The 144,179-nt window shown below is 43.4% G+C and overlaps 2 protein-coding genes across 5 annotated transcripts; one reads left to right on the top strand and one right to left on the bottom strand.

Annotated features, from left to right (window-relative positions):
* The first annotated feature begins 50,983 nt into the window (after window positions 1-50,983).
* LOC140186964 (protein FAM181A-like) lies at window positions 50,984-51,847 on the top strand. Its single transcript, XM_072241848.1, has one exon. The coding sequence runs from the start codon at window positions 50,984-50,986 to the stop codon at window positions 51,845-51,847; it is 864 nt and encodes a 287-aa protein (XP_072097949.1).
* Window positions 51,848-67,139: 15,292 nt separating this feature from the next.
* On the bottom strand, window positions 67,140-143,759 carry asb2a.1 (ankyrin repeat and SOCS box containing 2a, tandem duplicate 1). 4 transcript variants are annotated; one of them, XM_072274639.1, is made up of 11 exons: window positions 143,523-143,754; window positions 128,382-128,657; window positions 121,847-121,945; window positions 119,922-120,088; window positions 105,073-105,228; window positions 102,585-102,830; window positions 98,666-98,837; window positions 94,711-95,266; window positions 77,477-77,630; window positions 74,635-74,823; window positions 67,140-70,342 (listed from the first exon to the last, which is right to left on the bottom strand). In XM_072274639.1, the coding sequence occupies exons 2-10, from the start codon at window positions 128,636-128,638 to the stop codon at window positions 74,678-74,680; spliced, it is 1,953 nt and encodes a 650-aa protein (XP_072130740.1). In that variant the 5' UTR covers window positions 128,639-128,657; window positions 143,523-143,754; the 3' UTR covers window positions 67,140-70,342; window positions 74,635-74,677. The 4 variants fall into 4 exon arrangements, with proteins under 4 accessions (XP_072130740.1, XP_072130732.1, XP_072130754.1 ...); XM_072274631.1 differs by having other exon boundaries at window positions 67,140-74,823; window positions 143,523-143,753; XM_072274653.1 differs by lacking the exon at window positions 105,073-105,228 and having other exon boundaries at window positions 67,140-74,823; window positions 143,523-143,755.
* Window positions 143,760-144,179: the final 420 nt, after the last annotated feature.

Here is a 144,179-nt window from a genome sequence, read left to right as displayed (position 1 = left end):
GATGTGTTGTGTGTGAGCTATATGTTTTGTGTTGCACCCCATGGCCCAGAGGACATTGTTTTGTTCGGTGGTATACATGTGTATGGCTGAATGACAATAAACCTGAACTTGAACTTTCTGGCCGTCTTCTGGCACATCTCTGTTTTTATGTCCATATACTGTATATTTTGACAGGTATTCTGACTGACTGCATCACCCTGTTATGGGGCGGGGGTGGGGGGGTGGGTTGGTGTCGCTACTTCACAGGATTCAGGTAAGTTGCAGAAAGTTGTAAAATTAGTCAGCTCCATCATGTTACTAGCCCCTGTAGTATCCAAGACATCTTCAAGGAGCGGTAACTCAGGAAGGCAACATCCATCATTAGGAACCTCCAGCACCCAGGGCATGCCTCTTTCCCATTTTTACCATCAGGAAGGAGGTACAGAAGCCTGAAGGCACACACTCAGTGATTCAGGAACAGCTTCTTCCCCTCTGCCACCTCATTTCTAAACGGACATTGACCCATGAACACTACCTCAATACTTTGTTTAATTTCTGTTTTTGCACTACTTATTTTAAACCATTTGATATAAATATATATTCCCACCGTAGTTCAGTTTCTTCTCTATATTTGTTGATCATGGATTTCATTGTACTGTTGCTCTGGGCCTGTACTCACTGAAATTCAGAAGAAAGAGGGGTGACTTCATTGAAACCTATTGAATGGTGAAAGGCCTCGATAGAGTGGCTGTGGAGGGAATGTTTCTTCTGGTAGGGGAGTCTAAGACCAGAGGACACAGCCTCAGAGTAGAGAGGTGTCCTTTTAGAATGGAGATGAGGAGGAATTTCTTTAGCCTGAGAGTGGTGAATCTGAGGAATTCTTTGCCACAGGCAAACTGTGGAGGCCAAGTCTGTATGTATATTTAAGGCAGCGGGCATAGGTTGATAGATTCTTGATTGGTCAGGGCATGAAGGGATACAGGGAGAAGGCAGGAGATTGGGGTTGAGAGGAAAATTGGATCAGCCCTGATGAAATGGTGGAGCAGACTCAATGGGCCAAATGGCTCAATTCTGCTCCTATATCTTATGGTCTTATAAAGTTAGCGGATTTCACGACATATACCAGTGATATTAAACCTAATTCTGGCTCTGATGCCCTTAATGGCGAGTAGGTTGGTTCTGCTGATGCAGTCAGCCTTTAGTTAACCTTCAGGGAATCCTGCACAAGAACTCTCCAGACCCTTTGCACCTCTGATTTTTGAATCTTCTTCCAATTCAGAAAATAGTCTACATCTTTATTCCTTCTCCCAAAGTGCATGACTATATAGTTCCCAAAATTATCTTTCATCTGCCACTTCTTTGCTCATTCTCCCAATCTGCCTAAGTCCTTCTGCAGACTCCATCTTCCTCAACACTACCTGCCCCTCCACCTATCTTTGTATACGTGACTCTGACTGCAGGCCTGCACAAGCAATATTGTTAACTTTCGACTGCCCTCTGAAGTGGCCTGGCAAGCTATTTGGGTCAAGTTCAATTTAGGGACGAACATGTAGGGCTGACAGCACCATTGCCACCCACATTGTGTGAACGAGTAGGTTTAAATTTCAAACAATGCGTAAGGTGGACTTATTGTTTGTGATTTTCCAGCGCATGCCTGCTGTAGATTTACTTTACAGTCCTAGTTAGCCTGGCCATATCCTTACTGTATAAACAGAGTGCAGTTGGACTGCTCTTGTAGAAGAAAAATATCCTGCAGTGTTTTCCGACCTGGCGATTTCAGTTCCATCTGCTGAGAATGATCAAAGTCAGCGGGTGAATCTGTGCCGTTTGATATTAATATGAAAGTGTCCACTGAGGCTTGTCACTGCCTCATCTCATTTTCTTCTTCATAATTCAGTGGGAATTGACGTGATTCATCTCTGCCAGGAAGAGAGGTGAGCATATCAGTAACACATACAATTCATAGCAAGAGACACAGGAACAAAATGAAGCACTAATTGATGACTGCAGGGTACACTGCTTTGCCACTACGACATGATGCATAATCAACAGATGCATTCCCCCTCCCCTTTCCTTTCATCATTCCTCTGATTCACTCCTCCACTCCCACTGATACTCACTGCCTCCTTCTCACAGCATTTTCCCATTTAATCATCTTCAATTACACTGTATAATTGTTATTCTTTGCAGTTTAATTATTTATACCTGCTTGCACTTTATATAACTACTGTACTTTCTGGGGTCCGAGCCCGAGGCAAGACCCAGGTGCTGGGTCCTTGCCCAGTGTCGGGCTCGGAGTCCATACCCTAGCCTCTTCATGTCTCCTCTAGTTCTGGGAGCTGATTCAGAGTCCAAGCCCAGACCCTTGGTCCCAGCCTAGTCGTAGTCCTGAGTCCTTGTCCAGTTCACTATTTCCTGCTCCTGCCTTGCTCTCCTGGTATCGAACAATAAACTAAATCTAAGTAATCTCACAAGATGTGTCTTGCATTTGGATCCACCCCTGCTCCCAATGCCCCCCCCCCCCCATTGTGACATATTTAGAGAATCATGGTCTGATCAGGGACAGTCATCATGGCTTTGTGAAGGGCAGATCGTGTCTAACAAGCCTGATAGAGTTCTTTGAGGAGGTGACCAGGCATATAGATGAGGGTAGTGTAGTGGATGTGATCTACATGAATTTTGTGATCTACATGGGACTGCTATGTATTGAAGAAGGAAACAGTCCAGAACACATTTGCTAAAATCTTTCCCATCCCGTCTGTTTACAGTATGGAATTCCTAGTCCATTTGTGGAAAGTTAAAATCACCGATGTTTCGTCACTATAGGAAGGATGTGGAAGCATTGGAAAGGGTACAGAGGAGATTTACCAGGATGCTGCCTGGTTTAGAGAGTATGGATTATGATCAGAGATTAAGGGAGCTGGGGCTTTACTCTTTGGAGAGAAGGAGGATGAGAGGAGACATGATAGAGGTGTACAAGATAATAAGAGGAATAGATAGAGTGGACAGCCAGCGCCTCTTCCCCAGGGCACCATTGCTCAATACAAGAGGACATGGCTTTAAGGTAAGGGGTGGGAAGTTCAAGGGGGATATTAGAGGAAGGTTTTTTACTCGGAGAGTGGTTGGTGTGTGGAATGCACTGTCTGAGTCAGTGGTGGAGGCAGATACAATAGTGAAATTTAAGGGACTACTAGACAGGTATATGGAGGAATTTAAAGTGGGGGGATTATATGAGAGTCAGGGTTTAAGGGTTGGCACAACTTTGTGGGCCGAAGGGCCTGTGCTGCGCTGTACTATTCTATGTTCTATGTTCTATGGGTGGGATCAGGGATCAGCCATGATGGAATGGTGGAGCAGACTCGATGGGCTGAATGGCCTAATTCTGCTTCTATGTCTTATGGTCTAAATAAACAAAGTGTATGCATGTAACTGGTACATTCCCTAGTGGTCATAGTATGTATATACAATTGATCAGTATGTCCCCTAGTGGTCACAGTATGTAAATTCAGTTCTTCAGTGTGTCCCCTAGTGGTCACAGTATGTATATGCAATTGATCAGTGTGTCCCCTAGTGGTCACAGTATGTAAATTCAGTTGTTCAGTGTGTCCCCTAGTGGTCACAGTATGTATATGCAATTGATCAGTGTGTCCCCTAGTGGTCACGGTATGTATATGCAATTGTTCAGTGTGTCCTCTAGTGGTCACAGTATGTATATGCAGTTGTTCAGTGTGTCCCCTAGTGGTCACAGTGTGTATATGCAGTTGTTCAGTGTGTCCCCTAGTGGTCACAGTATGTAAAAGCAGTTGTTCAGTGTGTCCCCTAGTGGTCACAGTGTATATATGCAATTGCTCAGGGTGTCCCCTAGTGGCTACAGTATGTGTATGCAAATATTCAGTGTGTCCTCTGGTGGTTACAGTTCTTTGCATGACTCTGGAAGCTTCTGTGAAATGCAGTCTTGGCATGGAATGGTAGGCTTTGCTTATCTTAGTATAACAATGGTCTAATATGCTGGGATCACTGTTGCTACAGGTTATATGCTAATGGTAATTCAGAAGAGATATTTTCATACAAACTTGTTGAAGTCCCAGACGATGATTTGAAATGCGTTGGGGTGGACTGTTTCTTCTCTGGTGATGACAATATAGAAACATAGAAGCATAGAAAATAGGTGCAGGAGTAGGCCATTCGGCCTTTCGAGCCTGCACCGCCATTTATTATGATCATGGCTGATCATCCAACTCAGAACCCTGCCCCAGCCTTCCCTCCATACCCCCTGATCCCCGTAGCCACAAGGGCCATATCGAACTCCCTCTTAAATATAGCCAATGAACTGGCCTCAACTGTTTCCTGTGGCAGAGAATTCCACAGATTCACCACTCTCTGTGTGAAGAAGTTTTTCCTAATCTCGGTCCTAAAAGGCTTCCCCTTTATCCTCAAACTGTGACCCCTCGTTCTGGACTTCCCCAACATCGGGAACAATCTTCCTGCATCTAGCCTGTTCAATCCCTTTAGGATTTTATATGTTTCAATCAGATCCCCCCTCAATCTTCTAAATTCCAACGAGTACAAGCCCAGTTCCTCCAGTCTTTCTTCATATGAAAGTCCTGCCATCCCAGGAATCAATTTGGTGAACCTTCTTTGTACTCCCTCTATGGCAAGGATGTCTTTCCTCAGATTAGGGGACCAAAACTGCACACAATACTCCAGGTGTGATCTCACCAAAGCCTTGTACAACTGCAGTAGTACCTCCCTGCTCCTGTACTTGAATCCTCTCGCTATAAATGCCAGCATACCATTCGCCTTTTTCACCGCCTGCTGTACCTGCATGCCCACTTTCAATGACTGGTGTATAATGACACCCAGGTCTCGTTGCACCTCCCCTTTTCCTAATCGGCCACCATTCAGATAATAATCTGTTTTCCTATTTTTGCCACCAAAGTGGATAACTTCACATTTATCCACATTAAATTGCATCTGCCATGAATTTGCCAACTCACCCAACCTATCCAAGTCACTCTGCATCCTCTTAGCATCCTCCTCACAGCTAACACTGCCACCCAGCTTCATGTCATCCGCAAACTTGGAGATGCTGCATTTAATTCCCTCATCCACGTCATTAATATATATTGTAAGCAACTGGGGTCCCAGCACTGAGCCTTGCGGTACCCCACTAGTCACTGCCTGCCATTCTGAAAAGGTCCCGTTTATTCCCACTCTTTGCTTCCTGTCTGCCAACCAATTCTCTATCCACATCAATACCTTGCCCCCAATACCGTGTGCTTTAAGTTTGCACACTAATCTCCTGTGTGGGACCTTGTCAAAAGCCTCTTGAAAATCCAAATATACCACATCCACTGGTTCTCCCCTATCCACTCTACTAGTTACATCCTCAAAAAATTCTATGAGATTCGTCAGACATGATTTTCCTTTCACAAATCCATGCTGACTTTGTCCGATCATTTCACCGCTTTCCAAATGTGCTGTTATCACATCTTTGATAACTGACTCCAGCAGTTTCCCCACCACCGACGTTAGGCTAACTGGTCTATAATTCCCCGGTTTCTCTCTCCCTCCTTTTTTAAAAAGTGGGGTTACATTAGCCACCCTCCAATCCTCAGGTACTAGTCCAGAATCTAACCAGTTTTGAAAAATTATCACTAATGCATCCACTATTTCTTGGGCTACTTCCTTAAGCACTCTGGGATGCAGACCATCTGGCCCTGGGGATTTATCTGCCTTTAATCCCTTCAATTTACCTAACACCACTTCACTACTAACATGTATTTCGCTCAGTTCCTCCATCTCACTGGACCCTCTGTCCCCTACTATTTCTGGAAGATTATTTATGTCCTCCTTAGTGAAGACAGAACCAAAGTAATTATTCAATTGGTCTGCCATGTCCTTGCTCCCCATAATCAATTCACCTGTTTCTGTCTGTAGGGGACCTACAGACTTTTCCTTTTTACAGTCTTTTCCTTTTTACATATCTATAAAAGCTTTTACAGTCAGTTTTTATGTTCCCTGCCAGTTTTCTCTCATAATCTTTTTTCCCCTTCCTAATTAAGCCCTTTGTCCTCCTCTGCTGAACTCTGAATTTCTCCCAGTCCTCAGGTGAGCCACTTTCTCTGGCTAATTTGTATGCTTCTTCTTTGGAATTGATACTATCCCTTATTTCTCTTGTCAGCCACGGGTGCACTACCTTCCTTGATTTATTCTTTTGCCAAACTGGGATGAACAATTGTTGTAGTTCATCCATGCAACCTTTAAATGCTTGCCATTGCATATCCACCGTCAATCCTTTAAGTTTCATTTGCCAGTCTATCTTAGCTAATTCACGTCTCATACCTTCAAAGTTACCCCTCTTTAAGTTCAGAACCTTTGTTTCTGAATTAACTATGTCACTCTCCATCTTAATGAAGAATTCCACCATATTATGGTCACTCTTACCCAAGGGGCCTCTCACGACAAGATTACTAATTAGCCCTTCCTCATTGCTCAAAACCCAGTCCAGAATAGCCTGCTCTCTAGTTGGTTCCTCGACATGTTGGTTCAAAAAACCATCCCGCATACATTCCAAGAAATCCTCTTCCTCAGCACCTTTACCAATTTGGTTCACCCAATCTACATATAGATTGAAGTCACCCATTATAACTGCTGTTCCTTTATTGCACACATTTCTAATTTCCTGTTTAATACCATCTCCGACCTCACTACTACTGTTAGGTGGCCTGTACACAACTCCCACTAGCGTCTTCTGCCCCTTAGTGTTACGCAGCTCTACCCATATCGATTCCACATCTTCCCGGCTTATGTCCTTTCTTTCTATTGCGTTAATCTCTTCTTTAACCAACAACGCCACCCCACCTCCCCTTCCTTCATGTCTATCCCTCCTGAATATTGAATATCCCTGAACGTTGAGCTCCCATCCTTGGTCACCCTGGAGCCATGTCTCTGTGATCCCAACTATATCATAATCATTAATAACAGTCTGCACTTTCAATTCATCCACCTTATTACGAATGCTCCTTGCATTGACACACAAAGCCTTCAGGCGCTCTTTTACAACTCTCTTAGCCCTTATACAATTATGTTGAAAAGTGGCCCTTTTTAATGTTTTGCCCTGGATTTGTCGGCCTGCCACTTTCACTTTTCTCCTTAATACTTTTTGCTTCTACCCTCACTTTACACCCCTCTGTCTCTCTGCACTGGTTCCCATCCCCCTGTTGTGAACTAACCTCCTCACGCCTAGCCTCTTTAATTTGATTCCCAAGTGTGTGATTACAGTCGGCCGATGGTGGAATGCAGGACCATAAGATCATAAGACATAGGAGCAGAATTAGGCCATTTGACCCATCGAGTCTGCTGCACCATTCAGTCGTGGCTGATTCTTTATTTTCCCCTCCTCAGCCCCACTCCCCGGCTTTCTCCCCATAACCTTTGATGCCGTGTCCAATCAATCTCTGCTTTAAATACACCCAATGACCTGGCCTCCACAGATGCCTGTTCACTACCCTATGGCTAAAGAAATTTCTCTACCTCTCTGGTTTAAATTGATGTCTCTCTATCCTGAGGCTGTTATCCTGAATAGAATAATGGAAGGCTGGATAATGACGTCGATAGGGATAATAAATCAGCCAAGATGGAACGGCAGAGCAGACTCGATGGGCTGAGTGGCTCCTATAGCTTGCGCCTAATGATCCATTAATTTTCTCCTAGCCACAGTGACTGCTGTCTGATATGTCACATCCTTCCCACTGCAGATAAATGGGGCCTAGCGACTGAAGTTTTGTCCAGACAGCAGGCACCAGGGTCGGTGACACCATAGGTATGTGAAAATACAACAAAATCTGAGGTTCAAAGGGACGAGGGTGTCCTTGTGCAGGATTCCCTGAAAGTTAATTTGCAGGTTGAGCCTGTGGTGAGGAAGGCAAATGTGATGATAGCGTTCATTTCAAGAGGACTGGAATATTAAAAAAATGTAATGTCGTATAAAGCACTGTTGAGGCCTCACTTGGAGTATTGTGAGCAGTTTTGGGCCCCTTATCTTAGAAAAGATGTGCTGAAGCTGGAGAGGGTTCAAAGGAGGTTCACAAAAATGATTCCAGAATTGAACAGCTTGTCATATGAAGAGTGTTTGATTGCTTTGGGCCTGTATTCACTAGAATTCAAAAGAATGAGGGTGACCTCATTGAAACCTATCAACTATTGAAAGGCCTCAATAGTGCTGATATGGAGAGGATGTTTCCTATAGTGGGAGAGTCTAAGACCAGAGGACACAGCCTCAGAACAGAGGGGCTTCCCTTCAGAATGGAGATGAAAAGGAATTTATTTAGCCAAAGAGTGGTGAATCTGTGGAATTCATTGTCACAGGCAGCTGTTGAAGCCAAGTCTTTATGTACATTTAAGACAGAGATTGATAGACACTTGATTGGTCAGGGCGTGAAGGGATACAGGATGAAGTCAGGAGCTGGGGACTGTGAAGGAAAATAGATCAGCCACAGTGAAATGACGGAGCAGACTCGATGGGCCACATGGCTGAACTCTGCTCCTGTATCTTATGGTCTTATTGATGTCTGTTTTAAATTATATCAATGACTAAGCCATTCCAGTATAAAGATTTCCAAAGATTCTCCACCCTTTGTATGAAGGAATTTCTCATCTCTGTCCATAAATCTCTTATTCTGTGTCATGGTCCCTTCTGGCAATCCCCCCACCTTGCTATTTACCTTAGGAATTGGGCCTCAATCCCCTTGTTTAATTTCCAGTCATTCCCAGGTTCCGCTAACTACACACACCTGCTTTCCGTCAGCAAATGCAGGATAAAGACCCTGTGATCACAACAAGGAGCTGCCAGTTCGTTGGTTGACCCCGGTGTGTGTAATCTCGTTTCATGGTTCTTCGGACTATCAGTTCTAAGTCTAGCATCGCCCCTGGATTGATTCTCTCCAAACCCAAGACTTCGGGTAAAGACTGATTCCACGCTCACTACAGCAATAACGCCTCCCGACTCTGCCCCCACGCCCGTGTTCTGCACTTGGATTTGTCCACCGCCATGCTCGTGTAACATTCTATGCTCGTGATCTAGGTTGTAGGTATACTCCACTAAACTAACATGTCAAAGTGAGATCACCTCTGTTCTCAAGAATATAGGTATATACTTTCAACACACTGGAGGAACTCAGTAGGCCGGGCAGCATCAGTGGAAACGATGAGTCGACGATTCGGGCCGGAACGTTGACTCATCGCTCCCACGGATGCTGCCCGACCTGCTGAGTTCCTCCAGTGTGCTGTGAGTGTTGCTTTGATCCTAGCATCTGCAGATTATTTTGTGTTTAGGTATATACTTTGTTTTCTCTGGTGGACCAGTCTGGTCAACCTTTACGGCATTTCATTACTTTTTCAGATAATTAGACCACACCTGCAAACAATATTCCAAATACTTCCTCACCAAGTTTTTCCATTAACTGTAGACAATCTGAAGTCTAAAACATACTTGGAATAAAAACAAATGAAGACCTCTAAAAGCAACACAATTTTTGATTCTACTGATAAAATTTAAATGTCTGGAAAAAGTCATTGTATTATAAGTTCAGTTGCTTTTTTTTCTCAGAGACATGAAGAAGTACAGCACAAAAACAGGCACTTCAACCCATCAAGTCTCTGCCGAAACCTTTTAATCTGCCAACTCCTAATAACCTGCCCTCCACACCCCAACTATCCATGTACCTCTCCAAACTTCTCATAAACATTGGAATCGAGCTTGCATGAACCACTCGTGGTGGCAGCTCATTCCATACTCTTGTGGCCCTCTGAGTGAAGAAGTTTCCCCTCCTGTTCACCTTAAACTTTTTACCTTTCATCCTTAACCCATGACGTCTGGTTGTAGTCCCAACCAAACACAGTGGAAAAAACCTACTTGCATTTATCCTATCTATACCCCTCATAATTTTGAATAACTCTATCATGTCTCCTCTCAATCTTCTTGAAGACCGTGTTAGGGATCTGGAACAGCAGCTGGATGACCTTTGGAGATATTCGATCAGACTTACAGGGAAGGAGTCACCCTGAAGTTGCAGAAGGCGAGTAGCTGGGTGACCGTCAGGAGAAATGGAAATGTGAATAGGCAGTTAGTGCAGAGATGTTTGTGGCCATTCCCCTCAGTGATAAGTATACAGTTTTGGATACTGTTGTGGGAGATGACCTCCCAGGGGAATGCCACAGAGACTGGGCTACTAGCACTGAGCATGGGTCCATGGTGCAGAAGGGTATGAGGGAGAGGAGGAGAGCAGTAGTAATAGGGGATTCAATAGTCAGGGAACAGACAGGAGATTCTGTGGACGTGAGCGGGACACCGGGATGGTGTGTTGCCTCCCAGCTGCCAGGGTCAGGGACATCTCGGATCATGTTCACAACATTTCGGAGAGGGAAGGAGAGTAGCCAGATGTCTTGGTATCAATGACAAAGGAAGAAAAAGCAATGAGGTCTTGAAAAGGGAATTTAAAGAGCTAGGCAGAAAGCTGAGAAGCAAGGCCTCCAGGATAGTAATTTCTGGATTGCTACCTGTGCCGCGCGCCAGTGAGGGTAGAAACAGGATGACCTGGCAGATAAATGCGTGGCTGAGAAGCTGGTGCAGTGGGCAGGGCTTCAGGTTCTTGGATCATTGGGATCTCCTCTGGGGGAGGTATGACCTGTTCAAAAGTGACGGGTTGCACCTGAATCTGAGGGGGACCAATATTCTCACAGGCAGTTTTCTTGGAGCTGTTGGGGGTGGGAACCAGAGTGTGAGGTAACTCAGGACAGGACAGATAGTGAAAAAGCAAAAATAACATGTGGTTAGACTGTCAGGAAGGGCAGGCAGATGATGGGACATAATTGCAGCCAGCAGGGTGAATATTAATGCATTAGGGATGCAGAATAAAAAAGGGTAGCAAATACAGTATCAAAGTGTTATATCACAATACATGGAGTATAAGAAATAAGGTGGATGATCTTGTCGCACCTACAGATTGTCAGTTGTGGTGTTGTGGCCATTTCTGAATCGTGGCTGAAGGATGGTTGTAGTTGGGAGCTGAATGTCCAAGGTTTCATGTTGTATCGGAGGGAGAAGAGATAGTCAAAGGGTGTGACATAGCTCTGCTGGTGAAGAATGGCATCAAATCAGTAGAAATATGTGACATAGTATCGGAAGATATTGAAAGCTTATGCATTGAGTTAAGAAGTTACAAGGCTGAAACAGGCACTGATGGAAATTATATACAAGCCTCCCAACAGCAGCTGGGAGTGGACCACAGATTGCAACAGGAAATAGAAAAGACGAGTCGAAAGGGCAATGTTGTGGTAGTTATGGGAGAATTCAACATGCAAGTCGACTGGGAAAATTATGTTCAAACTGGGTCTCAAGAGTGAGTTTGTTGAATGCCTATGAGACGGCTTTTTAGAACAGTTTGTTATTGAGCCTACTAGGGGATCAGCTATACTGGGTCGGGTGATATGTAATGAACTGAAGGTGATTAAGGAGCTTAAGGTAAAAGAACCCTTAGGAGTCAATGATCACAATATCATTGAGTACAACTAGAAATTTGATAGGGAGAAAGTGAAGTTTGATGTAGCAATATTTCAGTGAAGTAAGGGAAATTACAGTGGTATGAGAGAGGAGTTGACCAAAGTGAATTGGAGGGAGCTGCTGGCAGGGATGTCAGCAGAGCAGCAATGGCGTGAGTTTCTGGGAAAAATGAGTAAGATGCAGAAAAGATATATTCCAAAAATGAAGAAATACTCAAATGGCAAAATAGTACAACCGTGGCGGACAAGGGGATTCAAAGCTATTGTAAAAGCAAAAGAGAGGACATACAACAATGTCAAAATTAGTGGGAAGACAGAGGATTGGGAAGTTTATAAAACCCTGAAGAGAGCAACTAAAAGCTTCATTAGAAGGGAAAAGATGAAATATGAAAGCAAGCAGGGAAACAATATCAAAGTGAATAATGAAAGCTTCTCCAAGTATGTAAAAAATAAAATAAAAGTGATGAGAGTGAATATGTCTCTGCTAGAAAATGAGGCCACAGAAGTAATAATGAGGGCCAAGGAGATGGCAGATGAACTAAATGAATATTTTGCAACACACACAAAATGCTGGAGGAAATCATTGGGCCAAGCAGCATCTATGGAAAAAAAATAGGTCAAGACTCCAGTCCTGCCGAAAGGTTTCACCCGAAACGTCAACTGTACTTTTTTTTCCATAGATGCTGTCTGGCCTGCTGAGTTCCTTCAGCATTTTATGTGTGTTGCTCGGATTTCCAGCATCTGCAGACTTTCTCTTGTTTGAGTATTTTGCGTCAGTCTTCACTGTGGAAGACACTAGCAGTGTGCCAGATGTTGAAGGGTGTGAGGGAAGAGAAGTCAGTGCAGTTACTATTACAAGGGAGAAGGTGCTCAAAAAGCTGACAGACCTCAAGGTACATAAGTCACCCGGACCAGATGAACTGCACCCGAGGGTTCTGAAAGAGATAGCGGTGGAGATTGTGGCGGCATTGGTAATGTTCTTTCAAAAATCATTGGACTCTGACACGGTGACAGAGGACTGGAAAGTTACAAGTGTCACCCCACTCTTTGTGTTGTAAAAGAGCACCTGAAGGCTTTGTGTGTCAATGCAAGGAGCATTCGTAACAAGGTGGATGATTTGAAAGTGCAGATTGTTATTAATGATTATGACATAGTTGGGATCACAGAGACATGGCTCCAGGGTGACCAAGGATGGGAGCTCAACGTTCAGGGATATTCAATATTCAGAAGGGTTAGACATGAAAGAAAAGGAGGTGGGGTGGCGTTGCTGGTTAAAGAAGAGATTAACGCAATAGAAAGGAAGGACATAAGCCGGGAAGATGTGGAATAAATATGGGTAGAGCTGAGTAACACTAAGGGGCAGAAGACGCTGGTGGGAGTTGTGTACAGGCCACCTAACAGTAGTAGTGAGGTCGGAGATGGTATTAAACAGGAAATTAGAAATGTGTGCAATAAAGGAACAGCAGTTATAATGGGTGACTTCAATCTACATGTAGATTGGGTGAACCAAATTGGTAAAGGTGCTGAGGAAGAGGATTTCTTGGAATGTATGCGGGATGGTTTTTTGAACCAACATGTCGAGGAACCAACTAGAGAGCAGGCTATTCTGGACTGGGTTTTGAGCAATAAGGAAGGGTTAATTAGCAATCTTGTCGTGAGAGGCCCCTTGGGTAAGAGTGACCATAATATGGTGGAATTCTTCATTAAGATGGAGAGTGACATTGTTAATTCAGAAACAAAGGTTCTGAACTTAAAGAGGGGTAACTTTGAAGGTATGAGACGTGAATTAGCTAAGATAGACTGGCAAATGACACTTAAAGGATTGACGGTGGATATGCAATGGCAAGCATTTAAAGATTGCATGGATGAACTACAACAATTGTTCATCCCAGTTTGGCAAAAGAATAAATCAAGGAAGGTAGTGCACCCGTGGATGACAAGAGAAATTAGGGATAGTATCAATTCCAAAGAAGAAGCATACAAATTAGCCAGAGAAAGTGGCTCACCTGAGGACTGGGAGAAATTCAAAGTTCAGCAGAGGAGGACAAAGGGCTTAATTAGGAAGGGGAAAAAAGATTATGAGAGAAAACTGGCAGGGAACATAAAAACTGACTGTAAAAGCTTTTATAGATATGTAAAAAGGAAAAGACTGTAAAAAGGAAAAGTCTGTAGGTCCCCTACAGACAGAAACAGGTGAATTGATTATGGGGAGCAAGGACATGGCAGACCAATTGAATAATTACTTTGGTTCTGTCTTCACTAAGGAGGACATAAATAATCTTCCAGAAATAGTAGGGGACAGAGGGTCCAGTGAGATGGAGGAACTGAGCGAAATACATGTTAGTAGTGAAGTGGTGTTAGGTAAATTGAAGGGATTAAAGGCAGATAAATCCCCAGGGCCAGATGGTCTGCATCCCAGAGTGCTTAAGGAAGTAGCCCAAGAAATAGTGGATGCATTAGTGATAATTTTTCAAAACTCGTTAGATTCTGGACTAGTTCCTGAGGATTGGAGGGTGGCTAATGTAACCCCACTTTTTAAAAAAGGAGGGAGAGAGAAACCGGAGAATTATAGACCGGTTAGCCTAACGTCGGTGGTGGGGAAACTGCTGGAGTCAGTTATCAAAGATGTGATAACAGCACATTTGGAAAGCGGTGAAATGATCGGACAAAGTCAGCATGGATTTGTGAAAGGAAAATCATGTCTGACGAATCTCATAGAATTTTTTGAGGATGTAACTAGTAGAGTGGATAGGGGAGAACCAGTGGATGTGGTATATTTGGATTTTCAAAAGGCTTTTGACAAGGTCCCACACAGGAGATTAGTGTGCAAACTTAAAGCACACGGTATTGGGGGTAAGGTATTGATGTGGATAGAGAATTGGTTGGCAGACAGGAAGCAAAGAGTGGGAATAAACGGGACCTTTTCAGAATGGCAGGCGGTGACTAGTGGGGTACCGCAAGGCTCAGTGCTGGGACCCCAGTTGTTTACAACCTATATTAATGACTTGGATGAGGGAATTAAATGCAGCATCTCCAAGTTTGCGGATGACACGAAGCTGGGTGGCAGTGTTAGCTGTGAGGAGGATGCTAAGAGGATGCAGAGTGACTTGGATAGGTTGGGTGAGTGGGCAAATTCATGGCAGATGCAATTTAATGTGGATAAATGTGAAGTTATCCACTTTGGTGGCAAAAATAGGAAAACAGATTATTATCTGAAGGTGGCCGATTAGGAAAAGGGGAGGTGCAACGAGACCTGGGTGTCATTATACACCAGTCATTGAAAGTGGGCATGCAGGTACAGCAGGCTGTGAAAAAGGCGAATGGTATGCTGGCATTTATAGTGAGAGGATTCAAGTACAGGAGCAGGGAGGTACTACTGCAGTTGTACAAGGCCTTGGTGAGATCACACCTGGAGTATTGTGTGCAGTTTTGGTCCCCTAATCTGAGGAAAGACATCCTTGCCATAGAGGGAGTACAAAGAAGGTTCACCAAATTGATTCCTGGGATGGCAGGACTTTCATATGAAGAAAGACTGGATGAACTGGGCTTGTACTCGTTGGAATTTAGAAGATTGAGGGGGTTCTGATTGAAACGTATAAAATCCTAAAGGGATTGGACAGGCTAGATGCAGGAAGATTGTTCCCGATGTTGGGGAAGTCCAGAATGAGGGGTCACAGTTTGAGGATAAAGGGGAAGCCTTTTAGGACCGAGATTAGGAAAAACTTCTTCACACAGAGAGTGGTGAATCTGTGAAATTCTCTGCCACAGGAAACAGTTGAGGCCAGTTCATTGGCTATATTTAAGAGGGAGTTAGATATGGCCCTTGTGGCTACGGGGATCAGGGGGTATAGAGGGAAGGCTGGGGCAGGGTTCTGAGTTGGATGATCAGCCATGATCATAATAAATGGCGGTGCAGGCTCGAAAGGCCGAGTGGCCTACTCCTGCACCTATTTTCTATGTTTCTATGTTTAAGAAAGGAGGAAGGCAGCAGAAATTATAGACCAGTTAGCCTGACCTCAGTGGTTGGGAAGATGATAGAGTCAATTGTTAAGGATAAGGTGATGGAGTACTTGGTGACAAAAGGCAAGCTAGCACAAAGTCAGCATGGTTTCATTAAGGGAAAATCTTGCCTGACAAACATGTTGTGATTCTTTGAGGAGATTAGAAGTAGGATAGATAAAGGGGATGCAGTGGATGTTGTATATATGAACTTTCAGAAGGCCTTTGGCAAGATGCCACACATGATACTGCTTACCAAGTTAAGAGCCCATGGTATTACAGGAAGTTACTAACATGGTTAGAGCATTGGCTGATTGGTAGGAGGCAGCGAATGGGAATAAAAGGATCCTTTTCTGGTTGGCTGCCAGTGACTCGTGGTGTTCCGCAGGTGTCAGTGTTGGGACCACTTCTTTATATGTTGTATATCAATGATTTAGATGATGGAATAGATACTTTGTTTCCAAGTTTGCAGGTGATACGATGATTGGTGGAGGGGCAGGTAGTGTTGAGGAAACAGGTAGGATGCTGAAGGACTCAGATGGATTTGGAGAATGAGCAAGAGAGTGGCAAATGAAATACAGTGTTGGAAAATGCATGGTCACGCACTTTGGTAGTAGAAATAAATGTGCAGACTGTTTTCTAAACGGAAGAAAATCCAACAATCTGAGATGCAGAGGGACTTGGGAGTCCCTGTGCAGAACACCCTGAAGGTTAACTTGCAGGTATAGTTGGTGGTGAGGAAGACACATGCAATGTTAGCATTCCTTTGAAGAGGTCTAAAAGACAAGAGCAGGGATGTGCTGCTGAGGCTTTATAAGGCACTGTTGAGGCCTCACCTTGAGTATTGTGAACAGTTTTGGGCCCCTCATCTTAGAAAAGATGTGGTGGTATAGTATAGGGTTCAGAGGGGGTTCACAAAGATTATTCCAGAAATGAAAGGGTTATTATACAAGGAACGTTTGATAGCTCTGGGTCAGTACTTGCTGGAATTTAGAAATATGAAACCTTTGGAATATTGAAAGGCCTAGACAGGATGTTTCCCAGGGTGGGGGAGTCTAGGACAAGAGGGCACAGCCTCAGGTTAGAGGGTCGTCCATTTAAAACAGAGGTGTGGAGAAATTTCTTTCACCAGAGTATAGTTAATTTGTGGAATTTATTACCACAGGCAGCTGTGGAGGCCAGGTCATTGGGTGTATTTAACGCTTTTTTAGCTCTCCTGATTTCTCTTGGATTTTGTGTACTGCATAAGCACCTCATTTGTTCCTGCCTGCCTATACCTGGTATGTACCTCATTTGTTTCTTAACCAGGGCCTCTATAAGTCTTGAAAACTAGGTTCCCCACACTTGTTATCTTTACCTTTTTCCCTGACTGGAAGATACAGTCTTTGTACTTTCAAAATTTCACTTCTGAAGGCCTCCCACTTACCAAGTACAGCTTTGCCAGAAAAGTCTTCATCTAACCAGTGTAACAGAAAATGTGATTTTAAAACAGTTACTTGCAGGTATTCTAGTGTAAAATAACACGGGTGCCACGGTGGCGTAGCGGTTAGTGCAACACAATTATGGCTTATGGCACTGGAGTTTGGAGTTCAATTCCCGCATCCTCTGTAAGGAGTTTGTACATTCTCCCCATGACTGAACTGTTTTCCTCCGGGGGGGGGGGGGTTCCGATTTCCTCCCACAGTCCAACGATGTACTGGTCAGTAGATTGATTGTCCTGTGACTAGGCTAGGGTTCAGAAGGTGGGTTGCTGGGAGGGGCAGCTCAATGGGCCAAAAGGCCTGTTCTGCTCTGTATCTCTCAATAAATATAAATAAATTCCGTTGTTCTTTCTTCTCCATACAAGCTGTGTAACAGAAAATATGATTTTGATACGATTACTGGTATAAAGTTGTTACTCCAATTCAGAAAAGGTCTCTAAAATATATGGACAAAGGACCATAAAAATATGCAAATTAAACTCCACATTTCATGGTTTACGATACTTCTTAAAGTAAAAGTTAGCCCAGCAGCTAGTAGACTATTTATAGATGTTGTATGACTATTTTCTGAAGTTATCTTTGTGTTAGGCAGACAGGGTTATAAACTGGCATTTATTTCCAGGCTCTCACAGTTGTGTTGCTATGGAAACATTAATCAGACTCTTAGAATTCTGTAGCAAAAGCCTGCGTACAGATTCATAGTGAGCTACTGACAGGAGTTTTCTGCAAGCGTATGCCTTCCTACTGCCGCCAGGGTCCCCTCAATATATTCTGGTGTTCTCCTCATTTTTTAAATTAAAAGTATAGGGCTCATAACACTAAGCAGATGTCTCTCAACTATGTACAACCTCACAAGCAACACAATTGTAAAATTCATGCTGTGATGCTGTCAGAAGCTATTCACATATAATAGTACACCATCTGTCTCCAATGATAGGCTTCTGCAGAGAACCTCAGCCCTTGGAAACCCAAGGCGAGTCTAAATTAGGGTCTGCTCAAAACCCGATGCATTTTGATAACAAATACTTGATGGATTTAATGATTAATATTCCAAAGCCAAACTGAGCTGCACCATAACTCAAACTGCTCCTGATATATTGACAAGATCATTTGATATACGGATGGGTAGTAGGCACATCTTATATTGAACTTGAACATATTTTGTTTGTTTTTTAAATACATGGACTTATGCTACACTTTGTTATTTTAAAAAATATTTTAATTTAGAGATACAGCCCATCCGGCCCAGTGAGCCGGACCATTCATCAACTCATCAATTTAACCCTATCCTGATCACGAGCAATTTACAATGACCAATTAACCCACTAACTGGTACATCTTTGGTCTGAGGGAGAAAACCAGAGGAAAACCAGAGGAAACCCAGGCGATCAAGGAAAGAACATACAAACTCCGTATAGACGGTGCTGAAATTGAACTCTGAGCCCTGGATTAGCCCACCCCAAGCTGTGATAGTGTCACGCTAACTGCTACGCGACTGCAGCGTCTCCAGGGGGTATGATGCTAATAAAAATAACAGAGAGAAATAAAATATTTCATTATTGATAGACATTGGAAACCTTCATAGGACCTGGTGACAAATTTCTGTAGCCACAGTACCATGTATATTTTTAATCCCTTTGGAGATCCAGTAAAAGGACATGAGCAGTTTGATATATGAGTGCTTGTTCTCTGAATCGTGGTGGTCGATAAATCCATAAGACCATATGACATAGGAGCTGAATTAGGCCATTTAGCCCATTGAATCCACTCCACTATTCCATCGTGCTGATTTATTATCCCTCTCAACCACATTCTCCTGCCTTCTTCCCATAACTTCTGATATCCTGACTAATCAAGAACCTATCAACCTTCACTTTAAATATATTCAATGACTTGGCCTCCACAGCCAGCTGTGGCAATGAATCCCACTGATTCACCCCTCTCTGGCTGAAGAAATTCCTCCTCATCTCTGTTCTAACTGGACTCCCTTCTATTCTGGGACTTTTCGATATTTGGTAAGTTTCAATGAGATCCCTCCTCATTCTTCTAAACTCCAGGGAGTACAGGGTCAGAGCCATCAAACAGCCCTCATATGTTAACCCTCTCATTCCTGGATTAATTCCTGCGAACCTCTTCTGGATCCTCTCCAATACCAGCACATCTTTGCTTAGATAAGGGTTTCAAAGGTACACTTAATGTCAAAGAGATGTATACAATATGCATCCTGAAATTCATTTTTTTTCGCAACCATCCACTAAAACAGAGGAGTGCCCCAAAGAATGAATGACAATTAAATGTTAGAACCCCAAAGTCCCCTCTGCACCCCTCCCTACCGCGTGTGAGCGGCAGCGAGCAACAATCCCCCCTCCCCCCACCGACAATAAAAAGCATCGGCACCCGCCACCGAGCACTCAAGTGTGAGCAAGTCAACAGCAAAGACACCGACTTGCAGTACCCCAAAGACCACATTGTTCACCTGGTATTCGACATACCACAGGTTCTCTCTCTCCCTAAAAAGGGAGAAAGAAATGTCTCTGTTTCACGGCGAGAGGGGAGACATAACAAACAACTCACTGGTTTACGATGTTAAAGGTCTGTTGTGTCACATTTTTTTTTAAGCTCTGTGCCCAAAGATCTGGGCATCCAACTGCAGATAATCTGACTCCCCTGATGACACACGGGTCTCCTGCCATGACACCGACCTTCAATCTACCTGTCTCCGGAGACCCGAGATCCTAGGCCTCCAAACCCAAGCCAGACGCTTAGGCTGAGCCCTTGATGTGCTGAACAACAACAGCCAGTTATGAAACCCCGAGAGCGGGTCCCATTCCCACAAAGAACCATAGTCAGTGTGTAACTCCAGGTCAGGGTCTTCAAAAGAACCCTGAAAGGGAAAAATAAAGATACTAAAGATGGAAATAGAGCTGTTTCCAAAGATGTAAGCAAAGGAGTCACCATTTAGCACCATCATCACTCCGCTCCGCCTCATGAAGGGGCCCAGAGCTCCTCATGATGTGGTGTGACCAATATCTTATAAAGCCTCAGAATGACATCTAGCCATAGACTAGAAACATAGAAAATAGGTGCAGGAGTAGGCCATTCGGCCCTTCGAGCCTGCACCGCCATTCAGTATGATCATGGCTGATCATCCAACTCAGAATGCTGTACCTGCCTTCTCTCCATACCTCCTAATCCCTTTAGCCATAAGGGCCATATCTAACTCCCTCTTAAATATAGCCAATGAACTGGCCTCAACTGTTTCCTGCAGCAGAGAATTCCACAGATTCACCACTCTCTGTGTGAAGAAGTTTTTCCTCATCTCAGTCCTAAAAGGCTTCCCCTTTATCCTGTAACTGTGACCCCTCGTTCTGGACTTCCCCAACATCGGGAACAATCTTCCTGCATCTAGCCTGTCCAATCCCTTTAGGATTTTATACGTTTCAATAAGATCCCCCCTCAATCTTCTAAGTTCCAGAGAGTATAAGCCTAGTCAATCCAGTCTTTCATCATATGGAAGTCCTGCCATCTCAGGAATCAATCTGGTGAACCTCCTTTGTACTCTCTCTATGGCAAGAATGTCTTTCCTCAGATTAGGGGACCAAAACTGCACACAATACTCCAGGTGTGGTCTCACCAAGGCCTTGTACAACTGCAGTAGTACCTCCCTGCTCCTGTACTCGAATCCTCTTGCTATGAGTGCCAGCATACCATTCACCTTTTTCACAGCCTGCTGTACCTGCATGCCCACTTTCAATGACTGGTGTATAATGACACCCAGGTCTCGTTGCACCTCCCCTTTTCCTAATCGGCCACCATTCAGATAATAATCTGTTTTCCTGTTTTTGCCACCAAAGTGGATAACCTCACACTTATCCACATTAAATTGCATCTGCCATAAATTTGCCCACTCACCCAACCTATCCAAGTCACCCTGCATCCTCTTAGCATCCTCCTCACAGCTAAATTTATTTTGGGAATATGAAAAGTCACAACCCTCCAGGCAATTTGATGGGGAATATGTCATGAACCCTTTGGACCAGCGAAGGGCACTGGGTAGCTGCAGGTCTCGACACACCTGAATGTCATTTATTTAAATTTATAAAGAGTTGTTTAATGACGACTTTTATCATTAAGCTAGCTGCTACTGTGTTTTGTGACATATGGTTTCTCTATGCTTCTCATTCTTCAGTGGTTAGTTTTTGGTTTTGACCTGATTGAGGTTCCTGTGTTTTATGGTGTTTTTTAAGGTTATTCTGGACCAGAGCTTATCACTGAGTCCTGGAATTGAGTTCTGTGTGAACTGCAGTTCCATATGTTCAAATCCCACAAAAGTGAATTCTTAGTTTGATCTTCCCTGTATTATTCTCCAAATCAATCTTCAGCGTTAATTTTTACTGTCAAGTCCTGAGCTGGGTCCACACCTGGGTCTGCTCATCTGAAGATCTTTACAGAATATGAGAAGTCAGAAAGTGCCAGGCAGCTTGTTTGGGGAATATAGAATGTCATCTTGATCTGTTCAAATGTTATCTGGGGGAGGAGATGAATACATCGCTACAGTTCACTAGTCTAGTGACTACACTTTAGAAGATAATATGGCTACCTTTGCGCAATCTAGTACTATGGACTTCAGCTTCTGATTTAGTTAGTCTGAATTTCAAAATGAAGTGCTACGTTAATTTTGACTTTTTTAAAATAATTGTCAATTGTACGAAACACATTTGGTACTTTTCTTTGTAGCAGTTACACGAAGTTGAGACTTCATAAGGTATTGGTCAGACCGCATTTGGGAGTATTGTGAGCAGTTTAGGCCTCTTATCTAAGGAATGAGGTGCTGGATTTAGATTAGATTGTAGATTATGAGGATACGCAGTCCTCTTTTATTGTCATTTAGTAATGCATGCATTAAGAAATGATACAATTTGTTCCTCCAGAATGATATCACAGAAACACAAGACAAACCAAGACTAAAAAAACTGACAAAAAACACATAATTATAACATAGTTACAACAGTGCATGCAATACCGTAACTTGATAAGAACAGACCATGGGCAGGGGTCTTGATAAGAAGTACACACTACTAAACTTAAATGCAAAACCCAGAAAGATGAAGGAATTATCACTACAGAAGAAAACATTAACTAATGGAAGAGCATGACCCTCCATGAAAGATATCCCATGATTTGAGCAGACTACATGTCAGCAAGGAAATGTCAAACACCTGGCTCAGAGTTGGAGACCTCTTTCCAGAAAAAGAGGAGTTTCTTGAGTCAATACAGGACCAAGGGCTTAACACAAAATATTATCAAAAATACATAATTAATAAACAAAAAAATCAAGACATTAAAAGCAGAAAATGCCAAGAGAAACTAGAAACATTACATCACATTACAGGATCCTGCAGCGGTTTAACTCAATCTGATTACTTACAAAGGTGCAATCAAGTGAGAAATATTATTCACAAAAATCTTGCTTTAAAATTCTAAAAACTGATAAAATTCACTATACCTCACTATAAATACAAGCCTGATCCAGTTTTAGAGTCAGACTCCTACAAATTATATTATGATCGATCTGTTATTGCAGATAGTACAGCCATAATAGCCATCTGGATATAATATTACAGGATAAGCAAGCAAGAGCAACTTACTTAATAGATATAGCCATTTCAAGCACACATAACATATAGAAACCAATAAGTGAAAAATAACAGAAACATGCTGAATTAAAAGGGGAAATTGAAAGACTATGGAGCATGAACATTGTCTCAACAGTAATATCTACAACTGGTATCATTCCAAAGACACCAAACAATACCATTAAACAATTAGAGCTACACAGTAGTATCTATGTAAATCTCCAGAAAGTCACAATACTAAACACCACATGAATATTCCGAAAATTCCTATCAATTGATAAGTGAGTGAGCTTGGCCATACCCGTACCTCAGGTTTTACCAGCTTGAACTGAGAAAAAAATATTACATTAGTATTATGCAACATTGGATCCATCCATATTTTTCCGCATTGATGATTTTAATCAGTTAAAATCTGAATCACAATCTTACATTATCATTGCATGTCAGGAAATTTGTTGCTTTGCGGCAGGCATTACAGTGCAGTACATATAAAATATTATAAGCTACCACAAGAATATATAAAGATATAAATAAGTAGAGCAAAAAAGGGCCAAAGTAGTGAGGTAGTGTTCATGGATTCATGGACTGTTCAGAAGTGTGATGGCAGAGGGGGAGAAGCTGCTCTTAAGAGGTTGAGTGTTTTCGAGTGTTGAAGAGAGCAGGAATATCACGTTATGTGCAGCAGAGGGAATCAGTGCATCTTTCAATTGATCACTGCATGTTAGGGCACCAGGAACAGAAAATGTAGTTTGGATAGATACCCAGAGCTGAAATAAAAATATTTTAACTTGAAGGGTAATAAGATCATAAAGGCTTCAGCAAGACAATTTTCTAAAATGCTGCTTCGAGTCATAACTTTGGGTTTTAACTGTGTTCTCTGGTATGTTTCAGTAATGCTAAAAGTCAGTGCAATGTTACTCAGGAGAGACAGTTCCTTCATTTCCTTCCCTTTGATGGCTAGCAATGACCAAGAAGGCAGGTACAAATAAAATAAGATTATTGTGGCCCTGCAACAGTTTTCCATCCTCCCAGGAGAAATCATTTTCAGCTTTAAACCCATCCAAGCAACTTCAATCAATAACAACGTGTTCAATATGAGGAGACATTTATGTCCTCTCAGTCCCCAGGCTTTACTAAATCCAGCATGACAGAGCATATGACTCCCATCCTAACTCTTCTGCTTTGGCTTCCTGTATCTTTTAGAATTGATCTTAAAGTTCTCTTATTTGTTTTTAAAGCTCTCAATGGTCTGGGGCCAGAGTACATCGCAGAATCACTTTTGTTTTATAATCCTGCTCGAGCTCTCAGCTCTTCATCTACCTGTCTCTTAAATTTAATCAATCTTTCTCAAAGATAATTGGTAGGTCAGCTTTTTTGAACTATGCCCCTAAACTGTGGAATTCTATACTTAAACTATAAGGCATGCAGACTCAAGTGACACTTATAAACACTTTTTCTCTCTTATTTTCATGTTTGCACTTTATCTCATTGTAAATCACTTTGAACTACATTGTCTGTATGGAAAGTGCTCTGTAAATGAGTTATTAATTATTATTATTATTACTCCTATTATTATTGTATTTTTACTTTTTCTCAGCTCAAGCTGGTAAAACCTGAGGTACAGGCACATCCAATTACACTCATTTCTCAATTGCTAGGAACTTTCAGACTATTCTAGTGGTGTTTATCATTGTGGCTTTCTGGAGATTTACATAAATATTGCTGTGCAGGCCAAATTGTTTAATGCTATTGTGTAGTGCCTTTGGGATGATACCAGTTGTAGATATTGCTGTCGGGACAATGTATTCCCTGTTCACGTTCCATACTCTTTCAATTTCCTCTTTTAATTCTGCATTGTTTTCACTTATTGATTTCTATATGTTATGTCTGTTTGGAATGGCTGTATCTGTTAAATAAGTTGTTCATGTTTGTTTATCCTGTATTATTATATCCAGATGGTTATTATGGATTGTCCTGTCTGTAATACGGATCGGTCATCATATAATTTGTAGGACTCTAGCTCTAAAACTGGAAGAGGCTTGCATTTATAGTGAGGTATGATTTTTTTTATGAATTTGTACTTTAAAGGAAGATTCATGTTTGTCACTTGATTGCACCTGTGTAAGTAATCAAACTGAGTTAAACTATTGCAGGATCCTGTAGTCTGTTAGATTGTTTTTGCATTTTCTTGCATCTTCTGCATTTGTCATCTTCCGTTTTTTTTGTTTTTTATTATGTATTTCTGGTATCCTTTTGTGTTAACCAACGGGTCCCGTATTGCCACAAGGAACCCTTGTTTCTGGGAAGAGGTCTCCAATGCTGTACCAGGAGTTCAACGCTTCCTTGTCAACATCTCGTCTGCTCAGCTCATGGGGGTGTCTTCCATGGAGGGTCATGGTCTTCCAGTGGTTAACACTGTCTTCTGTAGTGATAATCTAAGATAAAGTTATGTTAGTTAAAAGCAAGGTTAAATAAATAGGATTTGAGCTCATGTTTAAAAGTGTAAACTGAGTTTGCAACCCCTACATGAAATCACTATATTTCTGCACTGCTTACTTAATTTATATATAGCTTTGTGTAATTCATAGACTTTATTATTATTTATTGCAATGTACTTCTGCTGCAAAACAACAAATTTCATGACATATTCCAGTGATGTTGAACCTGATTCTGATTTTGATCCTGATCCCTTATAGTTTTTGGTACTGAAAGTGCTGTCACAGCAGAATAGCGTTGTAAAAAAAGCTTTAGGCATATTGGACTTCATAGATCAACATATTGAGTACAGGAGATGGGATATTATGTTGAACTTGTATAAGACATTAATGAGGGCTAATTTGGAGTATTGTGTGCAATTTTGTTCACCTACCTACAGGAAAGATGAAAATAAAGTTGAAAGATTATGGAGAAAATTTATAAGGTCGTTGACAAGACTGGAGGATCTGAGTTATAGCAAATAACTGAATAGGTTAGAACTTTATTCCCTAGAACTTAGAAGATTTGATAGAGGTATACAAAATTATGAAGGGTATAGATAGGGTAAATGCAAGCAGGCTTTTTCCGTTGAGGTTGGATGAGACTACAACTAGAGGTCATGGGTTAAAGATGAAAGCTGAAATGTTTCAGGGGAACATGAGGAGAAGCATCTTCTTTCAGAGGCTGAGTATGTGGAACAAGCTGTCTACGTAAGTGGTGGATTTGATTTTGATATCAACGTTTAGAGAAGTTTGGATAGATACATAGACCGGAGGGGTATGGAGGGCTGAGGTCCCGCTGCTGATCAATGGGACTAGGCTGATTAAGAGGCTCAGTGTGGGCTAGGTGGTTGGAGGGCCTGTTTCTGTGCTGTAGTACTCTATTACTCTTTGAGTCTAAATAAATATGACAGGTCAGCTCAGGAAAAGTCCTTTCGGCCAACAATGACAAACCAAATAATCAAATAGCCAACTAAATGAATCTCTTCTGCTTACACAATGTCCATATCCCTCCATTTCATCACATTCATGGGTGTATCACAACTTCTCTTAGAAGTCTCTATGTATCTGCTGCTACCAGCACCCCAGCCAGTGCATTCCAGTCACCCACCACTCTACGCAAAAACAATTTGCCTCTCACATATCCTTTGAAATTACCCCTTGTTAGCATGCCCTCTGGTACTGGACATTTCAACCCTGGGGAAAAGTTACTGTCTGTGCCTCTCATAATCTTATGAAGTCCTGTTAGATCTCTCCTCAGCCTCTGTCGCTTCAGAGAAAACAACCCAAGTTTGTCCAACTTGTCCCCTCCTCTCCAACGCCCCTCCCCTCCATTGCTACTGTGCGATAGTTACTGTGGATAGAGTTCTTTAAAGTTGACGCCTGTTTCACCTGGTCCTAACATCAAAAATGCAGCAGCCACAATCGCCACAGACTTCCATTGCAAACTCTGTTTTAGCAGAGACATCAGTGTAAAAGCCATACAAGCAATTGATTAAAGATGAATATTCCTAACCGTGTCATTTTTCAACATTTCTGCTAGAGCAGAGCATTTGCTTACATGGTAACATAACCGTTGGAATGACGCTATTACAGCTCGGGCCATCAGAGCTGAGTTCAATTCCAACATCATCCACGAGGAGTATCTTTAAGCCCTCCCCTTGGAACATGTATTTCCTCCAGGTGCTCTGGTTTTCCCCCACAGTCTAAAGATGTACGGACTTGTAAAGGGGTAGTGGAGGTATAATTTGTCCATCTGTGCTGATCACCCCATCCTTAACTAAGCTGTTCCACTGTGAACATGATCTGTTATGAGTCAACATGATGCTTTCAGATCAGGTCATGCACAGCACATATCTCCGCCGCACGGCTCAGGTGTGTTTCTGGGGTACAGGGGCTAGCGACCCTCGTGCCTGCTCTATGCTGAGCAGCAGTGAACCATCTGATTGGCCTATCAGAGTTCTCTTTGGGAACTAGTTGACTTGTTCAGCATTTCTGATCTGGCTATTGTTCACGACTGCATTTAATAAAAAAAAATGTTAAGGCTTGTCATGAGAAATGTTTGATGGCTCTGGGCCTTTACTCACTGGAATTCAGAAGAATGAGGGATGACCCCATTGAAACCTATAAACTGTTGAAAGGCCTTGATAGAGTGGATGTGGAGAGAATGTTCCCTATGGTGGGAGAGTCTAAGACCAGAGGATGCAGCCCCAGAATAAAGGAGTGGCCTTTTAGAATGGAAATAAGGAGGAATTTCTTTAGCCAGAGAGTGGTGAAGCTGTGGAATTCTTTGCCACAGGCAGCTGTGAAGGCCAAGTCGTAGGGTATATTTAAGCCAGATATTGATAGATTCTTGATTAGTCAGGGCATTGAAAGGTACAGAGTGAAGGCAGGAGATGGGCCAAATGGCCTAATTCTGCTTCTATATCTTATAGTTTTATGGTTTGTAGGTTAATTGGTCGTTGTAAATTGTATTGTAATTCGGCTAGGGTTAAATTGGTGAGTTGCTAGGTGGTCTGGCTTTTTGGGCCAGAAAGGCCCGTTCTGTGCTGTATCTCTAAATAAAATAAATGTGGGTAAAATCCAATTTCTACATGCTGGCCCACAACTCCTGCATTCCCCTTTGATAACTGTGTGAAGCTTGTCAGTTATATGAGCTTCCACTTCATTTAGATGCAGATTGTGGCGATAGGAAAAATGCTGCACTTAACAGAATACCTCAGATTTTAAAAGAGGCAATTAGACTCCTTACTATAAAAAGAATAGCTTTAAACGTGGGCTTGTCAATTTGACAGATGAATAGCTGGAATTATTGGGAGCCAGATGTGATGGGTTTTCTGAATTTGATGAATGAGACATTTATGGCATTGTCAGTCAGGAGTGAAGCATCTTCCTCTGAGGAGGTTTGGAATGATCTTTACATTGTCAGAGTTCAGGATCCCAACCCATTCACTCCACCACTCTTCTCTCACACACTTCAGGCTTTTAGTCCCTTTTTAGGATGCTATTGTCATGCAGAATCTTTGAAGCAGTGTCCACTTTTTATCTGCCATTCACAGTATATGTTCGGCTGCAGACGTGAAAGGCGGTTTAATCTGAATTACATTTGACATCGTTTGTGTGTCGTAGTACTGCACCCTTTATAATCACATGAACTTGCCGTGGTCAGTAACAATGAGAGCAATAACTGCAAAAGCACATCAGAATCAGATTTAATATCACTGGCATATGTCGTGAAATTTGTTGTTTTGTGGCAGTAGTACAGTGAATTATAAAAACTGTGAATTACAGTAAAAATATATGTAAAATTAAATTAAATTAGTATAGAATGAGAAATAAAAAAGAAAATAGTGAGGTAGTGTACATGGGTTTACTGTCCATGCAGACACATGTGGAGGGGAAGAAGCTGTTCCTGAAATATTGAGTATGTGTCTTCCGGCTCCCGTACCTCCTCCTTAATGGTAACTTGAGAAAGGGCAAAAGAGCTCCTTATGGGAAGTGTCTGTAATAACCGAATAACTTCATTCTTAATTTCCTTTTGTTCTGATTAACTTTCTAAAGTGCCTTTTTATAAAATCTCAGTGTTTGCTTGCTGTGATTTGATGCTGAGCAGTAATTTAGACTTGTTTCTATGCCCTGGGCAAAATCCAGTCACACAGTACTCTCTGACCAAATTACAAATTCTCCCAAATACATGAACTGAAAAAAAGAGTATTCATTCTGAAATTCTGTTTGCCTTCCTACTTCTGAGTCAGTTCAGATTTTGAGCAGCTGCAGGTTTTGTCTATTTCCTTCCCAGATATATCTGTTCACTGAGGTGTGGTGTGAACAACAGTTCATGAAGAATTGTCTGTTCCAAAGAAATCTACTGGCAAACTTCAACTCTTCCAGAATGCTGCTGCTGAAACCAGAATGAGGGAACATATCACTCCCGTCCTAGCTACTCTGCGTTGGCTTCCTGTATCTTTTAGAATTGATTTTAACATTCTCTTACTTATTTTTAAAGATCTGGGACCAGGTACATTACCAAGTCGCTTTCATTTTATGATCCCGCTTGAACTCCCAGCTCTTCTTCCACCAGACTCTTAAATTTGAACAATTTTCCTGAAAAGATAATGGGCAGGTCAGCTTTACTGAACAATGTTCCTACGGACGCCCATCACCTAGGACATGCACTCTTCTCATTGTACAGAAGCCTGAAGGCACATAGTCAGCGATTCAGGAACAGCTTCTTCCCCTCTGCCATCCGATCTCTGAATGGACATTGAACCCATCAACACTACCTCACTACTTTTTAATTTCTATTTTTGCACTACTTATTTAATTTAACTATTATATATATATATATTTACTATAATTCACAGATTTTTTTTCTCTCTCTATAATTATGTGTTGCATTGTACTGCTGCTGCAAAGTTAACAAATTTCATGACTAATATCTTTGATATTAAACCTGATTCTGATTCTAAACTGTGGAATTCAATACCTAAAACTATAAGGGATGCAGACTCGGTTGACACTTTTAAACAACAGCTCAAAACCTATTTATTTAACCTTGTTTTTAACTGACATCTTTTTGTCTTTTATTTTCATGTTTGCACTTTATCCCATTGTAAAGCACTTTGAACTACATCATCTGTGTGAAAAGTGCTCTATAAATAAGTATTACTATTATGTGTTGATGAAAACAACACATAATTACAAGTGATAGACGCTAATAAATAGAAGTTGTCTGGTTCATCTCACCCTCAAATCCTGATTTTTTTCTGAATTGGATCTTCTCGGATTTGTCTCAGCGTTTTTTTTTGGTGTTCTGAGGTAAAACCATTTTTCCAAACTGGAAGCATCTGTGAACCATCTCATTAGTGGAGTGTCATGATCTCTGGTGGTAAATAGAAAATAATTATCTTTTTAACTAGTTTATCTCCCTTCTCACATGTGTGAAATTCCTCTCAATGTGAAATGAGCGATTGCCAGATTTTCTCTGCAACCAGTGATGTATTGACAAAATCACAGGAAATTGTTATTTTAGGCACATAACTTCAAAAGCACATTTCTTTGTGTTTTAGTATTTTATTGAAAATTGATATTTCAGACTAATCTTCACCACTCATTCCTCCTTAAGCATAAGATACAGGACCTGGCCATCTGGCCCATGGAGTCTGCACCTACATCGGTGCTGGATTCCTGAATTATCCCCATATCCATTCATTACACTCAGTGGCCATTGTGTGCACGTTCATAGCCTTCGGCAGCTGCAACACATCCATATCAAGGTTCCTATTCAGAGATGCTTTTTTGCACATAACAGTTGCAAAATGCTTGGTTATTTGAGTTACAGTCACCTTCTTATCAGTGTGAACCAGTCTGACCATTCTCCTCTAACACTTTCACCCACAGAACTGCTACTCATTGGTTGTTTTTTTTTCCAGCATGTTCGGTAAACGCTGGAGACTATTGTTCGTGAAAAGGCCAGGAGATCAGCAGCTTTTGAGATACTCAAACCACCCCATCTGACACCACGATCATTCCATGGTCAAAGTCACTTACAGTATATGATGAACTCAGTGATTTCATTATACTGAATTTCAGAGATTCACCATCAGTGTGAAAAAAATTTTCTTCATCCAAAGCTAACATTATTTTCAGATGTGATGGCCTGGTTAGTCATGAAGTTAATGACTACTACAGCACATAAACAGGCCCTTCAGCCCATCTGGTCCATGCCAAACTCTTAATCTGCCTAGTCCCATCAACCTACACCCGGACCAAAGCCCTGCACACCCCTCCCATCCATGTACCTGTCCAAATTCTCTTAAAAGTTGAAATCGAACCCTCATTCACTGCTTGTACTGTCAGCTTATTCCACATTCTCACCACATTCTGAGTGAAGAAGTTTCCCTTCATGTTTCCGCTAAACTTTTCACCTTTCAGCTTTAACCCATGACTTCTCGTTCTAGTCTCACCCAACCTCAGTTATTCTAGATTGTCAAAGACTAAAGCCTCAGCCCAATCATCCTCACCTTATGTAAGAGATTATCTGTACCCCCACAATAGTGACCATATCCTTGAGAAAAATGAACAGAGAGTGGTGAATCTCTGGAATTCCTTGCCACTGGCAGCTGTGGAGAGCAGTCTTTATGTATAGTTAAGGCAGAGGCTGATAGATTCTTGATTGGTCAGGGCATGAAAGGATATGGGGAGAAGGCAGGAGATTGGGGTTGAGAGGAAAATTGAATCCGCCATGATGAAATCACAGAGAAGACTCAATAGGCCAATTAGCATAATTCTGCTCCTAAATCTGATGGTCTTATGGTCTCAAATTGTATGCAGTACACTAGAGATGGTCTTATGTTGACCCTGTATAACAGCAGTAATGCATCAATTGAACTTTGAACTTGGAACTGTAATACTGAAATCCCCTCAGAATAAAAGCCATCAGTCCTTTTATTATTGATCACCCAGTAGCTTAGTGGTTAGCAGGACACTATCATATCTCAGGGTGTTCCAAAGTTCAAAGTTCAATTCCAGCACCGTTCTGTAAGTCGCCTCTGTGTGTCCTCCCTGTGCGATGTCTGAGTTTTTTCTGGGTCCCCCAGTTTCTTTCTACAGTCTAAAGACATACTGGGTAGGTTAATTGATCATTGTAAATTCTCCCGTGGTTAGGGTTAATTGGTGTTGTGGGGTTGTTGGGGCAGCGTAGCTCTAAGGGCTGGAATTGACCAGAACTCAAAATTAAGGAACTATTAGGGGCCAATGATCATTATATGATTTCACCCTGCAATTTGAGAGGGAGAAGATAAAGTCAGATGTATCAGTATTACAGTGGAGTAAAGGGAGTATTACCCTGAAGTATTTTTTCGGAGTATTAAAGGGATGTATCAGTAAAGTATTACAGAGGTATGAGAGAGGAACTGGCCAGAATTGAATGGAAAGGAACACTGGCAGGGATGACAGCAGAGCAGCAATTGCTGGAATTTCTGGGTGTAATTCGGAAGGCGTAAGATATATACATATCGAAGAAGAAGTATCCTAAAGAAATGATAACACAACCGTGGCTAACAAGAGAAATCAAAGCCAACATAAAAGCCAAAGAGTAGGCTTATAATAGAGCAAAAATAGTGGAAAATTAGAAGACTGGGAAGCTTTGAAAAACCAACAGACTTCAACTAAAAAAAGTCATTGAGAATGTAAAACTGGAATATGAAAGCAAGCTAGCCAATAATATTAAAGAGGATACCAAAATTTCTTCAAAAACTGTATATAAAATGTAGAAGAGAGGTGCGTGTGGATATTGGACTGCTAGAGAAAAATACTGGAGAGGTAGTAATGGGGACAAGGAAATGGCAGGTGAACTGAATAGGTATTTTGCATCTGTCTCACTGTGGAAGACACTAACAGTATGGTGGATGTTCCAGGTGTCAGGGGCATGAAATATGTGAAGTTACCACAACTAGAGAGAAGATTCTTGGGAAATTGGAAATGTCACTCCACTCTTCAAGAAGAGAGAAAGGCAGAAGAAAGGAAATTATAGTCTGATCTCGGTGGTTGGGAAGATCTTGGAGTTGATGTTAAGGATGTGGTTTCGGGGTACTTGGAGGCACATGATAAAATAGGCCATAGTCAACATGGTTTCCTCTTGCCTGATAAATCAGTTGGAATTCCTTCAAGAAATAACAAGCGGTATAGACAAAGGAGAATCACTTCACAAACAAGAGAAAATCTGCAGATGCTGGAAATCCGAGCAACACACAAAATGCTGGAGGAACTCAGCAGACCAGGCAGCATCTATGGGTCCTGTCCAAGGAGAATCGGTTGATGTGTACTTGGATTTTCAGAAGGCCTTTGACAAGGTGCCATATACGAGGTTGCTTAACAAGCTACAAGCATGGATACTAGCATGGATAAAGTGGTGGATGATTGGCTGGAGACAAAGAATGGGATAAAGGAAGCCTTTTCTGGTTGGCTGCTGGTGACGTGTAGTGTTCCACACAGGCTTTCAATGTATTGGAATGACAAAATTGATGGTTTTATTGCCAGGTTTGTGGACGATAAAGATAGGTGGAGGGACAGGTAGTTTTGAGGAAGTAGAGAGGCTACAGAAGGACTTAGACAGATTAGGAGAATAGGCAAAGAAGTGTCAGATGGAATACAGTGTCAGAAAATGTATGATTATGCACTTTGGTAGAAGAATTAAAAGTGTAGACTGTTTTTGAAATGGTGGGAAAATTCAAAAATCTGAGGTGGACTCCCTAAAGGTTAAATTACAAGTTGAGCCAAAGATGAAGAGGGCAAATACAATGTTAGCATTCATTGTGGGAGGACTGGAATAGAAAAATAATGATGTAGTGGGTGATTTGGAGAGGGTTCAAAGGAGGTTCATGAAAATGATTCCATGATTGAAAGGCTTGTCATACGAGGAGCATTTGATGGCTCTGGGCCTGTATTCACTAGAATTCAGAAGAATTAGAAGTGATCTCATTGAAACCCATTGAATGTTGAAAGGCTTCAGTAGAGTGGATGTGAAAAGGATGTTTCCTATGGAGGAGGAGCCGAAGACCAGAAGTCATAGCCTCAGAGTAGAGGGGCATCCATTAAGGAGGAATTTCTTTAGCCAGAGGATGGCAAATCTGTGGAATATGTTGCCACAGGCAGCTGTGGAGATCAAGTCACTGGATGCATTTAAGGCAGAGGTTGATAGATTCTGGATTGGTCAGGACATGAAGGGATACAGGGAGAAGGCTGGATACTGAAGCTGAGAGGGAAAATAGATCAGCCATGATGAAATGGCAGAGTTGAGATGATGAGCCAAATAGCCTAATTCTGCTGCAATATCTTGAGGTCTTATGGTATTGGTAAATAAAATAAATAAGCAAACATCTACATGGAGCGCTGTCACAGGAAAGCAGCATCAGTCATCAGGGAACCCCACCACCCAGGACATGCTCTCTTCTCACTGCTGCCATCAGGAAAAAGGTACAGGAGCTTCAGGAGTCACTCACTCCACCAGGTATAGGAACAGTTACTACTCCTCAACCATCAGCCTCTTCAAACAGAGGGGATAACATCACTCAACTTCACTGAACTGATTCCACAACCTCTGGGTTCACTTTCAAGGACTCTTCTTCTCATGTTCTCAATAATTTTTCCTTATTTATTATTAGTGTTATATTTTCTTATATGTATTTGCACAGTGTGTTATCTTTTGCAGGCTGGATGTCCATTCTGTTGGTGCCAACTTTCATGATGGTTACTGGATTTATTGAGTACGCCCTCAAGAAAACAAATCTCAGCATTGTATATGGTGATGTATATGTACTTTGAACTTTGAACTTTGAATTGCCTGCTACAGCCGGATGTAAACTTCCAGTGACTTTTGGACAAGCATGCCTCTGTCCCTTTAAACACAAACATTCTCCAATACCTAGCTACAAATGCTCAGCATCTCTGCTTTCTCCATCATATTTTTCCATATTGTAAACCATTTGGCATGTTTTTCCACCTACTAATTCATCATTTAGGGAAAATAATGTGTTAATCCGGTACTTCCATTTCAGAAATTGGTGATCTGTGGATGTTCTGAATTAGTCAAAGAAAATCAACATGTTTAAATCAACCAAACCAATTCCAAAGAAGAAGCTTACCTTTGGTTCCATACAAGCCACGGTATCTGTAATGAGCTCTTCAGGCCTGTGTGGGGCGGTAGAGAGCAGTGGGTGCTGAGGTTTTTAGAGAAGCTGAATTGTTTAATTGGTGAACGCAGCAGGCCAGGCAGCATCTCTAGGAAGAGGTACAGTCGACGTTTCGGGCCGAGACCCTTTGTCAGGACAAACGGTCTCGGCCCGAAACGTCAACTGTACCTCTTCCTAGAGATGCTGCCTGGCCTGCTGCGTTCACCAGCAACTTGTATGTGTGTTGCTTGAAATTCCAGCATCTGCAGATTTCCTCGTGTTTGCGTTGTTTAATTGATGTTTAATAACAGTTGTTAATCATTTAGAATTCCTTGTGTTTCTCTCAGCTGACTTGATCTTTGTAATGAAGTCTCCTGACGCATTCCGGTTAAGCTTGTTAAATTTATTTCGATAAGCTTGGGGATTTCATGCTATTTTTATTATTTAAGTGGAGTACCAATTAGCGCTAATCGCAGGATCATAGTTGTGAGAATGTTATTTCTCACAGTGCGCTCAGCTGAGGCACCAATGTTCTTTTGGGATTATCAGGAATAAACTCTCATGGTTGTCTCAACAATGGAGTCTGTCTTTCCTCTGCATTTGGGTTCGAATATTGCCAGCTCACTTTGTGACAGGTACCTTTGTTTCTCTCATTTCTTTCTGTAAGAGATAAAGGTTCAAAGGTTGAATTTAATGTCAGAGAAATGTATACAATATACATCCTAAAATGCTTTTTCTTCACAAAACATCCACAAAAACAGAGAAGTGCCCGAAAGAATGAACAGAAGTTAAACGTGAGAACCCCAAAGTACCCCCCAGCTCCCCCTCCCGCACGTAAGCGGCAGCAAGGCAATGATAAGAAGAGTAATTTATGAATTAAACTTATGAACATTTCCTTTCAAATTTCTCCTTAAATAGACACTTTAAAAAGAAATAAAGTGATAAGGTACTTAACAAATCAGACTTCAGGGCATGGAGATGTAATCACTCATTATTCCATGGCTGCCTTGTACTGTTCCAAAGTGGCTGTAACCATAAAAACCCATCGGTGAGCTGCACGAGCATAAACTGCAAAGAAACCCCCTTTAATTGATCTCATCTGTCAATTTTTCTTTAAGGATATAGTTCAAGCTTATTCCAGAATTTTCCTAAGGAAGACTGCATTCTTTCCCAAAGCATTTGAGGAAATATTTGTCATGCAGTCCAATGACCCACGACGGGGTCTCCATTGCTCAGTATTTACCATAGACATTGCATCCCGACTGTCTACGTTTGATGTGCAAGCCAGGGCAGTACGATATGGAGAACAAACCAGGGCAGTACGATATGGAGAGCAAACCAGGGCAGTACGATATGGAGAACAAACCAGGGCAGTACGATATGGAGAGCAAACCAGGGCAGTACGATATGGAGAGCAAACCAGGGCAGTACGATATGGAGAACAAACCAGGGCAGTACGATATGGAGAACAAACCAGGGCAGTACGATATGGAGAGCAAACCAGGGCAGTACGATATGGAGAACAAACCAGGGCAGTACGATATGGAGAACAAACCAGGGCAGTACGATATGGAGAGCAAACCAGGGCAGTACGATATGGAGAACAAACCAGGGCAGTACGATATGGAGAGCAAACCAGGGCAGTATCATATGGAGAGCAAACCAGGGCAGTACGATATGGGGAACAAACCAGGGCAGTACGATATGGGGAACAAACCAGGGCAGTACGATATGGAGAACAAACCAGGGCAGTACGATATGGAGAGCAAACCAGGGCAGTACGATATGGAGAACAAACCAGGGCAGTACGATATGGAGAGCAAACCAGGGCAGTACGATATGGAGAGCAAACCAGGGCAGTACGATATGGAGAGCAAGCTGTTGGCCACGTGGAGGCTCCCCCTCTCCATGCAGCTGATGAATTCAAAGGAACGGCAGAGACCAATATAGATTGGAGAGTAGTGGCACTTGTGAGTCTGTTGGGGTCATCTATTGCATCCGGTGCTCCCGGTGCGGCCTCTTCTACATCGGTGAAACCCGATGCAGATTAGGGAACTGCTTCGTCGAGCACCTGCGCTCCGTCCGCCAAAATAGACAGGATCTCCCAATAGCCACCCACTTCAACTCTGCTTCCCACTCCCATTCAGATATGTCCGTACATGGCCTCTTCTACTGCCATGATGAGGCCAAACTCAGGTTGGAGAAGTGTAAGGGGGTTTCGATTTTTATGTTACTGCGGAGGCTAATTAAAATGGCGTCTTTGTTATGTTAATCTGGGGAATGCAGCTTTGTTGTCTTTAAGGCTGAGAAAGTTTGCGCTAGCAGCTTGTTGTGGTTTAGAGGATGATAAGAGGGTGCTATTAACCAATTGGGATAGTTGTTATGGTTTTGGTGTATTTGAAGATGCTGTTTGCGAGGGGGTTTTGGGGCAGAAGGCGGGAGAGCGAGACAGAGGATGGACGAGGTGCTGTGAGTCCGCTAACGGGGTCAGACCCCGAGCAGGACGTTCGGCAAGGAGACGGAGACGGACTCGTGTGGAGCGTCTGGTCGACCACCGTTGTTGGTCCCAGGCGGCCGGTCGAGGTGGTCCGAGGGGGTCGCAGGGTGAAGCAGAAGGTCCTTGAGCTCCAACTATTTTGTGCACGAAGAGATTGAACTTCGATAAGTGTGGCGCCTTTTATTTTCCTTTTATATTCTATTCTCTTTTAATTATATAGTTCCAGTAATATCTATAAACTGTAAATCATTTAATTGCATCTGGTGTATTGTCTGTTATTTGGGCGGGGTGGGGTACCTCACACAGCATCCACACAAACTAATTACCCAGTTTGGTGGGGCTGAGGCTGTTTCCCTAGACGACAGCGAGCCGAGCGACCCTGAGGGTGGTTGGGGGGCTACAGAAGCAACACCTCATATACAGTCTAGGTAGTCTCCAGCCCCTTGGTATGAACATAGAATTCTCCAACTTCCAGTAATTCCCTCCCCCTCCCTTCCTCTATCCCTATGTCACTCTGCCCCCTCCCCCAGCTGCCTATCACCTCCCTCATGGTTCGGCCTCCTTCTACTACCCATTGTGTTTTCCCCTATACTTTCGTCACCTTTTCTGCCTATCCCCTCCCTGCCTCCCTTCCCCCACCCCTTTATCTTTCCCCTTACTGGTTTTTCACCTGGAACCTACCAGCCTTCTCCTTCCCACCCTCCTCTCACCTTCTTTATAGGGCCTCTGCCCCTTCCCTCTACAGTCCTGACGAAGGGTTCCGGCCCGAAACGTCGACCGATCTTTTCCACGGATGCTGCCCGACCTGCTGAGTTCCTCCAGCGTGTTGTGAGTGTTGCACCGATATAGTTTGCCACTAGCAGTGTCGCAGGGCCTGCAGTCATTGTTGAACTCAGCGTAGGACTGCCTTAGGAAGACCAACTCTGGATTTTCCCTCAGGGTTTACTCCTAAAGACTTCCCCATGAGTGGGTATAGCCAGAAGGTAGCAGAGGTTTGAGATCAGAGCTTTCCTTCTCCTAGATGAGCTGCCAACCACGACTACTGAGCCCAATCTGCCCAAAACGTCTGGTTTTAAGGTTCCAGTAACCTGTCTTTGTCCCTTCTCCTGTCAGTAGAAACGACTCCACTGGCTTAGTAACTAAACCACACGTGAAGGCCAGGAGCTGGACTTGATTGTCTGAGACTAGCACATGTCAGAAATAATACCAAAGACTTAGTGGTTAGTAGGTCAATGTAAATTGTCCTGTGGTTAGGTTAGAGTTAAGTAGGTGAGTTGCTGGGTGGTGTGGTTCATTGGAAAGGAAGGGTTTGCTGTTGACTGAATCTTTAAATAAATAAATAGAATACCATCTCATTTCGGGACCACCTGCACAGTTAGGACCCCATGTTAGACTTTTGTTCATTGATTACAGATCCACCTTCAATATTATAATTCTAACCAAGCACGTCTCTGAAACCTTTGACCTGGAACTCAACATTCCCTTTGCAACTGGATCCATGACTTCCTGACCAACAGAATGCAGATGGTAACTAAGGCAACAACACCTCTGCCATAATTATCCTCAACACTGGTGCCCCACAGGGCAATGCACTCAGCCTCCTACTCTACTCCCTGTACACTCATGAACGCGTGGTCAGATTGTGCTCAAACTCCACCTACAAGTTTGCAGATGATAGTGGGCCATATCTCAAGTAACAACGAGTCAGAGTCCAGGAAGGAGATAAGAGGCTTAGAGACATGATATCACAACAACACATGAGAGCCAGTCATCGACTTCAGGAATTGGGGAGGAGGGGCTGGGTGGTAGAGTGCACATGCTCCTGTCTACATCAAAGGTGCTGAGGTCGAGAGGTTTGAGAACTTAACATCTCAATGTTTCTGTTTCCTCAGGAGGCTGCAGAAATTTGGCATATCCTCCTTGACCCTCAGCACGTTTTATTGATGGACCATAGAAAGAATTCTATCTGAATGCATCACATCGCCTCTCCCAACAGGCAGAAGATATAAAAAAGCCTGAAAGCACATTCCACCGAGCAGAAGAACAGCTTGTATCCAGCTGGTATGAGACACGAAATGGTTCTCTGGTACGATAAGATGGGCTCTTGTCCTCACAATCTACCTTAATGTGACTTTGCACCTTATTGACTACTTGCACTGCAACCGTTATTCTGCATTGTTATTATTTTCCCTTTAGTCATAGTCATAGTCATACTTTATTGATCCTGGGGGAAATTGGTTTTCGTTACAGTTGCACCATAAATAATAAATAGTAATAGAACATAAATAGTTAAATAGTAATATGTAAATTATGCCAGTAAATTTTGAAATAAGTCCAGGACCAGCCTATTGGCTCAGGGTGTCTGACCCTCCAAGGGAGGAGTTGTAAAGTTTGATGGCCACAGGCAGGAATGACTTCCTATGACGCTCTGTGCTGCATCTCGGTGGAATGAGGCTCTGGCTGAATGTACTCCTGTGCCCAACCAGTACATTATGTAGTGGATGGGAGACATTGATCAAGATGGCATGCAACTTAGACAGCATCCTCTTTTCAGACACCACCGTCAGTTCCATCCCCACAACATCACTGGCCTTACGAATGAGTTTGTCGATTCTGTTGGTGTCTGCTACCCTCAGCCTGCTGTCCCAGCACACAACAGCAAACATGATAGCACTGGCCACCACAGACTCGTAGAATATCCTCAGCATCGTCCGGCAGATGTTAAAGGACCTCAGTCTCCTCAGGAAATAGAGACGGCTCTGACCCTTGTAGACAGCCTCAGTGTTCTTTGACCAGTCCAGTTTATTGTCAATTCGTATCCCCAGGTATTTGTAATCCTCCACCATGTCCACACTGACCCCCTGGATGGAAACAGGGGTCACCGGTACCCTAGCTCTCCTCAGGTCTACCACCAGCTCCTTAGTCTTTTTCACATTAAGCTGCAGATAATTCTGCTCACACCATGTGACAAAGTTTCCTACTGTAGCCCTGTACTCAGCCTCATCTCCCTTGCTGATGTATCCAACTATGGCAGAGTCATCCGAAAACTTCTGAAGATGACAAGACTCTGTGCAGTAGTTGAAGTCTGAGGTGTAAATGGTGAAGAGAAAGGGAGACAAGACAGTCCCCCGTGGAGCCCCAGTGCTGCTGATCACTCTGTCCGACACTACAATTATGTTTTACAACTACAATTATACTTTACTACAATTATGCACTGTTGTAAAGAATTCATGTGGACAAACATTGTGCAAGAATATTCTGAAGGGAGGGGGCGAGCAGCCAGCTGTCTTGGTACATGTTGGTACCAATGACATAGATAGAAAAAGGGAGGAGGTCCTGAAGAGAGATTTCCGGGAGTTAGGAAGAAAGCTGAGAAGCAGGACCTCCAGGGTAGTAATCTTGGGATTGCTACCTGTGCCACGTGCTAGCGAGGGCAACAATAGGAAGATCAGGCAAATGAATGCGTGGCTGAGAGACTGGTGCAGGGGGCAGGGCTTCAGATTCTTGGATCATTGGGATCTCTTCTGGGGGAAGTATGACCTGTTCAAAAAGGACGGGTTACACCTGAACCCAAAGGGGACCAATATCCTGGCGGGAATTTAATAGAGCTGTTAGGGAGGGTTTAAACTAATTTGACAGGGGGATGGGAACCGGAATGATAAAGCGGAAGAAGGGGAAAACAGAAATAAATCTAAGATAGTGAGCAGTAAAGATGTCAGGAAAGACAGGCAGGTGATGGGGCAAATTTGCAGCCATTGGGATGAGTTGCAGTGCAATAAGATTGCAATGCAATCAAAGCAAAAAATACCAAATAGTGGTCTTAAGATGTTATACTTAAATGCACGCAGCATAAGGAATAAGGTGGATGATCTTGTTGTACAGCTACAGATTGGCAGGTATGATACTGTGACCATCACAGAGACCTGGCTAAAGGATGCATGTCTCTGGGAGCTGAACGTCAAAGGATACACGGTGTATCGGAAGGATAGGCAAGTAGGCAGAGGGGGTGGCGTGACTGTATTGGTAAGAAATGATATTAAATCATTAGAAAGAGGTGACATAGGAGGTGTAGAATCTTTATGGGTTGAGCTAAGAAATAGCAGGGGTAAAAGGACCCTGATGGCAGTTATTTATAGGCCTCCAAACAGCTGCAGGGATGTGGACTACAAATTACAACAGGAAATAGAAAAGGCTTGTCAGAAGGGCAGTGTTATGATAATTGTGGGGGATTTTAACATGCGAGTGGATTGGGAAAATCAGGTCGGCACTGGATCTCAAGAGAGAGAATTTGTAGAATGTCGATCAGATGGCTTTTTAGAGCAGCTTATTGTTGAGCCCACTAGGGGATCGGCTGAACTGGATTGGGTATTGTGTAATGAACCAGAGGTGATTAGAGAGATTGAGGTGAAGGAACCCTTAGGAGACAGTGATCATAACATGACTGAGTTCACTGTCAAATTTGAGAAAGAGTAGCCGAAATCCGATATGTCATTATTTCAGTGGAGTAAAGGAAATTACAGTGGCATGAGAGAGGAACTGGCCAAAGTTGACTGGAAAGGGACACCGGCGGGAAAGACGGCAGAACAGAGTGGTTGGAGTTTATGCGAGAAGTGAGGAAGGTGCAAGACAGGTCTATTCCAAATAAGAAGAAATTTTTGAATGCAAAAAGGATGCAACCGTGGCTGACAAGAGAAGTCAAAGCCAAAGTTAAAGCAAAGGGGAGGGCATACAAGGAAGCAAAAATCAGTGGGAAGGAGGAGGACTGGGAAGTTTTTAAAAGCTTACAAAAGGAAACTAAGAAGATCATTAAGAGGGAAAAGATAAACTATGAAAAGAAGCTAGCAAATAATATCAAAGAGGATATTAAAAGCTTTTTCAAGTATATAAAGAGTAGAAGACAGGTGAGAGTAGATATAGGACTGATAGAAAATGATGCTGTAGAAATTGTAATGGGATGGCGGAGGAACTGAATGAGTATTTTGCATCAGTCTTCACTGAAGAAGACATCAGCAGTGTACCGGACACTCAAGGGTGGCAGGGAAGAGAAGTGTGCGCAGTCACAATTACGTCAGAGCAAGTACTCAGGAAGCTGAATAGGCTAAAAGTAGATAAATCTCCTGGACGAGATGGAATGCACCCTCGTGTTCTGAAGGAAGTAGCTGTGGAGATTGCGGAGGCATTAGCGATGATCTTTCAAAAGTCGATAGATTCTGGCATGGTACCGGAGGACTGGAAGATTGCAAATATCACTCCGCTATTTAAGAAGGGGGCAAGGAAGCAAAAAGGAAATTATAGACTGGTTAGCTTGACATCGGTGGTTGGGAAGTTGTTGGAGTCGATTGTCAAGGATAAGCTTACAGAGTACCTGGAGGCATATGACAAGATAGGCAGAACTCAGCATGGTTTCCTTAAAGGAAAATCCTGCCTGACAAACCTATTGCGATTTTTTGAGGAAATTACAAGTAGGCTAGACAAGGGAGATGCAGTGGATGTTGTATATTTGGATTTTCAGAAGGCCTTTGACAAGGTGCCACACATGAGGCTGCTTAACAAGATAAGAGCCCATGAAATTACGGAAAGTTACATATGTGGATAGAGCATTGGCTGATTGGCAGGAAACAGAGAGTGGGAATAAAGGGATCCTATTCTAGTTGGCTGCTGGTTACTAGTGGTGTTCCACAGGGGTCCGTGTTGGGGCCGCTTCTTTTTACATTGTACATCAACCATCTGGATTATGGAATAGATGGCTTTGTGGCTAAGTTTGCTGATGATACAAGGATAGGTGGAGGGGCCGGTAGTGCTGAGGAAACAGAGAGTCTGCAGAGAGACTTGAATAGATTGGGAGAATGGGCAAAGAAGTGGCAAATGAAATACAATGTTGGAAAGTGTATGGTTATGCACTTTGGCAGAAGAAATAAACGGGCAGACTATTATTTAAATGGGGAAAGAATTCAAAGTTCTGAGATGCAACGGGACTTGGGAGTCCTCGTACAGGATTCCCTTAAAGTTAACCTCCAGGTTGAGTTGGTGGTGAAGGCGGCGAATGCAATGTTGGCATTCATTTCTAGAGGAATAGAGTATAGGAGCAGGGATGTGATGTTGAGGCTCTATAAGGCGCTGGTGAGACCTCACTTGGAGTACTGTGGGCAGTTTTGTGCTCCTTATTTAAGAAAGGATGTGCTGACATTGGAGAGGGTTCAGAGAAGATTCACGAGAATGATTCTGGGAATGAGAGGGTTAACATATGAGGAACGTTTGTCCGCTCTTAGACTGTACTCCTTGGAGTTTAGAAGAATGAGGGGAGACCTCATAGAAACATTTTGAATGTTGAAAGGCATGGACAGAGTGGATGTGGCAAAGTTGTTTCCCATGGTGGGGGAGTCTAGTACCAGAGGGCATGACTTAAGGATTGAAGGGCGCCCATTCAGAACAGAGATGCAAAGAAATTTTTTTAGCCAAAGGGTGGTGAATCTGTGGAATTTGTTGCCACGGGTGGCAGTGGAGGCCAAGTCATTGGGTATATTTAAGGCAAAAAATGGTAGGTATCTGAGCAGCCAGGGCATCAAAGGTTATGGTGAGAAGGCGGGGAAGTGGGACTAAATGGGAGAATGGATCAGCTCATGATAAAATGGTGGAGCAGACTCGATGGGCCGAATGGCTGACTTCTGCTCCTTTGTCTTATGGTCTTATGGTCTAAGACCGAGCCTTTCACTGTACCTTTGTATATGTGGGTGCCATGATAGCATCGTGGTTAGTGTGATGCTGTTACAGCTCGGGGAATTCCAGAGTTCAGAGTTCAATTCCAGCACCATCCATAAGCAGTTTGTACTTTCTCCCCATGAATACATAGGTTTCCTCTGGGTGCTCCAGTTTCCTCCCACAGTCCAAAGACGTAACAGTTTGTAGGTTAATTGGCTATGTAAATTGTCCTGTGATTAGGCTAGGGTTAAATCAGTGGGTTGCTGGGTAGTGAGGCTTGGTGGGTGGGAGGGTCTGCTCCATGCTGTATCTCTAAAGAAATCAGTAAATGTGACAATAAAAAATCTACTTACCAAAGTCTTGGTAAAATCAAAATAAATAAATAACTTCTAAAAAAGCACACACATCAATGAAAGACAGAATTTGGTTTATCAAAACAACTTGATGGGTATTGAAGGATTCACAAAATGAACATATGGTTTATGATAATGTGAAAATACAGTTCCTAAAATATATATTACTGCCAAAGGGACCTTTTCAATTGATTTTCTATAATATAAGAATATATAAATGTTACATTCAGTAATATTCAGTATATTGTAAACAGCTGCGGTCCCAGCACTGAACCCTGCGGTACCCCACTGGTCACCACCTGCCATTCCGAAAGGGACCCGTTAATCGCTACTCTTTGTTTTCTGTCAGCCAGCCAATTTTCAATCCATGTCAGTACTCTGCCCCCAACACCATGTGCCCTAATTTTGCCTACTAATCTCCTATGTGGGACTTTATCAAAGTCTTTCTGAAAATCCATGTACACTACATCCACTGGCTCTCCCTTGTCCATTTTCATAGTTACATCCTCAAAAAATTCCAGAAGATTAGACAAGCATGATTTCCCCTTCGTAAATCCATGCTGATTCGGACCTATCCTGTTACTGCTATCCAAATGTGTCGTAATTTCACCTTTTATAATTGACTCCAGCATCTTTCCCACTACTGATGTCAGACTAACCGGTCTATAATTCCCTGTTTTCTCTCTCCCTCCTTTCTTGAAAAATGGGACAACATTCGCCACCCTCCAATCCACAGGAACTGATCCTGAATCTATAGAACATTGGAAAATGATTACCAATGCATCCACAATTTCTAAAGCCACCTCCTTAAGTACCCTGGGATACAGACCATCAGGTCCTGGGGACTTACCAGCCTTCAGACCCAACAGCCTATCCAACACCATTTCCTGCCTAATATAAATTTCCTTCAATTCATCCATTATCCTAGGTCCTTTAGCCACTATTATATCTAGGAGATTGTTTGTGTCTTCCCTAGTGAAGACAGAGCCAAAGTACCTGTTCAACTTGTCTGCCACTTCCTTGTTCCCCATAATAAATTCGCCCATTTCTGTCTTCAAGGGCCCAATTTTCGTCTTAACTATTTTTTTCCTTTTCACACACCCAAAGAAGCTTTTACTATCCTCCTTTATGTTCTTGGCTAGTTTAACTTTGTACCTCATTTTTTCTCCACGTATTGCCTTTTTAGTTATCTTCTGCTGCTCTTTAAAAGTTTCCCAATCCTCCGGCTTCCCACTCGTCTTTGCTATGTTATACTTCTTCTCTTTAAAATAGAGGGCTATGCAGTTTCTAGAGTAGGCTACATGGTCGGCACAACATTATGGGCTGAAGGGCCTGTAGTGTGCTCTAGATGTCTATGTTTTATGTTCTATGTTCACCCACTAACTCACCCCACCACTCCCCCATCCAGCACAACTTCATCACTTCTTGTCAGGGTCACCTTATGTACAGACACTCCTGAGCCTAACGTCACTTTATAAAATTACATTTCATCTATGTATCTTATTTACTTATATTTATTGTGTTTTTATTATTGTGTTCGTTATCTTATTGTGCTTATTTTTGCACTGCATTAGATCCGGAGTAACAATTATTTAATTCTCCTTTAGACCTTGGCTGCCACAAGAGGACACAGGTTTAAGGTGCTGGGGAGTAGGTACAGAGGAGATGTCAGGGGTAAGTTTTTTACTCGGGAGAGTGGTGAGTGCGTGGAATGGGCTGCCGGAAACGATGGTGGAGGCAGATACGATAGGGTCTTTTAAGAGACTCCTGGATAGGTACACGGAGCTTAGAAAAATAGAGGGCTATGGGTAACCCTAGTAATTTCTAAGGTAGGGACATGTTCGGCACAATTTTGTGGCCCGAAGGACCTGTATTATGCTGTAGGTTTTCTGTGTTTCTATAAACCTGTGTACAGGAAATGACATTAAACAATCTTAAACCCTGACTTTAAAATCTAGTTTTAAAATGAAATGTGTCATTGCAAATCTGTCAAAGACAAATCAATCAACGTCCATTCAGCTTTAAGTGAAACAATTTCGCCGCGTCCTGCAGGACAGTTGCCGCAGAACTCTAAAATTCCATTCATTCCGAATATTCAATGCGACTTCTGGCGAGCAGCGTTGCTGATGATTTCCAACACCCTGGCAGCTTGAGATGTGTCGAGATTGAAATTGGTCCACAGCTGGACCCTATCCGCATGCTGAGATGACATGCGGAGTAATTTTTGCCTCTGCTGTCTCAGATTGACATGTTCACAGCTGTAAGTGATTTATCTCCGGCTTTCTCTCCATACAACTTCAAAGCGCAATTCTTCTGCCGAGGGATGGGGGCGCTTTGGGGTGTGCCCTATTGTTAATTGTTCTTTTCACTTGGACATTGTTGCCGACAAGGAAGAGCAGGCGATGATAAAAGCCTCCAGTGGCCTCTCGGGCTGCCGTCAGCCGGCTCAACCAAAGGGTGACCTTAAAGAGAGTGGGATGCGTTTTGTCAATATGCGCAGTTGTAAACTGTTCTGCTGGGAATGCCGATTATTTGTGTGGTCTAATTTCCAATAATCATTCACAACATTTCTTAAAATAATATTCAGTATTTAGTTATCTTATAACGAGAGATGCAAGGGATCCAGATGCCAGGTGGGAATAGGATCGCGTCCCATCACTCGTAGAACCGGGACAACATCTCACCAGTTCACATCTACAGCCGTCATCGATAGCTATTGCTTATCTACCTATCTACCTGGTTTATATCTATCTATATCTATCTATTTCTCTATGTATTATTAATGTCGTATTTTTATTTTTTCTCAGCTCAAGCTGGTAAAATCTGAGGTACGGGCATAGCCAAATATTGTACGCTCATTTCTGAATTGCTAGGAACTTTCGGACTATTCTACTGGTACTTAGTGTTCTGGCGTTCTGGAGCTTCACGTAAATATTGCTAAGTACACCAAGTTGTTTAATGCTTTGGGATGATACCAGTTGTAGATATTATTGTTGGGACAATGTATACCCTGTTTGTCTTCCATTGCTTTTTATTATTATTATTATTATTAACTTCTATAGTTGCACAGTTTGTTGTCTTTTGCATATTGTTTGTTCGTCCTGTTGTGTGCGATTTTCAATAAAATTAATCTCAGGGTAGTATATGATGACATTTATGTACTTCCATAACAAATTTACTTTGAACTTTGAGGGTATGTCGGTGCGTGCCATTATCCTAACGCAGGCTGTCGAAAGGAAATTCAGAATTCAGGGCGTCAAGGGTTACGGGAGAAGGGGGGAGAATGGAGTTGAGAGGTATAATAATCAGCCATCATGATGCAGGCTCGATGGGCTGAATGGCCTAATTCTGCTCTATTCTTATAGTCTTCTGGTCCTCTAGTTGCTGCCGGATAATTTCTAACTCACTCCTTGCCGCACGACAGCAATAAGCAAGATTTGGTCAAACAGGTAGGCTTCGGAGCCTCAGTTAGGGAGGGGTGGGCACTGGGAGGAATCTCTTATCGCTCTTTCTCAGTTTTGATGAATGGTCCCGCATCCAAAACGTCACAGATATTTTCGAGTTGCTCTTTCTTACCTATTTATTATGTTTTTGATTAATTAATATTGCGTTCTTTGCCTTACAGTGGATTTTTGTGCGGCATCGGATCCGGAGTAACAATTATTTTGTCCTCCTTCATGCTTGTGTACTGGAAATGGCATTAAACTATCTTGAATCTTGAGATTTTTTTCAGTATTTCTGTTTTTTGTTTAGATTTCCAGTTCAGGCTTCATCTTTAATGAAATTTTAATTTGAGGAGCGAAAATCCCATCATGGAATTTAAGGATTAGGGGTCTAGGCTACCAGTGATGGGTCCATCGAATCGAGAGTGCCCGGGAGGCCAGAGACACTCAGCCACGGTCTGATTTGCATCTGTTCTAAATGACGAGTACATTAAAATTCATCAACAACAGCCTTGCTTGATAAATCCACGTTTGTCTTGAACTTTTCCAACTGAGGTACTGAAATGCAAACCTAATTTGCGTTGAGAAATAAAGGAAGCCGTATTTTGAAAGCCATATGTCAGATGTATTATAGAGAAAGACTGGATATGTCCGGCTTCAACTTCTACAATTACCGAGAATCAGCGAGACTGACGACAATAATACATTTAAACTTGTTTCATGTTTCACTGCACACTTTCTAGGTGCTAAGTCGTGTATATGTTCGAGGTACGTCACCGGCACCAGCCTACCCACTATCAAGGATATATATACAGAAAGGTGCCAGAAAAGGGCCAGGAACTTCATGAAGGATCCCACCCACCCGGCTCATGGACTGTTTGTCCCTCTCCCATCAGGGAGGAGGCTACGTAGCATCCACGCCAAGACCAGCAGGCTCAAAAACAATTACTTTCCCCAGGCTGTAAGGCTGATCAACACCTCCACCCACTAACCCACCCCTCCACACCCCCCACCATCACTACTTTATCAATTCCTGTCAGTCACCTTATGCACAGACACTCCTTGCCCAGCGTCACTTTATGGACATACAATCAATCTGTGCATATAAGCTATTTATTATGTTTTTAATTATTGTGTTTTTGCGCTGCATCAGAAACGAAGAAACAATTATTTCATTCTCCTTTACAATTATGTACTGGAAAAAGGCAACTTTGACGGGCGACATTTTTAAAGGTCTACTGATTAAATTGCGTCGAATTGGGTCGCGGGAAATTACATGTCCTTCGGAAATCGTGAGGAACATATCCACGTCAGGAGCTTCAAGTTTAAATTTACCCTCAGGCCCAGTGTTAACACAATTTCCTTAGAGAACCCGCGCAAAATTCAGCCCAGGTGAGGGGCGGGTTGAGAAATGGGGGCCGAATATGCACGAGTCTAGGCCGGTGCCTATTTAGCCGCCGTCCCGCTCAAAAGAAGTGCCACCTTGCATGAGCGAGAGGTGGGAAGGACATGCTGCGCCCCGTCCAGTTCATCGGGGAAAGGAGTAGAACAATTAGCATTTCACACGCTTTTCAAAAAAAAAAGACGGTCCGGCCCTACCTTCCCCACGGAGTTCATCGTTTCCAATAGATTGTCCTTTTTTAGCTGTTGCGTGCGTTGGCAGGGTGACAGTATTCGAGTGTGCAAACTTGCGCTATTGTCCCCGGACGCTGCGAAGCCATGGCGACCCACTAATATGGCATAGGAAAATGTTTACTGATGGATATTCTATGGGCTTTGTCCAACTCTTTCTCTATCATGACGACTCGATTTAAGTCTCTAACTGTTTGACTACAAATGCAAGAGTGCTGTCCAACTCGATCCCATTGTCAGGGCGGTTTCAATGGGTAATTCACCCTTTGTGCGTTTCGATTGAGAACGCAAACATAAAGACAAGATTCTTGAGCGCTCAAGCCCCCTAACCATGGATATCTGCACATCTCTTCAGTTTTTTTTCCCCTGCTACTTCTTCTGACATCAGCCCCCCAAAAAAAGCCTTAGCAGAACAGTTAAAAGTAGGCAAGCCAGACTAGCAAAGCCAGCATTGTGTTCTTGCACTCAAGCATGCCTATCGCAAGGCATCAGGCAGCTGAGGTTATTTGTCATTGAGGGGAAAAAATCCGCTGAGTGCTTGCATATGATCTGCACATCATGTTTTAGAGGGAAGGGTGCTGAGGAAGGAGCGGAGACAGTGGGAAAATTGCACTGAAAAATTATTGTACTTCTTGGCTCGCTTTTTCTTTCCCTCTCCCTTGCGTTTCCATAACAACAATTTGTGATACAAAAGAATGTGGAACAAGTGAGCCCAGAGCCTGATTGGGATGTATTGTGTTCAGAAGGAGCCGCTGATTGGTCTGGAAGTGCCTTAACTACAGGCAGTTTATATTCATTCAGCTAACTCTAGTGGGAAAATAGAAGGAAAATTGTTCTCTAGCGGGTCCCAAAGGTGAGCAGAAGCGTTTAAACAAGGATTGGGTTATTGATGGATAATACACAGGTAACATACATGTAACCAGCGCCGCGTGCGCTTGTGTAAATAATTAATGTAAGCCCTAAACCACAGATTCTCAACAGGGCTATACTGAAACGCAAAGAAAGTAAGATCGGAAAAAGCTTTACGCTAACACTAAATACTTCTTCCTTGATAATAGTGCTTACCTGGATTGGTGCCAGAAGTAGACATCGGTGTAATGTGGTGGAATTTATTTTTACAATGAAGCTGTTATCAAATTAAATGTGTGTGGACGTATGTGTGCCTGCTAGGTATCAGTGCATTGGTCTCGCCAGTGTATACATCAGGCAATGGGAGACCATTCTAATAGTACGATTGAACAACATAAAATAGAGTAACTCAGACAATGGACTTTCAAAACACTCATGTGTGGTTGTGGACATGAGCGTTGACGTGCTTGGAACTTTCAGTGAACATAGTGATGTTGAGAGTAGCTGGTATTCTTTGATGAAGGCTACTCGCCATTGACTGAAATACGTGACAACTCTGTGGTTGGTGATTAGAATTCAACAATGAGTGAAATTGTCTCTCCTCTGTCTTACAGTGTTCGGTGGAGGTAGACAGGAGAGAGCCGACCCTCCTGAATCACGGATGGAGAGCTAGCCATAGGTGTGGATGTCCTGAAGTCTGGGATTAACATGGCATCTGCGGATAGCGAAGTGAAAACACTGTTGAACTTTGTCAATTTGGCTTCGAGCGATATCAAGGCGGCCTTGGACAAATCAGCCCCTTGTCGGCGGTCAGTCGACCACAGAAAATACTTACAGAAACAGCTGAAGCGTTTTTCACAGAAATACTCGCGGATTCCGCGTTGTCACACCAACCGGCTTCTTGAAACCAGTCCGAAGGACGGGGCAGACGACAAGAGTCGGGCCTATATTCTACAGCACGCGGACGCTCACCTACACTTCCAACCTGCCGCCGACCAGGACTGCAGCGAAACCTTGCCGGGAACTATCACGGCGGCTGGGAAACAGCTAGGCAGACAAAACCAAGTGCCCATGAGGAAGCGGCAGCTCCCCGCGTCGTTCTGGGAGGAACCGAGACCGTCCAAAAACACCCAGCCATTGAAACTGCTTCATGTGGAACAAGCGGTGGCCGCCGCTGAAGACCCGCCAGGCCAGGGATCTGAAAGCAAGCGAATCCAGGAACGCACCAACCCACCCAAACAATCCCCGACATTCCCAGCAATACAGCTGGACCGCGAGAGAGAGCCGGTGAAATTCCACTTCAGTTCCCTGTCGCGCACAGTGAATGTCTGCGGTTGCTGTCCATTTCAGTACCATGGTCACCGGGTATATCAGGGCCAACTGGGCTTTCCTCCTCCTGGCTTCCCCGGCATTGCCGTGTGGAGGAAAGGGAGGAACCCGTCAGCCGAGATCCCGGTTTACTCCAAAGACTCTTTAAGCGGACAAAAAATTCACAAACCTGTCGTTCTGAAGCCCATTCCCACGAAGCCAACTATCCCACCTCCCCTGTACAACGTCTATGGTTTCCTTTGATTGCTTGGAGTTGGGTGAACTTTCAGATTTCCAGCAGGGACACTTTGTGATGCTGGCAGTGCACGAAAGTTCACAACTGATGCCCATTTCACGGAATCGTTAAGCAAGTAGAATTATTGGGGGTGGGGGATATTGGGAGTGTGGGTGATCGTGTGTTTATATATAAATGCGTGTCTTTCTGTATATTTTTGTGTGTGCACGCGTATGTATGACTGTGAGTTTGTTCTTGCTGGTGTGCGTGAGGACGAGCTTTCGTTTAGATCTACATGTTAGATCTACGTCTTCAAGATCGAAGGTTGTTTAATGTAATTTCCAGTGCACAAGTGTAAAGGTAAACGAAATCATTGTTACTCCAGATCCGATACAGTACAAAACAATTCAGTAAGATAATAATAATAATAATAATAATAATAAACACAATGAATATAAATACATAAGACAGCTTATATCCATAGATTGATTGTATGTCTATAAAGTGACACTAGGCACAGGAGTGTCTGTACATAAGGTGACTGAAAGGAAATAATAAAGTAGTGGTGGTGGGGGGTGTGGAGGGGTGGGTTACTGGGTGGAGGTGTTGATCAGCCTTACTGCTTGGGGAAAGTAACTGTTTTTGAGTCTGGTGGTCCTGGTGTGGATGCTACATAGCCTCCTCCCTGATGGGAGTGGAACAAACAGTCCATGAGCAGGGTGGGTGGGATCCTTCATGATGGTACTTTCCAGAATAATTCTAACTATACATCTCAGCTTATTTTAAAGGTAGACCCAGTTCCCACAATGTTGCAATCGCTTTCAGATGAGCATTGACCAGCTCCGTTAAAAATGCAAGAAGCTGAGTTAAATATACTCCCAATCACAGACTGTCAACAGGCATACAATGGGGACCTGCTCACTACATACTTATTGGCAACTGCGGGGAGAAACATAGATGAAGAAGTGAATTTCAACCATTTTAAGTGAATTTTCTGGGTGATTTTAAATAACGTCCATTAGTATGAATTTCAGATTAAATAAATGATTTTGCTTGTGTGTTTTTACACCGAACCAATAGAAAAGAAGATATTTTTATTTGGTTAAAAAGAGAGCGATTCTTATAGTAAGGATGCGACCCGTTCTGTTTTGATGAAGTGACCCCGTTACACGGAGCCGTCCGTGTGTGACCGCCCAGTGCTGTGCTCCTGTTCCACCATATGCTTCAACACTGGGGACATTCAATACAGCCTGATAATGCGCCCAGAAATTCCAAATCCTGTCTTATATGTTATTACAAAAAAAAAATCTATTGAAAACAAACAAAAAAAGGAATGAAGTTCAAAATACATTCTGAGGGAGTGGGTCAATTCCTATAGCTTATTAAGGTCTTGAAATTACTAAACTGTAAAATGACGCTTACCATCTAAAGGCAGGCTAATACGGCATTTAACTTCACGATTGTTCAGCACAGCAGCTGAAGTTTCACTGAAGTGTATCAATCAGTTGCTTTGGGATCAGATCTTAAACCCCAGTACTCATACTTGGGGTTTAGGCCACTGACAGAAGCTCATCAGAGTCCTCTGTCCTGGGCCTGTTTTCCAGGTTGTCTTGACCTGTAGCCAATCTTCACAGAGCCAATGAAGTATTTTGGAGCTTCTATTGCAGTTTCTGTTGCGCTGGATTTTTTTATGGGATGGGGTTGCTCCTCTTTTCCTAGCCAGGCTTGTGTCCATCCATGGTGGAGTTTGGGGATCATAGAGAAGGCTGTTATACACTTGGAACCCATGTTTATAATAATATTTCATAGCTACAGACAGTTGCTGGAGGCCCCACCAACAACTTCAGGCAGGTGGTGAGGGATGCAAATTTCCCATTCGTTTGTCCTCCCGGTCTTTCAATCTTCAGAATCAGAATCAGAATTAGGTTTGATATCGCTGGCATTATGTCTTGAAATTTGCAGTTTTGTGGTACAGTATTTTGTAACATATATATAAATTGTAACTTATATATATATATAAGTAGCGCAGAAAGGGAGAGATAAAAGTAAGCAAGGTAGTGTTCATTCAGAAATCTGATGGCAGAGGGGAAAAACCTGTTCCTAAAATGTTAAGTGCATATCTTTAGGCTCCTGTACCTTCTCCTTGATGGTAGCAATGAGAAGAAGGCATGTCTTAGGGGATGGGGGTCCTTAATGATTGATCCTGTCTTTCTGAGGCATCACCTTGTGTGGGTGTCCTCAATGCTGGGGAGGCTTCAAGTCCAACAGTTTCTTTATCCCTCAGTGTGGTATTAACAGTCACAGCGTAATCAACTGGAACACGTTCAGAGTTCAATGAGTTATAGTAAACCGTTCAAAGATAAAACATTAAAAAGAATACCAAAAATAAAGTCACAGTGCCAAACAGTGAGAAAACAAGCCCTTTGTAACACCAACAACTTCTTATTCTGGCTTTACCCCCTTCCTTTCCAATCCTGATAAAGCGTCTCAGCCCGAAACATTGACTGCTTATTAATTTCCATAGAGGCTGCCTAACCTGCTGAGTTCCTCCAGCATTTTGTGTGTGTTACCATAGTGCAGTTTGTAAATGTCTTCTAATGAATTCAGTTATGCAACTGTAAATGAAGTTCAGAATCAGAATAAGGTTTAATATCACTGGAATATGTTGTGAAATTTATTGAATTTGCAGCAGAAGTGCAATACAATACATAATAATGAGAAACAACTGTAAATTACAGGAAGTGTATATATAGTAGTTAAATTAAATAAGTAATGCAAAAATAAAAATAGAACTAGTCTGAGGTAGGGCTCATGGGTTCAATGTCCATTCAGGAATCGGTGGCAGAGGGGAAGAAGCTGTTCCTGAGTGTGCGTCTTCAGGCTTCTGTACCTCCTTCCTGATGGTAACAGTGAGAACAGGCCATCACCCTGACCTGGGTGATGGAATCCTTAATGATGGATGCTGCCCTTTCTGAAGCACTGCTCCTTGAAGAAGAACTGGATATTATAATACTTGGTACAGCTATAGCAAAGAAACAATTGCATCTAGTTTTGTGTATCCAGAATGCTTGGAACAGCTGTTAATCAGCTTAGTTTATGATTTCAAGCAACCTCAAGGCATGATGCTCCAGGTTAGGAGTGTAATATTCTATGGGAACCAATTTAATTCTAAATCAGCAAGAAAAAATCAGAAAAGATGTTCACCTGTCACCTTCTAGCTTATCCTCCCCCATCTTTTATTTTGGCTTCTTTCCCTTTCCTTTTCAGTCCTGAAGAAGGGCCGTGGCCTGACATGTCACCTGTTTATTCACTTCCATGGATTCTGCTGGTCCTGCTGAGTTCCTCTGGCATTCTGTGTATGTGTCTCTGGACCTCCAGCATCTGCAGAATCTCTTGTGCTCAGAGTTCATGGCTGAACAATCCATAAGATTAAAACACATACTGCAATCACTCACTAGAATGTTTAAAAAGAGCAAGCTGTTATAATAATTCAGTTTGTGTGTGTGTGTTTGAAAATCAGAATCAGGTTTAATATCACTGACACATTGTGAAATTTGTTGTTTTGTGGCAGCAGTACATTGAAATACATAATAAAACTATCATACATTAGAATAAGTACATATATATACACACATTCCTCTTCATATATATATATATATATATAATGTGTATGTGTATATACTTCTTGCATATTAAATAAATAAGTCATGTAAAAAAAGAGCAAAAGAAAAAGTATCAGTGAGGTAATGTACACGGGTTCATTGCCCATTCCGAAATCTGGTGCTGGAGGGAAGGAAGCTGCTGCTGAAGTGTTGAGTGTGTGCTTCCAGGCTCTTGTACCTCCTCCTTGATGGTAGCATTGAGAAGAAGGCTTGGACCGGGTGGTGTCCTGGGAGATGGGTTTGTTCCCATCATGGCCGAACTATAATGGAATTGGAGTAAGTCATATGACACATCACGGAACTCCCGGTGAGATTTGAGTCCATTTACACACGCTCAATTACCAGCCTGAGGCAGTACCTTATTCTGTCTATTCAGCCTGTTCAGTAAATTGCAAACACCCCTGGGTCAGACCAGTGATTTTATGGTCAGGACAACAAATTGTGCCCAACTCTTATGTGTACATCAGTGTTCTCATTAACCTGTTATTAACCCATTTTTATTTATTAAGAGATACAGTGTGGAACAGGTCCTTCTGGTTCAACAAGTTGCACCTCCCAGCAATCGACATACATAACCCCAACCTAACTACAGGACAATTTACAATCACCAATTAACCTACTAACCATTGTGTCTTTGGACTGTGGGAGGAAACCAGAGCACCCAGGGGAAACCCCCATGTGATTACAGTGAGAACGTACAAACTCCTTACAGACAGCATTGAATTGAACTCTGAACCCTGATACCCCGAGCTGTAACAGCATTGCATTGACCGTCACCATGGCACCTGTTGTTGAGATGTTTGTGGGGGGCATTGCCAAGAGTCTATATGAATTCAGGTGACTTAGTTTAGAACTATGATGAGTAATTTGTAAGTGCTACATGTTTTCAAAGTCCACAGATAGGACAGACTCTGGAAGTGATATGCAGGAAGAAGTCCACCTGGTTAGGATGTCTGATCTGCCTTTAATTCTATATTACGCTAAGCAAGTAGAGTGTGATGTTATTACCTTGCACCAATGTTAAACATGTAATGTAGTTATTCTCTTTAAGGCAAGGTGCTTTTTGACAACTTCCTGAAGCTGTACTCCACCTGCTGTCTAATCTTAGCATGACTCCTCATGTTTATCAAAGTAAACGATTGTCATAGAACATAGAACACAGAACATTACAGCACAGGACAGGCCCTTTGACCCGTGATGTTGTGTTGATCTTTTGACCTACACTAAGATCAATTCAACCCTTCCCTCCCACATAGCCCCCCATTTTTCTATCATCCATGCACCTAGCTGAGAGTCTCTTAAATATCCCTAATGAACCTGCCTCCCCCCACCCCTGACAGCACGTTCCATGCACCCACCACTCTGTGTAAAATGCCTTTTGCTGATTTTCCTCCAGTCTGATTGATTGTCTCAGCCTGAAATGTCAACTCTTTATTCATTTCCATAGATAATACCTGACCTGCTGAGTTCTTCCGGCATTTTGTGTGTTACTCTGGATTTCCAGCATCTGCAGAATCTTGTTTGTCTCAGAAGTTCTTTAACAATTTTGCAGGAGAGTACAAAATAAAACTGAAAATGAATATAACAATTTGAAAAGACAAACTGTAGATATGTCTGCAGCATGATAGTAGATTTAAGGTGAGATGGTACAGTATCTTTGTTGTCATTGGAAAATACATTATTTAAATTTACCTGTCATGGCCTCCGGATGTCCTGAATTTCTTTGCAGCCGCTGAAGTACAGAAACACAGGAGATACGGCGGATGCTGCAAATCCAGAGCAACACACACAAAATGCTGGAGGAACTCAGCAGGTCAGGCAGCATCTATGGAAATGAATAAACAGTCAATGTTCTGGGCCAAGACCCTTCTTCAGGACTAGAAAGGAAGGGGGAAGAAGCCAGAATAAAAGAGGTGGGGTGTGGGGGAAGGGGACAGCTAGAAGGTGATAGGTGAAACCAGGTGGGTGGGAAAGGTAGAGGGCTGGAGAGGAAGGAATCTGGTAGGAGAGGAGAGCGGACCATGGGGGAAAGGAAAGAAGGAGGGAGAGAAGGGGAAGGTGCTGGGCAGGTGAAGAGAAGTGTTAAGAGGTTGAAGTGGGGAATTGAAGAAGAGGGAATGGAGAACAAAAAATATTACTGGAAGTTCAAGAAATCACTGTTCATGCCATCAGGTTGGAGGCTACCCAGATGGAATATAAAGGTGTTGTTCCTCCGTCCTGGATGTGGCCTCATTGTAGCACAAGAGGAGGCCATGCATCAACATGTCAGAAGGGGAATGGGGACCAGAATTAAAAGGGTTAATTTTAATTCTGAAGTATATAGTTTTGTAAAATTATTGAACCAGATTGTTAAAGTGACTAAGATCCACATTAGAACACTCTGTAATAAGTTTGCCTAAGACTGACAGGATGTGTATATTGACCAGATCACTTACGGTAAAAGGTATTGATGTTAAACCCCCCCAGTGTGTTGTCATTTTTCTACAGCAAAGGAACTATGTCCTGTACGTAAATTACTTGCAGTGGAAATGATACAATATCTTAGCTAAATGTCCATGAATGATGGTTTGGTTACTTTGTCCAAGAGATGATTTCATTTTGTGTAAGGTGGCAATCAATTGTTTTACACTGTCTGTGTGAGAAAGATTGATGTGAGAGGATATAATTTTATTAAATAAAAAGCAAGGCTATAAAGCTATGGAAAGGAGAAGCAGTTTTATATATAGGTTTATTTATTCCATTTAATGGATTGCAATGTATTTTGATTTAGTAGGAGACAGGGTCCCGAGTTTAAAGAAAACGATGCTTGTAGCAATAGACAGTCCAGGGAAACTGTTACACAACACAGATTCTTCACCTGAATTGTAGGGAAAGGTTTGACAGGTTCAGACTTTATTCCTTAGAGTGTAGGAGAATGAGAGGAGATTGAAAGAGGTATACAAAAAACGAGGGGTATTGATAGGGTAGTTACAAGCAGGCTTTTCCATTTGAGCTTGGTTGACACCAGAGCTAGAGGCCATGGGTTAAGAGTAAAAGGTGAAATATTAATGGGAAAACGAAGGTCAATTTGTTCACTCAGAGGGCGCTATGAGTATGGGACGATCATAGGACAGTTTAAAAGGTTGGCACAACAGGGCCAGAAATCCTGTCCTGTGCTTTCCAAAGAACATAAGACATAAGAAGCAGAATTAAGACATTCAGCCCATTGAATCTGCTCCACCATTCCATAATGGCTGATTTATTATCCCTCCCAACCATATTCTCCTGCCTAACCCTAACTAATCTAGAACCTATCAACCTCCAATTTAAATATATCCAATGACTTTGCCTCCAAAACTATCCAGGACAATGAATTTCACAGATTTAACCTCTGCCTTGAGAAATTCCTCCACTTCTCCATTCTAAATAGCTGTCCCTCTATTCTAAAGCTGTGACCTCTTGTTCTAGACCCCCCCACTAAAGGAAATATCCTCTCCACACCCACTCTGTTTAGATCTTTCAATATTCGACGAGTTTCAATGAGAAGCTGAATGCCCGAGAAGTAGAATCACAGAAATAAAGCATCTTGGAGAAGTAGAATCTCCGAGAGGCCGAATCGCTGAGAGGTTGAGTCTCTGAGAAGCCGAATTTCCGAGAAGTAGGATCTCCGAGGAGCTGAATTTCCAAGAAGTAGAATCTCTGAAAGGCCAAATCTTTGAGAGGCTGAAACTCCAGGAGGCAGAATCTCTGAGTGGAATCTCTGAGAGGCCATAGAATCTCCAAGAAGCAGAATTTCTGAGAAGCAGAATTTCGAAGTAGAATTTCAGAGAAACAGAGTGTCAATAAATTGAACCTGAAGAAGTCATTGGGTATTTAACTCAAATCCATGCTTACCCCTGAAGAGATGTCCTGAGCTTCCTTCTTGTATTTTATTTGTCGAAGTCACCACTGAATCGTTCGAAAGTTCAGATTTCAAAGTTCAAAGTAAATTTATCATCGACGTACAAAAACCATGGGCAAACCAATTCCTTGCTAATTTTTCTGACTGAGAGACTGAAACACTGAGAATAGGATTTCTTTGTTTTGTGGACTTTGTGAAGAGGATGATTTTCAGGTTGGATACGGTATACATTGATATTAAATGTACTTTGAATTTTGATATCACCATATACAACCCTGAGATTCATTTTCTTGTGGGCATTCACAGTAAATAGAAAGAAACAGAATAGAATCAATGGAAAGCCACACACAACAAGAGAGACAAACAACCATTGTGCAAAAGACAACACCGTATGCAAACACAAAAAGAGAATAATAATAATTATTATTCTTATAAACTATGCGAGGAGTATTGTAGGTAAGGCAGATGAGTTTAGGGCGTGGATTGGCATGTGGGATTACGATATTATTGCTTTTAATGAGACTTGGTTGCAGGAGGGGCAGGACTGGCAGCTTAATGTTCCGGGGTTCCGTTGTTTCAGACGTGATAGAGGGGGAGGGATGAAAGGGGGAGGAGTAGCATTACTAGTCAGGGAAACTATCACAGCTGTGCGTAGACAGGACAGCCCAGAGGGCTCGTCTACAGAGGCCATATGGGTGGAGCTGAGGAACAGGAAGGGTGTGACCACACTAATAGGGTTGTATGATAGACCGCCCAATAGTCAGAGAGAATTGGAGGAGCAAATCTGTAGAGAGATAGCAGACCGATGTAAGAAACAGAAAGTCGTAATAATAGGGGATTTTAACTTTCCACATATTGACTGGGACTCCCACACTGTGAAAGGGTTAAATGGTGTGGAGTTTGTCAAATGTGTTCAGGAAAGTTTTCTAAATCAATATATAGAGGTACCAACGAGAGAGGATGCAATACTTGATCTCCTATTAGGGAACCAGACAGGTCAGGTGACAGAAGTATGTGTAGGCGAACATTTTGGGTCCAGTGACCGTAATGTCATTAGTTTCAAGTTAATTGTGGATAAGGATAGGACTGGTCCTTGAGTTAAGGTTCTAAATTGGAGAAGGGCCAATTTTGAGGAAATGAGAAAGGATCTAGGAAGAGTGGATTGGGATAAGTTGTTTCCTGGCAAGGATGTGTTCAGTAAGTGGAAGGCATTCAAAGGCAAAATTTTGAGAGTGCAGAGTTTGCATGTTCCTGCCAGGATTAGAGGCAAAGTTTACAGGCATAGGGAACCTTGGTTTTCAAGGGATATTGGCAATCTGGTTAAGAAAAAGAGAGAGGTGTATAGCAGGTATAGGCAAAAGGAACAAATGAGGTACTTGAAGAGTATAGAAAATGTAAGAAAATACTAAAGAAGGAAATCAGGAAGGCAAAAGGAAGACATGAGGTTACTTTGGCAGGTAATGTGAAGGTAAACCCGAAGGGTTTCTACAAGGATATTAAGAGTAAAAGGATAGAAGGGAACAAAATTGGTCCCCTAGAAGATCAAAGTGGTTGTTTATGTGTGGAGCCTCATGAGATGGGGGAGATCTTAAACAATTTTTTTGCATCAGTATTTACTCAGGAAACTGGCATAGCGTATATGGAAGGAAGGGAAACAAGCAGCAGTGTCATGGAACATACAGAGATTAAAGAGGAGGAGGTGCTTGCTGCCTTACAGCGAATAAAGGTAGTTAAATCCCCTGGGCCTGACATGATATTTCCTCGGACCTTGAGAGAGACTAGTGTAGCAATTGCAGAGGCCCTGGCAGAAATATTTAAAATGTCCTTAGCCACGGGTGTGGTGCCGGAGGATTGTAGGGTAGCTCATGTTGTTCCGTTGTTTACAAAAGGCTCCAAAAGTAAACCAGGTAATTACCGGCCAGTGAGCCTGACATCAGTAGTAGGTAAGTTATTGGAAGGTGTTCTGAGAGATCGGATATACAAGTATTTAGACAGCCAAGGGCTGATTAATGATAGTCAGCATGGCTTTGTACATGGTAGATCGTGTTTAACGAATCTTGTCGAATTTTTCAAGGAGGTTACCAAGAAAGTAGATGAAGTAAAGGCTGTGGATGTTGTCTACATGGACTTTAGTAAGGCCTTTGACAAGGTGCCACACGGGAGGTTAGTTCAGAAGGTTCAGACACTAGGTATCCATGGAGAGGTTGTGAACTGGATTTGAAATTGGCTCCATGGGAAAAGACAGAGAGTGGTAGTGTATGATTGCTTCTCAGACTGGAGGCCTGTGACTAGTGGTGTGCCTCAGGGATCTGTGCTGGGATCATTGTTGTTTACTGTCTGTATCAATGATCTAGATAATAATGTGGTAAATTGGATCAACAAGTTTGCTGATGACACTAAGATTGGAGGTGTTGTGGACAGCGAGGAAGGCTTTCAAAGCTTGCAGAGGGATCTGGACCAACTGGAAAAATGGGCCAGGAAATGGCAGATGGAATTTAATGCAGACAAGTGTGAGGTGTTGTATTTTGGAAGGACAAATCAAGGCAGGACACAGTAAACGGTAGGGCACTGGGGAGTGTGGAGGAACAAAGAGGTCTGGGAGGTCAGATACATAATTCCCTGAAAGTGGCGTCACAGGTAGACAGAATTGTAAAAAAGGCTTTTGGCATCCTGGCATTCATAAATCAAAGTATTGAGTATAGGAGTTGGGATGTTATGGTGAGGTTGTATAAGACATTGGTGAGGCCAAATTTGGAGTATTGTGTGCAGTTCTGGTCACCTAACTATAGGAAGGATATCAGTAAGATTCAAAGAGTGCAGAGAAGATTTACTAGGATGTTGCTGGGTCTTCAGGGGTTGAGTTACAGGGAAAGATTGAACAGGTTAGGGCTTTATTCCATGAAGCATAGAAGAATGAGGGGAGATTTGATAGAGGTTTACAAAATAATGTATCATTTCTTAATGCATGCATTACTAAATGTCAATAAAAGAGGACTACGTGTCTTCATAATCTAAGTTATGAGGGGTATAGACAGAGTAAATGTGAATAGGCTCTTTCCACAGATTAGGAGAGACAAATATGAGAGGACATGGCTTTAGGGTGAAAGGGGAAAGGTTTAGGGGGAACATTACGGGGAACTTCTTCACTCAGAGAGTGGTGGGAGTATTGAATGAGCTGCCATCTGATGCCGTAAATGCGGGCTCACTCTTAAGTTTTAAGAATAAATTGGATAGATACATGGACAGGAGAGGTCTGGAGGGTTATGGACTGGGTGCAGGTCAATGGGACTAGCGGAATAATGTTCGGCACAGACTAGAAGGGCCAAATGGCCTGTTTTCTGTGCTGTAGTGTTCTATGATACTATGATTAGTTTGCATGGAACCTTAGGTACTGTTTAACTTAAATGCAAGAGATTTTGCAGATGCTGGAAATCCAGAGCAACACACACGCAATGCTGGAGGAACTCAGCAGCTCAGGCAGCATCCATGGAAATGAATAAACAGTTGACATCTTCTCAGGAAGACAGGTCTTGATGAAGGGTCTTAGCCCAAAGCTGAATTTCCAGTAGCCGCAGAATCTCTTGTGTCCTATCCATGCGAGCTTCTTTGTATATTCATTCCTGTTCCTTGCAATTCTCTTGTCCTGTGGTCAATCCCATCATTGTTGCTCTTTGTTTCCTTTATCAGGGAAGCCTTTCACTTCAGTAAATCCTCCTCCTTCTGCCTATTGCAGATCGACCAGGCACAGAGAGAGTCATAGATTGCTACGGCACAGAAGCAGGCCTTTCGGGCCATCTAGTCTATGCTGAATTGTTATTCTGCCTAGTCCCACTCACCATAACCCACCATAGATCAGGAGTGTAATGGAACACTCCCCATTTGACGAGATAAGAAAGTCTCCCTTAGCACCAAAACAAAAATCTCTCCCCCATCCAGATCAAAACCATCCTCCTGATTGGTAATCATTTCTCCATCATAACCTTTCAAGCGGGACGTCAGCACCGTACTCTCTCATCTCCAAGGCCATTCCATGAGCTTCCCACAAAGCTCTGGATAGGCAGAGTATTCAAGTGCCACGATGTGAAAAAGGATCTCGTGCTTTTCCGCCATGTATGACAAAAAAAACTCTCTTCTTGGGCTTCTAGTCGGGCACAGTTCTTGATTATAACCGATGTTTCAATGATAAACTCAGCCATTTTCATTAAAGGTACAAATCATCCCCACCTGGAAACATCTCATTATTCCTCCATAGTGGCCAGTCCCAGGTCCGAAAACTTCCAAACCAAGCAACAACTCTATAACTTCTATAGATGTGTCATAGAGAGTATACTGACTGGCTGCATCGTGGCCTGATATGGAAACACCAACGCCCTTGAACTGAAAAACACAAAAAGTAGTGGATACGGCCCAGTCCATCACATGTAAAGCCCTGCTCACCACTGAGCACAGTTATCTGCAGCACTGTCACAGGAAAGCAGCATCGATTATCAAGGACCTTACTTCCAGCACAGGCTCTCTCCTCACTGTTTCTATCAGCAGGGAAGTACAGAAGCCTCAGGACTCACACTACCAGGTTCAAGAACAGTTACTACCCTTCAGCCATCAGGCTCTTGAACCAGAGGGGTTAACTTCACTCAACTTCTCTCACCCCATCACTGAACTGGTCCCACAACCCATATTATGATTTTCAAGGATTCTTCCCCTCATGATCTCAATATTTATTGCTTAATTATTTGTTATTCTTATTGATCTCTTTTTGTATTTGCACAGTTAGTTGTCTTTTGCTCACTTGTGTTTGTTCAGTAGAGAGATGCCAATGTGCAAAAGATTGAAATTGGTGCAATGCTGTGTGCAATTTTTCATTGATTCTATTGTTTCTTTGTACTTTCTGCAAATGCCTGCAAGAAAATAAATCTCAGGGTTATATATGGTGACATATATGTCCACTGATAATAAATTTACTTTGAACTTTAAAATTTGAATTTTGATCAGTTCTGTGGAGGCCTCAAGTAGAAGAAATAAGATAGAGGAAAGAAGCCAGGATGCCTCTACAGGGGTAAGCCCGGATTTGTGTTAAATACTGAACTAGGTCTGGCAGAGCCACCCACATCCCAAATTATGGCTAAGTCCTCTTTCACAGCGTTCCTTCTGTTTATCTCCCAAAAGTCCCTGTGCAAGTTTCATCGCTCAGTTTATTTAGTGTTGCATTGTCCAAACTTCTTTCTTCAAATCACCAAACTCCCAGGAGCGAAGGTGCCACCTGGTGTCGGGCTGCTGGCTGAAACACCGAGACTTCACTGAAAAACAGTTAAGGTGGATGGATAGCTGGAATCTGAACCACAAATATTCAATATCGCTGGCATATATCACGACATTTGTGAGGCTTGGAGGCAGTTCCAAAGCAGTTGTTTTATACCTTTAAGGAAATATCTTTGACTCCAAGGAAAATTCAGGCAAACATAGAAACAGAAAATCTACAGCACAATACAGGCCCTTTGGCCCACAACGCTGGGCCGAGCACGTACTTAATTTAGAAATTACCTAGGGTTACCCATAGCCCTCTATTTTCCTAAGCTCCAGGAATCTCTTAAAAGACCATATGGTACCTGCCTCCACCACCGTCACCAGCAGCCTAATCCACACACTCACCATTCTCTGCGTAAAAAACTTAATCCTGATATCTCCTCTGTACCTGCTTCCAAGCACCTTAAAACTGTGCCCTCTCGTGATAGCCATTTCAGCCCTGGGAAAAAGCCTCTGACTAGCCACATGATCAGTGCCTCTCATCATCTTATACACCTCTATCAGGTCACCTCTTATCCTCAGTCGCTCCAAGGAGAAAAGGCCGAGTTCACTCAACCTATTCTCATAAGGCATGCTCCCCAATCCAGGTAACATCCTTGTAAATCTCCGCTGCACCCTTTTTATAGTTTCCACATTCTTCATGCAGTGAGGTGACCAGAATTGAGCACAGTACTCCAAATGGGGTCTGACCAGGGTCCTATATAGCTGCAACATTACCTCTCGGCTCTTAAACTCAATTCCATGGTTGATGAAGGCCAATGCACCGTATGCCTTCTTAACCACACAATCAACCTGCACAGCAGCTTTGAGTGTCCTATGGACTCGTACCCCAAGATCCCTCTGATCCTCCACACTGCCAATAGTCTTACCATTAATGCTATATTCTGCCATCATATTTGTCTTAACAAAATGAACCACCTCACACTTATCTGGGTTGAACTTCATCTGCTACTTCTCAGCCCAGTTTTGCATCCTATCAATGTCTCGCTGTAACCTCTGACAGACCTCCACATTATCCACAACACCCCAACCTTTGTGTCATCAGCAAATTTACTAATCCATCCCTCCACTTCCTCATCCAGGTCATTTATAAAAATGACGAAGAGTAAGGGTCCCAGAACAGATCCCTGAGGCTCACCACTGGTCACCGACCTCCATATAGTTAGAATATGACCCGTCTACAACCACTCTTTGCCTTCTGTGCGCAAGCCAATTCTGGATCCACAAAGCAATGTCCCCTTGGATCCCATGCCTCCTTACTTTCTCAATAAGCCTTGCATGGGGTACCTTATCAAGTGCCTTGCTGAAATCCATATACACTACATCTACTGCCCTACCTTCATCAACGTGTTTAGTCACATCCTCAAAAAATTCAATCACGATCTGCCTTTGACAAAGCCATCTAACTATTCCTAGTCATATTATGCTTCTACAAATGTCCATAAATCCTGCCTCTCATTTCCATCAACTTACCAACCACTGAAGTAAGACTCACTGATCTATAATTTCCTGGGCTATCTCTACTCTCTTTCTTGATTAACGTCTGCAACCCTCCAATCCTCCGGAACCTCTCCTGTCTCCATTGATGATGCAAAGATCATTGCCAGAGGCTCAGCAATCTCCTCCCTTGCTTCCCACAGTAGCCTGGGGTACATCTCATCCAGTCCCGGCAACTTATCCAACTTGATGCTTTCCAAAAGCTCCAGCACATCCTCTTTCTTGATGTCTATAAGAAGGATAACTGTGGAAATCCCAAGGAATAAGATGTGGCATAAAATAGACAATATATTTTTTAAATTCTCCTGGCAAGTGTCACGAAAGGAGATGATAACTTGGAAGCAGGGTAGGGAAGCGAGAATGGGAAGGAGGGGTGGCAGAGTGGGAGGTGGGAGGCCTTGAGGAATACAGACCTGAAATTAATTGCAGGATCACCTCAGTTAGCACCACACTCACAGCTCAGAGCATTCTCGAGTTCAGAGTTCAGTTCTGGCACTGTCCGTAAGGAGTTTGTACGTGAGCGTGTGGGTTTCCTCCGGGTGTCCTGGTCTCCTCCCACAGTCCAAAGACCTACAGGTTAGTAGGTTAGTTGGTCATTGAAAATTGTTCTGTGATCAGGCTTGGGTTAAATCGGTGGATTGTTGGGTTAGAAGGGCCTGTTCTGTGCTTTATCGTTAAATAATTAATAAATTGATAAAATAAAGAAACAGACAGTTACTTGAAAAAGAGGACTGATTAATAAACATCAAGAGATCAGACAGAAAACATGCAAGATTGTGAGGTTTGGGAGGTAGTGTATGATGGAATGGGTCAAATGCTCCGTATAATGCAATATTCTCTATTTGATGATATTAGGAGACCAGTTTTGTTTTTTTATACAGAAATAATGTGATTTTTTAAAGAATCTAACAACGAGCAACAGTTTTCCCACAGCTGAAAATCTCTTGTGATGATGAATTATGACAGACACAAACTTAGTTCAAATACATACTTTTTATTTTAACCACTGTCAGAATTACAATGTTCCTGTTAAATTTCGGGTAGAAAAAAAAAGCACAAAAACATACCAGTGCATTAAACTATAACAATGTTCTGTAACCCTGCAACTTACCTGCAGTTCCGAATACTGTTTGAAAATATTACCTATTATCACTGGATCCCAGTGTTTAGTACAGCCAAATAATACAGAGGTTGATGGTTTCCTTGCGACACATGTTATACACTGCCTTATCAATGTGGTTCTGGATAAGTCTGAGTGTAAAATTGTCAAAAATACCAACTGGTATCAGACCAAATTGTTAACCAGTATGTATAGACAATGTATAAACCATGAGACCATAAGACCATAAGATATAGGAGCAAAATTAGGCCATTTGGTCCATTGTCTCTGTTCTGCCATTTCATCATGGCTGATCCAATTTTCTTCTAGTCCCCAATTTCCTGCCTTCTCCCTGTATCCCTTCATGCCCTGACCAATCAAGAATCTATCAACCTCTTCCTTAAATATATATAAAGACTTGGCCTTCGCAGCTGCCTGTGGCAAAGAATTCCACAGATTCACCACTCTCTGGCTAAAGAAATTCCTCCTCATTTCCATTCTAAAAGGACACCCCTCTATTCTGGGGCTGTCTCCTCTGGACTTAGACTCCCCCACCATAGAAAATATCCTCTCAAATCCACTCTTTTGATGCCTTTCAACATTTGATAGGTTTTAATGAGGTCATCCCTCATTCTTCTGAATTCTAGTGAATACAGGCCCAGAGCAATCAGACGCTCTTCATATGACAAACGTTCAATCCTGGCATCATTTTCTTGAATCTCCTTTGAATCCTCTCCAGTTTCAGCACATCCTTTCTAAGATAAGAGGCCCAAACCTGCTCACAGTACTCTGTGAGGCCTCACCAGTACTTCATAAAGTTCCAACATTACATCTTTGCTTTTATATTCTAGTTCTCTTGAAATGAATGCTAACATTGCATTTGCCTTCTTCACCACAGACTCAACCTGCAAATTAACACAGCAAACCACAGCAATTTACTTAGAAAACCAAATCTACCAAATGGGCAGAAATAAAACAGAAACCACAGCAGCTTCTCCCAATAAAAGCAGGGTAATATATCCAGAAAAAGGCAGAAAGATACTAAAGTTACATGAAAATTATATGCATCAAATCAATTACTTATAGTTGTCTTATTACAAAATTTGAGAATTGTTCTTCCCTCAGGCTGTGAGATTAATGAATACCTTGCCACCACCGAGGTCTTGTTACTAGGATGGCGACCTGTTTACTGTACAGTTTACTGTTTACCTGTGCTGTGCACACTACATGCATTTTGAAATATATTTTATTAACTTACTTGTGGTAATATTTTGTTTTATGTGCTGTGTGAGATATATATTGTGTGGTGCACCCTGGTCTGGAGGAACGTTGTTTTGTTTGGTTCTATATATGTACAGTCAGATGACAATAAAGTTAAACTTGGACTGGAATTACTGTATTAGAGTTATAGATAAGTACAGCACAGAAACTGGCCTTTCAGCCCATCTAGTCCGTGCCAAACCATTTAAACTGCCTACTCCCATTGACCTACATCATGACCATAGCTCTCCATAACCCTCCAGTCCATATACTTATCCAAACTTCTCTGAAATGTTGAAATTGAGTTTGCATGCACCACTTGTGCAGGCAGATGTTCAGAGTGGAGAAGACTCCCCTCCTGTTCCCCTTAAGCACTTCACCTTTCACCCTTAACCCATGACCTGTAGGTATATTGTATCAATTCTGGTGGCTAGAAGGCTGGTGCTGTATTCAATTCTTTAGCTTTCCTCCTATTCACTGTGAAATAGAATCATTGATCTTATAGACTCCCTGATCCGTGAATTACTGCAATTGTCGTTAAAATACAACAGGTGTATTTGGGGAGATCTGATAGAGGTTTATGTGTGGTGGGGTGAAGATATATCTCTACCAAAGGAGGAGGAAGACACTCCTTCCCTCTGTTTGCCTGCAAGTCACCCTTGGGCGAGGTGAGGCGCCTGGTGAGTCGCCTGATCCGGGTCACGTGAAGCCATGGGAGCAGGTGGTGGATGGTCGTGTGAGCAGCTGGTGCACATCACAAGTCCTGGTTATGCGGCCACTGACACAGGGTAGATAATCTCTGAAGAGTGTTGATAATAGCTTGTGTCACCTGTCTTGTAAAGGCACTGCCCAGAGAAGGAAATGGCAAACAACTTCTGTAGAAAAATTTGCCAAGAGTAATCATGGCCATGGAAAGTCCCTGATCACCCACGTCACACGACACTGTGCATAATGATGATGGCCAGGTTTACCACATTATGAGAGGTATAGACCGAGTACACAGACAATACCTTTCTCTCAATGTTGAATTGTCTAATACCAGAGTGCATGCGTTTAAGGTGAGAGGGAGTAATTTTAAAGGAGGTGTGAGGGGCAAATTTTTTGTTTACACAGAGAGTGGGGGGTGCCTGGAATGAACTGCCTGGGGTGGAGGTAGAGGCAGATACACCAGGCACTTTTCAGGGATGTTTAAATAAACACATGAATTACAGTTATGGTGCAACTGTAACGAAAACCAATTTCCCCCGGGATCAATAAAGTATGACTATGACTATGACTATGAATGTAAGGAAAATGGAAGATGTGGACATTGCGTAGACAGAAGACCTACATTAGGCATAATTGGACGCCACAGTAGGGTAGCGGTTAGCGCAACACTATTACAGCTTGGGGCAATGGAGTTCAGAGTTCAATTCCAAAGTCATCTGTAAGAGTCCTTCCTGTGGAATGCGTGGGTTTTCTCTGGGTGCTCTGGTTTCCTCCCACAGTCCAAATAAAAACCAGATAGTCGGTTAATTGTTCTAAAATTTCAAAGTTCAAAGTACACTTATTATGAAAGTATATCTGCAATATGCAACTCTGAGATTTGCCTTCCCACAGACAGCCACGAAACAAAGAAACACCATGGAACTTGTTCAAAGAAATCATCAAACACCCAACACGCAAAATAGAACAAGTTGTGCAAATGACAAAAAAAGAATGAAAAACACAAAATATAAAATATTGTAAATTGTAAATTGTCTCGCACTTAGGCTAGTGTTAAGTTAGGAAGTTGCTCGGCAGTGTGGTTCAAAGGGCCAGAAAGACTAGGTCCATGGTGTATCTATAAATAAATAAAAGATAAATAAGGGAGCAGTTTATCAAATAGCTCGTTAATTTGGTTTAGCACAATACTGTGACCAAAGGATCTGGTCCTGTGCTCTACTGTTTGATGTTCTATATTCTACTGTATGTTCTATGTATAAAGAGTGCAGATAAACAGGAACTCTTCTCTTTCCAATAGGCACACTTTACCCAGTTTTCTCCTGCCTTCTGCAGTCGTAACTGTTTACCACTATCTTCATGTAAACATCTCTCCAGCACTTCTATCATTAAATCCTCCCTCCGCTGTTGCTCTTTACACTGAATGCTGGGTCGATAGTTGACCACAAGACATGACCTTGACCTTGCATGATGCCGCAGTTTGATTAGTGGTCGATAGTTGACCACGAAACATGACCCTGACCTTGCATGATGCTGATATTTGATTAGTGGAGATTAGATTCAGAGAAACAATGACTCCAGTGAAGTCACCCAGAACAATGGGGCATGGCTATGACATTAGATTTAACAGCGAAATTAAGAAATACTTTTCATCACACACAAAGGTTAGCTAAATCTTAAACTTCTTACCTCAAAGGCTGAATCTGTGAGTAAAAGGAAGCTTTGAAGATACGGATCAAATTGTTTTTGTTGGATGAGAGTATAAAGAGTTATGAGCATGAGCATGAACTTACAGTTCAAAAGCAGTATGGCTATTTGATCTCTCACAATTCAATGCTGAACCCCTACAGGCGTGTGGTGTGGAGTGTACTGAGTGGTTACGTCCCAGCCTGGTATGGAAACACCAATCCCTTAAATAGAAAATCCTACAAAAAGTAGTGGATAAGGCATAGCCCATCACGGGTAAAATCCTCCCCACCACTGAGCACATCTACACATAGCGCAGTCACAGGAGAGCAGCATTCCTCGTCACAAACTCCCACCACCACAGGACATGCTCCTTCTCACCGCTGCCATCAGGAGGAAAGCACAGAAACCTCAGGACCCACACCACCAGGCTCAGGATCGCTATTACCCCTCAACCATTGGGCTGTTGAAACACTCAGCTTCACTAACCCCATCACTGAACTGTTCTTACAACTTATGAACTCACTTTCAAGGGCTCTTTAAGTCATGTTCTCAATAGCTATTGCTTATTTATTTGTTTAAGCAACACACATCAAAGTTGCTGGTGAACGCAGCAGGCCAGGCAGCATCTCTAGGAAGAGGTACAGTCGACGTTTCGGGCCGGGACCCTTCGTCAGGACTAACTGAAGGAAGAGCTAGTAAGAGATTTGAAAGTGGGAGGGGGAGGGGGAGATCCAAAATGATAGGAGAAGACAGGAGGGGGAGGGATGGAGCCAAGAGCTGGACAGGTGATTGGCGAAAGGGATATGAGAGGATCATGGGACAGGAGGCCCAGGGAGAAGGAAAACTGGGGGGGGGAACCCAGAGGATGGGCAAGGGGTATAGTCAGAGGGACAGAGGGAGAAAAAAGAGAGAGAAAGAATGTGTGTATATAAATAAATAACGGATGGGGTACAAGGGGGAGGTGCGGCATTAGCGGAAGTTAGAGAAGTCAATGTTCATGCCATCAGGTTGGAGGCTACCCAGACGGAATATAAGGTGTTGTTCCTCCAACCTGAGTGTGGCTTCATCTTTACAGTAGAGGAGGCCACCAGCAACTTTGATATGTGTTTCTTGAATTTCCAGCATCTGCAGAATTCCTCGTGTTTGCATTACTCATTTATTTGTTTGTTTGTTTGTTTATTTTTACTTCTTTCTTTTCGTATTTGCACTGTTTGCTGTCTTTTGCACACCGGTTGTTTGTCCATCTTTGTTGTGCACAGTGTTTCATTGATTCTTTTTGCAGCTACTGTGAATACCCACAAGATAATGAATCTCAGGGTAGTATATGGTGACATATATTCACTTCGATAATCAACTCAATTTGAACTTTGAACTTTGAACAGGGGAGCTGAGCGGCCCATTCTTGCTTCGTTACGCAAACTATTAACTTGGATAAGATCAGGCAACTCAACAAAGACTAGATGGGAATTTTGCATGTTTCTTCTGCCTTGGTCAATCCCACAATGGTGCATTTAACACAGAGAGCTCAGGGGAAAAGGGTTCAAGGTTTTTCTATGAACTGTTTACTAACAATGTAGAAAAATAACACACCACATGTTGTGGTGTTCCATTTACCAAAATGTACTTCTTAAAACACCAAAAGTAATTAAAGAACACGTCTTAAGTTTGTGCTTATTATAAAGCATAAAAATTAAGTGTTGTGTCAAACTCGCACTAATATTTTTTTAAGATTTTCATGATATGTTTTCAGGACAAGGTCTAAACTCAAGCCAATTCCCACAAAATGATCCTGAATCGCAGGAGAATTCATTAACCACTATTCTTTCACAAAGAAAGCTCACCAAATCTTTTCTTATACATTGATGCCACAGAGTGTTTCGGCATGAAGAACGATCTGCTGGAGGAACTCTTGCAGCTCGAGTAGCATTTGTAAGGGAAAGGCATTGCTAATTCCTACAGAGAATACCGAAAACTGCCAAAACCATCACCAGGGTCCTTCTCCCCGCTTTTTGTGACATTTATTGGGAGCGTTGTAGAGGAAGGGTTTGAAAATTAGCTAAGGATCCCTACCACCCATCCCACAATCTCTCTGACCCACTGTAGTCAGGGAGGAGGTACAGGAGCATCAGGACCAGGACTGCCAGACTGGGTAATGGCTTCTTCCCTCAGGCTGTGAGACGAATGAATACCCTGCCACCACCGAGGTCTCATCACGAGGTCAGCAAGCTGCTTACTATTTACTTCACATGCATTTTGAATGATATTTTGTTATTTTATTGGTGGTAATATTTTGTTTTACGTATGTGCTGTGTGTGATATATGTATAGTGGGTGCACAATGGTCAGGGGAAACATTGTTTTGTTTGGTTGTACTCATGTACAGTCAGGTGACAATTTGGTGGCAGAGTGGAGATACGTCTCTACCAAAGGAGGTGTAAGGTACTCCTTCCCTCCGCTAGCCTTCAGGTCACCCTGGGGCAAGGTGTAGCACCTGCTTAGCCTCTGATCGGGGTCATGTGAAACCATGGGAGCAGGTGGTGAGTGGTCGTATGAGCAGCTGGTGCAGATCACAAGCCCTGGTTATGCAACCACTGACGCCAAGCAGACAAACTCTGAAGAGTATTGTCAAAGGCTGAGGTCACCCATCTTGTAAAGACACTGTCCAGAAGAAAGCAATGACAAACCACTTCTGTAGAAGAACTCACCAAGAACAATCGTGGTCAAGTCCATGATCACCTCATCACATGACATGGCACATAATGATGATGATTTAGAGATGGCAGTGAACTTTACCTTGAACTTAAACTTGATATTCATCTTCAAAACCCTGCATAGTACTGATGCAAGGTTACAACCTGAAACATCAACAACTCCTTTCTCCCACACAGAGGTGCTGCTCAGCTTGCTGAGTTCCCCTGGTAGATTGTTTGTCGCTCTGCATTCCCGCATCTGCCATCTCTTGTGCTTCCATATTTCTAAACAAATCTTGGTACTCGTTTTCATTTCTACATATATACAGATTAAAATACTGCGGTCTATTGGAAAGCTGATTTGAAAGTACAAAATTATGCAAATGCAGCGTAGATCAGGCAACCCGGGGTGGAGGTGAGGCTGATTCTTCTGGGGTAACCTTCCATTAGAACTTGTGAGAGGACCCAACAATAATGAAGCCTAACTTTGCTTTTTCTTTCACGTCTTGGCATTTAATGTACCTTTAGAATGCTTCCATTTCAAAACACCTGGGTTTGGGTTCCTCTACTTGGAACATTTAAATCCGAAGATCCTGGATTGATGGGTGAGCACCTATTGGTGCTGCCGTGGACAGTCCCAAGTCCGGCTGCAAAATGAGCAGGGTTTAGCATGGGGCTAGCAACTCCATCCCGTAAAAATCCAGATCTACAGAGACACCAACAGAGGCTCTGGAGGCCTCATCCCTGGGAGAGGGGGATGAGCCTCAGCTGGGGACACTGTGAAAGACTGGCCCAGGACAGATGACACTGTTGAGCTACCGTCGGTGCCCTGTACCCCAGCAGAATGATTGGGCTTGTGTACATCTTCGTGCTCAGTCTCTTCATCAATCATAGACCACAGGGTGGATCTTTAACTTCAGTCTTTATATCCCTTGAAATATTATTTCCTTTTGTTCTGTTGTACAGTCACATATAAAAAATTGTGCCATTGTTATACTCTACACTGAATCCTTTTTTCATGTCAATTAACTTACTTCTACTTCTATTGTGAATTATGGTGTTCCTTGCTGTGCTCTGTTATGCAAACTCATTCGTATAGTTGTACTCCAGGTAATTTCTCAGCCGGCCAGGGAGGGGCAGCAGTTCAATAAGTTTTAATCTCTCATGTCCCAATAGCTTCCGAATTTTGATTCTACAAAGATGAACAAGTGGTCTTGGAGGCTCTAAACGAAGAATGAAATCAACGCATGTTAAACAATAGAAGCAATGAAGAAAAATACAATAGATCCTGGAACCTGGAATAAAACCCGCAATGCTGGCACGATAGTGTGGCGGTTAGCACAATGCATTACAGTACCAGCCACCTGAGTTGAATTGTCACGACTATTTGTGAGGAGTTTGTATGTACTCCCTGCGTGGGCTTCCTCCGGCTGCTCTGGTTTCCTCTCACAGTCCAAAGGCGTACTGGTTGGTAGGTTAACTGGTCATTGTAAATTGTCCCGTGACTAGATTAGTTATAAATTAAAGCTGTGAAAGGAGGAGGCTTGGGCACATGCCTAGCAATCCTATCCTATAAAATCCCAGAGCTACAGAAAAGCCAACAGAAGCTCCAGAGACCTCATCCCTAGGAGAGGAAGAATCTTCAAAGATGGACTCCATTTGGAGATAACTTGAAAGACTGGCCCAGGACAGAGGCTTGGTGAGCTGCTGTCAGCAGGACAGGCCCAACACAGAGGCTGTGTGAGCTGCTGTTGTCAGGACTGACCCAGGACAGAGGCTCGGTGAGCTGCTGTTGGCAGGACAGAGGCTCTGGGAGCCGCTTTCGGCGGGACTGACCCAGGACAGAGGCTGTGTGAGCTGCTGTTGTCAGGACTGACCCAGGACAGAGGCTCGGTGAGCTGCTGTTGGCAGGACAGAGGCTCTGGGAGCCACTTTCGGCGGGACTGACCCAGGACAGAGGCTGTGTGAGCTGCTGTTGTCAGGACTGACCCAGGACAGAGGCTCTGGGAGCCGCTTTCGGCGGGACTGACCCAGGACAGAGGCTGTGTGAGCTGCTGTTGGCAACCTAGGCCCAATAGGGGTGATGGGTTGAAGTAAAGAATAAAAAATAAAATGTAAATGAACAGTAAACATTATATCATTCAGCAAATATGCGTTAGATTTTGTTTCAAGCAACACACATAAAAGTTGATGGTGAACGCAGCAGGCCAGGCAGCATCTCTAGGAAGAGGTGCAGTCGACGTTTCAGGCCGAGACCCTTCGTCAGGACTAACTGAAGGAAGAGTGAGTAAGAGATTTGAAAGTGGGAGGGGGAGGGGGAGATCCAAAATGATAAGAGAAGACAGGAGGGGGAGGGATGGAGCCAAGAGCTGGACAGGTGATTGGCAAAAGGGAATACGAGAGGATCATGGGACAGGAGGCCCAGGGGGAAGGAAAAGGGGGAGGGGGGGAGCCCAGAGGATGGGCAAGAGGTATAGTCAGAGGGACAGCGGGAGAAAAAGGAGAGTAAGAGAAAGAATGTGTGTATAAAAATAAATAACGGATGGGGTACGAGGGGGAGGAGGGGCATTAGCGGAAGTTAGAGAAGTCGATGTTCATGCCATCAGGTTGGAGGCTACCCAGACGGAATATAAGGTGTTGTTCCTCCAACCTGAGTGTGGCTTCATCTTTACAGTAGAGGAGGCCATGGATAGACCTATCAGAATGGGAATGGGACGTGGAATTAAAATGTGTGGCCACTGGGAGATCCTGCTTTCTCTGGCGGACAGATTTTGTTTCTATGTCATTGGCACCATGAATATAGCTTGAACAATTGTACACAAAGTTTTCTATTAATCCCTTCGCATTATTATGACAATATTCTGTTTAGAATAAATAAATAATGTTATTAGAGACTTTTAGATAGGTACAGGAATGTGAGGAAAATGGAACGATATAAACATTGCGTAGACAGAGGAGATGAGTTTAGCTAGCCATTTGATTACTAACATAATTGGTTCGGCACAACATTGTGGGCCGAATGGCCTGTTCTTGTGCTGTACTGTTGTATGTTCTATGTTCACAGATTTAAAGACTAGTTATTCCCTGAAAGCCTGTCCAAAATGAATGCATTGTTATATTAACATTTTCAGAAACTCCATGGTTCCTTTTAATTAAAGGTTGCTCCTATAAATATGTTCTTTTCTGTGATTAAGTTGCTCTACATGTTTACAAAAGGTCACTGATTAAATGTTCAGTACAAGTTTTTTGGCCCTCTTGGGAATGTGATTCAAAAATTACATATTATGTACTTTGTGCTCTTATTATCTAGAAACATTCCCATGATACTGCGTGAGAAAGCTCTGTGTAATGTTGTACCAGAATTTTACAAGACGGAGGAGTTGAGAAACAATCCTGACTTTACCACAATTTTATCATCATAGGACAAATTTAAGATCTATTTCCTAAAAGATTGTTTTATGAAATTCACAATCTGTTTCCTTCAGGTGCCATGGTAACGTAAGGGTTAGTGTTGCATTATTACAGCTCAGGGCCTCAGAGTTCAGAGTTCAATTCCAGCATCATCTGTAACAAATCTGTATGTCCTCCCAGTGGAATGATTGGGTTTTCTTCAGATCCTCTGGTTTCCTCCCACAGTCCAATAACATATTATTTAGTAGGTTAATTGGTCGTTGTAAACTGTCCTGTGATTAGGTTAAGGTTAAATTGGGGGTTGCTGGGCAGCTTGGCTCGAAGTGCCGGAAAGACCTATTCCAAGCTGTATCTCTAGCTAACGAACAAAAAACTCAGTAAATGCCTAATAACAACATTTAATTTTAGTCCATGTCCATGCTGGGTTACAACAGGATAATTTATTAAGGTGTTGATTTTACTTGCCTGATTTAGCTTTGATGGTTGCCCACTCCTCGTAGCTATCCAGATGTTCTTTCAGCTTACTGCAGAGAGTCACGTTCCCAACGTAGTCCAGGAGCACGTCAATGATTGGTCCGGCCCATCTGTAGATTCTGTCTGTGGATATGATCTCACAAAACTAGAAAGGAGATCATTAGAAAAATTAATACTCCTGCACACAATTTCAGACATATTCACATCAGAGCAAACCAATTAATGTTGTGAAGATCCACTCCTGAAAAAAGTCAATCTAGATCTCTCTGCTGTTGCAGACATTGTTTTGATGCATTCTGCTCTATCATAGATTGTTTTCATATTGGTTTGGAAGAAGATTTATGATCTGTCCTTAATGTTTAGTGAAATACACAACTAAAATAAATATATATTAACAAGGTTCAGGCTGCTACCTAATCTGTGGACAGCTATGCAGCATTCTCTATCCTTGTGCTTCCCTGTCGAGGTCTATAATATAAGTGATAATATAATATAATATAATAATATAAGTGACAACTTGAAAACAAACTAAAAGTCCATGAGAGGCTAAGTGAGGGAGTATTGCACTGTATGATGCCTTCCAGCCAAATGAATTCCTCATTGAAAAAGTATGTTTAATCCCTTATTACAAATCAACACTAAAATTCATGTAGAACTAAAGGAAGCGAGACTATTGTAATTGGATCAAATTCAAACAAAGATGATCAGTCAAAGATGAGCGGTCAATGAAAATTATGTGCTCCCTACTAACCCCTTCTGTAAGCCACCAAACTGCTGAACAGGTGACTATATTTGCTTTATTTTAACTGCCACCCAGTGCCAGGTAACACCACCCAAACCCACCTGACAAATAACCTTAACCGTCTGAGGATGCATAAGCAACTACAATACAGACAGGTAATACATAGATGATGTCTCCAACAAGGACTACTGCAATTATTACACACACCAAATGCCAGAGGAACTCAGCAGGTCAGACAGCATCTATGGAAAAGAATACAGTCGATGTTCCTACTGAAGAGTCTCGACTCGAAACGTCGACTGTACTCTTTTCCATAGATTCTACCTGGCCTACTGAGTTCCTCCAGCATTTTGTGTGTCTTGCCTGGATTTCCAGAGTCTGCAGATTTTCTTGCGTTTGCAATTATTATACAATGGCTTCATCAAACAGGCTACAACCAGGACATGTGAGATCACCGTACTGTGAGAACAATTACAATCAGTAAGGCTGATCAACACCTCTATCCACTAACCCACCCCTCCACACACCCCCAATCAGCACTACTTTATCATTTCCGGTCAATCAATCTATATATACAAGCCATCTTGTGCATTTATTAGTGTGTGCTCTTTATCATATTGCAGATTTTTTTGTGCCGCATCAGATCCAGGGTAACAATTATTTCATTCTCCTTTACACTTGTGTACTGGAAATGACATTAAACAATCTTGAATCTTGAATGTTGAGTGATGTGTGCAATTCCCTGTTTTATACTCCAGGGGGCCCTATCTATCTGTCTGTCTGTCACATTGGCTCTGTTCCACACGGAGCCTTCAACATGAAAGGGAAATGGATCAGCCATGATGAAATGGTAGAGCAGACTCGATGGGCCAAATGGCCTAATTCTGCTCCTATATCTCATGGTCTTATGTTATACATAATTTACTAGCAATTCATGGGAACTTATACTCTGCAAGATAGAATAGTATTTTACCCGTTTGTACCTTAATTGCAATATAGCACCCAGAAGTATTGGTACCTCTCCATGGCATGTTAATGGAGTTTCTCTGACAATAATGTTCACTCTGCAGCCTGTTTCTCACAGGAATTTGCCTACATTCCAATAAAGATAAACAATCAACATGAAAACATGAATCCTTAGCTCAACTGTGGGTAGCAGGCCAAAAACTGCTAATATCAGCTTATATATCAGTTTAATAAAGCTTATTTATTGGGACGAAAGATGTTGTAATCACATATTTGTAAAAAACCATATATTTTGAACTTTAATATCTGTATTCAATGTACATGTCTGACTGTTCAAATTTGGACTGGTCTCATGGACTGTTTGTCCCACTCCCATCAGGGAGGAGGCTATGTAGCATCCACATCAGGACCACCAGACTCAAAAACAGTTACTTTCCCCAAACAGTAAGACTCAATCCACTAACCCATCCCACCACACCGCAACCACCACTACTTTACCATTTCCTGTCAGAGTCACCTTATGTCTTCTCCATGGATTGTCACCTTGTCGCGGTGGAGAAGCTTGTGTGGTCCTGAGATCCCGAGAGCAATGCCGTCTGGAGCTATGCTCCTGGTAGGGTCACCCATGGCGGTAAGGTCGAGGGTGAGGTCCCTGACAAAGAACAATCCAACCAAGACCTCAACGGTGGAACAGGCGGACAAAGTTACTTCAAACTCAATGGCTGTGAAGGTGGATGAAGGCTGCAACAAATCCATCAGCTCCAATCGTCGTGGTTTCCATGCCATTGGAATCAGTTGGTTGATTTGTGAAGTATCGCATGCTTCTTGGAGTGCAACTTCAAGCACACATTAAACAAATACACGCACAGGCGTCTTCGCTCTGTGGGCCACTTCTTCAGAACGAAGACCATCATCCTCGACCTCAAGGGATAGCCACGACGATGACACCTTATGTACAGACACTCCTGTGCTGAGCATCACTTTATGGACATAAACATAGAACATAAAAAGCCTACAGCACAAAGCTGTGCTGAACATGTCCTTACTTTAGAAATTACCTGGGGTTACCCATAGCCCTCTATTTTTCTAAGCTCCAAAAGTCTCTTAAAAGACCCTATCACCACTGTTGCCGGCAGCCCATTCCACGCACTCACCACTCTCTGCATAATAAACTTACCCCAAAAATCAATCTATATATTTATCTATCTTATGTATTGATACTTATTGTGTTTTTTAAATTATTATTAATGTGTTCTTTATCTTACTGAGTTTTTTGTGCTGCATTGGACCTGGAGTAACAGTTATTTCGCTCTCCTTGTGTATTGGAAATTACATTAAACAGTCTTGAATCTTGAAAAGCCATAAAGCTATTGGCATTCTGTGCATGGGGAGATACGGTTGGTTTACAATCAACTGATTGATGGAAATGGATAACAAGCAGCGCAAAATCAGGAACCCTGGGGAGTTCATTCTCAAAACAGAAAGTTCTGTATAGTACTTTTTCCTTTCAAAGAGGGAAGAGAATGGGAAAGCTGAAGAAAAGTGTGCAGGGAATTCCAGTAAACCGGAGCAGAGAGGTAGAGAAGTACAGAGCAGCCGGCTGAGAAGAGAGGATGGTGCACAGGGAATCGGCAGCACGCTGAATGATGGGACGTTGCAGTTGAGTTTTGACTTGATTTAAGTTGCAGATGTTAATATTTGACTTCATTGCAGTGTCTGAACTCTGCAATGGACAGTCCCAAGCCCGACTTCGAAAGGGGTGGGGGGCGGGTTGGGCTTGGGGGCAACAACCCTGTCCTGTAAAAACCCAGAGCTACAAAAACACCAGCAGAAGCTCGAAACACCTTACCCCTGGGAGAGGAAGACTCTTCGAAAGCAAGCTACACCTGGGGACAACCTGAAGGAGACTGGCCCAGGGCAGAGGAGTCTGGCGAGCTGCTGTTGGTGGCTGATGCCCCAGTAGGGGTGATGGTCATAAGTAAGCAAGTAATGTCTAAGCCTACACCGTCAGTGCTGACTACTCGCCCACTCACTTGCTTACACACTGACTAGGTTACTGAACACGGAGTCTGGAAAGGAGAGGCAGGGAAGTAGCACAGTAACAGTGAGAAGGCCATAAGATATAGGAACAGATTTAGGCCATTGATCCATTGAGTCTACGCCGCCATTTCATCATGGCTGATCCATTTTCCCTCTCAGCCTCAAACTCCTGCCTTCTCTCCACATCCCTTCATGTCCTGACTCATTATGAATCTATCAACCTCTGCTTCAAATATACCCAATGACTTGGTCTCCACAGCTGCCTGTGGCAACAACTTCCAAAGGTTCACCACCCTCTGGCTAAAGATGTGGAGAAGAGGAGTGTGTGGAAGGAATAGGTCTGGCTGAGTGTTTAGCAAACTTCTGAGAGAGAAGGAAAGTGGTGTTTGTGCTGAACTACTTGCAGCAGTGTCGGTGATGTGGCCCGCTCTACAGGAAGTAACGGTTGGTGGGGCCCATTCCTGTGGCTGGACTGAGCTACATTTCCCTAGAGGGACTATAACAGCCCCACACTCTGGTCCAGCAGCGCTATCCCCTATACAACCTGGTCCTCAAATGGTTAAAGTTCAAAGTAAATTTATTATCAAAGTATACATCACCATATAGTTCTCTGAGATTCATTTTCTTGGGGGTATACACACTAAATACACAAGAAATACAATAGAATTAATGAAAAGCTGCACACAACAAAAACAGATAAACAACCAATGTGCAAAAGGCCACAGACCATGCAAATACAAATGAGAAAATGAAATAATAACAATAAATAAATAAGTAATAACTATCAAGAACATGAGACGAAGGGTCCTTGAACGTGAGGTCATAGGTTGTGGAAACAATTCAGTATTGGGTGAGTGAAGTTGATGAAGCTATCCCCTTTGGTTCGAGTGCCTGATGGTTGAGGGTTAATAACCGTTCCTGAACCTGGCAGTGGGAGCCCTGAGGCTCCTGTACCTTCTTCCTGATGGCAGCAGTGAGAAGAGAGCATGGCCTGGATGGTGGGAGTCCTTGAAGATGGATGCTGCTTTCCTGCAATAGCCCTCCTTGTAGATGTGCTCATTGATGAAGAAGGAGTTTCCTATGACGGACGGGGCTGTATCCATTGAAGAGCGATGGCTGTTGGCCAAGTTTCCCAACTGGAGTCACCAAACAGTAAAGTATAAAATGCATAAAGAGTGCTTCTGTAGAACCATAGAACATTACAGCACAGAAACAGGCCCTTTGGCCCTTCTTGGTTGTGCCGAACCATTTTCTGCCTAGTCCCACTGACCTGCACACGGACCATATCCCTCCATACACCTCCCATCCATGTATCTGTCCAATTTATTCTTAAATGTTAAAAAAAGAACCCACATTTACCACCTCGTCTGGCAGCTCATTCCATACTCCCACCACTCTCTGTGTGAAGAAGCCCCCCCTAATGTTCCCTTTAAACTTTTCCCCCCTCACCCTTAACCCATGTCCTCTGGTTTTTTTTCTCCCCTTGCCTCAGTGGAAAAAGCCTGCATGCATTCACTCTATCTATACCCATCATAATTTTATATACCTCTATCAAATCTCCCCTCATTCTTCTACGCTCCAGGGAATAAAGTCCTAACCTATTCAAACTTTCTCTGTAACTGAGTTTCTCAAGTCCCGGCAACATCCTTGTAAACCTTCTCTGCACTCTTTCAACTTTATTAATATCCTTCCTGTAATTCACAATACTCCAAATTCGGCCTCACCAATGCCTTATACAACCTCACCATAACATTCCAACTCTTGTACTGAATACTTTGATTTATAAAGGCCAATGTACCAAAAGCTCTCTTTACGACCCTATCTACCTGTGACGCCACTTTTAGGGAATTTTGTATCTGTATTCCCAGATCCCTCTGTTCCACTGCACTCCTCAGTGCCTTACCATTTACCCTGTATGTTCTACCTTGGTTTGTCCTTCCAAAGTGCAATACCTCACACTTGTCTGTATTAAACTCCATTTGCCATTTTTCAGCCCATTTTTCCAGCTGGTCCAAATCCCTCTGCAAGCTTTGAAAACCTTCCTCACTGTCCACTACACCTCCAATCTTTGTATCATCAGCAAATTTGCTGATCCAATTTACCACATTATCATCCAGATCATTGATATAGATGACAAATAACAACGGACCCAGCACTGATCCCTGTGGCACACCACTAGTCACAGGCCTCCACTCAGAGAAGCAATTCTCTACCACCACTCTCTGGCTTCTTCCATCGAGCCAACGTCTAATCCAATTTACCACCTCTCCATGTATACCTAGCGACTGAATCTTCCTAACTAACCTCCCATGCGGAACCTTGTCAAAGGCCTTACTGAAGTCCATATAGACAACATCCACTGCCTTCTCTTCATCCACTTTCCTGGTAACCTCCTCGAAAAACTCCAATAGATTGGTCAAACATGACCTACCACGCACAAAGCCATGTTGACTCTCCCTAATAAGTCCCTGTCTATCCAAATGCTTGTAGATTCTGTCTCTTACTACTCACTCCAATAACTTACCCACTACTGACGTCAAATTTACCAGCCTATAATTTCCCGGATTACTTTTAGAGCCTTTTTTAAACAACGGAACAACATGAGCTATCCTCCAATCCTCCGGCACTTCACCCGTAGATACCGACATTTTAAATATATCTGCCAGGGCCCCTGCAATTTCAACACTAGTCTCCTTCGAGGTCCGAGGGAATACCCTGTCAGGTCCTAAGGATTTATCTACTCTGATTTGCCTCAAGATAGCAAGCACCTCCTCCTCCTCCTCAATTTGTATAGGTTCCATGACCTCACTACTTGTTTGCCTTATTTCCATTGACTCCATGCCAGTTTCCTTAGTAAATACAGACACAAAAAAAACATTTAAGATCTCCCCCATTTCTTTTGGTTCCATACATAGCCGACCACTCTGATCTTCAAGAGGACCAATTTTATCCCTTACCATCCTTTTGCTCTTAATATACCTGTAGAAGCTCTTTGGATTATCCTTCGCCTTGACTGCCAAAGCAACCTCATGTCTTTTAGCCCTCCTGATTTCTTTCTTAAGTTTTATTTTGCACTTTTTATACTCCTCAAGCACCTTATTTGCTCCCTGTTTCCTATACATGTCATACATCTCTCTCTTCTTCTTTATCAGAGTTCCAATATCCCCTGAGAACCAAGGCTTTATCCCTCGATCGTGACCCCACTAAGGAGCACCAGGCCATTGTCTCCCACATCATCACTGACTTTATCCGCTCGGAGGATCTCCCATCCACTGCTACCAACCTTATAGTTCCCACACCTCGCACTTCCCGTTTCTACCTCCTACCCAAGATCCACAAACCTGCCTGTCCTGGCAGACCTATTGTCTCAGCTTGCTTCTGCCCCACCGAACTCGTTTCTGCATACCGCAACACGGTTTTATCCCCCCTTGTTCAATCCCTTCCTACCTATGTTCATGACACTTCTCACGCTCTTAAACTTTTCGATGATTTTAAGTTCCCTGACCCCCACTGCTTTATTTTCACCATGGATGTCCAGTCCTTATATACTTCCATCCCCCATCAGGAAGGTCTCAAAGCTCTCTGCTTCTTTTTGGATTCCAGACCTAATCAGTTCCCCTCTACCACCACTCTGCTCCGTCTAGCGGAATTAGTCCTTACTCTTAATAATTTCTCCTTTGGCTCCTCCCACTTCCTTCAAACTAAAGGTGTAGCTATGGGCACCCGTATGGGTCCTAGCTATGCCTGCCTTTTTGTTAGCTTTGTGGAACAATCTATGTTCCATACCTATTCTGGTACCTGTCCCCCACTTTTTCTTCGCTACATCGACGACTGCATTGGCGCTGCTTCCTGCACGCATGCTGAGCTCGTTGACTTTATTAACTTTGCCTCCAACTTTCACCCTGCCCTCAAGTTTGCCTGGTCCATTTCCGACACCTCCCTCCCCTTTCTAGATCTTTCTGTCTCTATCTCTGGAGACAGCTTATCCACTGATGTCTACTATAAGCCTACTGACTCTCACAGCTATCTGGACTATTCCTCTTCTCACCCTGTCTCTTGCAAAAATGCCATCCCCTTCTCGCAATTCCTCCGTCTCCGCCGCATCTGCTCTCAGGATGAGGCTTTTCATTCCAGGACGAGGGAGATGTCCTCCTTTTTTAAAGAAAGGGGCTTCCCTTCCTCCACTATCAAGTCTGCTCTCAAACGCATCTCCCCCATTTCACGCACATCTGCTCTCACTCCATCCTCCAGCCACCCCACTAGGAATAGGGTTCCCCTGGTCCTCACCTACCACCCCACCAGCCTCCGGGTCCAACATATTATTCTCCGTAACTTCCGCCACCTCCAACGGGATCACACCACTAAGCACATCTTTCCCTCCCCACCCTCTGCTTTCTGCAGGGATCGCTCCTTAAGTGACTCCCTTGTCCATTCGTCCCCCCCGTCCCTCTCCACTGATCACTCTCCTGGCACTTATCCTTGTAAGCGGAACAAGTGTTACACATGCCCTTACACTTCCTCCCTCACCACCATTCAGGGCCCCAGACAGTCCTTCCAGGTGAGGCGACACTTCACCTGTGAGTCGGCTGGGGTGATATACTGTGTCTGGTGATCCTGATGTGGCCTTTTATATATTGGCGAGACCCGACACGGACTGGGAGATCGTTTTGCTGAACACCTACGCTCTGTCCGCCAGAGAAAGCAGGATCTCCCAGTGGCCACACATTTTAATTCCACATCCCATTCCCATGCTGATATGTCTATCCACAGCCTCCTCCACTGTAAAGATGAAGCCACACTCAGGTTGGAGGAACAACACCTTATATTCCGTCTGGGTAGCCGCCAACCTGATGGCATGAACATCGACTTCTCTAACTTCCGCTAATGGCCCACCTCCCCCTCGTATCCCATCCGTTATTTATTTTTATACACACATTCTTTCTCTCTCTCTCCTTTTTGTCCCTCTGTCCCTCTGACTATACCCCTTGCCCATCCTCTGGGCTTTTCCCCCCTCCCCCTTTTCCTTCTCCCTGGGCCTCCTGTCCCATGATCCTCTCATATCCCTTTTGTCAATCACCTGTCCAGCTCTTGGCTCCATCCCTCCCCCTCCTGTCTTCCCCTATCATTTTGGATCCCACCCCCCCCTCCCACTTTCAAATCTCTTACTAACTCTTCCTTCAGTTAGTCCTGACGAAGGGCCTCGGCCTGAAACGTCGACTGTTCCTCTTCCTAGAGATGCTCCCTGGCCTGCTGCGTTCACCAGCAACTTTGATGTGTGTTGCTTATTCTTATTCACTTTGCCTTTAATCCTGACAGGAACATACAGACTCTGCACTCTCAAAATTTCTCCTTTGAAGGCCTCCCACTTACCGATTACATCCTTGCCAGAGAACAAACCGCCCCAATCCACGTGTTTTAGATCCTTTCTCATTTCTTCAAATTTGGCCTTTTTCTAGTTTAGAACCTTAACTCGATGACCAAATCTATCTTTATCCATGATCAAGTTGAGAGTAATGGTGTTATGATCACTGGAACCAAAGTGTTCCCCTACACAGACTTCCTTCACCGTTAATAAAAAAAAAGAGAAAATGCAGGAGAGTGGCAGCAGATGAGGAAGCACTTGTGGAAAGTGAATTATTAATGTTTAGAGTTATAAAGAAATATTAATGGAGTTATTGACTCAAACCCGTAACTCGGTTTCTCCCGATGCAGATGGTATTTGGATTGATGACCTTCTCCAGTAACACGCTGAAAATGCTGAAGGATCTCGGGAAATGAGGCAGCATCTATGGAGGGGAGTAAACAGTCAGACCCTTCATCATGCCGAGATGAAACCTATTGAATATTGGAAAGCCTAGAAAGACTGGATGTGCAGAGGGCATTTCCTATAGTGGGAGACACAGCCTCAGAATAGAGATACATCCATTTAGAACGGAGATGAGGAGGGATTTCTTTAGCGGGAGGGTGGTGAATCTGTGGAATTCATTGCCACAGGCAGCGGTGGAGGCCAAGTCATTGGGTATATCTGAGGCAGAGCTTGATATATTCTTGATTAATCAGGGTGTGAAAGGATACGGGGAGAAGGCAGGAGACTGGGGCTGAGAGGGAAAATGGATCAGCCATGGTGAAATGGCAGAGCAGGCTCAACGAGTCAAATGGCCTAATTTTGCTACTATATTTTCTGGTCTTAAAAGCTTAGTTTGGACAAGATCAGGGTCCTAATGAAGGGGCTCGGCCTGAAACACTAATTGTTTATTCCTTTCCAGAGACACTACCTGACTTGTAGCGTTCCTCCGGCATTCTGTGTGTGTTAACCTAGATTTGCAGCATCTGCAGAATCTGTCCTGATGAGGGGTTTCAGCCTGAAACGTCAACTGTACTCTTTTCCTAGATACTGTCTGGCCTGCTGAGTTCCTCCAGCATTTTGTGTGTGTTGCTCGGATTTCCAGCATCTGCAGATTGTCTCTTGTCTGCAGAATCTCTTGTGTTTATGATTTATCCCTACAACATTTACTGATTTTGTTTTAGATTTCCAGCGTCTAATTTCTTTCTTGCTTTATTTATCTTTAAGATATTTCCTTGCCTTCAAGAGAAAAGGTTGCTGACTAGCTTTTTGAAAATTATACTATGAAGAAGTCAATTTTGTCCAACTTTATGCAGCTCAGCATAAACTTTTTGAAGTTCATCCTGCAATCTAAATAGAGTCAGGTCCATATGGAGCTGAAAGCAAACTTCTGCAATGATATATCCACAACAAGGAACTTAGTCCAAAGAGAAAAAGACAAATTCCTAACTGTTGATGTGATCGAGTCTGAATGTGGTTGCCAAACAACAACATTCTGGACAGTGTTACTAATATTTATTTAGTAAATCACTTTGACTGTCACTTTGGAAACAGTTCACACAGAAACTGAGTTTGCAAATCAATAGTTGAACTAATTGGAATTTGTCTGACCAACAGTTTGGCTTCCATTGGTTTGAGAAACTTGAGTTTTCTATTTCAGAAAAATTGCATACCAAAAACCAAAAGTTATTTTGCAATTGTGTTATTAATGCATGTTCCCAAGTAACTGCTTATAAAGCAGATCAAATTTGAAATATGTGAGCTATCTGAACTGGTTCCTTGGCTGTGTCCTGCAGGCATTGGGCTCCTGGGGTGGCTTCACTCAGCTCAGCACTGAATTGGACTCATTTTCCGGGACTCTGCAGTTCATGTTCTCTGTGTTATTTGTTTTCCTTTTTTTATTGTTTGCGCAATTTGTTCTCTTTTTCACACACTGAGTGTTCATTGGTCTTTGTTGTGTCAGGTTTTTTGTGAATTCTGTCGCACTTCTTTGTTTTGAGGCTGCTTGCAAGAAGATGAATCTTCAGGTTGTATATGGTGTACATACTTTGATAATAAATATACAGTACTGTGCTAAAGTCTTACGTACATTTATATAGCTAAGGTGCCTAAGACTTTGCACAGTACTGCAATTGTCAATGTGGAGCAGAGAGCAAGTTTGTAAATCTAGCATGAGCAAAAGATGTTGGGAATGGTGGGGGTAGAGCTCTGTGAGAAGGGAGTGGGACAGGTGGCAGAGAAGGAGTGCCGGGGTAGCAGGTGGCGCAGGTGCTGGATCGTATGGGTTTAAATAGGTTGCAGGTGATGAGTTAGAAATGAGTGGCAGGTAAACCCCTGTTAGCTGGGTGGAGACTGGGCCTGTCAAGAACCCTATTCACCCTTCATGTGATCAATGTTATCAGGTTGTAGGGATTCCCTTCTCTGGCATTCATTAGGACCTGGAGAGTGATGAAGGTGGCATTAAGAGCATAAAGATGCACACTGAGTAATCATGAGCCGAATTATGATCCAGTGGTCAGAGGGTTGTGTTTCACCTACTTCTCTAAAATTTTTAAATATATATTGGCTTTTCAGCAGGTGTCAAACTTGCCTGGTCAAAATACAATGAAAGAAAATTTTAACTGACAAGTTATTTAGTCTATTTTTCACAGCATTTCAGCTTATAATGCCGTGGTTTCCATGGCAACAGGTTCAGAACAATCAGTTGTACAGTTTTGAAGTATGTCTTTCCTTTGCACTAAAGTATAGTTTTTGCATACCTTTTTGTTTTCTCTTTCATCACTGTCTTGTATAATATTATATCTCTGCGTTGTCTGCACCTACGTACCTGAGATGCAGTTGACCGGCATTTTCTTATTGGACCTGCACCTCACCATGACAATAGACGATCCAGGAACGCCCAGCTTCTTACTTCATTCCCCCTCATCTGGATTCACCTTTCACCTTTCACCTTGCCCCTCCTCCTCAACTTCTTATTCTGGCTTCTTCCCCTTGCCTTTCCAGTCTAGGTGAAGGGTCTCGGCCCGAAAAATTGCCCCTTGCCCTGCATAGATGCTGCCTGACCTGATGAGTTCCTTCAGCAATTTGTATGTGTTATTTTGGACTCCAAGCATCTGCAGAATATCTTGTATTTAGGATTAGTACTTTGTAAATGAATTGCTGGTCTTGCTTTGAATTTTATAGGGTCTTCATTCAAGTTCAAATTTGTTGTCATTTGACTATACACATATACAACCAAACAAAACAATGCTCCTCCAGACCACAAATCATACATCACACATAGCACATCAAACTAAACATTACCATAAATAAATTAATAAAATATACTGTAATTCAAAATGCATCTGGCAACTTACAGAAGGACAGACATGTATCTGAACCAGGTGAACTGGACCTCCTTTCTCAGGAAGGCCATTGGAGCCTGGAGGCGAGGCTGCGGGCTTTGGGACACTTCCTCTGAGCAACATGTAAGGAATACGTGCAGTTTTGGGCAAACTTTAAAGGACTTAAGGAGAAGAAACAAATGGCAATTTTGAAATATTCGATGTATTTACGTTCTACGTGAAATAGATCATTTCCCAGAGATACAGCTGTGAAATGATTGAACCAAAGGGAGTGAAGAAAAGGCTGAGTCACCACGTCTGGAAGAGAGGAAGGGATGGAATTTGAGATGAAACCTGCAACTTTTATGTCTCTGTCCGGTTTAAAGTTCAAATTCCACTTGAGACATGAATAGGCTGAGGCATGGTTGTTCTACCTCATGGATATTTATCAGGGGAATTTCTCAAGCCACATGGGGAGTTCCATCTCAAACAACCAACTAAGAGGCACTATTATTGAGGGCCTTATAACTGCATGGTTCCTCAAGATTATTAATTATAGCCGGGCGGGGGGCGGGGGTAGTAGTGAGGATAAGCTCCCACTACCTATTAAATGCTCCCAATGGTGTGCGTCTCAATTAATCTCTGACAACCCAGTCCAAATCCTAATCTTCATGAACGGCTAAGCTACTAAACCCAGCGGAACCATTTCTACTGACAGGAGAAGGTACAAAGAATGGTTACTAGCACTTTGAAACCCATCACTTCAGGCAGATGGGGCTCGTCAGCTGAGGTTGGCAGCTCACCTAGAAGAAGGAAAACTCTGATCTGAAACCTCCGCTGCCTTGTGGCTACACCCACTCACGGGCAAGGCTTTGGGAGTAAACCTCGAGGGAAAATCCGGAGCTGGAGTCCCTAAGGCAACGCTATGTTGAGGTCAATGCTGACGGACAACTCCTGCAATGCCACAGGTGCTAAAGTGTATTGATCCCTGCTGTTTCATCAGCAGCACGGAGAAGGGAAGCATCCATATCATACTGCCCTGGCCTGTGTACTGGCTTGGATATGGCAACTAAACTGCCACATCCATGCTCGACCGAACTAACAGAGGGCCACCATAATTGCATGGCCCAAAGCTAACAGAATCTGATTACTTACAGCAATAGGAATGTTGGTTCAGCTCATTTCAAACTGCTTTGCCTCCCTTTTTTTCAGTCACCAAAACAGGCACTTTGAGCTTGAAAGCACTTTAGTCTCTTTCAGATGGGGTGTGCAGCGAGGGGTAGCACCTCTGGTGAAGGGGCTTGTTGTGTCCATTCTGGGGCACCTCACTCACCTTTGATCCCCACCGGACACTCAGCTCTCAGCTGTGGCTGCAAGTAGCTGTTTGCGTGTGACAGCGGCCACACCGCGGTACAGCTCTTTGCCAGGTGGATGGAACCAGTTGAGAGTAACTGGCAGGGCTCATACCCTGGTGAGATAGAGTCACGCCTGTCCTAGCTTGTGAAGTCAGCTGTTACGGACTGGACAGATGAGACCTACAGTGAGATCCAACGGCCAGGAAGGTTCTTCTGCAACGTTCCACGGAGAGTGAAGGACAAGACAAGGCACTGAAGACATCATGGTCATCCACTGCATCCAAGGAGGACCCCAGTTTGTGACAGCTACTCGTATCACCGGACACAAACTTCGGACGTCAAGAGAGTGGAACTGTCCCAGTGCACCAGCTTTACCACTTTCAAAGCTCTCCCGCACAGGGCTCCTGCCATTGTTGGATATGACAGACAACCACCTCATACATTTCAGACATAATTTTGTGCAGTCTCACAGCTAATATAGGCCCTCTGTTGTCAGGGTCAACCATGGATGTTGCAACCTAGGTGACTATGTTTACGAAGGCCGGAACAGTATGAAATGGAGAACAAGCTGTTGCCCATGCAGGCTCCCTCTCTCCACGCAGATGATGAATCCAAAGAAACAGTGGAGGCCAATACAGTTGGCACCAGCAGCATCACACGAGTTGTCAGTCAGTGTTGAACTCAACATAGGACTACCTCTAGATTCTCCCTCGGGGTTTACCCCCGAAGCCTTCCCCATGAATGGGTGTAGCCACAAGGCAGCAGAAGTTTAAGATCAGAGTTTTCCTGTCCTGGATGAGCTGTCGACTATGGCTGATGAACCCCAATTGCCCTGAAGTGGTTAGTGTTTTCCCCCAATAATATCAATCTGTTAGCCAGAGAGAACTAAAAAAAAAATGCTTTTTCATTTTTCATTAACTTGTCCTCATGCAGGATTCCATAAAGGTTACCCTCCAGATTGAGTCTGTGGTGAGGAAGGGAAGTGCAATGTTGGCATTATTCATTTCAAGAGGATTAGAATATAAAAGCAAGGATGTAATGCTGAGGCTTTATAAGGCATTGGTCAGACACATTTGAAGTATTGCGAGCAGTTTTGGGCCCTCTATCTAAGAAAGGATGTGCTGGCATTGGAGAGGGGCCAGAGAATTTTCACAAGGATTATCCCTGGAATGAGAGGGTGAACACATGATGAGCATTTGATGGCTCTGGGCCTGACTTGCTAGAGTTTAGAAGAATGAGGGTTGATCTCATTGAAATGTACTGAATGTTGAAAGGCCAAGATAGAGTGGGTGTGGAGAGGATGTTTCCTATAGCGGAGGAGTCTAGGACCAGAGGGCACAGCCTCAGAATAGAGGGATATCCAATTGGAATAGAGATAGGGAAAAAGTTCTTCAATTAGAGGGGGGCGAATCTATGGAATTTATTCCCACAGACGGCTGTGCAGTCCTAGTCATTGGGTATATTTAAGGCAGGGGTTGATAAGTTCTTGATTAATTATGGCATCAATGGTTACGGGGAGAAGGCAGCAGAAGGATGACAAATCAGCCATGATAGAATGGCAGAGCAGACTTAATGTAACGAACGGCCGAAGTCTGATCCTATTCCTGATAGTTTTATGGTCAATCAGTACTAAGTTCCATAGATTTTTTAAAAATGGCATTTTCATTTTTCATTTATATTTCTTAGAGATACAACATGGTAATAGACCCTTCTGGCCCAACAAGGCCATGTCACACAGCTGCACCCATGAGACCAATTAACCTCCTGAGCCGTACACCTTTGGAATATGGGAGGGAATCAGAGGAAATCCGTGTGTTCACGCAGAGAACTTAGACAGCAGCAGGAGCTGTTGGTGCTGTATTAGAGTAAAGCTAACTGCTACTCTGCTGAACAAATTAGTAATCAAATGGCCAAATAAGCTTTATCTCTTCTGCCTACACAATGCCCTCTATTTTCCCCACATTCATGTCCCTTAAAAATCCCGAATATATCTGCCTCTAGCACCACGCCAGACAGTGCGTTTCAGGAACCCACCATCCTTGGCTGGAGTACTGCGCAGACGCAACAGAAGCATTCCCACACAGGTCCAGCAAAGAGCTTTAAAAACTCAGTCTCTCTAAAAGAGAGGTACCGTCTAGTGGAGCGGTCATCGTGAGACCGGTCGTTGTCAAAGTAGTCTTGAGTCAGAATAGTAAAGCTTTGGCTAAAAAGGGGTTTGGCAAGAACAAGCTGAGGCAAGGTAGGGGAGGCCATTCCTTATTTCTTATTTAACTCTTGAGGGAATAGGGGGCATGCCTACAGAACCTGTCTTCTGTTCTGGGTGTCAGGTGTGGGATGTCAGGAGACTTCCACGGTCTCCGAAAGCCACACCTGACCAGTGCATCGAGACGCAGCTCCTTGGAGACCGTGTTAGGGAACTGGAGCTGCAGCTCAATGACCTTGGGTTGTTAGGGAAAGTGAAGCATCTACAGGGAGGTAGTCACCCCTAGGCTACAGGAGAAAGATAAATGGGTGACTGTCAAGAGAGGGAAGGGAGAATGTCAGATAGTGGAGAGCACCCCTGTGACAGTCCCCCTCAACAATAAGTACTCCGTTTTGAGAACTGTTGGGGGGGAACAACCAACCTGGGGGAAGCAACAGAGGCCATACCTCTGGCCCTGCAGGTTAGAAACATCGGGAACTGAAGAGGGTGGCAGTAGTTATAGGAGACTCTATAGTTAGGGGGACAGACAGGCGAATCTGTGAATGCAAAAAGAAAACACAGATAGTAGTTTGCCTCCCAGGTGCCAGGATCCAGGATGTTTCTGAACATATCCACAATATCCTGAAGAGATTTAAACTTGTTCAGGGTCGGCATCCCTCACAGTGGAGCAGCAAATCATAAACAGAAGGAAGTGTACAGATGCTGGAAATCCAGAGCAACTCTCACACAATGCTGGAGCCCTCTCCTGCACCCTCTCCAAAGCTTCAACATCCTTCCTACTGTAGGGTGACCAGAACGGTGTGATGTGGCCGAACTAGAGTTTTATAAGGCTGCAGCACAACTGCCTGGCTTTTGAACTCAGTGCCTTGACTAATAAAGGCGAGCGTACCGTTTGCCTTGTTAACCCCCGATCAACCTGTGCGGCCACAAGTATTGAACATTGTCTCGTTATTGCATGAATCACATTATATTCTGTGCGGCAGCACGGTAGCACAACGCTTTACCGTATTGGTGACCCAGGTTCAATTCCCAACGCTGCCTGTATGTTCTCCCCATGACTGCGTGGTTTTCCTTTGAGTGCTCCGGTTTCCCCCCACAGTCCAAAGGTGTACCAGTTGGTAGGTTAATTGGTCATTGTAAATTGTCCCGTGATTAGGCTAGAATTAAACTGGGGGACTGCTGGGTGCCGTACCTTGAGGACTGGGAGGGCCTGTCAGTCAATGAAAAAGCAATAAATATTATTGGGACTTACTTGTACAACTTTTCGATGTTTTTGTTCTATTACTGTGTCAGGTCTTCTTTGCTCTTGTTCTGGATGTTGGCAATTGCCATATTCACAATTAAAGCAAGATTCTGCGTCGCCGCCATAGTCCATAATCAACTTCAGCAAGCTGAGGTACTTCATACAAAACATGATTGTTGCCGGGAAGGACGTGGGGTGTGTCGGAATATAGGCATTGATGTTAGCTCCGTAGCTCATCAGCAGCTGGATGATTCTGATGGAGCCGTGTCGGATCGCAATGAGCAGTGGGTTTATCAGATCCACATTAGGATTTGCTCCAGCCTTCAGCAGGATTTCTGTAGCCTCCACGTTGTTGTTGTAAACAGCAAAGTACAACACAGAAGTGCGCTTGTCTTCAAAAAGTCGTGATCTTTCAGGTGACAAGAGGGCATTTATATTGTAGCCAGCTTCAATCAGCTCCTCCATAACATCCACGTGGTTGTGCTGAGCAGCGAGATGAAGAGGGCTTATTCCACTGCGTCTCACCCGGACCTTACTCGTGACTGGGAGCAACATTTCAATCAGGCTGGGTGGGAACAAAGAATTGATAACGATCTGTCACACATCAACCATTTTCAATACCAAGACATTGCAAACCATCTCAGCAAACTGCATCAGCACACAGTACAGAAACTGCACTGCGATGGACAGCAAGGATCTACAACAGGTAGTCAAAACTACCCAACACATCACCAGGGGAGGGGGTGTCATCAAGGACATATATATGGAAAAGGGCCAGTACCATCATGAAGGATCCCACCCACCCCGCTCATGGACTGCTTCTCCCATTCCCATCACTGAGGAGGCTGCATAGCATCCAGACCAGGACCACAAGACTCAAATATAGTTGCTTTCCCCAAGCAGTAAGGCTTATCAACACCTCCACACACTAACCCACCTCTCCAAACCCCCAACCACCACCACTTTATCATTTCCTGTCAGAGTCACCTTATGTACAGACACTCCTGTGCCCAGCGTCACTTTATGGACATACAATCAATTTATGTATATAAGCTATCTTATGTATTTATATTTATTGTGTTGTTTTGTGCTGTATCAGATCCGGAGTAACAATTATGTACCGGAAATCATATTTTAAAATCTCGAATCTTGGATCTTACTCGTGTTATTACTCTGTGGCTGCAATCAGGAACGTCAAACCACCCCCACACCTCTCCACTTCAACAGATCTCAACAAATAGCTACAATTCCCCATGGAAACCACCCCCACACCTCTCCACTCCGCCAGAGTGCTGTGGTCCACGGCCCCCAAGACAGACCTCATCGTTGAGCTCCAACCCACGGAGGAAGGAGAGGAGGCTGCCCACGAGTGGACGAGGCTGAAGTACTCAGACCTGCCAGCTGAGTGTAAGGAAGGACCATCATTACCCTGTGGAGGTAGGATGCCGGGCTTCATCAGTGCATTGACGACAAGGTTACTCCGTGATATGGAGTGACTGGAGCGAGGCTCAGGAGGGCCCCCAGAGAGCTGGCTGGAGAGGCAAAAAAAGGGCAGCTTTTGGCTGTGACTGAGGAGGAAGGGCAGAAATTGGGTGCCCAGTGGAAGCTGCAAGGGGTGGCAGGGAGACGCTTGCATAAGAGGTGGCCTCGGTGTGTAAAATGAACCCTTTGTTACCTGAACAGTTTTCTTGATACCTTTGCACTGAAGCTCAACAAAAAACATTTGATGAGATGATTAGTTAAACGATTATAGATGCAGAAGAGGTTTACCAGGATGCTGCCTGGATTAGCGGGAATGTGCTATAACAAGAGATTAGACCATAAAACCATATGACAGAGGAGCACAATTAGGCCATTCAGTCCATCGAGTTTGTCCACCATTCCATCATGGCTGATCCCAGATCCCACTCTTCCCCGTACACCTGCCTTCTTGCCACATTGTTTGATGCCCTGACTGCTTAGGAAACGAACAACTTCCACCTTAAATATACCCACGGACTTGACCTGCACCGCAATTTGTGGCAGAGCATCCTACTGATTCACTACTCTCTGGCTAAAAACATTCCTCCTTACCTCTGTTCTTAAAGATCACCCCTCAATTTTGAGGCTGTGCTCTCCAGTTCTGGATACCCCTGCTCTAGGAAACATCTTCTCCACATCCACCCTATCTTATCCTTTCAACATTCAGTAGGTTTCAATAAGATCCCCCCACATTCTTTTAAAATCCAGTGAGTACAGCCCCAAAACTGCCAAACGCTCCTCATATGTTAACTCTTTCCTTCATTCCCAGAATCATCCTCGTGAACCTCCTCTGGACTGTCTCCAATGACAACACATCCTTTCTGAGATATGGGGCCCAAAATTGTAGACAATACTCCAAGACCGGCCTGACTAGTGTCTTATAAAGGCTCAGCATTATCTCCTTGCTTTTATATTCTATTCCCCTTGAAATAAATGCCAACATTGCATCTGCCTTCTTTATCACAGACTCAACCTGTAAATTAAACTTCTGGGATTCTTGCTCAGGGACTCCTAAGTCCCTCTGCACCTCTGATGTTTGAACCTTCTCCCCGTTTAGATAATAGTCCGCACTATTGTTCTTTTTACCAAAGTGTATTATTATTCATTTCCCAACATTGTATTCCATCTGCTACCTTTTAGCCCATTCTTCTAATTTGTCTAAGTCCTGCTGCAATCCTGCAGCCAACCAGAAAAAGACCCCTTTTATTCCCACTCACTGCCTCCTGCCTGTCAGCCATTCCTCTATCCTTGCCAGTATTTTTCTTGGTAGGATGTTATCTTGGATGAACTTGGGTTGGGGGTTGTTTTCTCTGGAGTGGTGGAGATTGATGGGAGATCTGACAAAAGTTTACAAGATTATGAGGGGCATAGACAGAGTAGACAGACAGTATCTTTTTTCCCAGAATTAAAATGTCAAATACCAGAGGCCTTGCTTGTAAGGTGAGAGGGGAAAAGTTGAAAGGAGAGTTGAGGGGTCAGTGTTTTACACAGAGTTGTTTGGTTCGGCACAGCACTGTGGGCCGAAAGGCCTGTTCCTGTGCCGTATTGTTCTCTGGTCTCTGTTCTAAATCATGTAAACAAGTAAGAATTTAACTTTCATTGACATCCTGAAATATTTAATATAGGGCTTTCATTTGACACTGATGAAGTGGTCATTCTTTTGTCTGTCATCCCGAGCATGTTCTATCATGGACTTCTCCAAGATTGAGCAATTAGTTCTAATAATGGTGAACAGGAGAATATTGCATAACCTAGACGCAGGAATGAGTTGACAATGAATAGATGACCCAGTTCATTGGCGGATAATGTAAATGCTTTTATGTATTGAGGTTTCTAAAGAGTTGGTATAAATATTTGACTTAATGATAGCAAAACCTTAAATTAGAGCTCACAAATATGTTGATGAATCTCTATTCTCCCCAGCACCGAGGGCACCTTTAAAAAGTGATGACTCAAAAAGGCAGCATCCATCATTAAGGACCCCCATCACCCAGGACAAGCCCTCTTCTCATTGTTACCATTGAGGAGAGGGTACAGAAGCCTGAAGACACACACTCAGTGATTCAGGAACAGCTTCTTCCCCTCTGCCATCAGATTTCTAAATGGACAATAAGCCCATGAACACCACCTCACCTATTTTTATTCTCTTTTTGCACTACTTATTTAAGTAGAATTTATATATATATTTCTTATAGGAAGTTATAGTTTTATTATTATGTATTGCAATACACTGCTGCCACAAAACAACAATTTTCACATCTGCCAGTGAGATTAAACCTGATCCTGATCCAAACCAAGTTTAGCAAATCACTTGTCGCCTTATTTTTCTTTTAAATGAAAGTATCAAAGGGTCAATTCAAGTCCCAGAGCCCATGCCCAAGTCCACAGTAATTCAGACCTCTGCAACATTTTCAGTTCAGGCAGTTGTGTCTCGTCAACTTACTCCATGTTGCCTCTGGCAGCTGCGATGTGAAGGGGCAGCCAGCCATCCTTGTTCCCCTTGTTTGCATCAGCGTTTTGCGAAAGGAGAAATTCCACAACGTCGGTATGCTCATTTTTGCTGGCTTCATACAATGCTGAGGCATTATCATTGGCTTGGGTGTTGACGTCAGCACCTGAGGAGAGTGGAACAGTAATATTATTAACACAACGATCATCGCAAAGAGTTGCATTGAATAATCAATGGTAGAAATTTACGGCTCATCATGCTCACAGTGTCTGAAATAAAGATGTAAGGCATAGGTGTAGAATTAGACTGTTCGGGCCATCGAGTCTGCTCCACCATTCTATCATGGCTGATTTATTTTCCCTCTCAGCCCCATTCTCCTACCTTCTCCCTGTAACCTTTGATACCTTGACTAACGAAGAACCTATCAGTATACCCAAAGGAACAGGCCCTTCAGTCCGTGATGCTACTGGGGCAGCATCCGAGGGAATAAAGTGAGGAAGGAACCTTCCAGCCTAGCAAAGCTTTCTGAAGTTCACTGGGTGAGGAGTGCAGGAAGAAACCTCCACCCCTTTGTTCTGACTTTGCTGGTACCAAAAGGGAAAGTCCACTGCTTTCAGGGAATTTCAAACCATACTGCTCGGTTTATTAACTGGCACACACTAACATGGATTGAATGTCAGGCAGGCAAATCAGGAGTTCACCATTTCAGCAGCCAGAACAAAAAGGGTTAAAGGAGTCACTGGAATGTCCAGCGAGCTCTGAGCTCCAACTAGAGATGTAACTTAGTAACCACAAAATGCAGAGCAGTAACCAGGTAATGGAAGAATGGCTGTTGCAGGCAGAATTATGACGCTTTCAAGGGCACATGCAACATTATTTACCACAGAACTTCAAAGAGGGTTTGATCCAGATCATGGGCATTGCTAGTATGAAGTTTGCTTGTTCTTCCTGTTGGCCAGGAAGGATTTAAGATCTATCTCAGGGTCAAGGACAGTGGAAGTAGACAAATCAATTGTTTTTGTTCTTGCCGTGTGGTTGAAGGAATGGAGGCTGCCATTTTGTGAAGCTACTCTGTAACTCCATTTTGTGAGCTGTCTTGTGAGGTGGTTTTGCTCAGGAATGGCTGTATCAAAGTGTTTTAAAGTGGATACAATGATGCTCCTGATAATCTGCTGAACTAGAGGTCAGTTCCAAATAAGAAGTTATTTGTGATGTGTTCTTTGATACAATAGAACATGCAGGTTTATGAATAGGGGAGTCTGTGTCTGACCTGAGCAACTGGAACCTCACAACAGGCTGATCTGCTCTGATTCAGAACAAAGAGTTATTACTCACAAGTTGTTACTTGCGAGAAGGGCAATTATACAATGCTAGCTAATGGGAAGGTGACACGCGTTAGCCAGATAGGCCAGAGCCAACGAGATCTAAACGCAGTATTTGAACTGATACAAATGCAAAATGGCAAGAGCTCTGCAGCTTAACTGTCACAAAGAAGGCTCCCCCATGCTGGGGACTGGGAGAAGAAGGATTGATCATTTGGCCAATGAAAGATCTCTATTTCAGTGATATAAATTGGAGAGGTGATCTGAGTGAGTATTGGTACAGAGGGAAGAGTAAAATTTATGTTTTAAGTTGCTGGCCTGGGGTTAAATAGTTATGTTAATATTTGTGCAAGAGACAATAAAGTGCAAGTTTTGAGTAATTAAAAGTTGTGTAGTTAATTACCTAACCTATATGAGTTGATGTAAGTCAACATCCCTGTGACCGACTGTGTGTGATTCCTCGAGTGCTCCATTTTCCTCCCACATGCTAAAACCAAGCTGGTAAATTGGCAAATTGGCAAAGGTAAATTGCCTCTAGTGTAGGTGGGGACAGATTTGATAGGAAAGCTAGAAGAAGGGAGATGTAACAAGCAGTCACTCTTATCTTGTTTTCAAAAAAGAGCAAGATTGAGGTTTCCCTTGACCACCATCTTCTATAACTTCCTCTGACTCCAGATTCAATAAAGGTAATATTGGATTATACAGCATCTAACATTGGCCAACATGTATAAAGGATTATTAAACATGATAATGCCTAAGCCATTTTGAATTAGCTCAACTCTCTTGTGCACCGGAGATTCACCAGGTTGATTCCAGGGATGGGGGGGTAGCCTATGAAGAGAGGTTGAGTCAGATGGGATAATGCTGTCTGGAATTCAGAAGAATGAGAGGAGAACTTATAGAAACATATAAAATTATGAAACTGATAGATAGGATAGATCTTGTGTTTGCAAGACCTTTTTGGACATTGGTAATGTAGAATAGTGCAAGTCTGAATCATTGGTTCATTGTAGAAACCGGTGGTGGGGGAACTGCATGGTCTTAATTGTGCAGAACAGGCCCTCAAGCCGTGGGATTGCCTGACGCAGCCGCCCAGGGGAGGAGTTGCCAGAGGCGGTGCAGTGTGGCGGGCATCCATGCTGGGTTCGGGACTGGCCACTACCATCAGTGCTATTCTCCAGTGTTCGCTCGGTGAAAAACAAGCTGGATTGTGATCATCTATGGCTGCACTAGTGCATGGTGACCAGACTGCCATGGGCTTGTTCTTGCTGACAAACATCTCATGGACCATCAACAAACCAATGACACTCAGGGACTTGTGTGACTCGACGTTTACTGCTATAGTAATTATACGTGCCTTGTGCTGTGTGCAGCCGTTGGTACTGAGTTTTACACCTTGGTCCCAGAGGAACGCCGTCTCGTTTGCCTGTATTCATCTATGATTGACCGACAATTAAACTTGAACTTGAATTTGAAGATAGAGGCTAGAAAGTTGTTTCTACTGGTGTGTGAGACTGAAGTTGGGAGATGTGACCCCAAAATTGGGGGGGCAGGGGAATTAATTTAGGACGGCGAAGAGGAGAGTAGTGAATCTGTGGAATTCTCTGCCCAGGGAAACATTCTCTTTAGATATACGTAAGACACAGTTAGAGAGATTTTTGTATGGCAGGGCGATTAAGGATTATGGGGGAAAGGCAGGTAGGTAAAGCTGAGACATTAGCTGGATCAATCATGATCTTATTGAAATGCAGAGCAGGCTCAACAGGCCAGATGGCCAACTCCTGCTCTTAGTTTTCATGTCTCGTATGTTTATGTAATTTTCCAGAGCAGTGAATTGTCTTCCTCTTCATCCGTTCATCTGTCCCTTCTAAACCTGCTCTCACCCCTCTTACAGACAGTGCAATGTAGATCATAAAAACTCACTGCTCAGCAAACTCAATCCTCATTTTAGCCTCCACCCTAATGGTATGAACATCAATGTCCCCAACTTCAGGTAATTTTATTCTCCTCCCCCTTTCCTGTTTTCAGTTCCCAACTCCGGCCTCTTACCTTTCCTCCTCACCTGCTCAGTGAGGATATTCCCCATCTCCATTCCCAACCCCCGTTCCCCTTTTACTCCTTCTCTTCCCCTCACCTATCATTCAACTTCCCCTGGTGCTCATCCTCCTCTCCTCTCTCCATGGTCCACTCTCCTCTCCGATCAGATTCCTTCCTCTTCATCCCTTTATCTTTTCCACCTATCGCCTCCCAGGTTCTGTTCACCACCCCCCCCCCACTCCTATCCACCTGGCTTCACCTGTCAACTTCTAGCTTGGACTCCTTCACCTCCCCCACCTTTTTATTCTGGCTTCCTCCCCCTCCTTTCCAGTCCTGATGAAGAGACTCAGCCTGAAATGTCGACAGTTTATATTTTTCCACAGATGTTGCCTGACCTGCTGAGTTCTCCAGTGTTCTCTTTGTGTCTCTCCTCATCTTGCCTTTTACCAATTGTCTTCCAGCTTGGTGTCCTTTGATTACCAAATCCCTGCAGTAGAAGACCTCATAGTCCAGCGTCCTTCTCAATAACCGCACTGCGAAATAGTTGCACTTACCGCGCTTGACAAGAAAACGCAAGGCTTCCAATTGTCCACTCTGAGCTGCAACAAACAATGGACTGACTCCATAGGCGTTTGTTGACTCAATCTTGGCACCGGCGGTGATAAGAGCTTCAATAATGTCCAGATCGTTTCGTACAACTGCCTCGTGAAGAGCGGTCCATCCGCGATTGCAGCGGTGATTCACATCAGCATTGAACTTAACCAGCAATTTCACCACCTCTACATTTTTATTTTCACAGGCTGTTAAAAAGGAAATCACAAAGTTAAATTAATATGTGCTGACAAAATTGGGGATATTGTGCTGCACAATATATGCATCTTTGAATTATATTTTATTAACTTATTTGTGGTAATGCAGTGGATTCTGGTTAATTGGGGCATCGGTTAATCAGTGCCGCTGCTTATTTGGAACAACTCTCAAAGCTCAAAAACTAATCGAGAAAATTGCCATTTATTTGGGACAGTATGCCACTTATTTTGGACAGGAGACTGTTGCTGAATAGATACTAACTAGTGTCAGCCAGGTGCACTTGTGTGGCCGTTAGATGCAACACCATGCTTCGAGCGAAGTTTTTATATTGTGTTAGCAGCCACTAATTGGATCAAAGGTGTCCCAATGAACTGGAATCCTCTGTCTTTTGTTTAATTTTATGTATATAAGAATCCGTTAATCTTATGAGACCATGGATTTGCGCCTTGGAAGGTTTCCAGGGCGCAGGCCTGGGCAAGGTTGAATGGAAGACCAGCAGTTGCCCATGCTGCAAGTCTCCCCTCTCCACGCCCCCGATGTTGTCCAAGGGAAGGGCATTAGGACCCACACAGCTTGGCACCAGTGTTGTCGCAGAGCAATGTGTGGTTAAGTGCCTTGCTTAAGGACACATACGCTGCCTCAGCCAAGGCTTGAACCAGTGACCTTCAAATCACCAGACAAATGCCTTAACCATTTGGCCACACGCCACACTTGTTTAATGTACTGAGTGTTGTGTGAGTGTCCCATGGTCCAGAGGAACATTGTTTCATTTGGTTCTTTCTATGCACCATCAGATGACAATAAACTTGAACTTGATAGTGTTTTAGTAGTTGGAGCACAAATTGAAAAGTCATTTGGTTCTCCTGTGAAATTAATGCAATAATTTAAAGTGAGAAATTAGGATAATTTTGTTCATTGTTTATGGTCATCTCTGTCCAGGCCTGAATGTGTTGCCCATCCGGAACTGGACAGTGTTGCTCAGTTCCCTTCTTGCAATCCTTTTGCAGTGTCATTGGGGGGCTAATTCTCTTATTTGGGCCCAATGAAGGAATGGCCGCCTGCTTCCAAGGCAGGATAGCGTGTGACCCTGAGGGAGACCTGAGAACGGTTGACTGTTAAGAAGTTGGGCAACACAGTAGCCTAGTTCAGTTCCCTCTGCTGCCTGTAAGGAATTTGTGCGTTCTCTCCGTGATGGCATGGATTTCCTCTGGGTGCTCCAGTTCCCTCCTGCAGTCCAAAGGCATACCGGTTGGAAGGTTAACTGGTCATTGTAAATTGTCCCATGATTAGGCGAGGATTAAATCAGGGGATTGCTGGGGGTGTGGCTTGAAGGGCCCGGCTGTATCTCAAAAAATAAGCAAATAAGTCACTAGTTCAATCTGCCATATGCCACGAAAAGAAACAATACTCCCCCAGACCAAGGTGCACAAAAAGTAATAAAGTAATATTACTACAGTTAAATTAACAAATAATAAAGTGCATTTATGCCACAAGTTACAAAGTAAATGGTATAATGCTACTGACACTTCCAACATGATGAGACTTGGGTGGTGGCAAAGTGTTCAGTAGCCTCATGGTCTGGGGGAAGAAGTTGTTTCTCATCCTAAAAGTTCTTGCACTAATGCTAGAGTGCCTCCTGCCCGATGGTAGGGTGTCAAAGAGATTGTTGGATGGATGAGTGGGATCATTGACAATGCTAAGGCCCTGTGTACACAGCACTCCTGATAAACATCTCTGATGGGTGGAAAAGAGAGTGATAATCCTCCCAGCAGTCCATACAATTCTTTGTAGGGTCTTGTGGTCAAATGTCTTGCAATTCCTGCTATGTATTTCTTTGTATAAAAGACAGCTTATTATGAAGGGTTTCAGAAGCAGTTTTTCTCCTAAGTGCTGGAAGTTACAGTGTTGGTACATAATTGATTCACTTGTTTATTTATTATTATTAGGTTTTATTGTATTAATTATTTTTTCTCTCTGCTAGATTATGTATTGCATTCAACTGCTGCTGCTAAGTTAACAAATTTCACGTCACATGCCGGTGATAATATACCTGATTCTGATTTTGATTCCGATCCTCAGTCTGCAAGTGCACAGTATGCACCCCTAACATAACCCACAAAAAAGCTTTCAACACTTACCGGCTAATCCACTGTAATCTCTGTTTGGGAATAGTTTATAGAGGCAACACAGAATACACTAACACAAGAAGAGTAGATTAAGAGTGTTGGTTACCTTTGTAGAGTGCTGTTTCTTTGGTCTTATTGGTGATATCACATTCCGCCCCAGCTTCCAGTAAACAAATCATGCACTCCACGTATCCTCGAGATGTTGCTAAATATAGAGCTGTTTCCTCTCCCAGCGTCCGACAATCCACCGTTCCAGGATAAGCTGTTTACAGTAAATCATGTAAACATTTCAACTCAACTAAGCAGAGATGTGCTGGCATTGGAGAGGGTCCAGGAGGTTCATGAGAATGACCCCAGGAACAAAAGGGTTAACATACAAGGAGCCTGTACTTTGGTTCTATACACATGACAATTTACAATGATCAATTAACCTATAACCAATACATCTTTGGACTGTGTGAAGAAATCAGAAGACCTGGAGAAAACCCACACATTCCACAGGGAGTCCCTGCTGACTGCTTACATATGACGTCAGAATTGAACTCCGAGCACTGACATCGTGAGCTGTAATAGCGTCATGCCACAGCGGTGCCCATAGATATTTCCTGTAGTGGCGATGTCTAACACCAGAGGACATCTTCAGAAAACAGGGACATCCCTTTAGAATGGATGTGAGGAGGAATTTCTTCAGCCAGAGGATGGTGAACCTGTGGAATTCATTGCCACAGGCGGCTGTGGAGGCCGGATCATTGGGTGTATTCAGAGCAGAGGTTAATAGGTTCTTGATTAGTCGCCATGTCAAAGACTATGAGGAGAAGGCAAGAGAATGGGGTTGAGAGGAAAAATAAACCAGCTACGATGGCAGAACGGACATGATTGGCCAGATTCCCTATGTCTTATGGTCTTATGTTCTTATTACAGCAGAGTACAGGCTCTTCACGCCACGATGTTGTGCAAACCTTTAAACCTACTCCAAGATCACTCCACAGTCTGACCACCTTCTGAGTAAAGACATTGCCCCTCCCACTCCCCTTACACCTTGTTTCCCTTGGTAAGATCTCAGACAAAGTTAGGAATCAAAAGTTTGATCATGGTGTGACTAGTGTCCAGAGCCGCATATACTTAAATACAAGAAGTATCGTAGGAAAGGCAAATGATAGTGCTGAAGATGCAGTAGCTGGTTTGGTTTACAAAGAGAAGCGAAGTGTAGTGAGGAGAGGCTGTTGATGGGGCAAAATTGCAGTCAACAGGATGAGTTATAATGTAAAGACAGACAAAATCAACCAAAGGTGTTGTATTTGAACGTGTGCAGTACACAGAATGAAGTAGATGAACTTCTAGCACAGTTGCAGATTGGCGGGTATGATGTTGTAGGCATCACTGTATTATGGCTGAAAGAAGATTGTAGCAGGGAGCTTAATGTCCAAGGATACAGATTGTATCAAAAGGACAGGCAAAAAGACAGAGGGAGCAGCGTTAAGGTAAAAACCTTCAGGGACAAGTCATCATAATATGATCAAGTTCACCCTGAAATTTAAGAAGCGGAAGTTAAAGTCAGATGTATCAGTATTACAGTGGAGTAAAGTGGAATTGCAGAGGCATGAGAGAGGAGTTCGCCAGAACTTGAAATCAGAGGGATCTTGGGGTCCAAGTCCATAGGACACTCAAAGCTGCTGTGCAGGTTGACTCTGTGATTAAGAAAGCATATGGTGTATTGGCCTTTATCAATTATGGGATTGAGTTTAGGAGCCAAGAGGCAATGTTGCAGCTATATAGTACCCTGGTCAGACCCCACTTGGAGTACTGTGCTTAGCTCTGGTCACCTCACTACAGGAAGGATGTGGAAACCATAGAAAGAGTGCAGAGATGTACAAGGATACTGCCTGGATTGAGGGGCATGCCTTATGAGAATAGGTTGAGTGAACTCGGCCTTTTCTCCTTGGAGCGACGGAAGATGAGAGGTGAGCTGATAGGGGTGTGCAGGATGGTGAGAGGCATTGATCATGTGGATAGTCAGAGGCTTTTTCCCAAGGCTGAAATGGCTAGCACAAGAGGGCATGGTTTTAAGGTGCTTGGAAGTAAGCACAGAGGAGATTCAGGGGTAAGTTTTTTACACAGAGAGTGGTGAGTGCGTGGAATGGGCTGCCGGTGATGGTGGTGGAGGCAGATACGATAGGGTCTTTTAAGAGACTCCTGAATAGGTATATAGGGCTCAGAAAAATACAGGGCTATGCATAACCCCAGGTAATTTCTTAGGTAAGGACATGTCCGACACAGCTTTGTGGACCAAAGGGCCTGTATTGTTCTGTAGGTTTTCTCTGTTTCTTTGTTTCTAACTGATTGGAAAAGAACACTGGCAGGGATGACAGCAGAGCAGCAATGGCTGGAATTTCTGGAAGCAACTTGTTAGGCACAGAATATATACATCCCAAAGAGGAAGAAGTATTCAAAAGGAAAGATGACACAGCCATGGCTAACAAGAGAAGTCAATGCCAACATAAAAGTCAAAGAGAGGGCATATAATAGAGCAAAAATTAGTGGGAAGTTAGAGGATAGGGAAGCTTTTCAATACCAACATAAGGCAACTAAAAAAGTTATTAAGGTAAAGATGGAATACAAAAGTATACTAGCCAATAATAATAGAGATCAAATGTTTTTTTAGTGTAAAAGAGAGATGAGAGTCAATATTGAACTGTTGGAAAAAGATGCTGGAGAGGTTGTAATGGGGGACAACTGAATAAATACTTTGCGTCAGTCTTCACTGTGTAAGACATGAGCAGTGTGATCAATGTTCATTGTTCATGTTCATGACGAATGTTCCAGGTATCAGGGGGCATGAAGTGTGTGAAGTTACCACTACCACAGAGAAGATTCTTGGGAAACTGAAAGGTCTAGAGAAGAATAAGTCACCTGGACCAGATGGTATATGACCTACCTTGGTTGGTCCTACTGAAGTGCAAATCCTCATGCTGTCTGCTTTAAATTCCATCTGCCATTTTCAACCCATTTTTTCCAGATGAATTTGATCCCTCTGCAAGCTATGATAGCCTTCCTCACTGTCCACTCACTGACCCCCATCTTGGTGTCATCTACAAATTTGCTGATCCAGTTAACCACATTATCATCCAGATCATTGATGTAGATGACATACAACAACAGACCCACCATCGATCCCTGTGGCACTCCACTAGTCACAGGCCTCCAGTTAGAGAGGCAACCATCTACTGCCACTCTCTGGCTTCTCCCACAAATCTAATGTCTAATCCAATTTACTAAATCATCTTGAATGCTGAGCGACTGAACCTTCTTCACCAATTTCCCACGTGGGGCCTTGTCAAATCCCTTGCCAAAGTTCACTTTCCTGGTAACTTCTTCGAAAAACTCTGAAAGAGCTATCTAAATTTAGGTCAAACATTCATTTTAATAGAATTAATTCGGTCAATCAATGATAACGAAAGGGACGACCAATTTGATAATGTTCTTTTTATATAATTTAATAAAGTAAGAAAATTTTCTTTAAATAAGTATTTATAATTCTTAGTAATTGTTACACCCAAATAAGTGAATTGGTTTCTTACAAGTTTAAAAGGAAGGTTAATATCAGTTAATGGCAAAATATTCAAAGGAAAAAGTTCACTCTTGTGTAGGTTCAGTTTATATCCAGAAGACTGTCTAAAACAAGATAGTAAAGAAAGCACAGAAGGTAATGAAGTTTTACATTAGAAATGTAAAGCAATAAATCATCTGCGTAAAGTGAAACTTTGTGGATAGTACCCTTCCGTAAAATGCCAGTGATATCGTTAGATTCTTGAAAAGCAATAGCTAAAGGTTCTAAAGTCGGGTCAAAGAGCAAAGGACTCAAAGGGCAACCTTGTCTGGTTCCACGTTGAAGTTTAAATGCTTTAGAATTCTGAGAATTAGTAAGATCCCGAGCAAAAGGGGATAAATACAGTAATTCAATCCATTGAATAAAGTTGGATCCAAAATTAAATTTTTCTAAAATTTTAAACAAATAATGCCATTCAACCCGATCAAAAGCCTTCTCAGAGTCTAAGGATATCACACACTCTGATATCTCCTTAGAAGGAGAATAAATAACATTTAATAATCGATGAATATTAAAATGAGAATATTGATTTTTTATAAAACCAGTCTGATCGTCAGAAATGATAGATGGTAAGATATTTTCCATCCTACAGGCCAGAACTGTAGATAACATTTTAGCATCAACATTAAGTAAGGAAAGTGGTCTATATGAAGAATGTTCAGTTGGGTTCTTATTTTTTTTAACCTAAATTTATATACCTAAATTTATATACCTCTTTCAGGCATTACCCATTTTTATTCCTAAATCCTTTTTTGACTCTCTGGACTCTATTTTATCCTCCTACATATGGAAAAATAAATGCCCTCGACTGAATAAAGTACATCTCCAGAAAGTTAAAAAGAATGGAGGTTTAGCTTTACCCAATTTTAGGTTTTATTACTGGGCATATACAGAATCTCATGTTTTGGTTATACTACATTAATCATGAGGACTGCCCCGGGTGGGTTTCTTTAGAAGCTAACTCGGTTCAATAAATTTTCTATTATCTCTCTTTTGGGATCTTCACTTCCTTTATCCTTAAGTAAGATAACTGAAAATGTGGTGGTCAAACATACTTTGAGGATTTGGATACAATTTAGAAAACACCTTGTTTTATTGAGATTCTCCCTTTCTAGTCCCATTTAAAAAAAATTTTTTTTTTGAGCCTTCCATGACTGATGTAGTTTTTAAACAATGGGAAAGATTGGGCATTACATGTTTCTGGGATCTGTTTGTTGGAGGAAGTCTTTCTTCGTTTGAACAATTGTTAACTAAATTTAGTTTACCAAAAACCCATTTTTTTGGGTACTTACAAATTAGAGATTTTCTGCGATCTCAATTATATACATTTCCTAATAGTCCTGATAAGAATGTATTAGATGAAATTCTTAATATGAAATCATTCTATAAAGGTTCAATATCCAAAATTTATGATATGCTGTTGGGAATGAAAAATGATTCTTTAGATAAAATTAAAAATCTTTGGGAAGAAGATTCACAGACCTCAATCTCTGAAGAAACTTGGAATGAGATTTTTAAACTGGTTAATACTTCATCGTTATGTGCTCGATATTCCCTCCTACAATTTAAAGTGGTTCATAGGGCTTATATGACCAAGGATAAGTTATCTCATTTTTATAGGGATATACCTCCCTACTTTGATAGGTGTAACAATGGAGAAGCTTCACTTATTCATATGTTTTGGACGTGCCCAAGTCTTGGAAAATATTGGAAGGAAGTATTCCAAACTTTTTCTGTACTCTTTAAAGTAAATTTTAAGCCTAATCCTTTGACTGCCCTATTTGGTATTGTTGGAAGGAAAGGTATCATCTTGAAGACATCTGATTTGCACATTCTGGCTTTTATCTCTCTAATGGCTAGGAGGGCGCTTTTGTTTAAATGGAAGGATGCTGTTCTGCCTAATCATGCTCAGTGGTTACGGGATGTTATGGCATGCCTAAATTTAGAAAAGATACGTTGATCAATTTCTGAATCTAACCAAGATTTTCAAAACTTGTGGGGGCCGTTTTAAAATTATTTTCATAATCTTTGACTTCTTGTTAAGGTACAGAAGTTGGTTAATAGTATATCTTATTATTTGATAAGTTTTTTTTTCTTTTCTTTCCCAAACAGCTTCAACTTTGGTAGTGGGTGTAGATCCTTTTTTTAAATAGAATTGTTTATATTCTAATATACGAATTAATCTAATCCATATGAATATAGAGTGAGGAGTGTGTTAATGTGATTCAATATAATGTATCTGGTATTATGATATTTTTTCTTTTGTTTTATAATATGTATTTTCTTGAACTCTGTATTCTTCTATATAGAAATCAATAAAAAAAATTGGAAAAAGAAAGAAAGAAAAAAACTCTAAGATTGGTTAGACATGACTAGCACACATGAAGCCATACTGGCTATCCTTAATCAGTCCATGTCTTTCCAAATAGTTAGATATGCAGTCCCTTAGAATACCTTCCAATAACTTTCTTATAACTGATGTCAGACTCACTGGCCTATAATTTCCTGGTTTCTGTTTTGAGCCTTTTTTAAACAGCAGAACATCATTGGCTATCCTCCAATCCTCTGGTACTTCTCCTGACGTTAAGGATGATTTAAATATCTCTGCTAGGGCCCCAGCAACTTCTGCACTTCCCTCCCACAGGGTCTGAGGGAACACTTTATCAGGCCCTGGGGATTTATCCACCCTGATTTGCCTCAGGATAGCAAGCACCTCCTCCTTCGTCATCTGTACAGGGTCCATGAAGTTGATGCTGCTTTGCCTCACCTCTATAGACTCTGTGTCTGTCTCCCAAGTAAATACAGATGCAAAGAATACAATTAAGATCACCCCCATCTGTTTTGTCTCCACACATGGATTACTATTTTGATCTTTCAGAGGACAAATTTTGTCCCTTGCAATCCTTTTGTTCTAAACATATCTTTGGTCACAGAACAATATAGGCTATTCAGTCCAAAATGTTTGTGCCAGACAGCTAAAAAGCAAATCAAAAACACCCAAACACTTGCCTCTTATCTATACCATGTCCAAATCCCTCCATCTTTCTTACGCCCATGTACCTATCCATACATCTCTTAAAAGCCTCTCCAGGTAAAGGACTGTTACCTGGGGTAAATTCCTTCAGGCCCTGGGGACATTCACCTTAATACTCATTAGGAGGCCCAACACTTCCTCCTCCTCCTTGCCCTAACTTATTTATACCCACAACACTGACCCCCTGGTCCTCCATATCCATTTCCTTGGTAAATATTGAAACAAAGTACTCATTAACTGCCTTACTCACATTCTCCTAATACTGTAACCTAACTGTTCACCCACTGAAAGGTCAGTCACCCGGCCAGGTTCACTACCCAACACCAGGTCCAGTATAGCTCCTCCTCTCACTGCACTGTCCACATATTGATTTAAGAAACCTTCCTGGATATGCTTAACAAATCCTGCCCCATCTAAACCCCTTGCACTAAGAAGATCCCACTTTATATTAGGGAAGTTGAAATGCCTGCTATTTTTACACTTTTCCTTAATCTGATTACATTTCTGTTCCTCGATGTCCCGTTAGCTATTGGGGGTCTGCAGTACAATCCCACCAGTGTGATTGCACCCTTCCTATTCCTGAGTTCCACCCAAATGGACTCCATGTCTGACTCTCCATTATGTCTCCCCTGAGTGCAGTTGTGATATTGTCCCTGATTAGTAGTGTCACTCCCCTCCGTCTTTTACCGCCTCCTCTATCTTTTCTAAAACTTCAAAAACTTGGTACGGTAATCACCCATTCCTGTCTCTTTCTCAAGCAAGTTTCACTAATAGCTACAAAATTGTAGTTCCACCAGCTGATCCATTCTCTAAGTTCATCACCCTTACCCATAATACCTGTAGCATTAAAATGCATGCACTTCAAATATCCGACCCATCATACCTGTTACTTCGATTTTGCCTACAACACTTTCCCTGACATCTACCTTCTTGGTCCAATCCTTCCCTTACTGACCTGGGGCTCGGGTTCCCAGACCCCTGCAAGTCTAGGTTAAACTCACCCAAGTAGCATTAGATAGAAAGATAGATAGATCAGTACTTTATCAATCCCAAAGGAAATTACAGTGTCACAGTAGCATTACAGATATACAAATATGAGAAGAGAAGTAAGAAAGAATAAAAAATAAGTAAAGTAACTTGAAATTGTCTAGCAGGAGGGAGTCATCACTTCCCCATCTACAAGTTGATTCATTATAGAGCCTAATGGCCGAGGGTAAGAATGACCATCTTCTCAGCCATTCTTTCTTCTGTGCTATCACCCATTCCTACCTGTGCCAGCCCATGACACAGGGAGTAATCCGAAGATTACAACCTTGGAGGGCCTTCCCTTAAATCTCTATATACGCACTGTGTAGGACCTCATTTCCTTTTCTGCCTGTGTTTTTTGTGTCAATGTGCACCACGACCTCTTGCTGTTCCCCATCCCCCTTGAGAACATCCTGCAGCTGAGGAGCAACGCACCATCTCTTTTGCAGCCACAGAATCTCCTTTTCGTCCCCCAACTATCCAGTGCCCTACAACTCCAAGCTTCTGTAGGGCTCTAACGTCAACACTTTCTGAGTCTGCGCAGCCCAAGAAATCTTTTTTATTCTTACCCAAATCTGCTCCTTTTATCCTCTCTCTCCCAACTTCCGTAGGGCTCTCACACCTACACTCATACACCCGTGCCTGAGCCACTGGAAAAAGGCAATAAAATCCCTTAGGATCTGTGGAATTGCTCAGGGTTCTCCTTCACCTCGCCTGCTAGGGCAATTTTGTGCCTTCTTTTAGCCTTCCTGATTACTTTCTGAAGTGTTCTTTTGCATTTCCTGTATTCCATAAGCACCTCATTTGTTCCTACCTGCCTATACTTGCTAATCACCTCCTTTTTTCTCTTAATCAGGGCCTCAATATCTCTTCTAAACCAAGGTTCACTACACTTGTTATCATTACCTTTTATCCTGACAGACACATACAAGCTTTATACTCTCAAAATCTGACTCTGAAGGACTTGCACTTACCAAGTACACCTTTGCCAGAAAACAGCCTGACCCAGTCCACCCTGGTCAAATCATTTCTGATACCATCAAAATTGGCCTTTCCCCAATTTAGAATCTTAACCCATGGACTACATCTATCTTTTTTCATAATTAATTTGAAGCTAATGTCATCAAAGTTGCTGGTGAACGCAGCAGGCCAGGCAGCATCTGTAGGAAGAGGTGCAGTCGACGTTTCAGGCCGAGACCCTTCATCAGGACCTCTTCCTACAGATGCTGCCTGGCCTGCTGCGTTCACCAGCAACTTTGATGTGTGTTGCTTGAATTTCCAGCATCTGCAGAATTCCTGTTGTTTTTGAAACTAATGTCATTGTGATCACCAGATACAAAGTGCACCCCTACACAAACGTCTGTCTCTTGCCCTGTCCCATTGCCTAATAGCAGATCCAGTATTACACGCTCTCTTGTTGGAATTTTTACGTACTGATGAAAGAAATTTTCCTGAACACTCTATCCCATCTAGTCCTTTTACAGTATGGGATTCCTAGTCAATAAGTGGAAAGTTAAAATCTTATGTTTCTTGCAACAGTCTGTAATCTCTCGATAAATTTATTCCTCGAAATCCCACCGACTACATGTTCAATCAGTGTTAGAAGTTATTTCTTTTCCATAGTTTGCCTATTCCATCACCCTCCTTCCAATTTTTCCCTGCCAATCTGACAGATACATGACTCATTCCCCTGTCTTCCCAAAGGTCCATCTTGTTAACCCCTGACCCCTGACTCCTGGCTCAACAATCCGCTCTAAATGTCTGTTTGGCTCTCATAACAACTGCTGGTCCCTATCTGTACATGCTGATTTGCTTTCTGCTGAATTTTCTCATCCTCTCTAGCCTACTCATTTCCGATGCATTATAACTTCTAGAAGGAAATCTTTTGTTGTAGCACATGCAATATGTTGGAAGAACCCTGCAGCTCAGACAGCATCTATGGAAATGAAAAACCAGTCGACTTTTCAGGTCAAGACTCTTCTTCAAGACTGAAAAGGAAGGGGGAAGAAGCCAGAATAAGAAGGTTGGGCAAGGGGAGGGAGAAGATGGTAAGTGAGGCCAGTTGGTTGGGGGAAGGAGGATGAAGTAAGAAACTAGGAGGTGATAAGTGGAAAGGGTAAAGGACCAGAGAAGCAGGAATCTAATCAGAGAGGAGAGTGCACTGTGGGAGAAAGGGAAAGAGGAGGGGCACTAGGGGGGAGCGGTAGTCAGGTGAAGAGAAAAGAAGGGCTAAAGGGAGAGCTAGGATTGGGAATGGACCAGGAGGTAAAAGGAAGGGGAATAATTACTGGAAGGTAGAGAAATCTACGTTCATGCCATCGGGTTAGAGACTAACCAGATGGAACACGAGGTGTTGCCCTGCCAACCTGAGAGTGGCATTTATCCTGGCAGAAAAGGATGTCATGTTGAAATGGGAATGGGATTGCAATTAAAATGATTGGCACTGGGAAGTCCTGCTTGTTGCAAATGGAACGAAGGTGGTCAACAAAGCAGCCCCCCAATCTACGTTGGGTCTAACTAAATCTTTCTCCTCCTTCAGTAGTCCCACTATTTAAGACATGGCAGGTCTGTACCTTATCACATTCTGCTTATTTTGGTGGTGTGCCCTCTAATTCTTAGAATTTGAAAGAAAAAATAAATCTGTTATAGGCTGCTATGTAGCTAGAAGTTCCGGTGATGCGCAATTTTTCCAGATTTCTACCCTGTGTGACAATTTTACCAGTCCCATCTTCAATTGCTCTGTGTTCTCATATTATGTTTACTTCAAAGCAGACAGCTGTTGCATGAGAATTTGACTTCTCTGCTCATAGATCTCAAGGAGAGAGCCAACTTTAAACAACTTCTACAATTATCACACAATATTCTTAAATAAACAGTGACAGAAATAGTAAACATCTGCTCACATTCTAATTTTTCACTGGTAATAGCATCTCCATGGAACTATACCCCTGGGGATTGTGTGGCACATTTCCTCCACCAGATAGATGCTTCAATTATTCTCTGCTTTATTTAAAAACATTTGGCAGCTTTAAAATAAAAACATTAATTTTTGAAACATCTTAACTATTTGGCACATTGATTATTTTTTAACCCTGGAGACTGCAGATCGAGTTAGGGTTGTCTTTAAGTTTGCAAAGAGATCGAATTGGAGTAGCTTTCAAATGTATGAAGAGTTCTAGTTAGTGTAGCCTTCAAATATATGAATATTTCTAGTCAGGATAGATGTTATGTCTTGCAACTGCAAAGCATTAAATTAATTCAAAGAATACAAAGGACTCTGGGAATACGGGTCAAGTTCGAGTTTACTTTAAGCAAGGTGTGCACATATCATGGGATGATTTAAACAAACAAGACTACTTAATTAAGGTACATACACACACACAAGATTACTCAAATATTATTGAAATATCAAATGCAAAACAGTAGCCTCAAATTTATGAACATCCTGCTATATTTATAGCTATTTTACAGAAGTTCACAAATTAGTTACTTTCACATCATCTTATTTCTAATGTAACTCAAGGTCTGTTAAAGAAATACCCCACAGTCTTCGTTCAAATATGAATTTAAGAGTATAAAGGATACTCACTGTCTTAACCATAAACAACTTCAAAGCATTAGGATCACATTAGACTTTTGCTCTCTTTACAGTAATAAATGCATGTATAAGCCCAAACCAATATAATTCAAGATTCAAATTTATTTATCACAAGTACACTGAAAAATACAGTGAAATGCGTTATTTGCATTAACATCTGACACACCTGAGGACGTACAGGGCAGCCTGCAAGCGTTACAACACATTCTGGCACCAACAGAGCATTCCCATAATGCTTAGTGGAACAACATGAGAAACAATAAAACAGAAAACAACCAGTGACAAAATAACAACGAGAAAACAAACCTTGTTCCTCCCTCCTATCCACCTACCCACGCACATAAGCAGTCCTCCAGCCCCAGAAGAGTCGGCTTTTGGATTCCAGGCTCCAGTGGGGACAGACACACAGATACTGAGACTTTGACTTCCCCAGTGGGCTTGTAGAGACTCGCAGACCCACAGCTCTGGCCGCCAGGCATGACGGAGAGTGCTCCGTAAGCTCACTCTGTACACACACACACACACACACACACGCGCACACGCACACACACACACACACACACACACACACACACACACACACACACACACACACACACATACACACACAAATATTGCCTTGACATTGTGCTGCCGTTGTGCTGGGTGTGCGCACTTCAATGTCTTCCCCCCTCATCATGGGTTTTAAACTGAGCTGACGTGTTCAGTTTGCCACGATGGTGCCTTTCCCGCCATACACGGTGGAATATTCCACCCCTTCAGTAATGGGGATGTGTAGATGTGTATATATTGTTTGTATACTGTATTCAAGGTCGATACTTCTATTTTGTAATATGATTGTAACTACGTTGTGGGATGCATCATATTCTGATCCATGTGTAGTCTTAAGTTAACTTTGTGGGTAATTAAAAGTGATATGTCCTGGTGCCTAAAAAAGAGAGGCTCATTGTTCTTGCTAGGGGAGAGAGAGAGAAATCGACCTGCCAGGACTTCACACTGGACAAAGTATGGAGCTATTTGATGCACTATCAATTACTCCAAAAGATTGGAAGTAGAGTAAATACTGAAAGGCTTTTATTAATGGTAAAATGGACCCACGTCCATGCTGAGTATCTGCCCTGGACTGAGGGAGGAGCAGTGGCACAATTGCCTTTATTCAGGGGTCTGTGGAAGGAGCCACAGGAGCAGTCAGCAGAGGGGCGTGTCCAGACAGGTAACCCAGTTACAACCTATATATATATGGTTTACCACACTATTTTATAGAGTTTTCTGGTAGATATCTTCTTTGTAAATATTGGCAGTTTTCTTTTTGCTATTTTTGCTAATACTTGTAAGTTTGATTTTTGACACACCTTGGAAGCACCCTTGTACAAAAGTGCTAAGCCATTTTTTTTTCTTTGGTCAAAATCCACGTATCGTAACACCAGCTTTCCAATCAACCCTCAGACCTCGATCCTCTGCATCGACCCAGGTCCACCGATCACTAACCACTAGGCCTCAAACTCCAGTCCCACCAATTCACACACCCAGGAGGTCATCGGACCTCATTCTCCTGCCCACAAGGAACTCCAGCTCAGTGCCCTTACTGTATATACGCTCAGTGGAGAGAGAAGAGATCGCAGATGCTAGAATCAGCATCAGCAGTCCCTCATGTCGCCGCTGTATGCTCCATTGGGGGTCTCTTCGAGGTATGCTGGCTCTGATGAGGTTTTCCTGTTCTCTCTGATGTGAGTTCTATGAGACTCTCTCTCACTACTTCCACTCTCTGGTTTCAACCCTGCAGACTGTTTATTCTGTGTATGTTACACTGATACTGTTGTGTACCCTTAATCTGGTTGTGTATTATCTATTACATGTTTACAACACAGTCTTCCTTAGTACCTGGACTATTTCCAAGGTTGCAATGCACATGTTATTCTTCATTTTAAAAGCTCTTTGGCCAAGCGACTAGAACAACTCTATTACAACTCGGGGCGTCGGAGTGTGAGTTCAATTCCAGACCAATCTGTAAGGAATTTGTACATCTCCCCATGACCTCTGGGTGCCCAAGTTTTCTCTCAAAGTTCAGAAACGTACCGGTTAGTAGGTTAAGACCACAAGACATTCAAGCAGAATTAGGTCATTCAGCCCATCATGTCTCCTCTGTCATCGTGGTTGATTTATTATTCCTCTCAACCCCATTCTCTCATCTTCTCCCCATAACTTTTAATGCCTGACTAATCAAAAATACTTTAAATGTATCCAATGACTTAGCCCCCACACCACTTTGTGGCAATGAATTCCACAGATTCATCACCTCTGAATAAAGAAATTCCTCCTCATCTCTGTTCTAAATGGACATCCCATTGTTCTGAGGTTGTGCTTCCTGGTCCTAGATGCCCCCACCATAAGAAACAGCCTCTCCATATCCACTGTATTTAGGCATTTCAATACTTGATAGATTTCAGAGATTCCCCCTCGACCACAAGTCTGCTGTCACCAGTACAATTTTGTCTTCAGTGGTGTGCTGGGATAATGACATCAACACGGGTGATGCCAACAGGTTCAGTAAACTGATTAGAAAGGCTAGCTCGGTTATAGTAGTCAAACTGGACACACTGGAAGCTGTGGTAGAACGAAGGACCCTATGGAAAATCCTGGCAATTCTGGACAATATTTCTCACTCTCTGCAGGTCACCTTGGCTAAACAGAGGAGCACTTTTAGTAATAGACTAAAGGCTGATTTATACTTGTACGTACCAACTTACGCCGTAGCCTACGCAAGTGGGCTACGCTGTTGTGAGCATTTGTACTTGTGCGTTGGTGTGTCTGCGTCGCTCTGCAATTTAGGCACGTACATGCATGTGCACATCACACATGCGCACATACCTGCCCGTGCAAGGCTTCATGGTCATGGTAGTCTTTCTTGGAGTAAACAAGTTTAAAGCAAGCATCTTTTTCGTAAAAGCGAAATGCGTCCTCCAGAATTTCGGAGGTCTGTAAAGCTTTATGGAAAACATTGCAGCCAGAGTTCCTTCCCTGCCCTTCAGTTGCCCAATGGGAAGCTATTGCAGCGTAGGAGGAAATGCGATGCGACCAAACGGACCAATCACAGTTGTTGCGGTCTGCGTTGCCGTGACGCGTAGTTACATTTTGGGAGAGGTGCACGTCAGGCTACGGCGTAGGGATCCGCGTAGGCACTGCGTAGGGTTCGTACCTACGCTGTACCTACGGCATCGATTTGACGCACAAGTATAAATCAGCCTGAATACAACTGTGCTGCTCCAAAGAGCGCTCTATGAGGTCATTCTTACCCTCGGCCATTAGGCTCTATAATGAGTCAACCTATAGTTGGGGAAGTGATGACCCCCTCCTGTTAGACTGTTTGTTATAACTTATCTTTAACTCTTTCTACTTCTAATATTTATATCTGTGCACTTGTAATACGACTGTGACATTGTAATTTCCTTTGGGATCAGTAAAGTACTTATGGTTGTTCTAATCTCCTGCGAGTACAGGCCTAGGACCATTAAACACTCCTTATATGTTAACCATTTCATTCCGGGATCATTCTCGTGAACCTCCTCTGGACTCTCTCCCAAACCATATGGCTTTCAATTCCTTTGCCATGTTCCTTCCCCGTCAGGCTGTATGTCATGAAATTAAAACATCAAGCCAGTCATTCCTGAAGCCACCCAGTCACTTACTAACCTGACAGCAGCAATTTCACGCATCCTGGTTTGTTGTAAAAGACGGCTTCATGTAGAGGGATCCAACCATCTGGATTTGGTGTGCAAAGGCTCTTCCCTGCTTGTATCATTCTCTTCAGAGCTTCTTCGTCCCCTTTACTAATTGCTATGGCAACAGGATCAGGCTCCCTGGAATCAAACATGGCCAGATGAAGTAAGACCATTAGACATAGAGGCAGAATTAGGCCATTCAGCCCATCGCACCTACTCTGCCATTGTATCATGGCTGATTTATTATCCCTCTCAACCCCATTCTCCTGCCTTCTCCCTGTAACCCCTTTGACACCCTGATTAAACAGGAACCTGCTTTAAATATACCCAATGACCTGGCCTCCGCAGTCATCTGTGGCATGTTTGCACTTTATCCCATTGTAAAACACTTTTGAACTACATTCTCTGTATGGAAAGTGCTCTATAAGTAAAGTTATTAGTAGTATTTATTTTTTCTCACCTCAAGCTGGTAAAACCTGAGGCACAGGCATAGCCAAGCACACTCATTTCTCAATTGCTAGGAACTTTCGGACTATTCTAGTGATGTTTAGTATTGTGGCTTTCTGGAAATTTACATAAAAATTGTTCTGTAGGCCTAATTGTTTAATGCTATTGTGTAGTGACTTTGGGATGACACCAGTTGTAGCTATTACTGTTGGGAGAATGCATACCTTGATCATGTTCCATAGTCCTGCAATTTCCTTTTCTAATTCCATGTCTTTCTGGTGTTTTCCCCTTTAGTGATTTCTGTATGTTACATGTGCTTGGAATGGTTGTATTGCTTTTGCTTGTTTATCTTGCAATATTTTATCCGGACAGTTATTATGGATTATCCTATCTGTAATAATGGATCAGTCATAATATAGTTTGTAGGAATCTGATTCTAAAACTGAATCAGGCCTGTATTTGTAATCAGTTATGGTGTCTTTTATGGGTTTCTATCTTAAAGAAAGATTTTAATGAATGATGTTTGCCACTTGATTGCACTTGTGTTAGTAATCAAATTGAGTTAAATTGCTGTAATGTGTTGGATTGTTTCTGCTTCTAGAAAGAACTGTTCTCTAAGCCAGGCGCTTGACACTTCCTTGTCGACATCTAGTCTGCTCAGCTCGTGGGGATGCCTTCCATAGGGTCATGCTGCTCCATTGGTTAACTCTTTCTTCAATGGCGATAATTTCTTCATTTTCCTGGGTTGTGCTTTCATTTAAGTTTTGAGGCCTGTACTTCTTATCAGAATTGCATATGCTCATATGGAGCACTGAATCCTGTTTTCCTTGATGAAAATATATCCTCAGAAATATTATCTGACAGTTGTGTAAATTTCCTACACCTGTTCTGCCCCAGGGTAGTGTCAATCTCAGCACGTTCGAGTGGACATAGTGTTTTCTCAACTTTGTCATTTCAGTTCTTATTTTTCCTTGTAAATTTTCCAGATTGGTTTCTGACTAAGATATTATGCCTAAAGCAACAGTAAAAGTGTTTATTGCCTTTGTTATATTTTTACTACTGAGCTCTGCTCCGCAGATTTTCTTAAGCCTTGAGGTAAGTTCTGCTGAAAGTTTTCCCCATATCACACTATGATCTGTTTTCTTTGCCTGTTGATATACGTTCCATATTCATCCAGCGGTTGTACTGTACCCCGCTGCTCCGCTTTACATTCTCCCAGCTCTATTTCCCTTTTCTTTATGCTTAATATTCTGCACTTATCTAATCCAAAATTCATGTTTACAACGTTAGAAAATAGTTCTACTATTTGAATTAATTGCTTAATTATTATCACTGTGTTTTTATTTTTCTCAGCGCGAGCTGGCAGAATGCGAGATCCCGGCATCGCCAAGCAGGCTCGTTGTTATTATGATTAATCTCTCCCGCGCAGGAACAACGCCACACACTTACGCTGCCGGTTTGGAGACGGGGAACGGTCTGCCGTCGTATCTTCTGGAGAAGGCTGACCTCGGAGGGTTCGCTGAGGGAGCAGCGCCGGTCACCGGCGACCTGAGAGAGGGTCGAGAATAAAAAAGCTGAAAGTATTGGGGATAAGAGAATCCCGTCATCTTGTTGTACCCCGCAGTCTTTTTTTTTGTGTCAATGTGAACAGCCGGGCTCCACTCTGCGCTCGCACGTGTTTATTTTTGGCTTCGAGACGCCAAGGGACTGTTTGACCATATAAGACAATAGACTGAGAGTTGTGTCAGACGGAAAGTGGACACTTCGGGGCAGAACATCGCTCAGGGCAGGAGCAGACAATCTTACAAACGATCCCTGTCACTTCCAAGTGGAGTTGATTTATAGGGGCATCTTTAAACTGCTATAATACTCCGCCCCTCGTTAGTTTCCCGAGACAAATCCGTGATCCCAAAGCCAAAAAATAAAGGGCAGAGCAACAATAAAAAATCTGTTGAACGTGGGCGCGCAGTGAAAATCCACAGCAGGTCCCGGCTTTCGGGGCAACACGGGGTGACGGTGACAAACGAGGATAATCGTATATCCTGGTGGAGGCAGAAGGTGGACGGGGGAGGGGGACTCAAGTACGATGCACGGTGGCTTAAGGCAGTTATAGCTGTGATGGTAATGGGGATGAGCTCCCACTACCTATTAAATGCTCCCAATGTCGGCAACTCCATTAGCCTCTGACAACCAAGTCCAGCTCCTGGCCTAGTGCCCGGCGGAACCGTTTCTACTAACAGGAGAACGGGCAAAGGTGGGTTATTGGTGCCTTTAAGCCGAAAGGGAAAATTCAGAGTTGGAGTCCGTAAGGCAGTCCTAGGTTGAGTGGACGATGACTGGCGTCTCCGGCGACGCTGCTGGTGTCAAACTGTAACGGTTTTCACCTTTTCTACCGATTCATCCGCTGCGTGGAGAGAGCTCGGGGGGTGGGGGGAGCCTGCTGCGCCGGCAACAGCTTGCTCTCCATATCCTACTGTCCTGGCTTGGGTAGGAACTTCGCTGGGCATCTAGGACGCAGTATCCACGGTCGACCCGTGGGACGCAAGGAGGGTGATTGTAATCAGGGAGGGGAGAGCAGGCATTCCATTCAAACACCTGCTTCCAGTTCAGATGGGACAGAACAGACTATCTAACCTGGACCCGGATCGTAACGTTTTCAAGCCGGGGAGTGGTAGTGGGGACAAGCTCCCACCGGCATGCGCCTCAAATAGCCTCTGACAACCAAGTCCATCTCCAGGCCTTCTCGTGTGGCTTAGCCTCTAAGCCCGGCGGAACTGTCTCTACTGACAGGAGAAGGGGTGAAGGTGGGTCCTGGTGCCTTAAAACCAGTGCTTCGGGTAGATGGAGCTCGTCAGCCTGGGAAGGCAGTCCATCTAAGAGAGGGAAAACTCTGATTTCACACCTCCGCTGCCTTGCGGCCATACCCACTCGTGAGAAAGGCTTCGGGAGTAAACCCTGAGGGCAAATCCAGAGCTGGAGTCCCTAAGACAGTCCGACGTTGCCTTCAACCTCATTCTGGCAACTGCTGCGACGACGCTGGTGCCAAGCCGTATAGGCCCTTGCCCTTCGCTTGGACAACATCGGTGTCGTGGAGAGGGGAGACTTGCTGATGGGCAACTGCCGGTCTAGCATACAACCTTGACCAGGCCTACACCCTGGAGAGGACACTAGGCTTTCCAGGCGCAGGTCCATGGTCTCGCGAGACTCTCGGATGCCACCACCACCAGCAGCCCGGACCCGTGACACCTCCTCATTAGTCAGGAAGGCACAGTGGTGTCTACAGTTTCTGAGGAGACTGAGGCGCGCAAGGCTCCCGTCTCCATTTTAACAGCTTTCTACAGGAGCATCATCGGGCCATTCCTATCTGGCGGTATCACTGTGTGGTACAGAAGCTGCAAGTTACCGCGCCACAAGATACTACAGAGGATAGCAAAAACCGCCGAGAGGAGCACTGGGGTTTTGTGACATTTACCCGAAGCGCTGTTGAGGATCCCTACCACATCCCGCAATCTCTTTGACCCACTACTATCAGTCAGGACGCACCGGAACGTCAGGACTAGGACTGCCAGACTGGGTAACAGCTTCTTCCCTCGGGCTCTGAGACCTGCCACCACCGAGGTTTCATCACTATGACAGCGAACTGTTTGCTGTTTATCTCTGCTGCGCACCATGCGTTTTGAATTATATTTTATTGATGTGCTGTGGTCATATTTTGTTTCATGTATGTGATATATTGTCACGGAGTGCGCTGACAATATCAGAACCCAACAGCAGAGAGGAAACACAGACGGCGGCGAGAGGTTATTCACAATAATTCCAAACTCAGCCCAGCGACCCCGCGGGAAGTAGCATTCTCAAAACCGGGACCCCTACGATTAGCGCTAATCGGACATCCACAAGTAACTCGGAATTCCAGAGCCTATCTAAGTAAACTTAAACAGAAAGCGCCAGGAGATCGCATTAAGTGCGAGTCGCTCGAGATAAACACAAGGACCTCTAAACGATTAAGGACTCGCATGAAACAATTTTGATGTGTGTTGCTTGAATTTCCAGCATCTGCAGAATTCCTCAGCTTACAACAATTAACCTATTCGGGTGCTCTATAAAACCTCGGAGACCAACGCTCTCCGGCGCCCCGCACAGGCCCGAGGGGGCCTCACTACATGGACAAACACGCACCCTGGGCCGTGGTGCGGACGAATGTTGTTTTGTTTGCTTGTATACATTTACACAGCCAGATAACTATAAACTCGAACTTCAACCCGAGTCCCTTAGATGGTCAGCAGGATTTTCCCACGATTCAACGGCAACTTCTTCCCCTTCACCGTCAGATTTTCGAACGGACAATGGACCCAAACACTGCCCCGTTATTCCTCTCTTTGCCCTGTCTATTTATTTTGCAGCTTAGAGCAACGTACGTACGGCTGCCCAAAGCAACGATTTCCACGTCACATAAAACCTGAATTTAGGAGCATCTGCGGATGCTGCAAATCCAGAGTAACACACACAAAATGCTGGAGGAGCTCAGCAGGTCAGGCAGCATCTATGCAAATGAATAAACAGACGATGTTTTTAGCCAGGACCCTTCTACAGGTCTGGAAAGAAAGGGGAGGAGCCAGAATACGCAGGCGGCGGGGGTGGGGGGAGTGCAAACTGGAAGGATAAGAACATAGAACATAGAATAGTACAGCGCAGTACAGGCCCTTCGGCCCACAATGTTGTGCTGACCCTTAAGCCCTGCCTCCCATATAACCTCCCCACCTTAAATTTCTCCATATACCTGTCCAGTAGTCTGTTAAACTTCACTAGTGTATCTGCCTCCACCACTGACTCAGGCAGTGCATTCCACGCACCAACCACTCTCTGAGTAAAAAACCTTCCTCTAATATCCCCCTTGAACTTCCCACCCCTTACCTTAAAGCCATGTCCTCTTGTATTGAGCAGTGGTGCCCTGGGGAAGAGGCGCTGGCTATCCACTCTATCTATTCCTCTTATTATCTTGTACACCTCTATCATGTCTCCTCTCATCCTCCTTCTCTCCAAAGAGTAAAGCCCTAGCTCCCTTAATCTCTGATCATAAGAAAGGGGAGGAGCCAGAATACGCAGGCGGGGCCGGGGGGGGCGGGTAGTAGAAGCTGGAAGGATAAGTATAAACACAGGAGATTCTGTAAATGCTGAAAATCCGAAGTAACACACAGAAACGCCGGAGGAACTCCGCACCGACAGGAAGGAATCAACTGAAATTCTTCTTCAGAAACTTCGACTCCATCGATGCTGCCAGACCTGCCGAGTTCCTCCAGCACTTTGCACATGTTGCTTCAAAAGGATAAGCACCAGGAGGGAGATTAGCGGGGAATGACAAGGGAATCACTGAGAGATCGATCCCTGTGGCAAGCGGAGGGTGAGGTGGAGGCCAGGATGCGATTGGTGGTGGGTTGCATTGAGGATGGTGGAGGCTGTGCAGAATGATGTGCCAGACACAAAGTTCGTGAGGTGGCAGGTTATTTATTTAATAATAATAATAAACCTGATAATGATATGAAGAAAAAGCCTTCAGAGGAACTTAACGTGTCTGGCAGCATGCGTGAAGGGAAACGTACAGTTGATTTTTCTGGAGCAGGTGAAGGGCCTCGACTTAATATGTGATCTCTTTATTTCCCACTACTGCTCCTGCAGCTGGCTTGTTTCTCCTCTCTCCCCCTCTCCCCCTCTCTCCCCCTCTCCCCCTCTCTCCCCCTCTCTCCCCCTCTCTCCTCCTCTCTCGCCCTCTCTCCCCCTCTCCCCCTCTCCCCCTCTCCCCCTCTCTCCCCCTCTCTCCCCGTCTCTCCCCCTCTCTCCCCATCTCTTCCCCTCTCCCCGTCTCTCCCTTCTCTCCCCTCTCTCCCCCCTCCCCTCTCCCCTCTCCCCTCTCTCCCCCTCTCCCCCTCTCCCCCTCTCCCCCTCTCTCCCCCTCTCTCCCCGTCTCTCCCCCTCTCTCCCCATCTCTTCCCCTCTCCCCGTCTCTCCCTTCTCTCCCCTCTCTCCCCCCTCCCCTCTCCCCTCTCCCCTCTCTCCCCCTCTCCCCCTCTCCCCCTCCCCATCTCTCCCCCTCTCTGCCCCCTCTCCCCCTCTCTCCCGTCTCTCCCCCTCTCTCTCCCCCTCCCTGTCTCTTCCCCTCTCTCCTCCTCTCTCCCCTCTCTCCCTGTCTCATCTCTCCTCCTCTCTGCCCCTCTCCCCATTTCTCCCCCTCTCTCCCACCTCTCCCCACCTCTCCCCATCTCTCCCCATCTCTCCCATCTCTCCCCACTCTCCCCCTCTCTCCCCGTCTCTCCCCTCTCCCCATCTCTTCCCCTCTCCCCGTCTCTCCCTTCTCTCCCCTCTCTCCCCTCTCCCCTCTCTTCCCCTCTTCCCCCTCTCCCCCCTCTCTCCCCATCTCTCCCCCCTCTCCCCTCTCTCCCCATCTCTCCCCCTCTCTGCCCTGTCTCCCCCCTCTCTCCCATCTCTCCCTCTCTCTCTCCCCCTCTCCCCGTCTCTTCCCCTCTCTCCCCCTCTCTCCCCCTCTCCCCGTCTCTCCCCTCTCTCCCCCTCTTCCCCCTCTCTCCCTGTCTCATCTCTCCTCCTCTCTGCCCCTCTCCCCATTTCTCCCCCTCTCTCCCACCTCTCCCCACCTCTCCCCATCTCTCCCCCTCTCTCCTCATCTCTCCCCCTCTCTCCCATCTCTCCCCACTCTCCCCCTCTCTCCCCTCTCTCCCCATCTCTCCCCTCTCCCCATCTCTTCCCCTCTCCCCGTCTCTCCCTTCTCTCCCCTCTCTCCCCTCTCCCCTCTCTTCCCCTCTTCCCCCTCTCCCCCCTCTCTCCCCATCTCTCCCCCCCTCCCCTCTCTCCCCATCTCTCCCCCTCTCTGCCCCGTCTCCCCCTCTCTCCCATCTCTCCCTCTCTCTCTCCCCCTCTCCCCGTCTCTTCCCCTCTCTCCCCCTCTCTCCCCCTCTCCCCGTCTCTCCCCTCTCTCCCCCTCTCCCCTCTCTCCCCCTCTCCCTCTCTCTCCCCCTCTCCCCGTCTCTCCCCGTCTCTCCCCTCTCTCCCCTCTCTCCCCTCTCTCCCCTCTCTCCCCCTCTTCCCCCTCTCCCCTCTCCCCCTCTCTCCCCCTCTCTCCCCATCTCTCCCCCCTCTCCCCCTCTCTCCCCCTCTCCCGCTCTCTCCCCATCTCTCCCCCTCTCCTCTCTCTCCCCCTCTCCCCTCTCTCCCCCTCTCTCCCCATCTCTCCCCCTCTCTGCCCCCTCTCCCCATCTCTCCCCCTCTCTGCCCCCTCTCCCCATCTCTCCCCCTCTCTCCCCCTCTCCCCTCTCCCCTCTCCCCCTCCCCCTCTCCCCTCTTTCTCCCTCCCTCCTCACCCCCCCAGCTCTCTGTCTTTTCCTGTCTAGCTCAGTCTGTAGACCACGTGTGTGTATGTGTGTGGGTGCAAGCTCATATGCATGTGTATGAGACTTGCACATCTTTAAAAGGCGATGCCTCAGAAAGGCAGCACCCATCACTAACGACCCCTATCACCCAGGACAGGGCCTCTTCTCGTTACTACCACCAAGGAGGAGGTACAGGACCCTGAAGATCCAAACTCAATGCTTCAGGAACAGCTTCTTTCCCTCCGCCATCAGATTTCTGAATGGACAATGAATCATAAACTCTACTTTTTTCTCTACTTTTGCTCTCTTTTTACTACTTAGTTAATTTAATTCTTATTTATATTTCTTATTGTAATTTATAATTTTAAAATAATGTATGGCAGTGCACGGCTGCCACAAAACAACTAATTTCATGACAAGTTCAAGTTGGAGTTTAGTACCCATGACTGTAGCTAAATGAAACCGTGTTCCTCTGGGTTCAGGGTGCAAAGCATTATCACCAACAGTCACACACAGCACAAGGCACATAAAGCACGTATGTCAGCGATACATAACCTGATTTTGACTCTGTGGCTCGCTGTCCGTTCAAACACGCGTGTGCTCACCTGTTCTTGGGGCATGGCTGGGGTCCCAAAGCCCGGACAGCTGGATGATTGCCCTGAGCTTGGGCTCGGGCTAGGGCCCTGGGGTGAGTCGGCACTGTCGAACCGGGAGGCTGGGCAGAGGAGGAAGAAGTGACAGAGAGGCTTTGCTCCACTGCCATCTGAATGAGCTCGTCCTCACTCAGGCTGCTGTACAGACTGTATTCCTCCTGGCCGAAGGTGTGGCCCGAATCACGGCTGCCTGTGACCCGTGTCGCCATCCTCCCACAGTGGTAGCGGCTGTAGGAGAAGGAGTACCCAAAGATTGTTAAAACACTTGTGCCTTGCCAAGTTTTCTTTAAAAATTTGCCACATTCCTTGCCATTTGTGTCCAATTCTGTTTAAAAAAATCTGGGAGGTTCTGGACAACTAAATTCTTGAGGGGTAATTTCAAAGGAGATGTGAAGGTCAAGATTTTTGCACAGAGAGTGGTGGGTGCCTGGAATGAGCTGCCTGGCGTGGGGGTAGAGGCAGACACATTAGGGACATTTAAGAGACGTTTAGATAGACACAAGAATGTGAGGGAGATGGACACTGTGTAGGCAGAGGGGATTAGTTTAGTTGGCCACTAGATCGGCACAACATTGTGGGCTGAAGGGCCTGTTCCTGTGTTTTAAACATAATCTAATCTAATCTGTCTGGTCTATACATGTGTTGATTTGGAGAAAGTTTCCACCACATACTGAACAGGACGTCTTATATCAGCCTGGCATGACCAATTGGAGAATGCAAACATGTTATAACATTTTGCCACTGTTGCTCCCACACTGTGACATCTTCGTGGAGATGGTGCTGAAAGGCATGCAGAAAATTGATGAGAAGCGAAGGGCGGGGAGGTGGGGGGTGTGGCACAATGCAGAGAGTGCCATTCTGTGGTGCTTTTTAACGTTGCTTTTAGAGCTGTCTCATACAGCTTTACATAAAACCATATGACTTAGGAGCAAGTTTAGGCCTTCTGACCATTACATCATGGCTGATTCATTATCCCTCTCAATTCCATTCTCCTGCCTTCCCCCGTAACCTTTGACATCGTGACTAATCAGACCCATCCACATCCACTTTAAATATACCCAATGACTTGGCCTCCACAGCCGTCTATGGCAATGAATTCCACAGATTCACCACCCTCTGGTAAAAAAATTCATCAGCTCTGTTCCAAATGGACTTCTCTCTATTCTAAGGCTGTGCCCTTTGGTCCTAGTCTCTCCCTCTGTAGGAAACATCCTCTCCACATCCACTCTATCTAGGCCTTTCAATACTCCTTAGGTTTCAGTAAGTTACCCCTTCATTCTTCTGAACTCCAGCAAGTACAGACCCAGAGCCATCAAAAGCTGCTCATACGTTAACCCCTTCCAGGAATCATACAGGCGATCAAGTACTTTTGAAGACTAGCCACTATGACTGTCCCTAAATTGGATGCAGTGGGGCCTCGCAACTCAGCCTCTGTTGTTCTGTATCAGATCATCCAACTCGCTGCAGTCTCTGAGTTTTCAGATCTCCCTCCTGGACACCCCAAAACCAGAGTCAACATCACCTCTGTTTACAGAGCATGGTGCATGCCTGGCAGGTCGCTGGACAGTGGCAAAGAATCACAGAGCAGCAAGTAATGCACATTGAGAAACACTTGTGGTAACACAAGTTTAAAGAGCAAGATACGACAACATTATGTCCTTGTTTTCACATCCCTCCATGGTCTCAGTCCTTCCTTTCACTGTATTCTCCTCAGGCTCTACATACTAATGATGTAACTGCACTCCTACTCTTAAATAACCCAGCCTTAATGATTCCACTCTTCGGAAGCATGTGCCAAATTCCAGAGGTTTGGAAATTTCACACTAGATGTAACAGAAAATCCACAGATGTACCGTGGAGAGCATTCTAACTGATTGCATCACTGTCTGGTGCGGAGGGGCCACTGCACAGGATCAGAAAGAGCTGCAGAAAGTGATCAACTCAACCAGCACCACCATGGGCACTATTCTCCCCAGCACTGAAAACGCCTTTCATTTGTTTATTTATTCAGTTATTATTTACTGAGATTCCATTCAGAATAGGCCTTCCAGTCCTTTGAGCTGCATTGCCAGCATCCCCCTGATTTAATCCCTGTCTAAACATGGGACAATTAACAATTAACCAAACAACCGATACATGCTGTGGACTGTGGGAGGAAACTGGAGCACCAGGAGCAAACCCATGGGGAGAAGATACAAATTCCTTACAGGCAGCGGTGTGAATTGAACCAGTTTTTCCTGTACTTTGAAGCTTTGTGCTAACCACTACACTACCGTGCCCCCCATCTTCAAAAGGTGATGCCTCAAAAAGGCTGCATCCATCGTCAAAGACCAACATCACCTCGGACGTGTCCTCTTCTCATTGCTACCATTGAGGAGGAGGTACAAGAGCTTGAAGGCAAACACTCAATGTTTCAGGAACAGCTCCTTCCCCTCAGCCATCAGATTTCTGGAAGGACAATGAACCCGTGTACTCCAAAAGGACCACATCCTTGTCGTGGTTTGGAGGCTTGCATGTCTCAATGACCCGGAGAGCTGTGTTGGCTGGAGTCAGGGCTTTATGCTTTGATTCTTGGTAAGGTCACCCATGCCAGGTCATAGGGTAGATGACAGACCAGGAGTGGTCCACTGGTCCTCCAGGTTTAGGGGCTCAGCTCAGAGCTAACTACCCTCTGGTCATATAAAGCCATTGCAGAAACAGCACAGAAGAATTCTTCTACATCTGAGTGGCCAAGGACAGACAGAGAGGGAGGACTTCATTGCTGCCCTAAACACCAGCGGCGTAACGGGAAGTAAGTAAGTAATGAAGCGATGTGCACCTCCTCACTATTGTCTATCTTTCTTTGCTCTCTTTTTGAACTATTTATTTAATTTAATTTTGTATATATGATTTCTTACAGTAATTTATAGTTTTGTTTTATTATTATGTATTGTAATGTATCCGGAAGCAGGGTGGAGATAGCAGAGGAGGTGCAAGGCGCTCCTTCCCTCTGCTAGCCTGGAGATCACCCCTGGGCAGGGTGTAGCACCTGCTTAGCCCCCGATCAGGGTCACGTGAAGCCATGGGAGCAGCTGGTGCATATCACAAGTCCTGGATATGCAACCACCAGGCAGACAATCTCTGAAGAGTATTGACAATGGCTGAGGTTACCCATCTTTCAAAGACACTGCCCAGAAGATGGCAAAAACAAGCCACCTCTGTAGAAAAATTTGTTAAGACCAAACATGATCATGGAGACTATGATCGCCCACGTCATACGACACGGCACATAATGATGATGTCATACGACAGGGCACATAATGATGATGATGATATATGATGATATTGTACTGATGCCACAAAACAATAAATTCCAAACCATATGCCAGTGATATTAACCCTGATTCTGATTCGGATCCTGAACCGGATCTTGGACTAAGATGTTGATCTCCTTTAGTACATCTTCAAACAGTTTGGATTTTATACAAGTTTTATCAAGTCTTGATAACGTCACTTTCAATTACGTCGTGACTATTTGCTATTTCAAAAGCATAGTATTAATGCATGTGGTTGTTGGTGAAGAGAATATTCACAGTAAACATCGCTTGCTTTTATTTCCCCCAGCAATCATCATTATAGTATCTATTCAGATTCAAAGTAATAGAGCAACAACTTAAAGATTCAATATTGTTTAACATCATTTCCCGTACACAAGTGTAAAAGGAATGAGTCATAGATGTGAACAGCACTGAATCAGACCATTTGGCCCTTCTAGTCCTGCCGAACCATTTGATCTGTTTACTCCCATTGACATGCACCTGAACCATAGCCCTCCAAACCCCAGCCATCCAAACCTCTCTTGTATGCTGAATTCGTGCTTGCATGCACCACTTACACTGGCAGCTCGTTCCACACTCTCAGCACCCGCTGACTGAAGAAGTTTCCCCTTATGTTCCCTATAGCCTTTCTAACTCTCGCCCTTAACCCATAACCTCTACTTGTTGTCCCAAACAACTTCAGTGGAAAAAGCCTACTTGCATTTACCCTATCTATATCCCTCTTAATGTTTTATACCTTGAACAAATTTTCTCTCAATCTTCTACATTCCAAGTCGTAACCTATTCAATCTTTCCTTGTAACTCAGGTCCTCCAGACCTGGCAACATCTTTGTAAATTTTCTCTGTACTCTTTCAACCTTGTTTACATCTTTCCTGTAGATGGGTGACCAGAACTGTACACAATTCTCCAAATTAAGCCTCACCAACATCTTCTGATCACAATACAATTAATTTCAACATGAAATTTGATAGAGGGAAAGTAAAGTCTGATGTGGCATTATTTCAGTGGAATAAAGGAAATTACAGTGGTATGAGAGAGAAGTTGGCCAAAGTAAATTGGAAGGAGATGCTGGCAGGGATGTCAGCAGAGCAGCAATGGTGTGCGTTTCTGTGAAAAATGAGGAAGGTGCAGAACACATATATTCCAAAAATGAAGAAATATTCAAATGGTAAAATAGTACAACCATGGTGACAAGGGAAGACAAACCTATTGTAAAAGCAAAAGAAAAATTAGTGGGAAGATTGAGGATTGGGAAGTTTTTAAAAACCTACAGAGAGCAACTAAAATCATTAGAAGGGAAAAGATGAAATATGAAATAGCAAATAATATCAAAGTAGATAGAAAGCATAGAAAACCTACAGCATAATACAGGCCCTTCAGCCCACAAAGTTGTGTCAAACATGTCCCTACCTTAGAAATTACTAGGTTTACCCATAGCCCTCTATTTTTCTAAGCTCCATGTACCTATCCAAAAGTCTCTTAAAAGACCCTATCGTATCCACCTCCACCATTACTGGCAGCCTATTCCACGCACTCACCACACTCTGTGTAAAAAACTTACCCCTGACATCTCCTCTGTACCTACTCCCAAGCACCTTAAACCTGTGCCCTCTTGTGGCAGCCATTTCAGCCCTGGGAAAAAGCCTCTGACTATCCACATGATCAATGCCTCTCATCACTTTATACACTGTAAAAGTTTTTTCCAGTATGTAAAAAATAAAAGTGAAATGAGTGTGGATATAGGACCGCTAGAAAATGAGGCAGAAGAAATAATGATGGGGACAAGGAGATGGCTGATGAACTAAATGAGTATTTTGTATCAGTCTTCACAGTGGAAGACACTAGTAGTGTGTCAGATGTTGTAGTGTGTGAAGGTAGAGAAGTAGGTGAAGTTACTATTACAAGGGAGAAGGTGCTCAAAAGCTGAAAGACCTAAAGGTACATAAGTCACCCAGACCAGATGAACTGCATCTTAGGGTTCTGAAAGAGATAGCATTAGAGATAGTGGTGGCACTGGAAATGATCTTTCCAAAATCTTTGGACTCTGATATGGTGCCAGAGGACTGGAAAATTGCAAATGTCACTCCACTCTTTAAGAAAGGAGGAAGACAGCAGAAAAGAAACTATCGACCAGTTAGCCTGACCTCAGTGGTTGGGAAGATGTTAGAGTCAATTGTTAAGGATGAGGTGATGGAGTACTTGGTGACACAGGACAAGATAGTACAAATTCAGCTTGGTTTCCTTCAGGGAAAATCCTGCCTGATAAACCTGTTGAAATTCTTTGAGGAGATTACAAGTAAGATAGATAAAGGGGATGTAGTGGATGTTGTATATTTGGACTTTCAGAAGGCCTTCGACAAGGTGCAACACATGAGACTGCTTACCAAGTTAAGAGCCCATGGTATTACAGGAAAGTTACTGGCATGGTTGGAGCATTGGCTGATTGGTAGGAGGCAGCAAGTGGGAATAAAATCATCCTTTTCCAGTTGGCTGCCAGTGACTAATGGTGTTCCACAGGGGTCAGTGTTGGGAACACTTCTTTTTATGCCGTATAGATGATGGAATAGATGGTTTTGTTACCAAGTTTGTAGATGATACAAAGACTGGTGGAGGAGCAGGTAGTGTTGAGGAAACAGATAAGATGCAGAAGGACTTGGACAGATTAGGAGAATGGGCAAGAAAGTGGCAAATGAAATACAATGTTGGAAAATGTATGGTCATGCACTTTGGTAGTAGAGAAAAATGTGCAAACTATTTTCTAATCAGGGAGAAAATCCTAAATCTGAGATGCAAAGCGACTTGGGAGTCCTTATGCAGAACACCCTGAAAGTATATACAAAAGTACATTCCAGTCAAAAGTAAGGACATTAAGCGTGGGGAGAGCCAGCCTTGGATAATTAAGGAAATAAAAGATAGTATCAAATTAAAAGCTCATGTGTACAAAGTCGCAAAGAGTAGTTGGAGACTGGAGGATTGGAAAAACTTCAAAAAGCAACAGAGAACAACTAAACAGGAAATAAGGAAAGGAAAGATAGAGTATGAAAGTAAATTAGCACAAAATATAAAAACAGATAGCAAAAGTTTTTATAAATATATAAAGCAGAAGAGGGTGGTTAAAGTCAACGTAAGTCCCTTGGAAAACAAGAAGGGGAAATTGATATTGGATGATAAGGAAATGGCTGAGGCATTGAACGACTATTTTGTGTCGGTCTTCACGATGGAGGACACATCTAATATGCCAAAGAAGGATGTTATGGACGAAATGGGACGTGAGGATCTTGATAAAATCACTGTCACTAAAGAGATAGTGATGAGCAGGGCCTGAGGGTACATAAGTCCCCTGGTCCTGATGGGATGCACCCCAGGGTGCTGAAGGAATTGGCAAAGGTTATAGTAGACACATTGGTAATCATTTATCAAAACTCTCCGGACTCTGGGCAGGTCCCGGCAGATTGGAAGACAGCAAATGTCATGCCACTTTTTAAAAAAGGATGTAGGCAAAAGATGGGCAACTATAGGCCAGTTAGTTTAACATCTGTAGTCGGGAAAATGCTCAAAGCTGCTATTAAGGAAGAAATATTGAAACATTTAGAAAGGAGTGGTTCCATTAGACAGATGCAGCATGGATTCAGAAAGGGCAGGTCCTGTTCTTTGAAGACATAATGAGTGCAGTGGATAGAGGGGAACAGGTGGATGTCATATACTTGGATTTCCAGAATGCATTCGATAAGGTGCCGCACAAGAGACTTATACATAAGATACGGATGCATGGAGTCGGAGGAGGTGTATTGCCAAGGATAGTGGATTGGTTAACCAACAGAAGGCAGAGAGTTGGTATAAACGGGTGTTTCTCCGGTTGGCAGTCAGTGGTGAGTGGGGTGCCGCAGGGGTCGGTGCTGGGCCCGCAGCTGTTTACCATTTACATTGATGATTTGGAAGAGGGGGCTGAGTGTAGTGTACCAAAATTTGCTGATGACATTACACTGAGTGGAAAAGCAAATTGTACAGGGGATACAACAGGAATTCTGCAGATGCTGGAAATTCAAGCAACACACATAAAAGTTGCTGGTGAACACAGCAGGCCAGGCAGCATCTCTAGGAAGAGGTGCAGTCGATGTTTCAGGCCGAGACCCTTCGTCAGGCCTGAAACATCAACTGCACCTCTTCCTAGAGATGCTGCCTGGCCTGCTGCGTTCACCAGCAAATTTTATGTGTGTTGCTTTTACAGGGGATGTTGAGAGTCTACAGAGGGATATAGATAGGTTAAGTGAGTGGGCCAAGGTCTGGCAGATGGAATACAATGTTGGTAAATGTGAGATCATCCACTTTGGAAGGAGTAATAGAAGAGCAGATTATTATTTAATGGTGAAAGATTGCAGCATGCTGTTGTGCAGAGGAACTTGGGAGTGCTTGTTCATGAATCGCAAAAAGTTGGCTTGCAGGTGCAACAGCTTATTAAGAAGGCAAATGGAATGTTGGCCTTCATTGCTAGAGGGATTGAATTCAAGAGCAGGGAGATCATGCTGCAACTGTACAGGGTACTGGTGAGGCCGCACCTGGAGTACTGTGTGCAGTTCTGGTCTCCATACTTGAGGAAGGATATACTGGCTTTGGAGGCAGGGCAGAGTTCACCAGGTTGATTCCAGAGATGGAAGGGTTAACCAATGAGGAGAGTCACCTGGGACTATACTCTCTGGAGTTCAGAAGAATGAGAGGAGATCTTATAGAAACACACAAAATTTTGAAAGGTGTAGATAAGATAGAAGTAAGAAAGTTGTTTCCATTGGTAGGTGAGACTAGAACTAGGGGACATTGTCTCAAGATTCAGGGTAGAAGATTTAGGATGGGGATGAGGAGAAACTGTTTTTCCCAGAGAGTGGTGAATCTGTGGAATTCTCTGCCCAGGGAAGCAGTTGAGGCTTCTTCACTAAATATATTTAAGAAACAGTTAGATAGATTTTTACATAGTAAGGGAACTAAGGGTTATGGGGAAAAGGCAGGTAGATGGAGCTGAGTTTACGGACAGATCAGCCATGATCTTATTGAATGGCGGGGCAGGCTCGATGGGCTGGATGGCCTATTCCTGCTCCTATTTCTTATGTTCTTACATTCTTAACTTGCAGGTTGAGTCGGTGGTGAGGAAGGCAATTGCAATGTTTGCATTCATTTCAAGAGGTCTAGAATACAAGAGCAGGGATGTGATACTGAGGATTTATAAGGCACAGGTGAGGCCTCACTTTGAGTACTGTGCTCCTCATCTAAGAAAAGATGTGCTGGCAGTGGAGAGGGTCCAGATGAGTTCACAAGGATATTTTCAGGAATGAAATATTTATCATATGAGGAACATTTGATGGCTCTGGGTTTGTACTCACTGGAACTGAGAAGAATGAGGGGGGATCTCATTGAAACTGTTTGAATGTTGAAAGGCCTAGACAGTGTAGATGTGGAAAGGATGTTTCCCATGGTGGGAGAGTCTAGGACAAGAGGGCACAGCCTCAGGGTAGAGGGGTGACCATCTGTCTTTAGCCAGAGGGTGGTGAATTTAGAACATAGAACATAGAACATAGAATAGTACAGCACAGTACAGGCCCTTTGGCCCACAATGTTGTGCCGACCCTCAAACCCTGCTTCCCATATAAGCCCCCACCTTAAATTCCTCCAATTTATGGAATTTATTACCACAGGCAGCTGTGGAGGCCAGGTAATTGGGTGTGCTTGATAGGTTCTTGATTGGCCATGGCTACAGGGAGAAAGCTGGGGAGTGGGGTTGAGGAGGGGAGAAAAGGATCAGCCAAGACTGAATGGCAGAGCAGACTCAATGGGTCAAATGTGTGAAATGATGCACCTTGTGAGAGCTAATAAGGCTAGGACACACACGATGAATTATTGACCTCCAGGGAATAGTGAGAAACAGAGAAAGTTTGGTATACATGTCCAAAGATTCCAGAAGATTATGTCAGGCCTGCACAGGCAGGCACCTCCCAGATTCCACCCAGCTAACAGGAGTTGCCTGACACTTTGTTCCTGACTCATCACCTGTACCCTATTTCAACCTAGATCTCAGCCACAATCCCTGTTTACCCATCGAACCATCCAGCCTCAACCAGTTGTTCCTAGCCTTCAGTTACCTATTAGCTTGTTATTTTTAGTGTCTGTTCTCTCTTGTTTTGGGGCCCCTTATGGCTTGTAATTTTTGCTGTTTATGATTAAAGTTATCAATTACCACAAAATCATCTCCATTGCTCTACATTTGGATCAAGCCTTCTCTGCATTGCCTGACATACTATAAATAGATGGTTAACAAGGCACATGGGATACATGCCTTCATTAGCTAGCACATAGAATATAAAGACAGGATGATATGATCGTTCATTTATTATGTGCCATGACATATGGCATAGGCGATCATGGTCTTCCTATGGCAAATTTTTCAACAGAAGTGCATCCCTGTTGCCTCCTTCTGGGCACTGTCTTTGCAAGACAGGTGACCCCAGCTATTATCAATACTCCTCAGAGATAGTCTGCCCAGTATCAGTGGTGACTTAGCCAGAACTTGTAATATACACCAGCTGCTCATATGACCATCCACTGTTACTCACCTGCTCCCATGACTTCATGTGACCCTGATCCAGGGGGTGGATGAGGGAGGGTGCAAATATCATGAAATTTGTTGTTTTATGGCAGTAGTTCATTGCAATACATAATATTAAAAACTATAATTTACTAAAAGAAATATATACATATAACATTAAATTAAGTAAGTAGTTCAAAAGAGAGCAAAAAAATAGAGAGGTAGTGTTCATGGGTTCATTGTCGATTGTCCATTCAGAAATCTGATGGCAGAGGGGAAGAAGCTGTGGCTGAAATGTTGAGTATGTGTCTTCAGTCTCCTGTACCTCATCCCTGATTGTAGAAATGAGAAGAGAGAGTGTCCTGGGTGATTGAAGTCCTTAATGATGGTTGCCTGGATTGATGCAGGCCAATTAACACAACCCCATTGTCTTAATGTTTGGCTGCTGGATATGCAAATGATCCATAGTCACCATTTTGTAAACCATATCTCTTAGGCTGTTACTTTAATTCACTGCTTGCCATTTACAATAAGAGCTGAAGACTGGTTGCTGCTTGAATTAATTCTCAGAACTCCAGAATACTCCTTAATAAGAAGATCAACAACAAGAATGGAAGTAGTTTTGTTTTCTCCTACTGGTTGATGACGAAATCTTCAGCATCATCTTTCACTTCGCTATTTGGCAATTGTCCACAACTGATTGCTAAGCATTTTGCAACTATAAATAAACATACGACCATAAGACATGGGAGCAGAAATGGCCAGTCGGCCCAACGAGTCTGATCCACGAATCCACCATGGCTAACTTTTTATCCCTTTTATTCTCCTGCCTTTTCCCTGTAACCTTTGATGCCCTGACTAATCAAGAACTTAGGAGACCTGTTTTAAACATACCCAATGACAACTCTGGCAATGAATTCCACAGATTCACCACACTCTGGCTAAAGAAATTCATCCTCATCTCTGTTCTAAAAGGACATCTCTCTATTCTGAGATTGTGCCCGCTGGTCCTAGACTTCTCCGCTATAGAAAATATCCTCTCCACATCCTCTCTACCAAGGCCTTTAAATACTTGATGGGTTTTGATGCAATCACCACTCATTCTTCTAAACTCCAATGATTTCAGGCCCAAAGCCATTAAACACACTTCATAAGTTAACCCTTTCATTACTGGAATCATTCTCGCAAACCTCCTCTGGACCCTCTCCAATATCAGTCCAGGTGCCAGGGTCGGGGATGTCTCGGATCGGGTCCATGGCATTCTACAGGAGGAGGGTGAGCAGCCAGAAGTCTTTGCACACATGGACACCAATAACATAGTTAGCAAAGGTGAGGAGGTCCTGAAGAAAAGTCTTAGGGAGCTCAGCAGAAAGCTGTAAAACAGGACCGCTAAGGTAGAACTCTTTGGATTGCTGCCTGTGCCACACACCAGTGAGGGTAAGAATAATATTATCAGGCAGGTGGTGAGTGGCTGATGAACTGGTGCAGGGAGCGGGGATTCAAATTTATGGATCACTGGGATCTCTTCCGGGTTGGTACGATCTATACAAGAGGGGTGGGTTACATCTGAACCCAAGAAGGGCCGATATCCTTGCAGGCAGCTTTGTTAGAGCAGGGAGGGTTTAGACTCATTTGACAGGGGTATGGGAACTGGAGTGATAGTACTGAGAATGAGGTAGTTGGTTCACAAACAAAGGCAGTGTTGAGTGAGACAGCTAGCAAGAAGAGGCTTTTGATAAGGAAAATTGCAGTCAACAGGAGGAGTTGCAATGAAAAAGGAGGACAAAATTGAAAAGGGTGACCACAGGACTGAAAGTGCTATGTTTGAATGCATGAAGTATATGGAGTAAGGTGAACTTGTAACACAGTTACAGATTGACATGTATGATGAAGTAGGCATCACTGAATCATGGCTGAGAGATTATAGCTGGGAACTTAACATGCGAGGTAAAAAATGAAATCAAATCATTAGAAAGAAGAGACACAAGATCAGAAGATGTTGAATCATTGTGGGTAGAGTTAAGCACCTGCAAAGGTTATAAGACCCTCATGGGAGTTAGTTGTATACAGACCCACAAACAGTGGTAAAAATGTGGCCTACAAATTACAATGGAAGATAGAAAATGCATGTAAAAGAGCAGTGTTAGAATAGTCATGACGAATTTCAATGTGCAGGTAGATTGGGAAAATCAGGTTGGTGCTGCATCCCAAGAGGAGGAATTTCTAGAATGTGTACGAGATGGCTTTTTAGAGCAGTTCATGGTGGAGCCCACTAAGGGATCGGCTAATCTGGATTCGGTGTTGTCCAATGAATTGGAATTGATTAGAGAGCTTAAGGCAGAGGAAACCTTAGGGAAGGTGATCATAATGTGATAGAATTCACCCTGCAGTTTGAGAAGGAGAAACTAAAGTCAGATTTATCAGTGTTACAGTGGAGAGAAGGGAATTACAGAGGTATGAGAAAGTAGCTGCCAGAATTGCTTGGAAAAGAACACTGGCAGGGATAACAGAGCAGCGATGGCTGGAATTTCTGGGAACAATTCAGAAGGTGCAGGATATATACACCCCAAAAAGGAAGAAGTATTCTAAAGGCAGGATGACATGTGTGGCTGACAAGGGAAGTCAAAGCCAACATAAAAGCCAAAGAAAGGGCATATAATAGAGCAAATATTAGTGGGAAGTTAGAAAATTGGAAAGCTTTTAAAAGCCAAAAGAATGCAATCAAAAAGATCATAAAGAAGGAAAAGATGGAATACAAAAGTAAGCTAGCCAATAATATTAAAAAGGAATCCAAAGGTTTCTTCTGAATTGCAAAGTGTAAAAACAAGATGAGAATAGATATCGAGCTGCTGGAAAATGATGCTGGAGGGGTAGTAATTGGGGACGGTGGGGGACAGTATAAAAGCAAGGATGTAATGATGAGGCTTTATAAGGCACTGGTGAGGCCTCACCTGGAGGAGCAGTTCCGGGCCCCTTATCTAAAAAGTATTTGCTGACATTGAAGAGGGTGCATTGGAAGTTCACAAGAATGAACCTGGGGTTGAAAGGCTTGTCAAATGAGGAACATTTGATGGATCTGGGTCTTTACTCATTGAAATTCAGAAGAATGAGGGGTGACCTAATTAAAACCTATTGCATGTTGAATGGCCTCAATAGAGCGGATGCGGAGAGGATGTTCCCTGTGGTGGGAGAAACTATGACCTGAGGACATGGCCTCAGAATAGAGGGGCATCGTTTTAGAACGTAAATGAAGAGGAATCTCTTTAGCCAGAGAATGGTGAATCTGTGGAATTCTTTGCCACAGGCAGCTGTGGAGGCCAAGTCTTCATGTATATTTAAGGCAGAGGTTGACAGACTCTTGATTTGTCAAGGCATGAAGAGATTTGGGGAAAAGGCAGGAGATTGGGGCTGAGAGGAAGATTGGATCAGCCATGATGAAGTGGTGGAGCAGACTCGATGTAATTCATTCACTGGGGTCTTTCTTCAGAGGCTAAGAATTTCAGGTTTATGTTGCATACATTCTCTGATATAAGTGGAACAATTGAGCCTCTGAAATGGCCCAATTCTGCTCCTGTATCTTCTGGCCTATGGTCTTGTCTTCTAGTCCTCTCAAAATGAATACTATTATTGCATTTGCCTTCCTTACCACCGAATCAACCTGCAAGTTAACCTGCAGAGAATACTGCACAAGGACTCTCAAGTCCTTCAGCACCTCCTATTTTTTGTATTATTTCTCCCTGTTTAGAAAATAGTCTGTGCCTTCATACCTTCTACCAAACTGCATGACCAGACATTTTGCGACAGTCTATTCCATCTGTCACGTCTTTGCCCGTTCTTCCAATCAGCCTAGGAACTCCTGTATCTCTATTAGAGACAGGCAAGGTGCAGGGAGTCTGGAAGATTACAAATATTGCAGCGCTGTGAGATAGGGGAGAACTAACCCAATGAAACATAGTACCAGAAAACTTAACATACAACTCTTCCCCAGATGAAAATAGTGCATCTCCGTGGGTCATTTGCCAGGGCTGAACATGTAATCTTGCCTCAAGTTTCGAGATGTAAATGGTTCCTGCCTCACGCAACAGGATCGCGGGTAAACAAAACTGACGAAGTGAAAACATTGTCTCGCCGCGGAGAGTTTACAGTGAAATGTCTCCTGAAACACGAGAACATGGTGACCACGGAGAGTTTACAGGAAAAAGTTCACTGGCCGTTTAACATACCGGTGTTTCTGGTTGAACTCCGAAGTCTCCATTAAACCAAAACAAAATGTTTCGATGTACTGTATATTTTAGGTGGAATATGTGATCATCTCCCACCGGGCTATCCCGTGACCGGTTTGGCTTTCCAGAAGGATTCTGAAAACAGAAGCTGACGGAAGCCTACAGCTGTGCAGTCTGACTCTAACCCCCTGTGACACCACCATGTAAACACCGCAACACATCCAGCGCGCTGCGACTCCTGGAAATGACTTTGCCGAGACAGACAAACTTTCCCCGCTCGTTTCAGAGATTATCCTTCATTTTAAACCGCAAATCACCAAAAATTCGCGAGAAAACCTGCGTGCATTATCTTTTCTCTAAGCCCTTTAACCAAAACCAGCATGAGGGGGCATGAGTCCCCCGTCCTAACTACTCTGTATTGGCTTCCTGTATCTTTCAGAATTGATTTTAAAGTTATTTTTCTTGTTTTAAAAACTCGCAATAGTCTGGGTCTGGAGTACATCTCAGAATCACTTTCGCTTTATAATCCTGCTTGAGCTCTCAAGTCTTCTCCTGCTGGTCTCTTAAATTTAAACAATCTCCTTCAAAAGAAAATTGGCAGATCAGCTTTTTTGAACTGCGCTCTTAAACTGTGGAATTCAACTACGAGGGTTGTAGGCTCAGTTAACACTTTTAAACGTCAGCCAGAACCTGTTTATTTAACCTTGTTTTTAACTGACATCTTTTTGTCTTTTATTTTCTTTTTTTTTCTCATTTTCATGTTTGCAATTCATCCCATTGTAAGACACTTTGAACTACATCGTCTGTCTGAAAATACTTTATAAATAAGTTATTATTATTATTTCAGTGCCTATGGTTAAAACCAAAATCTTGTTTTTTTTTTCGTTATCGTTACAATTCCACATTACCGTATCAAACGAACGCGGTAGGCGCTGCGTAAAGTTTGCAGAGATTTTAACCCGGTTCGAATGGTGACATTACCGGCTGTCAGGGTCGCGGCGCAGTCACAACCACTTGTCTCTTCGTTCCCGCAGCGCAACAGCGGTTGGGAGCCTTTTCCCGAGTTGACGAGGTAGTGCTGCCTTGCCCGCTGTCTCTTCACTCTGTCCTCTGTGTAAGGTTAGAGAGGGGGTAAAAAGCTGTTCTATTTTTGTACAAGTGCGTGATCAACCATGAAAAGTGAAATATGTTGGTACACCAGCCAACTGGAGCGCAATGAGAGGTATATTTAACCATCGGAAGAGCGGCAGCAGCCTACTTGCCATCAAGGACATATATATAGATAGGGCCAGTAGCATCATGAAGGGTCCCACCCACCCTGCTCATGGACTGTTTGTCCCACCCCCGTCGGGGAGAAGGCTACGTAGCATCCATGCCAGGACCACCAGACTCAAAAACAGTTCCTTTCCCCAAGCAGTAAGGCTGATCAACACCTCCACCCACTAACCCACCCCTCCACACCCACAACCACGAAGACTTTATCATTTCTTGTCTGTCACCGACTGTGCATAGTGTCATGCAATCAAATCAACCTATTTATATAAGCTATCTAATGTATGAATATTTATGGTTTTTTAAAATTATTGTGTTCCTTGTGTTTGTTTTTGTGCTGCATCGAATCCAGAGTAACAATTATTT

The sequence above is a fragment of the Mobula birostris genome, chromosome 1 (genome assembly GCF_030028105.1).
Source record: "Mobula birostris isolate sMobBir1 chromosome 1, sMobBir1.hap1, whole genome shotgun sequence".
Lineage (NCBI taxonomy): Eukaryota > Metazoa > Chordata > Chondrichthyes > Myliobatiformes > Myliobatidae > Mobula > Mobula birostris.
The sequence above is the reverse complement of the archived record's forward strand: the minus strand, read 5'-3'. Positions and strand labels throughout refer to the sequence as shown.

Coding starts and splice junctions, on each gene's coding strand:
- LOC140186964 (XM_072241848.1), top strand. CDS start 50,984: ATGGCATCTGCGGATAGCGAAGTGAAAACACTGTTGAACTTTGTCAAT.
- asb2a.1 (XM_072274639.1), bottom strand. CDS start 128,638: ATGGCGACACGGGTCACAGGCAGCCGTGATTCGGGCCACACCTTCGGC. Junction 121,946..128,381: donor CAGCCATGCCCCAAGAACAG/GTGAGCACACGC, acceptor ACCCTCTCTCAG/GTCGCCGGTGACCGGCGCTG. Junction 74,824..77,476: donor AACCATCAAAGCTAAATCAG/GCAAGTAAAATC, acceptor TTCTTCGTTTAG/AGCCTCCAAGACCACTTGTT.